At 32.9% G+C, this 124,546-nt stretch overlaps 5 protein-coding genes and 2 long non-coding RNA genes across 8 annotated transcripts; 3 read left to right on the top strand and 4 right to left on the bottom strand.

Moving 5' to 3' along the window:
* Window positions 1-2,052: 2,052 nt before the first annotated feature.
* LOC138309520 (phosphatidylinositol 4-kinase beta-like) lies at window positions 2,053-16,903 on the bottom strand. Of its 2 annotated transcripts, none has more exons than XM_069250742.1 (15): window positions 16,860-16,903; window positions 14,803-15,842; window positions 14,217-14,334; window positions 13,434-13,568; window positions 11,693-11,835; window positions 10,146-10,309; window positions 7,892-7,982; window positions 7,487-7,626; window positions 6,799-7,038; window positions 6,130-6,288; window positions 5,523-5,705; window positions 4,818-5,083; window positions 4,360-4,495; window positions 3,723-3,843; window positions 2,053-2,638 (listed from the first exon to the last, which is right to left on the bottom strand). In XM_069250742.1, the coding sequence occupies exons 2-15, from the start codon at window positions 15,761-15,763 to the stop codon at window positions 2,457-2,459; spliced, it is 3,039 nt and encodes a 1,012-aa protein (XP_069106843.1). In that variant the 5' UTR covers window positions 15,764-15,842; window positions 16,860-16,903; the 3' UTR covers window positions 2,053-2,456. The 2 variants fall into 2 exon arrangements, with proteins under 2 accessions (XP_069106843.1, XP_069106842.1); XM_069250741.1 differs by having other exon boundaries at window positions 16,741-16,896.
* A 12,471-nt stretch (window positions 16,904-29,374) lies between these two features.
* Window positions 29,375-34,510, bottom strand: LOC138309233 (uncharacterized). The gene is made up of 3 exons (XM_069250385.1): window positions 33,508-34,510; window positions 32,540-32,713; window positions 29,375-29,811 (listed from the first exon to the last, which is right to left on the bottom strand). Exons 2-3 carry the CDS (start codon window positions 32,656-32,658, stop codon window positions 29,628-29,630), a joined length of 303 nt encoding a protein of 100 aa, XP_069106486.1. The 5' UTR covers window positions 32,659-32,713; window positions 33,508-34,510; the 3' UTR covers window positions 29,375-29,627.
* A 3,183-nt stretch (window positions 34,511-37,693) lies between these two features.
* Window positions 37,694-55,939, top strand: LOC138309631 (fibrinogen-like protein 1). The gene is made up of 5 exons (XM_069250853.1): window positions 37,694-37,838; window positions 47,959-48,008; window positions 49,054-49,153; window positions 53,675-53,839; window positions 55,044-55,939. Exons 1-5 carry the CDS (start codon window positions 37,694-37,696, stop codon window positions 55,313-55,315), a joined length of 732 nt encoding a protein of 243 aa, XP_069106954.1. The 3' UTR covers window positions 55,316-55,939.
* A 537-nt stretch (window positions 55,940-56,476) lies between these two features.
* Window positions 56,477-62,359, bottom strand: LOC138308414 (uncharacterized). The gene is made up of 3 exons (XM_069249393.1): window positions 61,931-62,359; window positions 59,922-60,086; window positions 56,477-58,408 (listed from the first exon to the last, which is right to left on the bottom strand). Exons 1-3 carry the CDS (start codon window positions 62,292-62,294, stop codon window positions 58,113-58,115), a joined length of 825 nt encoding a protein of 274 aa, XP_069105494.1. The 5' UTR covers window positions 62,295-62,359; the 3' UTR covers window positions 56,477-58,112.
* A 6,399-nt stretch (window positions 62,360-68,758) lies between these two features.
* LOC138308879 (uncharacterized) lies at window positions 68,759-89,198 on the top strand. The gene is made up of 3 exons (XR_011206160.1): window positions 68,759-69,956; window positions 82,164-82,239; window positions 82,697-89,198. It is a non-coding gene; the product is annotated as an uncharacterized lncRNA (long non-coding RNA).
* Window positions 89,199-89,652: 454 nt separating this feature from the next.
* LOC138308878 (HCLS1-binding protein 3-like) lies at window positions 89,653-101,760 on the bottom strand. Its single transcript, XM_069249914.1, has 8 exons — window positions 101,607-101,760; window positions 98,142-98,304; window positions 97,326-97,533; window positions 94,290-94,413; window positions 93,868-93,983; window positions 92,815-92,962; window positions 91,987-92,212; window positions 89,653-91,631 (listed from the first exon to the last, which is right to left on the bottom strand). Exons 1-8 carry the CDS (start codon window positions 101,630-101,632, stop codon window positions 91,419-91,421), a joined length of 1,224 nt encoding a protein of 407 aa, XP_069106015.1. The 5' UTR covers window positions 101,633-101,760; the 3' UTR covers window positions 89,653-91,418.
* Window positions 101,761-114,458: 12,698 nt separating this feature from the next.
* Window positions 114,459-121,375, top strand: LOC138309168 (uncharacterized). The gene is made up of 2 exons (XR_011206205.1): window positions 114,459-117,206; window positions 117,664-121,375. It is a non-coding gene; the product is annotated as an uncharacterized lncRNA (long non-coding RNA).
* Window positions 121,376-124,546: the final 3,171 nt, after the last annotated feature.

Below are 124,546 nucleotides of genomic sequence, written 5' to 3' on the forward strand. Positions count from 1 at the left end.
TCCAAATACATGTACTTAAATAGCTAAAACCAAATACTGAACATTGACATCAGAAGTCTGCATGATCAATTCTGTCCATATTCATTAATTTCGACATTTTGAAGTTCCATAATCGGCAGCTCAGTTGGCTTCATGTCCATTCAGATGTTAATTTTTTAATTTGATCGGAGAAGATATGTCAAATGATATGAAGATAATCATTATAGGATGTCAAATTCATATTATGAGGATATAATAACAAGTTTTCATACAAAATTCATCATGTTGATATGTTCCAAATTATCTTGGGTTCAGTTTCATCAACACTCTTAACTTAACGAACTTCTTAACTTAGAATTTTACATAGGAAGGCATTTTATTATTAAAGGACAGTTTCTGAACTTCTGCTATACTCTCCTATATATAGAGAATTATAAGTTAATGTATTCCTGAAAGTTTAAAAATGTTTATGAATCTAGGGTCTGGGCTCTGGCTATGTTCCCAGGAGAATGTAAAGATACTCCACCGCCGACAGAGCATAAATGATATTCATCATTTGAACAATAATTGGTGTTTTATCGTGTATACATATATGTCTTATTAACACAAAAAATAATGTAAAATAATATCTTTTCCCGTTGGTCCATGCGCAATCAGTACTTCATTCCATATACGATATAGAGCCACGGAATTTGTTCGGGATGCAATTACTTATTTTTCATATTTTTAACTTGAAGTAAAATTAGAAGCTCAAACTTTTCAATGTTAGTAAAGGTGTAAAGTACCTTAATTTTGTAACTGAAAAAAAATACTAAATCGTCTGCTCCTGTTTTTGATAGTGAAAAAATACCATATATCGGCGATGGAGTATCTTTAAGGAATAATTTTTCTTACACAATTTGAAGACTAGTGCATTGATGCCTGAGCATCTGTAGAAACTACACTTAAACAGGTTTTGTAAATACACCTAACAAAGCACCACCAAATTCTACAATTAGCTACACACATGTTTTTGGCAAGAAATAATAATAACATGTTGAACTATTTCAGCTGAAAATGAGACAAATATTTGTAAAGGACTAGGTATGGTAAGGATCTTTTGTGGTCCCCAAATCCGCTATTTTTCAAATTTTGTTATTCTAAGATTTTAATCTTGCATTTCAAATATTAACTACATACCTGACATATTTGATAGTACTATTAGGTAATATAGCAGTTCTAGTTGCCATTGCAACCATTTTTATTATACATAAATTATGCAAAATGTGAAAATTTTATCAAAATTGGCCTTTTTATGCAGTTTTTCATCTAGTTAACATAGAGCGCATTCTAGAACAAACTTTATATTTCTCAAAATGATGAATTCTTTGTGACTAGAAATTCCCTTAAAATATAAATTTTGTTCTAATTTGTGCTCTTTTGCTTTTAAAAGAAAAACTATCAAAAAATATGCCAAAATTGACCAAATTTTCAAATTTGCATAATTTATGCAAAGTTACCATGGTTATATAGCAAAAACATACTTTCTGTCAACAAAAATATCTTTAAGTTTTTATCAGGGGCGTATTTAATATTTCAAACACAGCAATTTAATTTCTAAATACTTAATTTGAAATTTGGTAGATTTAGGGGCCAAAAAGAACCATTACCATATCTAGTCCTTACATTCCTGAATATTTCACAATAAATGAATATCATACTGTACAGTATATATAGAACATTGTTACTTCAAACAGTGTTAATGACTCCTAGATAACATTCCATGACTTCAACTAAATATAACTGTACTCTGATCCATTATTATTTCTCCTTAAAACAGGATCACAATACTTGTGAGTACAAACATTTTTTGACAGGATCTGTCTTTCTAATCAGGCTGTTCCAATGAAGAGAATACCCCCTCCACATGATGTTGTTTTGTTTAAAGATGCTCCACCGCCGACACATTGTATTTTTTCATTATCAAAAGGAGGATCAGGCGGTTTAGTATTTTTCTTCAGTTACAAAAATTACTTACTTACACCATTACCACCATTGAAAAGCTTGAGCTTCTAATTTTATTTCGAGATGAAAAATAATTAATTGCATCCCGAAAAAATTCTGTGGCACTATATCCTATATGGAATGAATTACTGATTGCACATGCACCAAAGGCAAAATACGAAAATAAATATTATTTTCTGTGTTAATTAAACATACATATACACGATTGAACACCAATTATTGTTTAAATAATTAATAACATTTATGCTTTGTCGGCGGTGGAGCATCTTTAAGTGGATCTCTCCTTTTCAGGCTGTTCCACCAAAGAGTATACTCCCTCCACATGATGCTGTTTTGTTTAAGTCGATCCCTCCCTTTTAGGCCGTTACATTGAAGAGTATACCCCTCCACATGATACTATCAGGGTTTTATGTTGAAGACATGATGCTGTTCTATCAATTAAGAAGAGTTCATTCTTACGTCTTTAAATTATTTTAAAGAATGCCATTAGTGAAATACTGAAAGTTGTCATATAGTTTAGTTGTGAGCGAGTGAAGACTAGATTCCACCAAATTCTCCACATACAACTGGAGCTGTTCCTCAGTAAGGTTCATGTGGAATCTCTCCTTCATCTGACGACTGGTTGCCCCCTTACTGAAGCATGGCAGCTGTGACCCTGTAAACAGAGGTCAAGGTCAAGTATAAATAAAGGTTCTAAAGATCATCATTCCCAAAGGTCAAGAGTAAATATAATAATTATGATAAAAACAACAGAAATAAACTACAGCTGTAGTAGCCAGAGTAGCCAAATAATGCTCCCAGCTGCATACAATCAGTAATAGCTCCATTAATAAGGGACATTAGAGAACCCTATATAGTGTACGTAACTCCCCTTTATGTCAGGGGTCTGTGTACATATCAAAATCTGTGAATAGTTTAGGAGGAGTTTGCCAAACAAAGTTGTGTCTACAGAAAGACCGGATCCCCCCCCCCCCCTATTACGTTTGTTGTGGTGGGTATAAAAATTCTTTAATCTTCTTTGAAATGTAAAGAGTCATGGGTGCCTTCCAATGTAACATTCAGTTTTTTATTGTCCTATTAACAGCTAGTGTCATTCAAGGACCCATGTATACAGTGTTACAGATGTCTATATTTGGGAGGCTGTGGTATATTCCTGTTGTGTCTCTTTGTGATAGTGGAGCTCTTGCCTGGTAACTTAAAGTGAATAGTCGGGCGTTGAAAACCAGTCCCAATGTGTTGATAAGCCTATCAAAAGTCATTTTATATTAAAACGATAGCCAAGTCCAGCTTACGTTGACCAGTTTTGCCCATTGAAATAATTGAAAAGGCCATGTGTTTAGCATAGTTCTAATAATAAATTCTGAATGCAAGGCTGCGTGGTACTATCAACATGGACATAGCCTGTCAGGATGATGTTTTAGGATTCCTATAATATAAATTAATTGCTTTGCATGCATAGCAATTTTGACAGGAAATTTAACTTTTCAATTTCATAAGAAATTATACTGGATATATAAACATAATTTCTACCAACTTTAGCCTTCCTTTGACCGACTATTCATTTTAAATGCTATCTCGGTGAAGCATACCACCAGAGACATCAAATATGACACCCCATCAAGTCACATTATACTGACAACTGTCTAAGCAGGAGCATCAACTATAAGGTATCAATGTTAATGAAATATATTTGTACCTCAAATAAAGACTTTGAGAAATCAGGATCCACAACATCTTACCTGTCTGCATTATTTCTACCAGGAGAATAATCTTGTCCATGTGTTTGCGAGACGCCACCAGTCCCTGGAGGATAAGGATTTTGAAATACTCGAACATATCACTCCCAAGTCCTCCCATCACCTGCAAGGATTAATTTGCTTTTTTTAATATATCATAGAGTTATCTCCCCTTGAAAGCCAATATTGACTGTTACATGTATAGTTTAGATTAGATTGTGTCATTCAATTTTTATCAATTTCATCCAAATTATGTCATTCACTCCCAAGTCCTTCCATTTCCTATAAAGATTAATGAGCTTAATACCGTTTTAAAAATAAATTTCTAGAGTTATCTCCCCTTGGGAGTTGGTATTAACGGTTAGGTTATACTTAGACTAGATAGATTATGCCATTCATTTGTTTTACTTTCGCGAATTTTGCGAAAGTTTGTCTCCAGGAATAAACATCTACTTTATTTATTTAATTACTAATTTCAATTTAATTTAAAATTTGAAAATGTTAATCTCGACGAAATTCTTTTGAAATGGAAATTGCAAAATTTAAAAGAATGTTAGTTTATTTAAAAGGATAAAGAATGTTGTTTTACAGATGCTTCTTTGCATAAATACATAAATAAGTTTCTAGGATTATCTCTCACCTCCACAAACTCATGAGTAAGTTTAAATGGCGAGTTCTCGAAGCCAAGGTTTTTACCAGGTGACGTGGAGAGGATGAAACCAAAGTCTATGTGTATTATATGTCCGTGAGAGTCAAGCAGAATATTCCCGTTATGCCTGTGGAGAATAAAAAATATATCAACTCAATTATCTCCATCAATATTTTTCAATCTTAACCAGCAATCCAGGTTTTTAAATTGATTGTGATTAAATACTGTTAAGCTCTTTAAATTAGCAGGGTCAATATATCCTAGCTTATATGAAGCATATTCATGGAAGCTGAATTTAGTGGTTCACTACTTCTTTAAAATCAATGAAATTTTTTAATATTTTACTGATAATTCACGGTTACAACACTTGCCTATCTTTAACTTGTATACCACTAACCTATCGTTAACTTGCATACCATTAACCTATCGTTAACTTGTATACCACTAACCTATCTTTGACTTGTATAAGATAGCACAGTAAACAGTATCCCGCACAGCTCTGGACAAAGTTTTTCTGGGCGGTGAGGAACTCTTCACTATTTGGAGGTCCAAATTCCCGAATGAAGTATTCCCTTAGGGACACCTTGCAGTGTTTTTTAATCTGATGAAGCGAAACAGCGTTGGTGACGGGCTGAATCATCCCAGAATCCATGGCCGTTACTAGGATGTGGTATGGCAGGATCCATAAAGGCACATGCTCTTGATCCCAGATCGTCTGCAGAAAGTAAAAATATTTACCTTTAATAACAATAGACCATGATTAAAAAAAAAAAGAAGAAGAAGAAGAAGAAAAAATACCCTAGACTTTTGGACTTTAATTAATTCATGATTTTTTTTTATTCTGAAGTGAAATAAGAAGCTTTTCAAAGATGGTGTAAAGTAAGTAACTTTCCTTACTAAAGAAAAATAATTATTTGTCTGCTCCTGTTTTTAATAGATGAAATTAATCATTCATAAGTGGTATATCACTTTTAAGAGAAATATTTGTAACAATATATAGAAATATTTAGATTACACAGCTTTTGAAATACTTAGCTGACACACTGACATTACTGACACACTGCCTCCACCGACACACTGCCTTTACCGACACCTTGACTCTGTCCCACAGTGTGTCAGTAAGCTCAGGATTCACTGTACATCACTCTACCAACCTTTAGTTGTTTTAGGACCTGATAGACCAGAAGTTCCTGACGGAGATCGTCACCGCATTTGATAATGACCGAGAGTAACTTCCAGTTGGGTAAGTGTCCGTATGGAGAACTCTCTCGTATTCTCCTTTCTTTTTCTTCCCATGGCTCTTTAAGTGCTGCTGCCGAAGGGTCATCAGGGTCACGCTGTCAATATTAATGAACAATACTGACACACGACACAAACCATACTGTTAATGGGGAATTTTAAGTGATGTGGAAATTTAATGTTAACCTTTAGCTGTTGAAAATATCCCACCCATTATATTTTAAGAATGTATGAACCTCTGATGCTAGAAGTTCAAAGGTGTGTACATCACGAAAATAACAATGTCGGGTAATGTTTACAGATACCTCAATTACGAACTTAGTTGATTACAGTCAAACCTGCCTTAGAGACCACCTCTGTATAAAGACCGCCTGCTTAATAAAACCACTTTCTCAGAGTCCCAAATGCACAATTTGCTCTGAGAGTATAAATATCACTTGGCTATATATAAAGGCTACTTTTACTTGGTCCCTTGGGTTAACTTTATATAGAAAGGTCTACCTTGATGCTAGTGTAACTTACCTCAAATTTGCCCTTTGGGGCTGAAATATTTTCTGAGAGACGTCTCCGTATATCGCCCGCGGCTATATACACTGGTTCCTTACTGTCAGCACTTGTGGAACTATCTATGGAGAACTGGGAAAGTGTATCGCTGGATCTATACCGACCAGTAAACTGCATCTGAAATTGATAGCAATCTGTCAACCACTTATCTTTACTTTAACAATAATTATCTAACTTAATGTATTATCAATTATCTAACTTAATGCATTATCAATATAAATATGTCAGTTTAGAGATCCCAAAATGACAATCAATTTGGTAAACTTGATAAGTCCTCACTTCCGGTAATGATGACGTCACAAACATCACTTAAAACAATAATGTAACAAACACTGAAATGTGGGGCTAATCAACGGTAAATCGTACTTTACCCATGTTGTTTTGGGATCTTGAAACCCCTATTTGATATTGCTGTTGCATCTTGGGACATCTGGCTCACTATTTAATTGATCAAGCTAAATTATAAAGAAAGGTCCTCTGTAGCCAAGAATTCACCAGGGTTACAGGGTCTTAAAGATTATGTTTGGTGAGTGCATTTTCAGGAAGTAATAGTGGTATGACATGTTAATGCATTTTGGTTTATGTACACTACATACATTTTTGCTGACGATCATATCTTATACTTACCTGTAGTATATCATCTTCCTCTTGTGACCAGCACTCAGCGTCGTCAAACTCGCCCATATTCCCGTACACATAAAACTCTGAGTATGGAGAGTTACCTCCTCCGTTAGCCCGTGCACAGATAGCGCTGAGGTCTTCCTCGGACCGCGTGAAGCGTAGTGTGTTCTCCAGGATCTTACCCGGGACTTGACTCGTGTGGGCATTCTCTACCTCCAGGACCTCTACATATAACAGGTACGGAGCCTGAAAATAACAACAATAGCAGTTACAAACTTCAACTATTAAAATATAAAATGGCTTCCTGTCGGCCATCTTGTTGACCATGACCAATCGAGCCCAAAATGCAATATGCACAACTAGTGCCCTAGGTAAATCCATATACGAAATTTGATAAGGATCCTTTCTGCACTTTCTGAGAAATAGTGTTAATAAGAATTGTTAACAGATGGACGATAGACGAAGTGTGATTTGAATAGCCCATCTTCCTATGTATATAGCTACTATTTATTATTCGCGTGTTACAAAGTTATGTGCCCTTGTGGGTAGGTATTGATTATGATGCCATGTTTTTGCGACCTTAACAATGTATTTTTTAAGAGAAAACAATGTGAGTTTCGCTCACAATAATGACGTCACAAGGATACCTACCCACAAGGGAGGTAACTCACTACAAAGACAGAATATTCCGTACCTTTTCCTTGGAGTTAAGTACAATTGCCTGAGTGTGGGGTATCCTTACAATATGGTGGTTACAATTGTCAGCCGAAGGCAGCCAGATTCGAGCTGGTAAATTCAAATTCAGCATGGCCAGCTCTGCGATTAGACGTGAAGCTGAAAGAAAATCTTAATAAGTCATCAGGATATTGTAGCTCATTAATTCCCCCATCTTTTTTTTTATAATAAATTGTTCCAGTCATAAAATTGGAAGAGATTTAAAGTTTACTTCATTTATTATTTCTTTGAACTGCAGACTACTTTACTTTAAAAGTGTTATTTCTTTCATAATTGCTAGAAAAAAACTAACACTTAATAAGTGCCCCCCTTGGTCAATTTACCCTGTCACTTATTAGGTGAAATATGGTATTATTAAACCTACTTCTGGCTTCTTTTGTGGGCAGTAGCTGCAACTTTGACCCGATGTTCATCAGTGCGTTGACAAACTCTAGCTCAGGTGAGAGACGAGGAGCCTACAATGAAGAAATAACTATGATAAGTACCTAAACAAACAAAAACATTCATATTTTCTCCCTTCTCTGAGTTTCACTCAGTTGGCCAATTCACCCGAATTTGAGAAATTAGGCCATTCCAATTTGATTTCTCGATCGTCGGATTTCCTGCTCCTACCTATTTTCCGAAAATGAAATAAAAATAATTTTTAACCCCTCCTAATTTTTAGCTCGCCTATTCGAAGAATAGGGGGAGCTAATGTTGTCACCCCGGCGTCGGCGTCAGCGTTGGCGTCCCATTTCACGTTAAAGTTTTTGAGCAAGTTTCTATTTTGTCAATTGTTTAAGCTTAAGTCATCATAAATGTTTATGATTTTATTTTCCTAATGTGTATGGATGCTGAACGTGATAATACAACCAATTTGGGGCCCTTTAGGGGGTTTTTGAGTCTGTTAATTTGTCATATTTCCATGTTAAAGTTTTTGAGCAAGTTACTATTTTGTCAATTGTTTAAGCATAAGTCATCATAAATGTTTATGATTTTATTTTCCTAATGTGTATGGATGCTGAACGTGATAATACAACTAATTTGGGGGCCTTTAGGGTTTTTTTGAGTCTGTTAATTTGTCATATTTCCATGTTTAAATAGTAAATACTTGAACATCAACTTCTTCTGAATAGGCGAGCTTTGCTGTTCTCCAACAGCTCTTGTTTTGTCAAGGAATCTGACAAACACGGGCAGATTTTTATAGTGTTCATTTTAACTAGTCACTATTTCCTGGTCACTCAGATGTTTAAATTATTCGTGCATTGTCTCTTAAACACGCAGGTATCTAACAAACCTTTACAACAGCATACTTAAATGTCACGGTTTTCCGCCACCATGTGCAGACAGAGTGGTACTTAGATATGGAGACTGAGGGACACATACTTTTCAATAGGACGTGTCCCGATTTCAGTCTGTTTTTGTCGATGTCCGCAACTCTTTTAAAAGACTTTGCATTCGATGTCACATTAAAAATGGCAACCATGACAGGTGATTTGACTAGCTGACTTACGAACGAAAAACAACATGTCAATTATTTGATGGCAATCACTTTGATACGTGGCCCACATAGCTTGTATTTGCCAACATGTTTTGACTACTTGACTTAGTAACAGCTAGGTGATGATTCGTCTGCTATTCGATCAAATATCAGTAAACTTTAGTGTTACTTATGTTTCATTTTGACTTCTACAACAATATAACATACATTTGCCTTCCTTTTTGTGTTGATTTGTTATGTATGTTTGCGTTTGAGTTACCCAAGGCCTTTAATGAGAAAATCATAAAAAATGAATTTAGAATATTTCTTTTATTAATGCTGATACATGTGGTGAAACGTTTGAGCCATACTGTCCATACATTTTTATATAAATATACTTTTGAAGACAATGAAGTAATATAATTAAAATGAATAATCTTTGTGTTTATATTTTTTGTAGTTACATGTATAAACATTATCTCATTTTAAGTATGAGCAGCTAAATAAGTAACATGCTAAACAAAAATATTCAGTTCCATACAATATCAATATTATGTAAAAACTAAAAAATAATGTGCAAGTCGGATGAGGTTATATTGGTTTGAAAGATTTTCCATTAACGCTAATCGCTGATTGTGTCTATTTGTTTGTTGGTTTTTGCTGATAACTCTGTCACCAGCAAATTAATTATTGAAATTATTGACAATAAGTAAAGCTTTCTTGATTATTTCCTTTTAAGTATTAAACATTGCTATTCAATGTTAAAATTGTCATGATTTGTCTTAAAATTATAATATACCATGTATTGATAGCAATTTGTGTAATAGCATATTTTCAATAGCTGTACAAATACTAGACTTCCTGTTATTTACATCTTTGATACCGTTACCAATATGTATGTTGAATACACTGAAGAAAAAAGCAAAACTACTATCTTAACATAAAAACTCGGTTATTAAGTGTTATTTCACATATGAACATGAAAGTCTAATAAAGAATCCTGTGAACAATATCAAATTTAATGTCATGATAAGGTTATTGCACATGTGTCTAAAATATTGATGAATTGGCCATATGACATGGCTTAATGCGCCAGTTATGTGATAAATGTTTTCTAGGCATGGTTATCTCCCCTTGTTTGTAATGACATAAAACATACCCCACAGTGGCACAGCGTCTCTCTGCCAGTAAGATCATTGACGATGGCCTCGGAACTTTGATGACAAGTACAGCCGTTATCAAAGGCACGTCCAGTCGATAAATCGCCGGGGTTTTCGGCAAGGTTGGAGGAGGAGCTACTCTGGGAACTCTTCATGTAAATACCTAAAATGAAATGGGTCAAAGGTCAAAATGTCAAAAATTATTTGTACAACTCCTAGAATGTCAGACACACAAAATGATCTTAATGTCCTGCATCCTGGATGCTCCAGGGATTACTATCACTGTCGTAGTTTCCACCCCTCGACTATGTCATAGCAAAACTCAGGCTTCATTGTGCAACAAAAGATGAGGAGGTAGTTTGGTTCCTTGATATACATCAACAAGACTCAAATAAAGGTACACTACTGTGTGGCTTTGAAATTAGATGTTGGTCTCTGTATAATTCAAAACAAAACAAACAAAAACTTTGACCTAAAGTTTCAGCACAGATAAATCAATGATGTCACCAGTTCTGACAACAATTACATGAAATTCAATTTACGGTAAAACCTCCATTAGTGACTGTGGACCTGTATAATAGTAAACAACTATCACAGGTAACAATAGATATTTCTTTGTGTAAACATTTTAGCTATAATATATAATGTAAAGCCACATTTTTTCAGGATGACTTAATTTTGCGTTTTTGTGCATCAGAACTTTTATCACAACGATTTAATGTTGCAATAAACCTCTTTGGTAACACTTTAATTGAACTTGAAACATTTTTGCGCAAATTCATTTTTGTAATTCCTAATCATGTGGGAAATGCACAAAAATTTAAGTCACATAAAAATAAGTTGGTTTAAAGTGTATCCCAGTTTACAGTTTTGGGAGACTATCTAACTTCACCATGAAACATTTCTTCATGGAATAATAGGGGTGTAACAACACATTGGACTATCAAAATATTACGATTGTATGCCTCTCAAATTGATCAATCGATGGCAATTTCAAAAAGTCGATAACAATCGCCGATAGTACGCCAATCTATCGATAGTTTCAATAGTCAGATATTTTTCTGTAAATTGGACTAAAATCATGTACTCACAGAGGTTTCATACAGTAACAGACTAACAGTCACGATAAAGTGTCACTTTTATTCAATCCAAACGCAAACACCAACAATGTTCTCAATCACGATCTTCATTGCGTTTGAGTTTGTACTGACGGTAGCAGGTAAAGGGAAGTAACTCTAAACAATACTGCACTAGATGTACGTCATGACGGCCAATTCATCGACCAGATTGTAATCAAATTCAGAGTGCAATACTATCACAATACTATTGCAATTGTATTCTGCAATAGTTAAACTATCGCAATAGTGTTTCCCATGATAGCAATTAGTATTGCAATAGTTAAAATTGTAAGCGATAGTCACTCCTAGCCTATGGAATAAATCTCTTATACTCATTTTGTATCATAAAGAGACCACCTATCATATGTGTCTATATAAAATTTTGGTCCTTGAAAGGTCCATTTTGAACTGTTTGACTCTATAACTACCTGTTGCGTCTGATCTTGAGCGGTGATGTGTTCGCTGTTTTCCTGATGGTGACGGCGTCGAGGATGGGTATAGCTGACTCGGGGGAACAGTTGGACTCGGCAAGTTGGACAGGGTACGGAGATGACTGTGGGGCTTAGGTGGCCTGCAAAGTAGAACCACATTCTAGATCTAAAGGTGGCTAAACTGATTTTAGGAACCGTATATAAAGTTTCTCTGAAACGTCTTTCAAAATAATGTAATCATCACTTTAAAATTGACACCCAGAACTTCACAAAAATTATCATATTCCATCTTTCCATACTACAGATCGAGTTGTCTCCCTTGCAAGTAGGTATCCATTGTGACGTTGTTATTTTGTGAGTAAAATTGGGGTCGTTTTCTCTGAAAAGTATGATGCAAACACATGACGTCACAATCAATACCTACCTGCAAGGGCAGATAACTGTAATATGCAAATACAGAATAGTGGACCTGTAATAATCCGGATGATAATAGTCTGGAGAACTCAGTCTGAATGGAAATTGTCAGGAAAAGTCATAATCCGGACAGTTTGAGCTAGAGGTATGTAATGCAAGTGTCCAGATCATTAAGAGTTCACTGTGGACATGTAACAACCACATTACATACCGTATTTTCCCTATTAAGAGCGCCTCCTCTAATAAGGGCGCCCCCACGTTTTTTGCTGAAAAAATCAACTAATTTCATACAATTTTTGTGCCAGATTGTGACGATTTTTCTTTGCAGACGCTAAAAAAATACTGTTTCACATCAATCTGATGCTTAACAGATACCCGATCAGCTTTTATAAGCACTAAATTTGTTGCATTGGACAACTTAGGACCTCTTTGCCAAGTGTTTACACATAGAAATAGCTAGAACGCCATATTCAAAATAAAACGTGTCACTTGAATGCCCCAACCACGTGTATGGATGAAGACTAACTGGCAACAACATTTTAGCGATGTCTATATAGGTTTTATGATTACTTACTGTATATCTATGATAAAGGTTCCTAAATAACAGGAATGTTATCATTTCTAAGCATTTTATTGTGTGCTCTTGTCGGAATTCCCATCTGCCACAAAACGAAAGTAGCGATCGAAAGCACCGTCCGCCATTTTGTGTACGCATGGTAAACAAACAGGCTAGCATGAAATGCCAGAATTCCGTGAAACAGACATATTTAACCAATGTTTGATACTTCTGGTGCATACATTTCTTCATAATTATGTAATTTCAACACTTACTTGACTTCAAAACGTAAGTTGGTTATAGTAAGTTTCAGAAAAATACGAAACTAAAAGCAGGATGACTATAATCTGTTTCAGAAAAAACATCTAAAAATGGTCTCAAATAACGGCGCCCCCTTTGGCCATTTACCTGCGCCCGGCGCCCTCATTAGGGAAAATAAAAAATTATATTCTGTTGTTAAATTCAAATTTTTCCTTACTCAAAGAAATTTTCTGTGAGTAATGGAAAAATAGAAATCTAATACAATTCCAGAGACTGAGAACAATATCTAGTTTTTGGTTTTTGGTTTTTCTGAGTTTAATTTAAAGTGTATTCACATTTTTGACCTTATGACATTTTAACTCTGATATTCATGATTAATATTTCAATGGCTTATTAGATCAAGAATTAAACAAAGAGGCTCATTTCAATTCCTAACAAAATCTGGATATTAATGACTGCAAAAACATAGGAACATATAAAAACAAAACTACACTAAATTCCGTTTACCTCAATTCTTCATTAAGTATCATATTTTTCAGTTTGACACCTTGAGAATTTTTCCATGATGGTTTTAGTACATCTGCTGAGAAGGCTCCAAGGATCCAGGCTGTTCTCAGTGAGAACTCTACATTGTAGCGACACCTGCAAAAATAATAGTCTATGTTAGTTACTCATGTACAGCATTTATATTGCTCTTGCAATGTTATATATTCTAGCTTGGTTCATTATTTCATGATTATTAAGGATCAGTTCAAACATTGACAACCTTCAGTTTTAGTAATTCATTGAATAAAATATATTATATATGTGAACCATTTTATTTTCATGACAACTTAATTTTGTGTTTTTCTGTTGAATACAAAATTCACCATAATTCAATTTTATGATAAAGACACTTACGACTTTCTTTTGAAGCAATTTTATGGCAATTAATTTTCAAGATTTCCTATCGCCCATGAAATATGTGAAAATAAATCGCTTATGAAAATAGGTTGTTTTACAGATTGCTCTGCAGATATAACTTATATAGCCGAAACATCACAGCCTAGTACATTTGTCATGTAATCCATAGCCATGAGGGATAGGGTCACATCATCTTACATCAACAGAGACCCACAGTTGTTGGCATTACTCTCTCTACGGATATATACTTAAGCTTATTCACAGGAGAAGCGCAGTACAATCAACAGTGGGTCTTAAACCATGATCGTCCTATATATATATACCACCTGAAAATGAAGTACAAGTAAAAAATCAACCCCACTGAGAATGAGGTAAAACTATACCCACCTATGAATGAGGTAAGGATGTAATGCTTCCGCTACGTCATGCATATGTATATACATGTTTAGGATCTGTGGCAAATAGAAGTCCACATCAGCTTCATCAAAACTGAACATGCGATTACCTGAAACAAAAGTTTGACATAAAATTAAAATAAAATGTTGGAAAGGTTGTTTTTTTTGTTTTTTTGTTTTAAATTATTTTACAAGAATGGCAAAATAAGTTTCAGACTTTAAAGATATTCCATTCAAGGTAAATCATTGTTTTGAGCTTCACCAGAAATACTGTAGTATATTGTCATGGTCATTTTGTAGTCTAGATCTGTCCAGTGTCCAGTCCAGGTCAGGAATTCAATTCTGATAATATAAACATGTATATATAAATAATCATTTACAATTTATTATTTAATTCAGTTACATTTTTAAATACTAAACAAATCGGAGCTCTATTTCTGATTCCCAAAAAGGACAATTTGTGATTTTTCTTTTTTTTTATCTAAACTAGCTATAGGCCCAGTTTCACGAACATGTAATATAACTATTGAGTTCAAGGGATGTTCGTGAAACTGGGGACTTCATCTAGATCTACTTACCTAAGTAAGTTTGAACACCAGGCTCTTTAGAATTAAACAAATAGGAAACGGCTATTGACATATCAAATAGTTTTGACTCAAAAAGCCGAAGCAACCATGACTGCTTCCCGGATGACGAAGATTTGGCCTTGACCTTTCCCCCGGGGAGAGGTGGCTTGCCGCATACTTGTCCTTCACCGCTGGGTGGAGAAGAAAGAGTTGTTTCCCTTTCTGATGCTGAATTACTTTTATCATTCGACACAATTTCACACTGATTTAAATCTTTCGTCACTTTTTCTTCACTTGTATCCACATCGTTTTTCACAGTTAGGTTTAACGTTAGATCTTTTTTATCTGGTGTTTCTAAGTCTGTTTTAAAAGTCACTGTTTGATGGTGAGAGGATTTGGGTACCTTTGATAGTGTTTCTGTATCTATAGACTTATTATCACATTCACATTTATGCTGAACACCATTTTCTATCACAGAATCTTTTTGTCTCTGCAAACAGGAATCAGAACTCTGTGTAGATGAATTTGAATTTTGGCTTTGTTTTATTACTTGTAAAGAAGAATTTATTACAGTTTCTTTTCCGGTTGAAGAAATTTCTGTGACTTGGGTTTGATGCTGTTGTGAGCTAAAAACAGCGGGCATGTCCTTGTTATTTTTGGAGTCTGTTGTCGCCCAACCTTTTGTATGCTCAAGGACAGAACATGAAACACTTCTCTGGTAAACTGATCCGCCATGTTGGAATGAGGAGCCGACACGTTTATAAGCGGCAGCATCGTGGCTACTTAACTGCTCCAAAACATTTGTTGGGTTTGGCATACTGCCAAAAATACAATTCACATCTCCGGTCCCGTTCGTATGTATTGGACTTGTTTCTCTCAACGGCGATTTTTGACCAGTAGGTTTATGAACTTGAGTCATCTCCCCTGATGGTCGTCGACCAGTTAAAGAGAAAATTGATTTTGTTTCGGCCATTTTACTTAATTAGTTTTCTATTGAATCATATTCCAGCATTAAATATCCTTCCATTCTCCCAACAAATTTTCCATGGAATCTGAAAAAACAAATAAACAAAAATAAAATTTATTATGAGAGAAATATTAAAGATTTTTTTCTACAACTGTTTATATGTTAATTTACTTATAACTGTAAGCATATATATATATATATATATATATAATAGTGGTTTTCATAATAATTTAGCGCTTTTCGCATCAGACATCATTTTGTGAATATATGATTGCACAAATTATCATAACATTTAATTGAATTGTCAACATATTTTACCTTTATTTACTTTATTTAAGTTTTATTACCAAGCAATGTTTTATGTTGAACAAAGAAGGAAACAACATCAAAAAAGTTTAAGTGGTGCACAAAAGTAATAATATTTTGAAAATGAAACATTTAGAAATATAGAAATTATACAAGTATCATGAGCTGGAAGTGTTAATTTTCTACAAGTACATATGTATGTGCCCACTTTAACAATCATGAATACTCTTGACAGGGTGCTGTAGGGAGATAGCCATGAAGCTCAAGTAAATAACGTAGTCGAAATTTCATTAAACATCTGAATGAATAGCAAAATATTTCAACTTAATTTTATTAAAACAAGAACCATATGTTACTATGGTAATGCAATAAATCGGCTGTCATATCTCAAAAGTAAAACAGCCAAACTGACAAGATTCGGCCCCGCCCCTAGGTCATATCGGTCTGGTTCATTTATAAACCCGGATGCTTTAAAAATAAAACCAAAGGACAATTGAAGATAAAATGACAATCATTACACTTATCTTTAAGTCGATGGGTCAACGCTCTGATTTAAGGAGCGATAGATAATCTTATAAATAGCCCCGGTCAGCTGTTCAACACTGTTATCAACGAGGCACATATTTCACACATTCTTCAATCAACGATGATCGAATCGTAACACAAAAGATAGTTACCTGTGCGAATCAATGAACACTTAAAACGATAAAAGTATTCAGTATCATTAATTTATCCATCGGTGAGTCAGTAAATGTATAACGTTACAATTTCCTCACAAGTGACAGAGATTTCTCACCATTTTCCATTCATGTCAGGTATGCTTTCTCTAGAATGTGTACGTCTCTGGGGGTAAAAGTCAGAGAGATATCGAAAGATTCTTAGAGGGCGCTGCTGGTCACATTCACTAAAATATATTTTACGGATTAGTCAGTTTAGATATTAGATATATCTATTAACAAATACGCGATTGTCAAACAAATAAAAGAAAAATTATGTTTTAAATTGTAATGATTTATAAGTCTCATATAAGTCCTTGTAAATTGTTATCACTATCATTTCCAAAGCTGTAACGACAATACACCATAAAAGTCATAAGAGTTGTCTCCCTTACAATGGTATTTTGCAATATTTTGGACAATGAAGGTTCGAAGCTCAATTATTGAATATAAATTTTAATCCATTTTGACTATTTTTATCATACATATTTAAAAATATCTTTTAAAGATAAAATTATCTTCATTTATTACCTCACCAGGACGATTAAAACAAGTACTTTGAAATACATAATGCCATGGAGTTATGACACATGACTTTAAAACAATAATACGAAAAAATATCGATCCCTAAGATTAGGTTACAAGATTAATTTCATGGTGTTGCAGTGATAGTCTAATAACACGCGGTATATAGGACGACGCCGGGAAACACACCGCGACAAATGATTAGTGCAGTATTAACATTAAGCAATTACATTTTACAACTCTGACAAATATCAATTTCACGTCATTTTCTAAATAAAAAGTCATTTCGGAGAAGTATAGGTAGTGGGCCTGTAGTATATATATAAGCCGTTCCTCATATATGGATATGTTTCTGACATTAGTGTTGGGGAACAGCGTTGGATTTCTTAAGTTGTTCGGTCTTTCTCGCATGAACATGAAAAAAGAAAAAAAAAACTTCAACTTTCTTTCAGTCTGGTGTCAGGGCCAGAGTGTCTCGGGCTATACAAAAGTACAAAGAACAGATGAAAATATTTACAACATTCAACAAATACTATATTAAAGAGGACAAACAATAGTACTTTTTACTTATTGTTTTGTTATTTGTTTGTTTGTGTGTTTGAGTTTTACGGTCCATCGACAACTAAGGTCATTTAATTTAGGGCCTTGTTATTTGTAGAGTTCAATTAGCTATAAAAATCTATATTTGGTATAATAGTACAAATGTATTTATTGAAGATGTTTACCGCTGACGAATGTTTTATTTCTCTATCAAAAACAGAAGCATACGTTACAAAAAATTACTTACTTTACACCATTACCACAATTGAAAAGTTTGAGCTTCTATAATTATTTCAATTCAAGATAAAAAAAATATCTAAAGAATAATGAATTGCAAATGAATTGCATCTCGAAAAAATCCAAGACACTATGCCCTATGAAGGTTTTTTTTTTTTTTTTTTTTTTTTAAATTTTTAGCACTTAGAGCTGAGACATCAGACATGTCAGACGTTTTCAGTGTCAGCATCGTATTTGTCCAAACCCTAAGTACCAATACATTCACTCTCGTCCGACATTCGCACCCTTATTACATGTGATTAAGATTATTTTCTCGTCACTTTCAGATCTATTAAACTATTTAACTCAAACTTTTTAACTTTTTATTGGTATCAGCAATTACATAAATCAAATATTTTTCCTTTCACTACTATTTTTTCTCTTCACTTCAACCCTCTAATCATCAATTACGTCATACAAATATTCTTCTTTTCAATATTATCTTTTTTACTTTCACTCAAGTTTTCTCTCTTGCGTTTATATGCAAAGTTCATGCAACGTAGGTATAATTGGTAACACATATTCCTCCATAGCTACTCATACAAAAACACATACTTCCATGCTTAAAACCAACTAAGTTTCGGTATACATAAATATGTACCTTAAATACAATATTTCCAATATTTATTATCATACTCCAACATTTTATTTTTCTCATTTTCCCCTTTTGTATTGTTAAATGTTTCGATGTGTTGACATTGAAATTTTGCTTTTCTGTCTTTAATCTCTTTTCATCATAGCGCTTTTCGTCGTTCTTTTATTTCATTATTATGTCATTTTTTATACAATGTAACCAATGATAGATCTTGCAAAACTGGCTAATAAGGTATGAAAGATATGATTACGGTGTTAAGAAAATCATCCAGTAAAAATGATGGGCGCAGTGCAAGAGTGATAGGACGACCCCCTACCGACAGATTGCACTACTCCCAAGATTCTACTCGTGACATATTAATTTGTGTCACATATAACATTACATTGTATGTACATAAACTGTATGTATCAAGGCCTGATGCAGGTAGAAGTTAGATGGTCACATATCCACCACTCCATATGTATATATAGTTACAATGTTCTCTAATACATTAATATAATTAAATCCCTACTCTTAATCTCAAGATAAAATATTTAAGCAGTCCGTTCCGTGCGATTTTTGTAGTATGACTTAAGACCCTTAGTTCATTTTCAAATATTGTTTTTTATTAACATTTTTACGTTTTTATCACTGGTATGAAATGCCTTATAAATTGAGTATCCTATTGAGGTTAACAATATATTGGTTTCGTAGTGTGCTAATTGATTAATTTTATATCCAGTTATTATGTATTTTAATTTCTTCAAATTTACTGTGTATCCAAATGAATTAATTGATTCTTCTATTCTTCTATATTAATCCAAAATTCGTCAAAGTATTTGCATTCAATGAAAAAAGTGAAGATAGTTTTCCTCTACGTGACATACATTACAAAGATTATTTTCCTCAATTTTTCATTGTTTTAAGTGTGTTTTAGATGGTATTATATTATGATATTGTTTCATAAGATTTCATAAATATTATTTATGTTTCCCATATTTATCTTAAATATGAGTAAGTTTTGTCCGAATGTGTTATAAATTGCTTTGGGAATAAGTTTCCAGTTCTCGTTAGAGTCACGTATTAATCGTTTAACCCAGTTAACGTTTAACATATCGATGTGCGATTCAATATCACGAATACTCAACCCTCCATATTCATGTTTTCCTTTTTACTTTCTCCCTTTTCCCTCCATATAAATTCAAATAAAGCCTTTTCTAATTGCTTTAATAAGCCTATACTTACTGCTTGTACATTTGCAAGATATGTAATTTTTGGGATTAATAGCGACTGTGTTACTACTATTTTTCCAAGTTAATTTTCTTTTTTCCCCAGTTTTTAATCATTTCACCGATTGAAGTTTTTTTTTTGCTTTCCCAATTCAGATTGCCACGTACCTTTTTGTTAGTTCCAAAGTAAATACCAAGTGATTTTATTAATTTCTTCCTTCCAAGTTATTCCAAATTTATGTGTTTGTTTTCCCTTATTTCTGACCAACCACAATCCTTCTGTGTTACTTTTGTTGAGTTTTGGGCCAGATAATATCCCAAAACGCTCAATTTTCTGAATTGCCTTAGTTACTTCATTTGCTTTAAAAAGAGTGTAGTGTCGTCCGCAAGTTGGACAATCTAAATGTGTCTGTTTCTAATGTTAAATCCGCTAATATTTTTATAACTTCTTATCTGGATTTCCATTATTTCGACTGCTATTACAAAGAGTAGGCAGGATAATGGGCAACCTTGTCTAACTCCTCTATGGATCGGATAATCGGCAGTTAACCAGTTATTGTTTTTAACGACACCCCTAATATTTGTATAAAGAGTTTTAACCCAATGTGAGAAAGAGTTTCCGAAACCATTTTTTAAGCATATAAAAAAAATCCATTCAATTGAGTCGAAAGCTTTTTTGAAATCTAAAAATAATGTGCATGAGTCGAGGTTGAATTTTTCTGAATAATCTATTATGTCCTGAATTTGCCTAATATTAAAGCCAATACATCTACTTTTATATACCCATTTTGGTCCGTGTGTATTATTTGTGGCATCACTTGTTTTAACCTAACTACAGGATGTAGAGATCGTAAGTGATCGGAAACCCAGGATTATCGGAGACGAGTATCGATATATCATTTTAATAGTTTAAGGGTGTAGATTAAAATTCGACAAAATAGCACCGTATTCTATGTATACAATGATTCTTACAGATTTTTGATCTATGAACACTCTGTTAGCTTCATATAATCATATATTATATTATAAACTGTGATTAATTGTCAGATCCCTGTGGTTTAACCATACATTATATTATAAACTGTGATTAATTGTCAGATCCCTGTGTTTTAACCATACATTATATTATAAACTGTGATTAATTGTCATATCCCTGTGGTTTAACCATACATTATATTATAAACTGTGATTAATTGTCAGATCCCTGTGGTTTAACTATATATTATATTATAAACTGTGATTAATTGTCAGATCCCTGTGGTTTAACTATATATTATATTATAAACTGTGATTAATTGTCAGATCCCTGTGGTTTAACCATACATTATATTATAAACTGTGATTAATTGTCATATCCCTGTGGTTTAACTATATATTATATTATAAACTGTGATTAATTGTCAGATCCCTGTGGTTTAACCATACATTATATTATTGAACTGTGATTAATTGTCAGATCCCTGTGTTTTAACCATACATTATATTATTGAACTGTGATTAATTGTCAGATCCCTGTGTTTTAACCATACATTATATTATTGAACTGTGATTAATTGTCAGATCCCTCCTCGACATTATATTATAATGTGATGTCTCACTCTCTCACTTCCTCTCCTATTTTCAACCATTCCCACTCCATTATTCTTTCACGCACTCAACACTATAATTGGGGATCTCTCCGGTGAAACATCTACCAATACAATGACAGGAGAAATACCTACAAATGTAGGAACACTCCTATCACAGTAGAAGTATCCAGAGGAAAGTTTACAAAAGTAGATGTAAGTGTAGGATTAGTACACTGTAACAATCTACATTTGTATCAGGGCAAACCTATGGGAAGGCCGATCAGGGTTTAGGGGAGCTTTGATTACACATTGTGCACCTGTGTTTGAAATTAACTATGACTGTCAATTTCGTTACGGTTATACGATAGAAACCGATCTTATTAAATATTCAGATTTTCAACAACTCGGGTCGATCCCTATTTCGTTTTCTGTCACTCTTAACTTTAACTTTTTTCACAGAACGCTGTTTTGTAATTTCTGAGCATTGATAAATTGATAAGATATTTCACCTTTGCGTAAAATATGGATTTTTTTATTTTATCTTTTAATTTCTATTGTAAGTAGATGGTAGGTAACTCTGTATATATTGAGGAGACGAATTACAGTTAATCCGCTTATCGGTAAGTACCGCTCCGTGTTAATTATCGCTGTCTACATTTAGTGACTAAATGGGCACAGGTAAGTCTATAAAATGTATAAAAGGTGAATCGTATAAAATATCTCCACTGATAAACTAGCGTTAAAATGTTACAAAGTAATTATAATATTTTTTTTCATTGTTATAGTATCTACACTAAACTATCACAAAGACAAGGGCATCGGTATATTATGTTCATTCATTCGTTCATTCTTCTGGTATGGCTTAGTTCCGTTTTCTAGAGTTTTTCTGTCTCTCCTGAACATGGGATACCAAATAGGTTGAATTCTGTGCAGCTGTATTGCCATTAGTCTTATGGTAGGCTACCAGTGACAAATGAGGTGATCTTCATTTATTAAAATGTCCATTTTTTTTTAATTTGGAAAGAAAGTTAGTCCAACTTTTGTTTATATCAAAGATGCTCCACCGCCGACAGAGCATAAACGATACCCATCATTTGAGCAATAACTGATTGATAATCGTGTTTGTTTGTGTCTAATAAACACATATATAATCATTTATTTTACTCTTGGTGCATGCACAATCAGTACTTAACTCTACATAGGACATAGTGTCTTGGATGTTTTCGAGATGTAATTCATTTGCAATCGATTATTCTTTAAACATATTTTTATCTTGAATTAAAATAATTATAGAAGCTCAAACTTTTCAATTGTGGTAATGGTGTAAACTAAGTAATTTTTGTAATGTCTGCTTCTGCTTTTGATAGAGAAAAAAATACCATTCTTCAGCGGTAGAACATCTTCAATAAATACATTTGTACTATTATACCAAATATAGAAAAATAACAAGGCCCTAAATTACCTTAGTTGTCGATGGACCGTAAAACTCAAACAAACAAACAAACAAATAACAAAACAATAAGTAAAAAAGTAATATTGTTTGTCCTCTTTGATATCGTGTTTGTTGAATGTTGCAAATATTTTCCTTTGTTCATTGCACTTTTGTAAAGATATTGAATAAAGAAAGTTGAAGGTTTTTTCATGTTCATGCAAGAAAAACAGAACAACTTAAGAAATCCAACGCTGTTCCACAACACTTATGTCAGAACTAACTAAGATATCTAAACTACAAATGTATGAGGAACGGCTTATATATATAACAGGCCCACTACCTATACTTCTCCGAAATGGCTTTGTATTTAGAAAATGATGTGAAATTGATATTTATATATTTGTCAGAGTTGCAAAATGTAATTACTTAATGTTAATACTGCACTAATCATTTGTCGCGGTATGTGTTTCCCGGCGTCGTCCTATATACCACGTGTTATTAGACTATCTGCAGGCCTGTGATTGGTCATTTTTTTCATTTCTGAACTGCTCCAGTTCTACTATGAGATAGTCCAGGGGTGGATATAACGTCGGTGATAGAAACTCCTGGAGTATCGAGGATGATGAAATTACTTGACACATTTCATAGCAATGCTAACACGGTTTATTGCTTTGGCGGGGGGGGCGGGGCCTAGCCCTTCTATTGCGTTATTTCGATACAAACGTTATCTAATTAACACATTTGGTGAATTAATGTTAATTTCTAGACAAGTAAAAATCTAACGGTTATTGCATTATTTACACGGAAACACGTTTTTAACTTTTTTTTTTCTCAAATTCTGTAAATTATAAAAGGGGAATGGGAACGTTGAAACTGCTGGGAATGCATGAACGTTTTATAATATAATCCGATTAGATTTCAATATTACATCTATATACATTTAACTGTTACAGAGAATTCTGCTTATTGCCTTAGTATATTTCCCAGAAAAAATGCAAATAGCCGGCATATTGAACATTCCTTTGTACAATAACAGGGCATGCATTTCAAACCAACGGTGTATATATGTATTATAGATACTTTAATATATGATAGTTTGTTTATTAGTACTGGTATTTTATAATTAATTTTATTTCCTGGAAATTTTTGAGGGATGCCAGGATTGGGACACTATGTTCACCTCTCTTTCATCGTGTAATCTCTCACAGGAGATCTCTCACACGATTCGTGCGTTTTAAAATCTAAAAAAGGTACAATAGCTAAAATCTAATTCACACATATGCATGTACATGCGCATGTATGTACGATGTATTGTTACATAGTATTTGTTAATACTGATGGGATGTAAAGACTAAGTTAATGATCTGATACGAACTTTCATTCGGTGACTCCCCCTCCCAAAAAAGAACAAAATACACCTCCTCACCAAAACAACTCAAACAACAACAAACAGAATGTGTAGAATTTTTACTTAAAACATGCCAACTATTTGTTATTGTGGACAATTATACAGCTCTCATTATGTTTTTGGAATTTGACATTGTATTGCAATATGCAACAGCTTTACATAATGCAAGTCATCCTCGATACTCCAGGTGTTCCGATTACTTACGATCTCTACACCCCTGGACTATCTCATAGTAAAATTGAAAGCAGCTCAAGGGAATAAATCTGACCAATCACAGGCCTTCAAGAAGTTTCTTTGAAGACTACAGAGAGAGCGACGCCCAACTTCAAAGCCACACACAGTCAACCATAGTAAAACTGGAGGCAACAGAACGAAACAGGTAATTTAATCATGCGATGTACGTCAAAAGAGCCACATAACGGTGTACACTGTCGTTGACTGTGTGGCTTTTAAGTTGGGTGTCGTCCTCTCCGAGTCTTCAAAGAAATATTTTGCAGGCTTGTCATTGGTTCAGATTTGTTCCATTGAGCTGCCTTAATTTTAAGATAGTTCAGGGGTGTAAAGATCGTATGTGATTAGAACCCATGGAGTATTGGGGATGAATGCAAGTATACATGTAGTAACGTTTATCAGTACGCCGACATTAGCCAGACATCCTCTCCGTGGTACAACGGTTTGCGCGTTCGGCTGTTAACCGAAAGGTTGGTAGTTCCAGCCCACCCGGGGACGAGAGTTCCATTTCTTTTAATTCTTCTTTTTTTAATAACTCGCTTTATGCTAGGTTTTACGAATGGTATTACAATGTTTCCTTGTTAGTGAAAGTAGAAAGCTTGAAGCTTTTTCAGTACATTTTTCAACAAAACATGCATCATGAATAGCACTGTATAATCACTGTGACCCTGGCATCAAGCTCAAACATTTTTTTAATATTTCACAAATATCTGAATTATTGAATATCTAAGTATAACGAAAGTGATACAAACTTAGTTGTAAGGATAAGAGAAACATCGAAAAATGTGAAATAACCAAGTAATGAATTGTTCGAGGTCAGTAAGCATTATCTTGACTATTTCATAGTTTGAGGCTATTCTCATTCTTAAAATATGACATTGAATGTCTCTGGTTCTCTCCACTATTACACTGGGTATTGTTTAACTATTCCACAGCTCCAGGTAAACCCTTACTACCTATTCAAATCTTGTGATATATTCATGATACAAATACAAAATTACCTCACTAAGAGAGTATACATCACGATTTACATGAACGTTTGGAAAGGTACTTTATAGTAAACATATTGAAACATTTGCTAAATTTTCATAACATATATAGTCATCCTCGATACTCCAGGACTACCTCATAGTAAAAAAGGAGGCAACAGACCAGGTAATTTAGTCCTTCGATGTGCATCAAAAGAGCCGTATAACGGTACACTGTGGTTGACTGTATGTGGCTTTGAAGTTGGGCGTCGCTCACTCTGTAATCTCCAAAGAAAATTCCTGAAGGCCTGTGATTGGTTCAGATTTATTTCCCTGAGCTGCCTTCAATTTTACTATGAGATAGTCCAGGGGTGTAGTGATCGTAAGTGATCGGAACCCCTGGAGTATCGAGGATGATCTATATGTAGCACTGCAAGCAGTTTTGTACCAAGTAGTGAGGATTTTGAGATTTTTTGTTATCAAAAAAAGTAATTTTGACCAAAACTTTTCCCCATGCAACACAGGGAGTTAATCAAAATTTGTATCAACTATCATCACAAACTATTCCACTGTAGTAGGTTATAATAGTCAACTTTGTGTAAACGATACCTTAAGCTTTAACAATAAATACGCTCTCTGTCATTATTTTATTCTACTATGGTGTTATAACACCACATGGACTTTAGCAAAGGTCCATAATTGGTAAATAATCATTGTTTCCTTGGGATATTATTTAGTTTATAATTATATGATATTGTCTGGTTCCTTTGATGATAGTGGGGCTTTGGCTGGGATCACACAAAGGATAGCTCTACATTACAAAATGAAACACCAAATATTTCTCAAAAAAAAAAAAAAAATAGGCCAGGTACCTTTCATGGCATCTAATGGTTCGATGAGGACACAGTATTGATGTCTCAATAAAATCCAGTGTTGTATAAGACATGCTTAACACAATTCTGCAACAGAGATAAATAATTGAACGTCTTGATTTTAAACGTGTAGATGACTCCCGCTTCACTGCAAACACTGGCTGATAAATCTAGCGAAACGGCATGTCAATGTCTTTCTCAGTATCTCTCTACATATAATTGTCACACTGAGATACTATTTTAGCCATTTTTATTTTTTGCGAATTTCATTTCAAAACAAATTCGCAAATATTAACATTGATTTCTATCAAATACCAATGATGTAGATGTTAATTCGCGGAGATAACTTTTACGAATTTATTGCATCGGGGATGTCTTGTGAATATATACTATAAACATACTTAATTTAGCGGTAGTCTTATTTTGGTGGTAGTTTTATTTTAAGCGCTAATTTACGTTCAGCGCTAAATTGTGTAAAAGAGTATTTCCAGCATTGGACCACTGAATTGCACTAGTTGATATCCACGCCAATAATTCATAATTTAAATTTTTTCTCACATTTTCGCCAAAATTTGATTGCGCTGAAATCAGTAAGTTTACAGTAATGCGTGTAATTATGAGAGGCAGGTTGGCTATTTTTAACGTTTAAGGTGGTAGTCTCACATTCCCCAAAATTTTCCTGTCGTTCAATATTTTTCATATTTGATTTATGAAGTAAATATGTTGTTATGCATCTTCTGTCAAAGTTTCGAAGAAATTGAACCATCTATTTTTTCAAAATAAATATTCAAATTTGCCATTTTTGAGTAGAATCTGCACATGAAAAAACAGCATTAGTCTGTACTAAATCCGCCCCGTTAATGAAAATAATTAACAAAATGTTCTACGATATATATATTGTTTAATTGACGTGATATATATCAATCTTTTTTTTTTTTTAAATGCTTTACTTCTCGTCATAATTAATTTCTAGTGATCATTTTTGGAGGAAATTAGGTAAAAAAGACGCAAGTAAATTATCTAAAACATTCTCACCAAAATGAAAATAAATCAAAATTGTGATGTTCAATTTTTATAGAAAAATAACAGACTAAAAAGTGACAAAGTTGCTTATAATCAGTCAATTTTCAAAAAAATTGAACCACAATTTGTCAAGATAGAGCATTTTTAGCACCAAAAACCCTTCATTTTTCATTGAAAAAGACGGGATTCACAATATAGTTATCTCCCCTATTATATATACTTTTTATACATTCACTGCAGAAGTTTCTGTTACAATATAGCCTAGATGTCAATAGTTTTAGTTTTAAAATAATTAACAATATTTAATCAATATATATTTACCATAAAATAGCAATTTAAGATTAATAGGATTATTTGTGTTGTTATTTTTAAAACTAATAAAATAATTTATTCATAAATTCAAACTTCAGAAAAGGGGGTATTAATCAAATCGAGGTCATTCAAATGCTTGAAGAGCTTGGGGCACTGTCATAACTCAAGCGTCTGTATGAAAAAATCATGATCTGTCTCCCTTACCATGAAACTACATTCTGTAATGCCATCTTGTATGGAACGCCATAGCTGTCTCGTATGGTTCAAATATACTATATGAGGTTGTGTTTTAATTAATGATATTTTTTTATGTTTTTATGGTTTTATCATTGTATGATGTGATCTTAGCATTGTATGGTATCATTTTATTAATATTTGATTTCTACCATTATTTTATTTTCATTTGTCTTGGTATTATTTTCTTTTATCATTATATGAATCGATTACATAAAAACGAAATGATAATAAAATAACGATAGAAGCAAATGATATATTGGTCAAATCAAATCAAATATTGATAAAATGATACCATACATTGTTAAGATCAAATTATGTAATGGTAAAACCATATAACATATTGAAAACACACATTCATATAGTGTATTTGAACCATACGAGACAGCTATGGCGTTCCATAACCTTATAGTAATATACATCTTGTCCATTTTATAGTGCTATCTCACTGAAGAGTATTAGCAGAGACACCAAACAGGGAAAAGTACGCCAGGCCACATCTTCGATACACCAGGGGTTACTGTCACTGACGTTATATCTACCCCTGGACTATCACATAGTGAAATCACCAAATAATTGACATAGTGAGATGTTTACTCGTGCTTATCGCGAAATCAAAACACTCGCGAAAATATCCACGTTTACAGTATTAATTGTTTCTACATCAATGCGATATCGTGAAATTCATCTGAACGTCTGTTACGATATCATCAGAAAAGATGGTTGCGCCCATAAAAAACACGTGTCTTTTCTAACAGTTTTGTTGATTGGTGGATCGAATCTCCGCCTCAACGCCTCGGTCTGGCTGAACCAAACTACATCCTAAAATCACCGGGTATTATTGCGGGAATACTATAATGATACAGAAATCTTTTCCCAGAGGGGTTCCGGTAAGTAAATATGTTAACATCTGTGACAGAAAATAAGGGGATACCGTCCTTAAACACCCGGAATATTCGATATATTTGCTGTTAATAAGACGTTCAACATCATAACATTAAGCAAACCAAATCTTCAGCATTAATCTAGATATATTTATTATTAATACCCAATGAACGAAGGAATAGATAAGTTCATCTACAAGCTTTTAACCATTCAAATGATGCGTCCTTTCTGAACATTTATTACCAAAACTTGTACAGTGTTTCATAGATACACATGCATGATTCATATTTATGTACATATTATATACATTATATGTGTGAACAGTTTTACATATTTTCTGCGAAAGAAAATGTAAGCCAAGTATCTGAAGAAAATCGTCATAATTTAATCTAAAATCCATAAGTCGTTTCGAAAAAGTAATAAAACCTTATATTAGTACTAAAAATGACATATACCGAATGACCATAAAATATAAAAAATAAATGATAATATAAATAATATTGATTTTCTCCGTAAAATAAATGAGAAATAGTAATGATAATAAAAACTAGTAGATACAAGAAGATACACATGCTTCATCCATCTTTCCCAGAATTCATTGCGGCCAATGAACCCTGGGAGAGATTGGCTTGTGTCTGTAATTCATAATCGTGAAAATATCATACCCACAAAATACAGTATATATTCCGTAGAAGCAGTGGCCAATACCGTCTACAATTCTATAATCTATAATCTGCAAACTCGATTTAGCAGTGAACATTTCCAAGTAAATTACGTATGATTGTGCAGGAGTTCCCACCAGTTCGGTTTAGACTGCTGCATGTCTCGACATCGCCATTTCCAGCACGTGAAGCCACAGCAACAATCATGGCTGTCGGCACAGATCTCGTCCTCCCCGAGAGGTCCACAGTGCTTGGTCTTCTTCACCAGTGACACTATCAGTTTCTTTACCATTCTGTAAAGGAAAATACCGTATTAATGAAATATTGTATAGCTGGTTAATTTTTAGCTCATCTGGCCCGTAGGGCCGGTGAGCTTATGTCATGGCGCGGCGTCCGTCGTCCGTCCGTCCGTCAACATTTCCTTTAAATCGCTACTAGACATAGAGTTCTGCATGGAATGTAACCAAATTTGACCACAAGCATCCTTGGGGGAGGAGGAACAGAACTTGTATAAATTTTGGCTCTGACTCCCCGGGGGCAGGAGGGGCGGGGCCCAATAGGGGAAATAGAGGTAAATTCTTAAATCGCTACTTGTCCTAGAGTTCTGCATGGAATGTAACCAGATTTGGCAATAAACATCCTTGGGGGAGGGTGATCAGAACTTGTATAAATTTTGGCTCTGACCCCCCGGGGGCAGGAGGGGCGGGGCCCAATAGGGGAAATAGAGGTAAATCCTTTAAATCGCTACTTGTCCTAGAGTTCTGCATGGAATGTAACCAAAATTAGCCACAAACATCCTTGGGGGAAGGGGAACAGAACTTGTATAAATTTTGGCTCTGACCCCCCGGGGGCAGGAGGGGCGGGGCCCAATAGGGGAAATAGAGGTAAATTCTTTAAATCGCTACTTGTCCTAGAGTTCTGCATGGATTGTAACCAAAATTAGCCACAAACATCCTTGGGGGAAGGGGAACAGAACTTGTATAAATTTTGGCTCTGATCCCCCAGGGGCAGGAGGGGCGGGACCCAATAGGGGAAATAGATGTAAATCCTTTAAATCGCTACTAGTCATAGAGTTCTGCATGGATTGTAACCAAATTTGGCCACAAACATCCTTGGGTGAAGGGGAACAGAACTTGCATACATTTTGGCTCAGACCTCCCAGAGGGGCAGGAGGGGCGGGGCCCAATAGGGGAATTATAGGTAAATCCTATAAATCGGTACTTGTCCTAGAGTTCTGCATGGATTGTAACCAAATTTGGCCATAAATATCCTTGGGGTTAGGAGAACAGAACTTGTATAAATTTTGGCTCTGACCCTCCGGGGACAGGAGGGGGGGCCCCAATAGGGGAAATAGAGGTAAATTCTATAAATCGCTACTTGTCCTAGAGTTCTGCATGGATTGTAACCAAATTTGGCAACAAACATCCTTGGGGGAAGGGGAACAGAACTTGTATAAATTTTGGCTCTGGCCCCCTGGGGATAAGAGGGGTGGGGCCCAATAGGGGAAATAGAGGTAAATCTTTTAAATCGATACTAGTCATAGAGTTCTGCATGGAATGTAACCAAATTTGGCCAGAAATATCCTTGGGAGAATAAGAACTGAGTTTGTATAAATTTTGGCACTGACCCTCAGGGGGCAGGAGGGGGGGAGGCCCAATAGGGGAAATAGAGGTAAATTCTATTAATCGCTACTTGCCCTAGAGTTCTGCATGGATTGTAACCAAATTTGGCCACAAACATCCTTGGGGGAAGGGGAACAGAACATGTATAAATTTTGGCTCTGATCCCCCGGGGGCAGGAGGGGCGGGGCCCAATAGGGGAAATAGAGGTAAATCCTTTAAATCGCTACTAGTCATAGAGTTCTGCACGTATTGTAACCAAATTTGGCCACAAACATCTTTGGGGGAAGGGAAACAGAACTTGTATAAATTTTTGCTCTGACACCCTTGGGGCAGAAGAGGTGGGGCCCAATAGAGGAAATAGAGGTAAATCCTTTAAATCATTACTAGTCATAGAGTTCTGCATGGAATGTAACCAAATTTGGCCACAAACATCCTTGGGGGAAGGGGAACAGAACTTGTATCAATTTTGGCTCTGGCCCCCCGGGGGCAGGACGGGTGGGTTCCAATAGGGGAAATAGAGGTAAATCCTATAAATCGCTACTTGTCCTTGAGTGTTGCTTGGATTGTGACCAAATTTGGCCATAAACATCCTTGGGGGAAGGAGAACAGAACTTTGGCTCTGACCCCATGAGGGCAGGAGGGGTGGGCCCAATAGGGGACTTAGAGGTTAATATTAAAATTCCTTCAGAAAAGAAACAATGAACCTTTATTCAGAACATTACTTGGCATTACAAACCAGGTGAGCGATACAGGCCCTCTGGGCCTCTTGTATGGGTATGATATTCTCACGATTTCGTGAAACATTGTTATGATCGGAAAATTTTAATCTGCGAAATTTTAAAACCGCTAAAATTTAATCTTCTCGTTTTAGTTCAGATCGCATAAATTTTGACCCGCGAAAGTAACGCTAATTTATGCTATACGGTAGCTATATACATTATGAAAACTGTACTCCTTTATACAATGTGAATGATGAAAAATTACCTGAAAGTTCCATGTTTGACGACATGATTTTTGATTCACATAAACAGCTTACAGAACGAGGACAGACTTGCAATTGGCCACTACTTCTACGGAATATAATACTATATTTTCCAATGTGTAATTTAAAGCTTTATATTGCATTCTGTTGTTGGCAATCATCGGACGAACCAATTTAACAAAACCCAATAATATGACAGATAACCTGTAAGATACATTTTAAAGAAGCAGAAGGCCCCAGGGGCCTGCGCAATGTATGATTTAATGTTGCTCTCCTAAGGAGAGATGTTTCCTTTTTTTATCCAGAACTGTATCGAATTAAATACTCAATTTCATAAAACTTGTGGGCAAGAATCAATGATAACTGTTACAGGTCCTTTGATAAACCGGTTATCATATTGAAATATCGTATACTTACTCTTTGTGTTCCGCGGTCAGCTCTGAGTCTTCTGTCCCAATATCCTCTTCCGGTGACGTTTGCCCGCCTTTTTCCTCTACCAACATTCGATTGGCTAACTTCTTGTCTCTCCCTTGCATCAGAATCTTGGCGACATTTTCCAGTTGATTATCTAGATCGTCATCTGCTTCAAGTCTGAAAAAAGAGACCATGGAACCAGTACTGATTTGTCATGGAACTACGATTACCTTATGGACAGTTGTTTACACGAGTAAAAACTATTTTTACTTGTAACAGGAACATTAAATACTAACGAGTCAAATGTTTGCCGTATGAAATGGATACATATGCGTCTAAAAGCAAAGCGTTCTTGACAAAACATTTGGTCAAAAGACTAAACATGTATGGTTTGGGCCCTTTTTGGCCCCAAATTCGTCAATCTTTCAAACTGTTCTTTAGTATTTAAATTGTTGGATTTGACATGTTTAGTACATCCCTCATTTACATTTTAATTGTAAAGAAAGTTCTCTAATCTTGGAGCTCCAGTTGCCATAGAAAATACTCGAAATATGCATAAATTATGAAAATGTGAAAATTTTGATAATTTTGGCCATTTTTTGTTTTAGAAATCATAGAGCGCATCATTGAACAAACTTTATATTTCTCCTCAAGATGTATTGGAAGTGCATACATATTTTCAGTAAATATAAAATTTGTTCAAAGATGCTCTTTATAGTTTCATAGACAATAACGTAGCAAAAAATGACCAAAAGTTCCACATTTTCATCATTTATGCGGATTTTTTATGGTTAACCAAGACTACAGCTGCAAAATTAGAAAACAGTCGTCATAGTTGAATCAGAGATGTACTAAACATTTAAAATACAACAAATTAATCACAAAAAGATAGTTTTGAAAATTGCATGGATTTGGGAGCATTAGAGGGCCCAAATCATACATTGTCCTGTGGTTGCTACTTATAGACATACTCTCTTTGGACATGTTGATTTCCCTGTTGTTGGATCACCAGGTCCAGCGCGCTAAGTATCCGCTGAAGTAACTGGGTATTTGTATTACTTTCAACAGCTTTCGGCCATACTTAAAAAATTGTAAAATAAAAAAAGTAAAATAAAAGATAATAAAAAGAAAAAAAAGAAAAGGAAATAGAAATTAAAAATAATAATAATAAAACAACCGAAAACAACATTAAATGTGAATTATCATCAATAAACTGTGTGTCAAAGCTACTTTGATATTTAAACGGATGTATATATGGTATCGCTTAAAATATGTCAGATATCCTCATTGACTTAATAATGTATCTGACTGTAAAACAGACTATTTCCCGAGTAATGTTTTTCCGACGACGTAAGACATTTGAATAATCGGGAACACTCCCTCCATGGAATGATAAGGAATGAGTAACATGTAACTAATACTTATTTAGCAAAATTGAGAAATTATCTAACCGTTTTATTTACTTCTCCCGTTTTAACTGAAATTGTAATTCTTAAAGCAGCGCGGAAATAACCTTCTTATAAGGTGTATCGGATGTATGAATGACAACGTTTAATTGAAGGAAACTGGCTATTGCTTATTAGGACGATGGGTAGAATGCTGAAAAAAAACCTAACCAAAACAAACAAACAAAAATAAAAAAGTGAGAAACAAAAAATAAAATAAAATTAACAAAACATTGATTAAAAAATAAAACAAATCCAAAAACATTAGCTTACCTTGATTAATGACACATATTGTCATTGTAATTACAAAAACAGCGCGCACGTGCATGTTGAAATGTCCTCGACGTATAAGAACCGTGCCAAGATTAACAGTTTTGTCGCTTTAACATAAGAATTTATAGTTATTTATCGACGAGACAAAACATACAAGTAACACTCACTGACCCGCCTGAGGTTAAAGAATAAATTTTACAATATCTATGATAAAAATCTACCAAACCAAGCGATGGAGGAAGGCACGATTAATGCATATTGATGGTTTTTTTTTCTGGGTAGAATGACACTTTGAACAACTGTTTATAGGTTTGGCATTATATATACGAATTAATAATGTAAATATCATGATCTGTTTTCTGTCACCGTGTTTAAGTGTCCCAAAGCACATCATGGAATTTTCGTTATCAGATACACATGTTTAGGGTGCAAATTTCCATTGCCTTAAAACCACATTACGTGTATGACTACAGGTATTCTACCTCTAAATAACACAGAGTTTTAACATTTGAAATTCTGATAGAATTAATTTTGTCGTTATAGACTTGAACTGCGTTAGGTTTGGCTTAGACTTGGGTATTACTGTGTTGAAAGTGGAGAGTTTAAGGAGATTCAAAGAGGTCTTTATCTTGACCGTGAAAATACTTCACACACGAAATCTCGATATTACGAAGCAGCGAAAATGCTCGTATATGATCTGCATTTTTAGACCTAGAATCATTTTTGTCAAACATGAAACAGTTTTGAAGAGCACTGACTAAACATATTTAGGCTTAGCTAACTTGTTTTGAAACAAAACAATATTTTGTGCTGTGTCTCGATACTAAATGCAAATGAAATTGTAGTAAGGAGGTATTTCATTTTAGAAACTCGTATCTGCTTAAAGATATGACTGGAACTGAGAACTAAGAACTGAGTACTCTTTATAAATACATGCAAACTTATTAAAAAATTTAATGAAATAGTTAATTAAGGTATCTACTTGAAAGGTATAAGGAAAATATTTAAGTTATACGTGCCGTAATATTCCTACTAACAAATTAAGAAGAGGTTTTGATATTTTGTTCACCAAATTAGCACCATTCTGAGAATCACAATACTAACAATGGATAAGTTTTAATTTTACAAGTACGAATAAGAGCTGAAAATGATTTTTGGCAGTACGACACAGTGAAACGAGTACATACGGTCAGATCATGGAGCTAAGTTGTAGTTTACAATTCTATTTCACAGTTTTACAGTGTTATTAAGTGATTTCTGCAGGAAAGTTTCTATCTAAACATATATACGACATATAAAAACCCCAAGAATTTTACAGTGCACACATTTTGAGTTGTAACTTATGTTTATAAGGCATCAGATATGTTTTGTTAAAGGGACAATTTAGTGAGGCTAATTCGTTACATAACCATGAAGCAAAAGATGACATAAATGTATTGTTCTATATTTCTTATGAAACACATGGCAAAAAATAGTGACAAATTCCACAAGTGACAAATTCCACAACATTGTTAAGTATTTTGATTAATACCATTGAAACTCCAAATCTTTGGTCAGCACTATAAAGCAGGTACAATATGTACGCTGTACCCATACCCGAGTCCAAGTGACGCACGTTAAACAAATGCAATACATTACCACTGAGAAGTTGATGGAATTATTTTTAGACAAGAAAATGCATCTAATAATGTTAACACAACTGTAAGAGCGATTTGAGAAGTTCTAGACAAAAAATTCTTTACTTCACAGACAAGGGTCAGGGTTCGGCATACAAGACTACATAAAATGTATGTGTAATGGCGATTGAATTTTCTGGCATATCACAGTAAAACTAACTAATCTAATTTCCATTAGACCTGGTTTGTTTCCGATATATGTGCAAGTTTTTAATGTACTCAAAGACCTAATTGTCCCTTAGACCTGGTTTGTTTCCTATATATGTGCAAGTTTTAATGTACTCAAAGACCTAATTGTCCCTTTAAATAGATTATAGAAGAAAAAATAGCATGTTAAAATGATCTTCTGGTTATGGCACATATAAGAAAGTGCTACTGTTTGAGTAGTGTCATATTAATTAGTGAACTGCACTTTGTCAAAGCGGAACAATGAGTTCCCATCACCATGTGGATAATTAGTCGTTTTGTTATCTCGACACCTCCCGTATAAAATACATTGAGATGAGCCGATGATAATGATACATTGTACCTCCCATTTTACTCATGGTTCGATGTTCAGCAGGATATCATTAAAAAACCCAATTGTTTCAAACTAATACATGTGTAACAATTATTTCAGAACTCTTATCAGATAATCATATTGATTCACTCAACTTGAAATATTGATAGGACAAGTCGGCCGTTGATATCTAATTTTACACGCTATTATTTTCCGTGAAGTGTGAACTTGAACATATTTAATACGAAACAATAAACATAATGCATAATTTGATTACATTTGTTTCCAGGTATACAACGAGAATTCGAAATATTTCTACATCACTGTAGTTACTTTATATCTAACAAAATATTTCTCGTATATTGGCGTGATGATGTTGCATAATTAAAGTAAACATCTCGCCAGATACGTGTATAAGGCAATTATGGTATCGGGATGTGCAGTAGTCTGTGACAAAAGCTTCCACGCTTTCACGAAATAAAACCTGTTTTGTGGGAAACTCTTTCAAGGAAGCGTTGTACGTGGAAGTCATACCTGCTTAGTCAAAGTCAAGATTTTGGTGATAAAAAACCACGGTCCGAAGTCAGAATAAGGCATTCGCAAATGAAGGAAAAATGTATTCCATTTGGACTTTCATCCTTGATGTATCTTCAGTTTTGAAGACGATAAAAAACACGTTTATTTCGATGTTTGAGATTAAACCTAGGAATCATGTTTGGATTTTGTAAATATCACGTGACTTCTTGGAATAAAAGTATTTACAGACATGGAGTGCAATGGAAGTATCATTCACTTTCGATGCTAGGTTTGGGACACAGTTCGAAGACAAAGAATAGTTGGTAAATATGATCAACGAACATTCATTCAATTCTTTTCAAAGGCAGTGGACTTTGGCGACAATTGTGAAGTAAGACATTTTTACTGGGAATTAGAATGTTGCGTATACTTAGATTTGTGTAAATCAGAAAAAAAAGATATACATGGTGCGATGATAACGATTGTTTTCAAGAAAAAAATATCAACATTGCTTATTTCTATCGACGAATTCATTAATTAATTAAAGAACATGACTTTGGTACAAATATCGGCTTTAATATTGAATATTGTCACGGGCATAGTATTAATGCCATTTCCAATCGACGCTAGTTCAAGAAATGAAAATCGGACTTTCGTACATTTCATAGAACACAGTGACGTCATGTATCTAACTGGAGTAATTGGTGATGTCACGTCAGTAACTTTGAGCACGTGCGCATTCCGTTGCATGGAATACAACTGTCTGTCATTCTCACATAGTAAACTGACTGGATTTTGTCGTCTGCATAACTTCAAGTATCCGCCATGCTATCCGGCTCCACCTACTGTTAAAATCGTGTCAGATTTGCCATTTTATAGAGAAGATGACGGAGGTAAGTGTTGATCAGGCTCTATTTAGTCATGGTTATGGCCTAGTTGAGAGGGCGATTTCGCCTCACAGTATTGTCGCGGGATGGAATAGTGTCCCTGACCCCCTTTCCCTCCAAACACCCTCACCATACTGTAAACCAACTTTCTTTCGCGGATTTATTATCGCGAATTTCGCGATTTAAGTAAATTCTCGAAAATTTATCTCCGCGAAATAATATCTAAGACAATGCCTGTGCCATTTAATCCAAAGAAAACTCCGTTGAATTTTAAAATCCACGAAACTTTTTTCTTCACGAACTTGTTTTGTAATGGAAATCGCGAAATTTATTGAAAGAGAGTTGATTAACATTATGTGGCTTATCTGATTAACGTGATGTTCGGTCAATAGATAAGTCATCGGATGGAAAACCAACCTTTACATCAATACTTTAATCATAAATAGATATCATATGGGTTGCGCATATCACATATAATCAATTTCAACTCCTTAAAATTAAACGTGATGTAATTTTTCACGAATCAAGAAGAGATTAAGTATTTGATTCGCCATTAAAATATATTTTTTTTAAATAATTACCCTACTTACAATACATAGATTTAATTACAAACAAGTACAAATAGGAGCTAAAAATGATTACTTCCAAAAATCATTAAAGTGCACTGTAATGAATATATACCATACGGTCAGACTATGAAGCTGAGTTGTGGTGTGCAATGTCATTTCACATTTCTACAGTGTTATTAGTAATTGTAAAGTGATTTCTGCAGGAAAGTTTCCATCTAAACAAACAAAGGATATAATATTTGTATAGTGTACTCATTTAGTGTTGTAACCAATGTTTAAATCATGCAGGTGTTTATAGTGTACACATTCAGTGTTGTAACCAATGTTTACATCATACAGATGTTTATAGTGTACACATTCAGTGATGTAACCAATGTTTACATCATACAGATGTTTATAGTGTACACATTCAGTGTTGTAACCAATGTTTACATCATACAGATGTTTATAGTGTACACATTCAGTGTTGTAACCAATGTTTACATCATACAGATTTTATAGTGTACACATTCAGTGTTGTAACCAATGTTTACATCATACAGATGTTTATAGTGTACACATTCAGTGTTGTAACCAATGTTTACATCATACAGATGTTTATAGTGTACACATTCAGTGTTGTAACCAATGTTTACATCATACAGATGTTTATAGTGTACACATTCAGTGTTGTAACCAATGTTTACATCATACAGATGTTTATAGTGTACACATTTAGTGTTGTAACCAATGTTTACATCATACAGATGTTTATAGTGTACACATTCAGTGTTGTAACCAATGTTTACATCATACAGATGTTTATAGTGTACACATTCAGTGTTGTAACCAATGTTTACATCATACAGATCTTTATAGAGTACACATTTAGTGTTGTAACCAATGTTTACATCATACAGATGTTTATTGTACACATTTAGTGTTGTAACCAATGTTTACATCATACAGATCTTTATAGAGTACACACTTAGTGTTGTAACCAATGTTTACATCATACAGATGTTTATTGTACACATTTAGTGTTGTAACCAATGTTTACATCATACAGATCTTTATAGAGTACACACTTAGTGTTGTAACCAATGTTTACATCATACAGATGTTTGTAGTGTACACATTCAGTGTTGTAACCAATGTTTACATCATACAGATGTTTATAGTGTACACATTCAGTGTTGTAACCAATGTTTACATCATACAGATGTTTATAGTGTACACATTCAATGGTGTAACCAATGTTTACATCATACAGATGTTTATAGTGTACACATTCAGTGTTGTAACCAATGTTTACATCATACAGATGTTTATAGTGTACACATTCAGTGTTGTAACCAATGTTTACATCATACAGATGTTTATAGTGTACACATTTAGTGTTGTAACCAATGTTTACATCATACAGATTTTATAGTGTACACATTCAGTGTTGTAACCAATGTTTACATCATACAGATGTTTATAGTGTACACATTCAGTGTTGTAACCAATGTTTACATCATACAGATGTTTATAGTGTACACATTCAGTGTTGTAACCAATGTTTACATCATACAGATGTTTATAGTGTACACATTCAGTGTTGTAACCAATGTTTACATCATACAGATGTTTATAGTGTACACATTCAGTGTTGTAACCAATGTTTACATCATACAGATGTTTATAGTGTACACATTCAGTGTTGTAACCAATGTTTACATCATACAGATGTTTATAGTGTACACATTCAGTGTTGTAACCAATGTTTACATCATACAGATGTTTATAGTGTACACATTTAGTGTTGTAACCAATGTTTACATCATACAGATGTTTATAGTGTACACATTCAGTGTTGTAACCAATGTTTACATCATACAGATGTTTATAGTGTACACATTTAGTGTTGTAACCAATGTTTACATCATACAGATCTTTATAGTGTACACATTTAGTGTTGTAACCAATGTTTACATCATACAGATGTTTATAGTGTACACATTTAGTGTTGTAACCAATGTTTACATCATACAGATGTTTATAGTGTACACATTCAGTGTTGTAACCAATGTTTACATCATACAGATGTTTATAGTGTACACATTCAGTGTTGTAACCAATGTTTACATCATACAGATGTTTATAGTGTACACATTCAGTGTTGTAACCAATGTTTACATCATACAGATGTTTATAGTGTACACATTCAGTGTTGTAACCAATGTTTACATCATACAGATGTTTATAGTGTACACATTCAGTGTTGTAACCAATGTTTACATCATACAGATGTTTATAGTGTACACATTAGTGTTGTAACCAATGTTTACATCATACAGATGTTTATAGTGTACACATTCAGTGTTGTAACCAATGTTTACATCATACAGATGTTTATAGTGTACACATTCAGTGTTGTAACCAATGTTTACATCATACAGATGTTTATAGTGTACACATTCAGTGTTGTAACCAATGTTTACATCATACAGATGTTTATAGTGTACACATTTAGTGTTGTAACCAATGTTTACATCATACAGATGTTATAGTGTACACATTCAGTGTTGTAACCAATGTTTACATCATACAGATGTTTATAGTGTACACATTTAGTGTTGTAACCAATGTTTACATCATACAGATGTTTATAGTGTACACATTCAGTGTTGTAACCAATGTTTACATCATACAGATGTTTATTGTACACATTCAGTGTTGTAACCAATGTTTACATCATACAGATGTTTATAGTGTACACATTCAGTGTTGTAACCAATGTTTACATCATACAGATGTTTATAGTGTACACATTCAGTGTTGTAACCAATGTTTACATCATACAGATGTTTATAGTGTACACATTTAGTGTTGTAACCAATGTTTACATCATACAGATGTTTATAGTGTACACATTCAGTGTTGTAACCAATGTTTACATCATACAGATGTTTATAGTGTACACATTCAGTGTTGTAACCAATGTTTACATCATACAGATGTTTATAGTGTACACATTCAGTGTTGTAACCAATGTTTACATCATACAGATGTTTATAGTGTACACATTCAGTGTTGTAACCAATGTTTACATCATACAGATGTTTATAGTGTACACATTCAGTGTTGTAACCAATGTTTACATCATACAGATGTTTATAGTGTACACATTAGTGTTGTAACCAATGTTTACATCATACAGATGTTTATAGTGTACACATTCAGTGTTGTAACCAATGTTTACATCATACAGATGTTTATAGTGTACACATTTCAGTGTTGTAACCAATGTTTACATCATACAGATGTTTATAGTGTACACATTCAGTGTTGTAACCAATGTTTACATCATACAGATGTTTATAGTGTACACATTTAGTGTTGTAACCAATGTTTACATCATACAGATGTTTATAGTGTACACATTCAGTGTTGTAACCAATGTTTACATCATACAGATGTTTATAGTGTACACATTCAGTGTTGTAACCAATGTTTACATCATACAGATGTTTATAGTGTACACATTCAGTGTTGTAACCAATGTTTACATCATACAGATGTTTATAGTGTACACATTCAGTGTTGTAACCAATGTTTACATCATACAGATGTTTATAGTGTACACATTTAGTGTTGTAACCAATGTTTACATCATACAGATGTTTATAGTGTACACATTTAGTGTTGTAACCAATGTTTACATCATACAGGTTTTTATAGTGTACACATTCAATGGTGTAACCAATGTTTACATCATACAGATGTTTATAGTGTACACATTCAGTGTTGTAACCAATGTTTACATCATACAGATGTTTATAGTGTACACATTCAGTGTTGTAACCAATGTTTACATCATACAGATGTTTATAGTGTACACATTTAGTGTTGTAACCAATGTTTACATCATACAGATGTTTATAGTGTACACATTCAGTGTTGTAACCAATGTTTACATCATACAGATGTTTATAGTGTACACATTCAGTGTTGTAACCAATGTTTACATCATACAGATGTTTATAGTGTACACATTTAGTGTTGTAACCAATGTTTACATCATACAGATGTTTATAGTGTACACATTCAGTGTTGTAACCAATGTTTACATCATACAGATGTTTATAGTGTACACATTTAGTGTTGTAACCAATGTTTACATCATACAGATGTTTATAGTGTACACATTAGTGTGTAACCAATGTTACATCATGTTTATAGTGTACACAGTGTTGTAACCAATGTTTACATCATACAGATGTTTATAGTGTACACATTTAGTGTTGTAACCAATGTTTACATCATACAGATGTTTATAGTGTACACATTTAGTGTTGTAACCAATGTTTACATCATACAGATGTTTATAGTGTACACATTTAGTGTTGTAACCAATGTTTACATCATACAGATGTTTATAGTGTACACATTTAGTGTTGTAACCAATGTTTACATCATACAGATGTTTATAGTGTACACATTTCAGTGTTGTAACCAATGTTTACATCATACAGATGTTTATAGTGTACACATTCAGTGTTGTAACCAATGTTTACATCATACAGATGTTTATAGTGTACACATTCAGTGTTGTAACCAATGTTTACATCATACAGATGTTTATAGTGTACACATTCAGTGTTGTAACCAATGTTTACATCATACAGATGTTTATAGTGTACACATTTAGTGTTGTAACCAATGTTTACATCATACAGATGTTTATAGTGTACACATTTAGTGTTGTAACCAATGTTTACATCATACAGATGTTTATAGTGTACACATTTAGTGTTGTAACCAATGTTTACATCATACAGATGTTTATAGTGTACACATTTAGTGTTGTAACCAATGTTTACATCATACAGATGTTTATAGTGTACACATTTAGTGTTGTAACCAATGTTTACATCATACAGATGTTTATAGTGTACACATTCAGTGTTGTAACCAATGTTTACATCATACAGATGTTTATAGTGTACACATTCAGTGTTGTAACCAATGTTTACATCATACAGATGTTTATAGTGTACACATTCAGTGTTGTAACCAATGTTTACATCATACAGATGTTTATAGTGTACACATTCAGTGTTGTAACCAATGTTTACATCATACAGATGTTTATAGTGTACACATTCAGTGTTGTAACCAATGTTTACATCATACAGATGTTTATAGTGTACACATTCAGTGTTGTAACCAATGTTTACATCATACAGATGTTTATAGTGTACACATTCAGTGTTGTAACCAATGTTTACATCATACAGATGTTTATAGTGTACACATTCAGTGTTGTAACCAATGTTTACATCATACAGATGTTTATAGTGTACACATTCAGTGTTGTAACCAATGTTTACATCATACAGATGTTTATAGTGTACACATTCATGTTGTAACCAATGTTTACATCATACAGATGTTTATAGTGTACACATTCAGTGTTGTAACCAATGTTTACATCATACAGATGTTTATAGTGTACACATTCAGTGTTGTAACCAATGTTTACATCATACAGATGTTTATAGTGTACACATTTAGTGTTGTAACCAATGTTTACATCATACAGATGTTTATAGTGTACACATTCAGTGTTGTAACCAATGTTTACATCATACAGATGTTTATAGTGTACACATTCAGTGTTGTAACCAATGTTTACATCATACAGATGTTTATAGTGTACACATTTAGTGTTGTAACCAATGTTTACATCATACAGATGTTTATAGTGTACACATTCAGTGTTGTAACCAATGTTTACATCATACAGATGTTTATAGTGTACACATTCAGTGTTGTAACCAATGTTTACATCATACAGATGTTTATAGTGTACACATTCAGTGTTGTAACCAATGTTTACATCATACAGATGTTTATAGTGTACACATTCAGTGTTGTAACCAATGTTTACATCATACAGATGTTTATAGTGTACACATTTAGTGTTGTAACCAATGTTTACATCATACAGATGTTTATAGTGTACACATTCAGTGTTGTAACCAATGTTTACATCATACAGATGTTTATAGTGTACACATTCAGTGTTGTAACCAATGTTTACATCATACAGATGTTTATAGTGTACACATTCAGTGTTGTAACCAATGTTTACATCATACAGATGTTTATAGTGTACACATTCAGTGTTGTAACCAATGTTTACATCATACAGATGTTTATAGTGTACACATTCAGTGTTGTAACCAATGTTTACATCATACAGATGTTTATAGTGTACACATTCAGTGTTGTAACCAATGTTTACATCATACAGATGTTTATAGTGTACACATTCAGTGTTGTAACCAATGTTTACATCATACAGATGTTTATAGTGTACACATTCAGTGTTGTAACCAATGTTTACATCATACAGATTTTTATAGTGTACACATTCAGTGTTGTAACCAATGTTTACATCATACAGATGTTTATAGTGTACACATTTAGTGTTGTAACCAATGTTTACATCATACAGATGTTTATAGTGTACACATTCAGTGTTGTAACCAATGTTTACATCATACAGATGTTTATAGTGTACACATTCAGTGTTGTAACCAATGTTTACATCATACAGATGTTTATAGTGTACACATTCAGTGTTGTAACCAATGTTTACATCATACAGATGTTTATAGTGTACACATTCAGTGTTGTAACCAATGTTTACATCATACAGATGTTTTTATAGTGTACACATTCAGTGTTGTAACCAATGTTTACATCATACAGATGTTTATAGTGTACACATTTCAGTGTTGTAACCAATGTTTACATCATACAGATGTTTATAGTGTACACATTCAGTGTTGTAACCAATGTTTACATCATACAATGTGTTTATAGTGTACACATTCAGTGTTGTAACCAATGTTTACATCATACAGATGTTTATAGTGTACACATTCAGTGTTGTAACCAATGTTTACATCATACAGATGTTTATAGTGTACACATTCAGTGTTGTAACCAATGTTTACATCATACAGATGTTTATAGTGTACACATTCAGTGTTGTAACCAATGTTTACATCATACAGATGTTTATAGTGTACACATTCAGTGTGTGTAACCAATGTTTACATCATACAGATGTTTATAGTGTACACATTCAGTGTTGTAACCAATGTTTACATCATACAGATGTTTATAGTGTACACATTCAGTGTTGTAACCAATGTTTACATCATACAGATGTTTATAGTGTACACATTCAGTGTTGTAACCAATGTTTACATCATACAGATGTTTATAGTGTACACATTCAGTGTTGTAACCAATGTTTACATCATACAGATGTTTATAGTGTACACATTCAGTGTTGTAACCAATGTTTACATCATACAGATGTTTATAGTGTACACATTCAGTGTTGTAACCAATGTTTACATCATACAGATGTTTATAGTGTACACATTCAGTGTTGTAACCAATGTTTACATCATACAGATGTTTTATAGTGTACACATTCAGTGTTGTAACCAATGTTTACATCATACAGATGTTTATAGTGTACACATTCAGTGTTGTAACCAATGTTTACATCATACAGATGTTTATAGTGTACACATTCAGTGTTGTAACCAATGTTTACATCATACAGATGTTTATAGTGTACACATTCAGTGTTGTAACCAATGTTTACATCATACAGATGTTTTATAGTGTACACATTTAGTGTTGTAACCAATGTTTACATCATACAGATGTTTATAGTGTACACATTCAGTGTTGTAACCAATGTTTACATCATACAGATGTTTATAGTGTACACATTCAGTGTTGTAACCAATGTTTACATCATACAGATGTTTATAGTGTACACATTCAGTGTTGTAACCAATGTTTACATCATACAGATGTTTATAGTGTACACATTCAGTGTTGTAACCAATGTTTACATCATACAGATGTTTTATAGTGTACACATTCAGTGTTGTAACCAATGTTTACATCATACAGATGTTTATAGTGTACACATTCAGTGTTGTAAACCAATGTTTACATCATACAGATGTTTATAGTGTACACATTCAGTGTTGTAACCAATGTTTACATCATACAGATGTTTATAGTGTACACATTCAGTGTTGTAACCAATGTTTACATCATACAGATGTTTATAGTGTACACATTCAGTGTTGTAACCAATGTTTACATCATACAGATGTTTATAGTGTACACATTCAGTGTTGTAACCAATGTTTACATCATACAGATGTTTTATAGTGTACACATTCAGTGTGTTGTAACCAATGTTTACATCATACAGATGTTTTATAGTGTACACATTTAGTGTTGTAACCAATGTTTACATCATACAGATGTTTATAGTGTACACATTTAGTGTTGTAACCAATGTTTACATCATACAGATGTTTATAGTGTACACATTCAGTGTTGTAACCAATGTTTACATCATACAGATGTTTATAGTGTACACATTCAGTGTTGTAACCAATGTTTACATCATACAGATGTTTATAGTGTACACATTCAGTGTTGTAACCAATGTTTACATCATACAGATGTTTTTATAGTGTACACATTCAGTGTTGTAACCAATGTTTACATCATACAGATGTTTATAGTGTACACATTCAGTGTTGTAACCAATGTTTACATCATACAGATGTTTATAGTGTACACATTTAGTGTTGTAACCAATGTTTACATCATACAGATTTTTATAGTGTACACATTCAGTGTTGTAACCAATGTTTACATCATACAGATGTTTATAGTGTACACATTTAGTGTTGTAACCAATGTTTACATCATACAGATGTTTATAGTGTACACATTCAGTGTTGTAACCAATGTTTACATCATACAGATGTTTATAGTGTACACATTTAGTGTTGTAACCAATGTTTACATCATACAGATGTTTATAGTGTACACATTCAGTGTTGTAACCAATGTTTACATCATACAGATGTTTATAGTGTACACATTTAGTGTTGTAACCAATGTTTACATCATACAGATGTTTTATAGTGTACACATTCAGTGTTGTAACCAATGTTTACATCATACAGATGTTTATAGTGTACACATTCAGTGTTGTAACCAATGTTTACATCATACAGATGTTTTTTATAGTGTACACATTCAGTGTTGTAACCAATGTTTACATCATACAGATGTTTATAGTGTACACATTCAGTGTTGTAACCAATGTTTACATCATACAGATGTTTATAGTGTACACATTCAGTGTTGTAACCAATGTTTACATCATACAGATGTTTATAGTGTACACATTCAAGTGTTGTAACCAATGTTTACATCATACAGATGTTTTTATAGTGTACACCATTCAGTGTTGTAACCAATGTTTACATCATACAGATGTTTATAGTGTTGTAACACATGTTACGGGTTGGAAAACACATATATTGATTTTTGTGATTATATTGTTATAGAACTGGCGAATGTCTTTTTTCTCGTGAACTGCCTCCAGTTTTACTATGAGATAGTCCAGGGATAAATATAACGTCAGTGATAGTACAACCCCAGATAAGTATATATGATTGTTTCAGATTCCGCGATCTGCCCATGTAACCTGGACCTGACTGATGGTAGTTGGATAGTAAGTACATTTATCCTCTCATTTATTCAGTTCACTGTAGAAGAAGTCACATTATCAGTCTGAACGAGTTTGTTGTGCTTATTCACCTAATACTGTTAATTCTGGTTTACGATTGATCAATTGAAAAGCACGTGTAAATTTGGCAATTCTATAAATAACTCTTTGACAGCGAGGCTGCATGGAAATGTCAACACGTACATAGCCAGACGGGAGGACATATTAGGATTCCTATGATATTAATTAACTTCTTCTCATGCAGAGCGCTTTTGTCAGGAAATGCTTTTTTTCCATTTCGTAAGAAATTATACTAGATATATAAACACTATATATACCGACTTTATCCTTCCCTCGCCCAACTTTTCATTTTACAGTAATATAAATTACTTCAATTGTTACGCAGTTTCTTTCAGCTTTGTGGATATTTTTTTCTCTCAAAATCATCATATCGACTTAAGAGCCAATCAAACATACAAATTCTTTACAAATAGAGTCCTTACAATCATTAATTTAATCAATTAGAATGTGCATTGCATACAATATTGCATTTGATCACCTAATGAACCAATCAAAAACTTCTTTACAAATAGAGTCCTTACAATAATTAATTTAATCAATTAGAATGTGCATTGCATACAATATTGCATTTGATCACCTAATGAACCAATCAAAAACTTCTTTACAAATAGAGTCCTTACAATAATTAATTTAATCAATTAGAATGTGCATTGCATACAATATTGCATTTGATCACCTAATGAACCAATCAAAAACTTCTTTACAAATAGAGTCCTTACAATAATTAATTTAATCAATTAGAATGTGCATTGCATACAATATTGCATTTGATCACCTAATGAACCAATCAAAAACTTCTTTACAAATAGAGTCCTTACAATAATTAATTTAATCAATTAGAATGTGCATTGGATACAATATTGCATTTGATCACCTAATGAACCAATCAAAAACTTCCTTACAAATAGAGTCCTTACGTTTGTTAATTAAGCCAATACGTGACACGTACAATACACTTGTCAATGTGCAGGTTATGCAGCAGAGGTTTGACGGCTCTGAAGACTTCAGGAGAGACTGGGTATCCTATAGAGAGGGGTTTGGAAACCCACCGGACGGAGAATTTTGGATTGGTAATATTTGCGTTACTTGATTTGTTGAATGATCGATTGGTTGATTACTTGGTAAAGTTGACTGGTTCGTTGGTTGATTTGGCTTTGCATCCTATGAACACAGCAGGAGGCTGTGGTATATTTAGTGTTGTTTGTGTGGATGTATGTATGTTGTTTGGGAGGCTGTGGTATGTCAGTGTTGTATGTGTGGATGTATGTATGTTTTGGGGAGGCTGTGGTATATTAGTGTTGTTTTGTGTGATGTATCTATGTTTTGGGAGGCTGTGGTATATTAGTGTTGTATGTGTGGTTGTATGGTTTTGGGAGATGTTTTGGGGAGGCTGTGGTATATTATGTGTTGTTTGTGTGGATGTATGTATGTTTTGGGAGGCTGTGGTATGTCAGTGTTGTATGTGTGGATGTATGTATGTTTTGGGAGGCTGTGGTATATTAGTGTTGTATGTGTGGATGTATGTATGTTTTGGGAGGCTGTGGTATATTAGTGTTGTATGTGATGTATGTATGTTTTGGGAGGCTGTGGTATATTAGTGTTGTATGTGTGGATGTATGTATGTTTTGGGAGGCTGTGGTATATTAGTGTTGTATGTGTGGATGTATGTATGTTTTGGGAGGCTGTGGTATATTAGTGTTGTATGTGTGGATGTATGTATGTTTTGGGAGGCTGTGGTATATTAGTGTTGTATGTGTGGATGTATGTTTTGGGAGGCTGTGGTATATTAGTGTTGTATGTGTGGATGTATGTTTTGGGAGGCTGTGGTATATTAGTGTTGTATGTGTGGATGTATGTATGTTTTGGGAGGCTGTGGTATATTAGTGTTGTATGTGTGGATGTATGTATGTTTTGGGAGGCTGTGGTATATTGTGTTGTATGTATGTATGGATGTATGTTGTTTGGGAGGCTGTTGTATATTAGTGTATGTATGTGTGGATGTATGTATGTTTTGGGAGGCTGTGGTATATTAGTGTTGTATGTGTGGATGTATGTATGTTTTGGGAGGCTGTGGTATATTAGTGTTGTATATGTGGATGTATGTATGTTTTGGGAGGCTGTGGTATATTAGTCGTGTATGTGTGGATGTATGTATGTTTTGGGGAGGCTGTGGTATATTAGTGTTGTATGTGTGGATGTATGTATGTTTTGGGAGGCTGTGGTATATTAGTGTTGTATGTGTGGATGTTTGTATGTTTTGGGAGGCTGTGGTATATTAGTGTTGTATGTGTGGATGTATGTATGTTTTGGGAGGCTGTGGTATATTTATCTATTATGGCCTGGTTGAGAGGGCACTATTGACTCATAGTATTGTCGAGGGATGGAATAGTGCCCGAGCCGAAGGCAAGGGCACTATCCCATCATGAGACAATACTATGAGGCAATAGTGCCCTCTCAACCAGGCCATAATGGGTTTAGTACATACCCAGACATGAGACCGTTTTCCATGTCATCGCAAACTTTGAGAAGCACGTCAAGCGATAGGCCTACGTCGCAACGCTATCTTCATTTCCACACCACGTTGTTACATTAAAAGTAAAATATATAAATTGTGGCAGAGATATGGGATTCTATAAAACGGGATTCAACTTCATGAAAATTAAAAGTAGATCAATATAGAACAATAGTGAACAGTCATCTGTAGAAAAACAAGATTTGCTTCCATCCCCGCACAAAACAGCCTGTCCGCCATCTTGACGTCTTGGTCGAAGCGCAACGTTATAATGACGTCATGTAATGGTGACGTCACAATACATTCAAGTTCAATTTCGCGCCAATTCAATAGTGCCCGCTTGCCCGGGCACTATTGCAAATAGTATCCATGTGTGTAGCCAATCAGAATCCAGTATTCTGTCACGTGATGTACTAATAGTGTTGTCTGTGTGGATGTATGTTTGGGGAGGCTGTGGTATATTAGTGTTGTATGTGTGGATGTATGTATGTTTTGGGAGGCTGTGGTATATTAGTGTTGTATGTGTGGATGTATGTATGTTTTGGGAGGCTGTGGTATATTAGTGTTGTATGTGTGGATGTATGTATGTTTTAGGAGGCTGTGGTATATTAGTGTTGTATGTGTGGATGTATGTATGTTTTGGGAGGCTGTGGTATATTAGTGTTGTATGTGTGGATGTATGTATGTTTTGGGAGGCTGTGGTATATTAGTGTTGTATGTGTGGATGTATGTATGTTTTGGGAGGCTGTGGTATATTAGTGTTGTATGTGATGTATGTATGTTTTGGGGAGGCTGTGGTATATTAGTGTTGTATGTGTGGATGTATGTTTTGGGAGGCTGTGGTATATTAGTGTTGTATGTGTGGATGTATGTATGTTTTGGGAGGCTGTGGTATATTAGTGTTGTATGTGTGGATGTATGTATGTTTTGGGAGGCTGTGGTATATTAGTGTTGTATGTGTGGATGTATGTTTTGGGAGGCTGTGGTATATTAGTGTTGTATGTGTGGATGTATGTATGTTTTGGGAGGCTGTGGTATATTAGTGTTGTATGTGTGGATGTATGTATGTTTTAGGAGGCTGTGGCATATTAGTGTTGTATGTGTGGATGTATGTATGTTTTGGGGAGGCTGTGGTATATTAGTGTTGTATGTGATGTATGTATGTTTTGGGGAGGCTGTGGTGTATTAGTGTTGTATGTGTGGATGTATGTATGTTTTGGGAGGCTGTGGTATATTAGTGTTGTATGTGTGGATGTATGTATGTTTTGGGAGGCTGTGGTACATTAGTGTTTTATGTGTGGATGTATGTATGTTTTAGGAGGCTGTGGCATATTAGTGTTGTATGTGTGGATGTATGTATGTTTTGGGAGGCTGTGGTATATTACTGTTGTATGTGTGGATGTATATATGTTTTGGGAGGCTGTGGTATATTAGTGTTGTATGTGTTAATGTATGTATGTTTTGGGAGGCTGTGGTATATTAGTGTTGTATGTGATGTATGTATGTTTTGGGAGGCTGTGGTATATTAGTGTTGTATGTGTGGATGTATGTATGTTTTGGGAGGCTGTGGTATATTAGTGTTGTATGTGTGGATGTATGTATGTTTTGGGAGGCTGTGGTATATTAGTGTTGTATGTGATGTATGTATGTTTTGGGAGGCTGTGGTATATTAGTGTTGTATGTGATGTATGTATGTTTTGGGAGGCTGTGGTATATTAGTGTTGTATGTGTGGATGTATGTATGTTTTGGGAGGCTGTGGTATATTAGTGTTGTATGTGATGTATGTATGTTTTGGGAGGCTGTGGTATATTAGTGTTGTATGTGATGTATGTATGTTTTGGGAGGCTGTGGTATATTAGTGTTGTATGTGTGGATGTATGTATGTTTTGGGAGGCTGTGGTATATTAGTGTTGTATGTGTGGATGTATGTATGTTTTGGGAGGCTGTGGTATATTAGTGTTGTATGTGTGGATGTATGTATGTTTTGGGAGGCTGTGGTATATTAGTGTTGTATGTGTGGATGTTTGTATGTTTTGGGAGGCTGTGGTATATTAGTGTTGTATGTGTGGATGTATGTATGTTTTGGGAGGCTGCGGTATATTAGTGTTGTGTATGTTTGTAATGGTGGAACTCTTGTCCTTTTTATAGTGCTTTATCACAGAAGCATGTTGCAGAATATTGGCGAAATATTCTTCCAATTCCCTTTATTCTGAGTGCTAAGCCGTAGGAGAAACTACCTCTTTTAGAGATTATGATAGGTCTCAGCCAGGGGACAGGGATAGAATTCACTAGAAACATTGTTCACATGGGTAAACGTTGAACTTAACGTCAAAAGTGGGGCGGTGTAGGAAGAAGAAATCAATTAGGAAGAAGAAAATAATATTAAATCCCAAAATCGACTTGGAAATATAATTTTTACTTACAATATGAACATTTTATTACGTTCTTTTCGAAAAAAAAACCCTTTTAAATTTGTCAAGTGAACTGAAAATCACATGTAAAGGGGAAACTTAAGATAGAAAGATTATTTATCATAAACCTAACAAAATGCATTTGAATTTCTTGTTATTTATCGAGTTAGTCATTCGAAATTACATGTGATGGAAAATGATTATATACATTACTTATTAGACTTTTTTTCTGATTAAAATACAGATCCTTTTTTTTTTGTAACTTTTTTATTTTTTTTCAGACATATTCTCATACAACAGTAATACATTTCCTCATCCTTACTTGGTAAACAAACATTTTTCAATATGAATTATCATATCCTTATTCTCTTTTTTTTTTAACTTATTAGACTTGGGAGAATTCCATTTCCTGGTTAGGATTTGAACTGTATTTAATGCCGATCGAGAATTCTTTATCGTACTCAACTTTATTTTACTGACACTCAGGGTCTTCAAAATCACTGGAAAGTTTCCTTAAACAGGAAACAAGTGTGAGACAAAAGAGACAGAGTTACTATTTTGACTTAAGTCACATAATGATGTGGTGTTCAACAGAATTAGGCATTTTCCTTTGCGCGGATTTTGGACAAGGCACAGATAGATGATTTTAATAGCTATTTTGAAACAGGTTTGGAGCAGATGCATCAGTTAACAACAAGTACAAAACACATCCTTGTGGTAGAGCTGGTGGATAAAGAAGGAATACGAGGATGTGCATGTTTTGAGGAGTTTTCAGTTGGACCCGAGACGGACGGCTACAGACTCAATGCCTGGAAATACCAAGGAACTGCAGGTATATGAGTCGTTTCCCGGAGTTTTTTTTACAATTTCATTATTTTCATTTTTAAATACAGATAATAGGCTACTGGAAATTATCACTCTTATTTTTAGCACCTTAATTTTTGTACAAGACAGTTTTTCTAAGCTTAGATTGTAAACTGAAAATTTTGTATCACACGTTGGGTAGCGTTCAAATGGGTAGCGTCATGTTATACGTTATGAAACAGAATTTAATTGAGTTTTGTGTAAACAAGAAGCAGTCCAAAGAACTCATTAAAATATGAAACCAAAATTGATCTCAATGACATGAAAGAACCCATCTGGTAATGAAAACCACTCAAGACACGTGGTAAACACAGGGACCTTGCACGATTTTTTTAAAACTAACTGGTGTTTATACATATACCCGTATATATATGGCTTGGTTAGGGTGTTTTACCTTTGGTTACCCCTCAATTAGAGCTTCTCGAGACGACATAATTTCATAATGTAGGACACCGGAAATGTCTAAGCGTTCCGAAAGATAATTCCCATTACCGGTTAAAGTAATGTGAGCTACACGATGTTTAAATGGAGATTCTAATCTAAGTTACGACACACAAGGTCATGACACCCAAAGGAGAATTGTGGCAAATGTAACACAGTTTTGTGGGTACTGTTTCACCACCACTATAGCGTAGATTATTTTAGTGGATTTCTGGCCCGGCCCATATAGAGCCGAGGACGACAATTCGACCCCCGTGATTCATGTCAAGCCAATTTTTAGCAAACCGATCATCAAGCCATAACTTGGCCAATTTGCCAATTTTGTTTCAAGCACTCAATGGAAAGATAAATTATTTCTCTTTAAGGTAAGATATCCGTCAATGTTGTATAGAACCCATTTATTAAAATAATCACGGTTTTAAAAAAATAGGTCCGTTTTTCTCGACCGCCGAGTTCACACCCTTGATACTATAATATATATATGTATACTATTGGTAAAAAAAATTTCGTGCCAGGTCCCTGTGGTGGTAAACACAACACAAGTCCGAGTTGTATGTACAATTACAAAGTAAGTAGAAACGATTGGTTGCGTAGGTGCAACGTCCTTTTAAATTGAAGGACGGGAAATGAAACGAGGTAATTATATCTAGATATGGTCCTTCTCATTACAATGTTTGTCTTGAAGCATCTTCACAGTGCGTCTCGATGAAAATGATAACAATACATTTCAGGTAACAGTCTAGGTTACCATAGCGCCAGCAAATTCTCGACTTTGGACCGTGACAATGACAACAGAGAAGCCAATATGATAAGTTGTGCTGATGAGTACCTGGGCGGAGGGAACTGGTATAATGCCTGTCTTATTCAAAACCTGAACGGGGCCTACCTCCAGCAAGCTAACACCCCTGGGGCGATGGTTTGGAAGACGTTTCGAAACTTCACTGGTCTCTTGAAAAGCAAAATGCTTTTGAAAAAGAAATCAGACGTTTATGGCATCAATTAGGTCATCTCAGATGGGTGGCCAAGTCAAAATCACTGATAAGGAAAATACCACGAAAGAAAGAAATCGGAAGTATCAAATAAGTGGCATAATGGAAATAGTGAGCTCCATCAAAGCCACAATTATAGTATTTTCAACATACATTGGTCAAACATGATTCTATTTTGCGCTTCTTAATGAAAGTAGTTATGTCAAAACCACAGTTGTTGTATGTAGATTGTTTTGCAGTATTCAAGCTCAAACTACCGTATAGTTCTTAAATTTCGCATGTGTAAAATTTCTTGTACTGTCGCCAATGCGACAAATCCTAAATTAGTCACCATAGAAATCGCAGTGTAATTTTTGGAACTTATTCGCGAAGGTTTATTTTCGCGAAGTGTCTTTGTAGCCTTTGAAAGCGTCAGACTGTATAGCGTGTATGTAAAAACCATGATTTTGAAAACAAAATAGCACATTTATATGTACCCGTGAATATAAGCAACTAGGGTTCGCACTACGACTTATTTTCGCGTTTGTTACACGTGACATTTCACGTCGATGTACATCTGTACAAGTGATATCATATTCTTAAATGACGGTTACTCAGCTTTTTGATTGCACGGACATTGAGCAACAGCATGCATTTTGGACAGCATATATATGAAAGTTATCGAATTTCACTAATTTATATATATGTTAGATATAACAAAATACAATGTACATTATATATATATGTGTGCTAGATATAGCAAAATACAATGTACATTGTACGACGAACGTTAAACATCGCTGTTAGTAGGACGTTGTCCAGAATAAAAAAGGGATAAGGCAAATTTTGGCTCATTTTTGTCTTTTTGTGAAAATATTTTCCATTTTGTTGTACTTTTTGCTAGGTTGAAAGTCTTGTGTTGAAAACACACTGGACCAATGTTGTTAAGAAACTTGATGTACAGGTAATTAACAATAAATTAAATATTTCATATTTATTATGGTTTTGAAATATTTCTGAGAAAGAGATGCATTTTTTATATCTCATGCTTCAAGTTAACACACAAAGCTCAAACCTTTTACAACCCAGGCAAAAATCAATAAACATATCACATGTTTGTGGAGAATTTTTGTGTCAATCATGGGACCCCATTTTCCGAATTTTTAACAAGAACACTACACAACAAATACATGAAGCTTTCTTCGATTATTTTATTTCAGTTTGTATAAAAAATGATCATTTATTAAAAATAACTGGTTTAATACTATATACAATATGACACATACATATTTTACCAGAAAATTGCATACACATGAATCAGCTACAAGGTATATATAGGTTTCATTCTCCAGTTAAGCCTGTTAACGTTTAATGTTGGATCGATTTATTGTGAACTCTAAATCTATGTATACAAATCAAATTGCTATTCTAGCATATTTATATGGACAGAACTTGAGAAAATTAATAAAGGCATCAAAAATTTGATGAAAATTATCAACTCATTAAAAAGATGCATGGATCCTCAAAATCATTGTCATGCCTTACAGACATTTAAAAGTGATTATTTCTTGCATGATTAATACTATAGAGCCAGTCATTTTTCCGGAGAACATTTTCACAAATTCATGTGACATCGTTGTGGTTGCAAACATTTAATTAGCTAATTAAATTTTTCACCAGATCATAAAATTTTTATTTTTCAAAATGTGGTTTCTTTTTTTTCAATTTGAGTCAAAATTGCGAAAAAATGTTATTACAAAACTAACTGGCTAGAAAGTAGGTTAAAATTAATTTCACAATCAATCTTGTATCTTTTCCATTTCATAACAATTGTGAGATCTTTGGTGTTATTTATTTTCTTTTTAAGCACTTTTAATAAAGAATTGATTGGAAGACAAACAATATTTCTATGAAATAAGATATGTGTCTTTACATAAATCAATTAAAAAGAATTTTAAAAATGTTTGGAATGTAGAACATTTGATAAAACAAAATGGAATGTAATTTCTGACATAACATAATTATATATTACATAATAACAATTGTTGTCTGATTCCTATATATATACATGAATATGTACTTATCCTAGTCTCTGAAAGATTATATACAAATGGAAAAAAATGATGATATTGAGATGAGATATTTATACAATGCTATAATGAGAATATAAAACAATTCCTTTTATATACATGTAATTAAAACTTTAATAACTAGAATACACAAATGTAGTGGCTTCTTGCGTCATGTCAAAATAATTTTTTTCTACGAAAATTGTATTGTTATATTTGTAGAATCTACAAAATTCTATGATTATGTTTCAACTTTTCGTATTTCTTTTATCTAGTTCTGATTAGCTCCACTTGACTAATACAAATACATGTACCGTATATGGATGGGAAAAAAATCATATATTCTAACATCAGTTTAGAAATTATTTGGAAAATGATAAACTGTCATTTCTTTTTTCACAACCTAGTGATTTTTGAACTTGATCTTTTGGAATTGCAACAATTTCAATTTGGAAAACAGATATCTCAATTTTCATTTTAAACATACAAACAAAATATGGACAAATTCAATTAAGTTTTCTGAAAGTTTTCATAAGTGTAGGGATCAACTATTCTATAAAACTAAAACATTCCACTAAAAATTGTTCATTTTTCTTTCCTTTACAATCAAAAGGTGCATAGAGAAAACCTGTTTCAAAACGTTTACAACTTCCTTCATATATTTTTCTGCCTCTTTTAAGACAAAAATATTTAAAGGGCAAACTCAACTTTATGGTAGTCAAGCTATGATAAAATTCTTATAATGACAGCACTTATACAGAACTTAAACGAAAGATTCAGAGGTTTTCCCTGGTGGAGGAGGGGCACTGCTTAGCTGACTGGCTGCCGGTGGTGGTGGGGGACGGTGTTTATCGTGAACGCGAGTTACGCCCCTTTTCTTCTTTTTACGAATGTCAGTAGACTTGATGAACGAAGCAAGGCCACCGAATGCTGAGAAGAACCCAGACAACACATAGAATCCAAAAGAGAAGGAGAAATAACTGAGCCAGGGTCTCGGCATCCAGTTCGGATCTTTGGCCTTGAACGCAAATACGAACGAGCAAATCAGAACAAGAACACCTGAAAAGAGGAAAAAATTAAGGTTATTCAAATACATAGCCAAAGTTTCATGAACATTATTTAACTTTAAGGAATTCCTTAACTTTAGCATTCTTCATAGCATGCCTGTCTGAATTGATGTCTTAGACTTGTATCACACAATGCACCGTTAAGAAAATCCAGAGAAGTATTAATTCAAGGGTCAATGTTGACAGCAAGACTTTTCTTACAAATTAAAGTGAGGAGCGCTTATAGTAGGAAAGACAGTTACAGGAATAAGATTCAAAGAAAAGAAACAGCTATTGAATAGTTAAAGGTGAATAATTTGGCAAAGAAAACCAGTATAAATGCGGTCGTTGGCCTTAGCTTCCAAAAGTCATTATTACATACCACAATGATGGTCAAGTTCCGCTTGTGTTGTCCAGTTGGTTATATTGTAATTATGGAAAACCATGTGTAAATTTGGCACAGTTTTATAAATAAATTTGCCTCTTTGAAAGCAAGGCTGCATTGAAATGTCAACATGGTGGTAGTGTTAATCCATATAGAAGACAATTGGTTTACAGTATTTATGTTCAATCTAATCTGAGGATTAGGATTCCTAGAATATCAATTAATTTCTTTGCATGTAGAGTGATTTTGACTGAAATATTACTTTCACAAATTTTACCGACTTTAGCCTTCCTTTGTCGGCTACTCAATTTAAAAGAGGGGGGGGGGAATAGACCAGTCCATTATGAAATTTTAGGGGTGGATGAGTTAAAAAGAGAAGGGGTGGGGCAGATATATGGGGAGGTACACATGTAGGGGAAAGGGGCAAGTTAGCCCATGCATGGGAAGGTAACTAACTGGTAGATTGATTTGCTCTTATGTAATTTCAACACCTCAGCAGAAAAGAGGGCTTAAAGGAGAGATAATTTCAGTGGAGTTCTTCTAGAGGAAGGAGGACACTTACATGGGGAATTTATTTAAGTGGAAGGGTACTTTTAACACTTCAACTAAAAAGAGGGCTTAAAGGGGAGATAACTTCAGTGAAGTACTTCTTGAGAGAGGAAGACACTTACAAGGGAAATGTACAAGGAAAAGGTGTTTATATCAGTTTTAAGGATATTTGAGAACTGAGAAACAAGTGACAGATGTCATTCAACCTGTCTGGCTATCGATACCACACATGACTTTGCATTTTGTAATGTGTACCAGTATGCTATAAGATTTGCTACGACATTGAAAAGGTACACGTGCATTTGCTAGCACGATGTGTGGCTACATACTGCTTATCAATCGGTCAATGGAATTAATTCACCATGTACCTTGTGGTAACATTTTTGCGGGACTAGTATCTCTAGTGGTGATGGAACGTAACTCTTTATGTAATATGTAAATCTTCCTGCTGAAATGATGTTAGCGTGTGATATCATCTTTTGACGTCATTCTATCACCAATATAAACAAGAGTCCTGCACAAACGTGACCAGGTATCATGTTGTACGTTAGTTAGTCCCATAAGTGTGGATATATTATAAATTTTTCTTTACCTGAAGCGAAGAATAATGCAGCGATGATCATGAACATTTTCAGTTTCCTTGGCTCGTAGTACTTTATCCTGTAAGACTCACACATGTAGAAGCTCATTAGGAACACTACAGCGATACAGCACAGCAGGGTAAAGATGACGAGGGCCTGCACCGCACGAAACCATGCTGTGAAAAAAAAACTTTTATTTTACAAAACAATTACAGGATTATCACAAATTGTGTATCATTATGTAAACCAGTTGCATATATTAGCTGTTTATATGTTTCTATGAAAACATGTACACATTTCCTCATACGTATTAAAACCTGATATAGTTTTTAAGTTTTCAGGGTTATTTAAGGAAGTGCCAGGTTTTTTGGTGGGAAAAGTTTGAGTATCCGGATCCATAGAAAATTAAACCACCAATTGCTGACTGTGGCGACTGCTTTTATTTTACAAAACAATTACAGGATTATCACAAATTGTGTATCATTATGTAAACCAGTTGCATATATTAGCTGTTTATATGTTTCTATGAAAACATGTACACATTTCCTCATACGTATTAAAACCTGATATAGTTTTTAAGTTTTCAGGGTTATTTAAGGAAGTGCCAGGTTTTTTGGTGGGAAAAGTTTGAGTATCCGGATCCATAGAAAATTAAACCACCAATTGCTGACTGTGGCGACTGCTTTTATTTTACAAAACAATTACAGGATTATCACAAATTGTGTATCATTATGTAAACCAGTTGCATATATTAGCTGTTTATATGTTTCTATGAAAACATGTACACATTTCCTCATACGTATTAAAACCTGATATAGTTTTTAAGTTTTCAGGGTTATTTAAGGAAGTGCCAGGTTTTTTGGTGGGAAAAGTTTGAGTATCCGGATCCATAGAAAATTAAACCAACAATTGCTGACTGTGGCGACAGCTGGGATTTAAACTCATGACCCACAGGTGGAAGGCTTGCTGATAATATAAAGGACATCTGAGTATACTTACACATTCAAATCTACCGTAACAACTACCTTTGTATAGAGACCACCTGCTTGATAAGACCAAATTAAATGGGGAATTTGAACACACAGTTTTTTTGGTTATGTGTTACACTTACTAGATGTATGTCATCCTCAATACTCCAGGGGTTCCAATCACCTATGATTTCTACACCCCCTCACACTATATCTCATAGTAAAACTGAAGGCAGTCCAGAGGAAAAAATCATGGCCAGCAAAAAATTCCTTTGAAGACTACAGAGAAAGCCACGCCCAACTTCAAAGCTTCACAGTCCTGTTATACGGCTGTTTTGATGTATATGAAAGGACTAAAATACCTGTTCTGTTATCTCCAGTTTTACTTTGAGTTAGTCTTGGGGTGTAGATATTTTAGTGATCACTGAACCCCTGGGTATCAAGGATGTTGTATGTATACATATGCATGCAGATATTTTGGCTATAAAGACCATTATTTGCTTGTGCCTTGGGTGGTCTTTATAGGTACAATGTAGGTTTGACTGTATTATATACAGGTAATGTGTTTTATGTTTCTAGTGCAACACCTGTATTCTTTTAATAATTTTGACCCTTATACAACTGTGTTGAGTGTTTTTCTTTTATATTTATATTTGGATGGCCTTTAAATTCATTAAGAAATAAATAAATATGCTTCTGGTTTGAAAATAAAACACTGACATAAAACAATTTTAGGAAAGTAATTCTTTTTATCTGAGTTATCTAGAGATTCAATTGTACATGTACAAGTAGCACAATCAAAACGGAGTTATGTCCCTTGGCAATTGATGATTCATAACTATCACTGGTAGGCAAACAATTACACAGTTTCTGACAAATACAGTACTAAATTTAAAATTTCTTCGCAAAATTATATATATTTCAAATTGAACTCACAAGATAGAATAGATATGATATCAAAAAGTATCATAGTATCGCGTATAACGGATGATTAAGGTGTGACCTACTTTTGTTTACAGGTGTGTAGCCATATGCACAGGTGAGATACTTACGGGGCATAATGTCGTCAAAAACCTCCTCAAAGAACGTGGAATGGATCCACCAGCATCCCACATACGACCTCAAAGTTGGATCTCGTGGTTTCACCCATCCCGACAGACAAATCTGCCACATTCCCACATTGGCGAGTGGGCTATGAACTCGTCCCCATGATTTGAACCAGTATGGGGAAGCGAACGCGGTGAAAACTAAGACAAGGGACGAAATGGCACAAACGTACGAAAACCAATAGACAAGTCCTAACCCTGCCTCGCGGATTCTTCTCCTTTCTGAAGCAGTCGTTGTGGCTTCTGTGAGAACAGATCCCCCTGCATTCGAATCCGTTCCCCAGTCTCTTCGGCCCTTTACCATCGACATTTTGTTATGTCTAACTGTTTGGTTCCGTTGGAAGAGTCAATTTTCGCACCTGTCCGCTTCCTGTTTCCGCCGTTCGAATCACTCGGACTTTTACCTGTTCGCAGTATGTTAAAAATGGAATCGTCCACTCCCTAAGTGTTGTCAGGTTCAACGCGAAGTTCACTTTATCGAGTTTAAGATGAGTATATATACAGTTAATCATGCATTTTTTAGAGGCGTGTTTACTTTTTTTTAGGATTAATTGATGTTAATTAAGAATTCGATTACAGACAAATATGTCGATGTTTATATTTTCTACCTGCGTTTTTGACATTCTTGAACCCTGACATCACCCGTAAATTGTATGCATGGGCTCGGTTTTTATCTTAATAGCTTCGCGAGTGTATATTTTTTTTCTTTCTCAGGAGAGTTAATTGAAACTTTAAACAAATATAACATGTTCGATTCATAATCAAATATTGTTCGTATATGTGTTGGTCGGCTTTTCAATTATTTGTAAAGAAAATACAAATATACCATTTTACATCTTTATTCTTTAAAATTGCATTCTCATTTAATATTCTTTGAAGTTCCCATTTTCAACTTTTCACGTGACTCATACCGGGTATGCTTATTTTAGCAGAAATACATTGAAATGAAAAAAATGTATCTATCATAATCCCTTTCTTTCCTATAATTAAAACATGCATACATGTACAAATCTAATTGAAAATTAAAGCAAATAAAAAATAACTTTTTTTTTCTTTCTTCAACAATACTGCTTATATATATACACAATTACCTTACAAAATGATATCACATGTATATATATTACAAATATCAATTTGGTGTAAAATAATTACAATGGACTTTATCCAATCTTATCAATTAAAAAGTGTTGTGTGTGAATGCAATTGTGTGTAATACACAAAGCAAGGAGTGAAAAGGAGACGTCAACGAAGGCAGGGGCATATTCTTATTTTTGAATTTTGAAAACGGTCACCTTTAGGTCGAAACGGGCCGATTATACCAGCCTATACATTTTTTTGGCTAATTTATAGTCTATATATTCGGCAAAAAAAAAGAGAGCCTAATAATGTCGGAACGGTTTAGTGGACTACGGGCCGATATGCACCATATCGCTTTGTGCTGTCGTTTTCGCGAATCGGATATCACACACGGAACTTATTCATGTTTTTTTTTCTGTATTATAATGGTTAACTTTGTACTTATGTTTATTCACAGATTTGTCGCAGATATAGTCGGTTACTGCGCAAATGCCTATAGATACTGGTCAGCGACCGATTCTCGCCATCGCATGTGTGGTTGTATGTTTTGTGAAAAACTGCATGGTAGCGTCATCAATTTACAAATGCACCAAATTTCGCGTGAAACCATTCAAATACACATGTGTGTAACCATTCAAATACAGATGTGTGTAACTATTCAAATACACATGTGATGGTGAAAATGGGTATTTGACAAGGATTCTCATGTCAGTATGTGGTTGTAATATGCGGCGTAAATTAAATTGTATCTTTTTTATGTTGGCATTATAATTGCATTTTAATTGATATAATAATATGAAAATAATGCAAACCTCAGATGTGTATTTCTTTTGTATTGAATTATCTTGAAATGATTGATAATGGGAGATAACTCTTCCGCCTTTAACCTAGCAACGATGTCGGCTGTAGTTTACAGTGTATAACTAATGTGCCATCCTCGATACTCAAGGGGCTCGGATCACTTACGACCTCTACACCCCTGGACTATCTCATAGTAAAATTGGAGGCAACAGAACAGGTAATTAAGTCCTTTGATGTACATCAAAAGAGCCGTCTATTATAGCATTGAAGTAAGACGTCGCTTTCTCTGTAGTCTTCAAATAAAATTGCATACCTGTGATTGGTTCAAATTTGTTCCCCTGAGCTGCATTCAGTTATGCAATCAGATAGTCCAGGGGTGTAGAGATCGTAAGTGATCGAAACCCCTGGAGTATCGGGAATAGCTTTGTGGGTAAAACAGTGATTCATTTTAAGCACTGAGTGTTGAAAAATAAAAGTTTCAATCAAGAGAGAACAGAGATAATTTTCTGTTTTCATATATTAAAGAAAATGCTTTTGAATATCAAACATGACATGAGTTAATTATCGATACCCCTTCCTTAACACCGGATAATTATCCATAGAAAGGCATTATACGGCTCATATCTGTACATTATAGGACTCGGTTACCTGTTCGGAGGTTGCCTCTAGTTTTACTATGAGATAGTCCAGGGGTGTAGAGATCTTATGTGATCGGAACCCCTGGAGTATCGAGGATGGACGTAATGTTGATCTCATTGACTGCAGTCCGACCGACTTAACATCATTACTGTTGACAAATATCTGTACGAGTCACTTTTACTATTGCTGATGTTGAATATAACAAACTTATGGATTCATTTGTATTGTGTTCGGTATAATGAAACATTAAAAGTATATCCATATGTGTCAGGATACATCTAGAATGGTTTTCTTGGAAAGATTCATTTTTTCTCGAGTTCCGCCCTCGAGAAAACAATTCGTTCCAGGGAGTCGATCTCAAATGTATCCCGCCACAGAGGGCCAGAATTGTATAATCTATGCGTCACATTATTTGCTTAGAACATATGATTAAGTATATAGTATGTGTTTTAAGAAATAAGTATGCAGCATGGTTTGTTATGAAAATAAGTATGCAGCATGGTTTGTTAAGAAAATAAGTATGCAGCATGGTTTGTTAAGAAAATAAGTATGCAGCATGGTTTGTTAAGAAAATAAGTATGCAGCATGGTTTGTTAAGAAAATAAATATACAACATGGTTTGTTAAGAAAATAAGTATGCAGCATGGTTTGTTATGAAAATAAGTATGCAGCATGGTTTGTTATGAAAATAATTATGCAGCATGGTTTGTTTATGAAAATAAGTATGCAGCATGGTTTGTTAAGAAAATAAGTATGCAGCATGGTTTGTTATGAAAATAAGTATGCAGCATGGTTTGTTATGAAAATAAGTATGCAGCATGGTTTGTTATGAAAATAAGTATGCAGCATGGTTTGTTATGAAAATAAGTATGCAGCATGGTTTGTTATGAAAATAAGTATGCAGCATGGTTTGTTATGAAAATAAGTATGCAGCATGGTTTGTTAACAAAATAAGTATGCAGAATGGTTTGTTAAGAAAATAAGTATGCAACATGGTTTTTAAGAAAATAAGTATGCAACATGATTTGTTATGAAAATAAGTATGCAGCATGGTTTGTTATGAAAATAAGTATCAGCATGGTTTGTTAAAAAATAAGTATGCAGCATGGTTTGTTAAAAAATAAGTATGCAACATGGTTTTTAAGAAAATAAGTATGCAACATGATTTTTATGAAAATAAGTATGCAGCATGGTTTGTTATGAAAATAAGTATGCAGCATGGTTTGTTAAGAAAATAAGTATGCAGCATGGTTTGTTAGAAAATAAGTATGCAACATGGTTTGTTAAGAAAATAAGTATGCAACATGGTTTGTTATGAAAATAAGTATGCAGCATGGTTTGTTAGAAAATAAGTATGCAGCATGTTTGTTAAGAAAATAAGTATGCAGCATGGTTTGTTAAGAAAATAAGTATGCAGCATGGTTTGTTAAGAAAATAAGTATGCAGCATGGTTTGTTAAGAAAATAAGTATGCAGCATGGTTTGTTATGAAAATAAGTATGCAGCATGGTTTGTTATGAAAATAAGTATGCAGCATGGTTTGTTATGAAAATAAGTATGCAGCATGGTTTGTTATGAAAATAAGTATGCAGCATGGTTTGTTAGAAAATAAGTATGCAGCATGGTTTGTTAAGAAAATAAGTATGCAGCATGTTTGTTATGAAAATAAGTATGCAGCATGGTTTGTTATGAAAATAAGTATGCAGCATGGTTTGTTATGAAAATAAGTATGCAGCATGGTTTGTTATGAAAATAAGTATGCAGCATGGTTATTAAGTATGCATCATGGTTTGTTAATTAAAATAAGTATGCAGCATGGTTTGTTATGAAAATAAGTATGCAGCATGGTTTGTTAAGAAAATAAGTATGCAGCATGGTTTGTTATGAAAATAAGTATGCAGCATGGTTTGTTATGAAAATAAGTATGCAGCATGGTTTGTTAAGAAAATAAGTATGCAGCATGGTTTGTTAAGAAAATAAGTATGCAACATGGTTTTTAAGAAAATAAGTATGCAACATGGTTTGTTAAGAAAATAAGTATGCAACATGGTTTGTTATGAAAATAAGTATGCAGCATGGTTTGTTATGAAAATAAGTATGCAGCATGGTTTGTTAAGAAAATAAGTATGCAGCATGGTTTGTTAAGAAAATAAGTATGCAGCATGGTTTGTTATGAAAATAAGTATGCAGCATGGTTTGTTAAGAAAATAAGTATGCAGCATGGTTTTGTATAAGAAAATAAGTATGCACATGGTTTTTTAAAATAAACATGTTGTTTGAAATAAGTAGCAGCATGGTTTGTTTATGAAAATAAGTATGCAGCATGGTTTGTTATGAAAATAAGTATGCTGCATTTGTGAAAATAAGTATGCAGCATGGTTTGTTAGAAAATAAGTATGCAGCATGGTTTGTTAGAAAATAAGTATGCAGCAGTTTGTTTTGTAATTGATAGAAATAAGTATGCAGCATGGTTTGTTATGAAAATAAGTATGCAGCATGGTTTGTTATGAAAATAAGTATGCAGCATGGTTTGTTAAGAAAATAAGTATGCAGCATGGTTTGTTAAGAAAATAAGTATGCAGCATGGTTTGTTATGGAAATAAGTATGCAGCATGGTTTGTTAAGAAAATAAGTATGCAGCATGGTTTGTTATGAAAATAAGTATGCAGCATGGTTTGTTATGAAAATAAGTATGCAGCATGGTTTGTAGAATAAGTATGCACATGGTTTGTTAGAAAATAAGTATGCAGCATGGTTTGTTATGAAAATAAGTATGCAGCATGGTTTGTTATGAAATAAGTATGCAGCATGGTTTGTTAATAAATAGTTGCAGCATGGTTTGTTAGAAAAATAAGTATGCAGCATGGTTTGTTAAGAAAATAAGTATGCAACATGGTTTGTTATGAAAATAAGTATGCAGCATGGTTTGTTAAGAAAATAAGTATGCAGCATGGTTTGTTATGAAAATAAGTATGCAGCATGGTTTGTTATGAAAATAAGTATGCAGCATGGTTTGTTATGAAAATAAGTATGCAGCATGGTTTGTTATGAAAATAAGTATGCAGCATGGTTTGTTAAGAAAATAAGTATGCAACATGGTTTGTTATGAAAAATAAGTATGCAGCATGGTTTGTTATGGAAATAAGTATGCAGCATGGTTTGTTAAGAAAATAAGTATGCAGCATGGTTTGTTTATGAAAATAAGTATGCAGCATGGTTTGTTAAGAAAATAAGTATGCAGCATGATTTGTTATGAAAATAAGTATGCAGCATGGTTTGTTATGGAAATAAGTTTGCAGCATGGTTTGTTAAGAAAATAAGTATGCAGCATGGTTTGTTATGAAAATAAGTATGCAGCATGGTTTGTTAAGAAATTAAGTATGTAACGTTATTTGTTAAGAACATATTACTAGTAAGTGTGCTATATGATTGGGCGAGAACATAAATATGTCTTGATTTAGTAAGAATACAATTATTGCATTGGGTAAAGATGCTCCACTGCCGACAGAAAATCAACGATGTTCATCATTTACACAATAATTTGTGTTTAATCGTGTATAGATACATGCCTAATTAAAACAAAAAATAATATAAACTAATTGATCTTGAGCTTTTGGTGAATGCACAATCAGTAATTCATTCCATATAGGACATAATGCCGCGAAATTTGTTCGGAATGCAATTAATTATTTTTAATACTTTTTATCTTGACGTAAAATTATAAGCTCAAAATTTTCAAAGGTGGTAATGGTGTTAAGTAAGTAACTTTTGTAAATGAAGAAAAATACTAAATCGTCTGCTCGTGTTTTTGATAGTGAAAAAATACCATTTGTCAGCGGTGGAGCATCTTTAATAAGTCATATAATTAGTAGAGAATGTCAATACTCTGTATTTCACATACAAATTGTAATAGGTTTAGAGTTCAATTATGTAAGTGCATTTTCAACGTCACATGTTAAGGTTTCAGCTAACTATGTGGCGTGTTGATTGTTAGCTAAAAGGAACGCTTAAAACGAGTTCCAACGAATGTTAATAAATTTTCTTTCTCTGCAGACATATAACATTTTTGTCTGAGTTACAAATTTTATGAATTGTTTCAAAATTATAATGAAATATCGAATTGCAAGTTATAAAAAGACTATAAAACTTTCTCTGCATTAATTAACATAATGACAGCAAAATAGTAAATCATCATTGAATTATAGTTGATTACATATACTGCTAATTCTTCGAATTTCGTAAAAGTTAACACAAAGGCTATAATAAACTGGTATAGCGCAGGAAAATTACAAAAACCTTAAATATGTTTGTAAATAATAACTACTAAGCGCAATTTTGGGAAATAATGTAGCTTCGATAAGATAACACTATAGAAAAAGGCAAAAGTTTCACTAAAGGAAGGAGACACGAGATACAACACGAATATATATACCGCAGCCTCCCAAAACATATATATTCATACATCGAAACAGCCGGAATGTCGTCCTTACATTTTCTGGTAACAGAACTTTAAGCCAAAGTGACACGTATACTAGAACCAGAATTCGTATTATTAATGCTGTAGTCATGTACAGTGTTCTGTAGATAATACACTAAATATCTTTACAATAATGCTTGGCAAGCTTTAAGAACAAAGACAAGTCAGTCAGTCTGATTCAGACAACCAGCTATAAAACAAACATTATTATTAAGTGTTTCCACTGAAATCGTTTTTGGTTAAACGAGTTTGATATATAACAATACCAATGATGATATATCTTATACCCTGTTACAGTAAAACCTATATTTAGATATATTACACATGTTTCCGCTGTTAAACAAATCTAACATGATACTTGCCAAGTCTATAGCTTTTCTAGTGCAAATGAACTCTTCTGACATAATTACACATTTATTTCTCTACTCCGACTCAGTCATTGACCCTCGTTACGAGCGAACGTTCCCGGACAGCGTTCATTGACCTTTCGGAGTGAAACGTGGCCGCATAGACCGCATTATGCAGAATCTATACTCAGATGGGTCATTGAGCCCCAGATCCGCCATGACATTGCCTACTGACACACAAACAGGCCAATGGAATCTCGCGTCCTTAAATGACTTCTACTTAATAACCTCAACGTTATCCTTCTCCAACGTAACCAAATATAATCCTCATTTGTGTGAGGGGTGTTTGCAGATATCTTGTGCTATTTTGGATATATCCTAAATATCTATACGTGGTCTTGATTAGTAGAAAAAAGCAAGATCGAAAATGTGAGCAAGGAGCGTTTGATGTTCTTGATGACTGTATAATGAGGTATGAGATAATTTAAAGTAACTCGTCTGAAGCAAGGTGCCCGGCCAGGTCACCAGCAGACTGGCCGGGCGGGGCATCCCGGGGGTCTTGGCAGCCCGGGGGTATTGGCAGCTTTACATAGGAAGAATCTACATCGGGGGATGATAAATTTTTACATATGGTAAGTTCCAAAAGTCATACATAATCGTTTATTTTATATAATTGACGTTGCGTTACCTATTAAGCAGATATTGCCACTGATTTAATATTGTTTTAAAATTGATAATTATGCTTTAGTTATGATTTCATTTGAAACTTCGTGTAATTGTGACACTTTTGTCATCTGAAATCAGAAACGGAATAATGTAAGCCTTGCCTTTTCCTAACCTTTCAAAAATGGCTGAATAACACATTAACATGTTAGGTGGTTCATTTTTTTCCAATTATGCTTTCTGGTTTATTTAACAACCTTTTCATATCTAAGACTTCATAGAATTGAGAAAATCCAGGTTTACTATCTTTGATATTTTATTAAGCGAATTCTCTAATTTTTACATGAATAATACAAAGATAAGATTACCACACTACAGTAGCCTCTGCATTACGCACATGCTTTATAATCATCAAGATCAGAATTCAGAATGACGAAATATAAATACTAAATTTGTTAATGTCAAAATATGTAAAACTGTAATCGTGTGGAAATGAAATTTGATTGTTTAGGTAGCAAACGTTGATCTATATGCAATTGTTGGCTACGTATCAGTCGCCGCCATCTTGGGTCTAAAAATACATATACAACCATAATGAAAACAGTTTCTTTAACCCTTTGTAAGAAGCAAGCTAACCTTTAAGTATTTCAAACGCGTGTAATAGTGTTATAACTAATTCAATTACATGTACTACAAACTATTTAACAAAAGAGTTTATTACGATGGAAACCCTTTCAACTCCAACAATCACTCCTTAGAAATTTAGAAGGCAAGTATTTATCTTATATGAATCATAACTCCTGTTAAGACGATATGTTTTTAATACATTATCTGTGCCTTAACTAAACCAGTTAAATGTATCATTTTTTTAGGTGTAAGTTAAACACGTAGGTTTATATCTTGGCATTAAAACATATTAACGCTACACGAATGTTGTTTGATTGTTTAATTTATATAATTTACACCATTGCTTGAAGTTTTATTTGAGAAATTGGTCTTGTATACGATGCATATTAAGAATACGATGCATATAATGGTTATTGATTATTTTTTCTGAGATGTTTGACACACCAAAATAGTCTATATCAACTTCAAATTATAAGACTCATAAAATGAAAATGTAGAAAAAAGTAAAACATGTTGTTATAGATACGATTTTCAAGCATGCTTGTTTGAAAAAAAACCCGTTAAGGACAAGCGGTTTTAATATTGGCTTTGAAAATGAAGTTTCTCATATTTTTGTAACATCCTCGATAGTACAACTGGAGGAAACAGAACAGAACAGGTAATTTATTTCTTTGATACACATCAAAAGAGCCGTATAATGGTACACTTTGGTTGACTGTATGGCTTTGAAGTAGGGACCACAATGTACCGTTTTTCAATTCTTTTGATGTTTATCAAAGTACAAAAATTATTTTCACCAGTTATCGCTCACAGAGCCTTCAAGTTTGCTATGAAATATTCCAGTTATGGATACATTACCCGTGGAGTATCGAGGATGCCTTGGTAGATAATTATAACACTGTTTCACTAAATCATGTTAATTCAGCAAAGAATATCATCCTTGTGTATTCCCCCCTCAGACTGAAATGCACATTAACATGCCAGGTAGTCCATTGTTTCCAATTACCTTTATGGATGAGGACGTACAGTATACTTGTAATAAAAGTACACACCCCTTTCTTTCAGTAATAACTGTCTTACTCATAACACACGTTATTCGTTTGTGTACTAGCGGTCAGTGACCTAGATGGTCAATGACATTTTTAACGCGGGATCGATTCTCCCCTAGTTTTATTAAATTTTCGTTAGCATATTGTAAACGAATCAGCATATCGCCATCCTAGTCATCATAACGTCAACAGTAGTACAAACCCTGGAGTATAGAGAATGTCATCAAGTAAAATTGTATATCTTCCACTAAATGTAAAAGGAAAATATATGTCAAGTCAAGCATTCTATAGGACCTTTACATGATTGTCCAATCACTCCAGTACATGTATGTATAACGCCATATTGTAAGGGTTTAGTGAACGGTGCCATGCACAAAGGTGATTGACCTTTTCCTATCAATACATAGCCGATTCTCTACCACGACAAGTTCTATCGCCGAGGTGGGCTTTAGTTTGAATGAGATTCTTTCCCTGAATGCATTAAACATTCATATAAAATTTCCTTGTGATTGTATTTATTTTTGGTTTGGTCAATGTAGGCTTACAAAAAAGTGATTGACCCTCATAATAACCGATTCCTATTTCCATACATCACAACATCCCATGATACGACTTACTTACAACATATCCCGTGTGAATTTATGATGAGTTTTAACAGCATAATATAAAGAGTTATCTTCGTCCTACGATTTTTGCCTTTCATACAAACATATGCATACAACAGATGCCGATGACCGTCCTTCAATCGATCAATTGTTTCATATCACGTTACTTCTGACTTGTCTCATTCTATACGCTTGACTTCAGTGGCATGATATGAGATTATCAAACCATAGAGCGTCTTCCTAATATATATGCTTTTGTTGCTAATGTATTATTTCCTTGATATGCCTTATCAATATCGATTAGAAGTGCAGCGTTGTTCTAAATCAGAAATGACAGAAATTTCGTCATATATCAAAGAAGGTGACTGACCTTCTTTAATCAATATCCTTAAAGTACAAATACAAATCGTACATAATTTGTGTCTCGTCAAAGTACAAATACAAATCGTACATAATTTGTGTCTCGTCAAAGTACAAATACAAATCGTACATAATTTGTGTCTCGTCAAAGTACAAATACAAATTGTACATAATTTGTGTCTCGTCAAAGTACAAATACAAATTGTACATAATTTGTGTCTCGTCAAAGTACAAATACAAATTGTACATAATTTGTGTCTCGTCAAAGTACAAATACAAATTGTACATAATTTGTGTGTCTCGTCAAAGTACAAATACAAATTGTACATAATTTGTGTCTCGTCAAAGTACAAATACAAATTGTACATAATTTGTGTCTCGTCAAAGTACAAATACAAATTGTACATAATTTGTGTCTCGTCAAAGTACAAATACAAATCGTACATAATTTGTGTCTCGTCAAAGTACAAATACAAATCGTACATAATTTGTGTCTCGTCAAAGTACAAATACAAATCGTACATAATTTGTGTCTCGTCACATTGCATTTTTACAATCTAGTGAATTTTTTCAATGTACAATTTTTCTATGTACACATTACTTTGAAGCTAACTACGACGGAGTAAAAATAATGTATCTTTAAGAAAACATATTACAGAACATCTTTACTATTAGATTAAGGTGAATGACCATCTTCAGATCATCATTTCCTTAAATACATACTGAATCATTTCCTTAAATACATACTGATTCATTTCCTTAAATACACACTGAATCATTACATTATAATTTAACATCCTTAAATACATACTGAATCATTACATTATAATTATCCTTAAATACACACTGAATCATTACATTATAATTTAACATCCTTAAATACACACTGAATCATTACATTATAATTTAACATCCTTAAATACACACTGAATCATTACATTATAATTTAACATCCTTAAATACACACTGAATCATTACATTATAATTTAACATCCTTAAATAGACACTGAATCATTACATTATAATTTAACATCCTTAAATACACACTGAATCATTACATTATAATTTAACATCCTTAAATAACACTGAATCATTACATGTAATTTAACATCCTTAAATACACACTGAATCATTACATTATCATTTAACATCCTTAAATACACACTGAATCATTTACATGATAATTTAACATCCTTAAATACACACTGAATCATTACATTATAATTTAACATCCTTAAATACACACTGAATCATTTACATTATAATTTAACATCCTTAAATACACACTGAATCATTACATTATAATTTAACATCCTTAAATACACACTGAATCATTACATTATAATTTAACATCCTTAAATACATACTGAATCATTACATTATAATTTAACATCCTTAAATACACACTGAATCATTACATTAACACTTAATACATACTGAATTACATATAATTTAACATCCTTAAATACACACTGAATCATTACATGATAATTTAACATCCTTAAATACACACTGAATCATTACATTATAATTTAACATCCTTAAATACACACTGAATCATTACATTATAATTTAACATCCTTAAATACACACTGAATCATTACATTATAATTTAACATCCTTAAATACACACTGAATCATTACATTATAATTTAACATCCTTAAATACACACTGAATCATTACATTATAATTTAACATCCTTAAATACATACTGAATCATTACATGATAATTTAACATCCTTAAATACACACTGAATCATTTACATGATAATTTAACATCCTTAAATACATACTGAATCATTACATTATAATTTAACATCCTTAAATACACACTGAATCATTACATGATAATTTAACATCCTTAAATACATACTGAATCATTACATTATAATTTAACATCCTTAAATACATACTGAATCATTTACATGATAATTTAACATCCTTAAATACATACTGAATCATTACATTATAATTTAACATCCTTAAATACATACTGAATCATTACATTATAATTTAACATCCTTAAATACATACTGAATCATTACATTATAATTTAACATCCTTAAATACATACTGAATCATTACATTATAATTTAACATCCTTAAATACATACTGAATCATTACATATAATTTAACATCCTTAAATACATACTGAATCATTACATTATAATTTAACATCCTTAAATACACACTGAATCATTACATTATAATTTAACATCCTTAAATACACACTGAATCATTACATTATAATTTAACATCCTTAAATACACACTGAATCATTACATTATAATTTAACATCCTTAAATATACACTGAATCATTACATTATAATTTAACATCCTTAAATACACACTGAATCATTACATTATAATTTAACATCCTTAAATACACACTGAATCATTACATTATAATTTAACATCCTTAAATACACACTGAATCATTACATTATAATTTAACATCCTTAAATACACACTGAATCATTACATTATAATTTAACATCCTTAAATACACACTGAATCATTACATTATAATTTAACATCCTTAAATACACACTGAATCATTTACATGATAATTTAACATCCTTAAATACACACTGAATCATTACATTATAATTTAACATCCTTAAATACACACTGAATCATTACATTATAATTTAACATCCTTAAATACACACTGAATCATTACATTATCATTTAACATCCTTAAATACACACTGAATCATTTACATGATAATTTAACATCCTTAAATAGACACTGAATCATTACATGATAATTTAACATCCTTAAATACACACTGAATCATTACATTATTATCTAACATCCTTAAATACATACTGAATCATTTACATGATAATTTAACATCCTTAAATACACACTGAATCACTACATTATCATTTAACATCCTTAAATACACACTGAATCATTTACATGATAATTTAACATCCTTAAATACACACTGAATCATTACATTATAATTTAACATCCTTAAATACACACTGAATCATTTACATGATAATTTAACATCCTTAAATACATACTGAATCATTACATTATAATTTAACATCCTTAAATACATACTGAATCATTACATTATAATTTAACATCCTTAAATACACACTGAATCATTTACATGATAATTTAACATCCTTAAATACACACTGAATCATTTACATTATCATTTAACATCCTTAAATACACACTGAATCATTTACATGATAATTTAACATCCTTAAATACACACTGAATCATTACATTATAATTTAACATCCTTAAATATACACTGAATCATTACATTATAATTTAACATCCTTAAATACACACTGAATCATTTACATGATAATTTAACATCCTTAAATACACACTGAATCATTACATTATAATTTAACATCCTTAAATATACACTGAATCATTTACATGATAATTTAACATCCTTAAATACACACTGAATCATTTACATGATAATTTAACATCCTTAAATACATACTGAATCATTTACATGATAATTTAACATCCTTAAATACATACTGAATCATTACATTATAATTTAACATCCTTAAATACATACTGAATCATTACATTATAATTTAACATCCTTAAATACATACTGAATCATTACATTATAATTTAACATCCTTAAATACATACTGAATCATTACATTATAATTTAACATCCTTAAATACATACTGAATCATTACATTATAATTTAACATCCTTAAATACATACTGAATCATTACATGATAATTTAACATCCTTAAATACATACTGAATCATTACATTATAATTTAACATCCTTAAATACACACTGAATCATTACATTATAATTTAACATCCTTAAATATACACTGAATCATTACATTATAATTTAACATCCTTAAATACACACTGAATCATTTACATGATAATTTAACATCCTTAAATACACACTGAATCATTACATGATAATTTAACATCCTTAAATACACACTGAATCATTACATTATAATTTAACATCCTTAAATACACACTGAATCATTTACATGATAATTTAACATCCTTAAATACACACTGAATCATTACATGATAATTTAACATCCTTAAATACACACTGAATCATTACATTATAATTTAACATCCTTAAATACACACTGAATCATTACATATAATTTAACATCCTTAAATACACAGAATCATTACATTAATTTAACATCCTTAAATACACACTGAATCATTACATTATAATTTAACATCCTTAAATACACACTGAATCATTACATTATAATTTAACATCCTTAAATACACACTGAATCATTACATTATAATTTAACATCCTTAAATACACACTGAATCATTACATTATAATTTAACATCCTTAAATACATACTGAATCATTACATTATAATTTAACATCCTTAAATACATACTGAATCATTACATTATAATTTAACATCCTTAAATACACACTGAATCATTACATTATAATTTAACATCCTTAAATACATACTGAATCATTACATTATAATTTAACATCCTTAAATACATACTGAATCATTACATTATAATTTAACATCCTTAAATACATACTGAATCATTACATTATAATTTAACATCCTTAAATACATACTGAATCATTACATTATAATTTAACATCCTTAAATACATACTGAATCATTACATTATAATTTAACATCCTTAAATACATACTGAATCATTACATTATAATTTAACATCCTTAAATACATACTGAATCATTACATTATAATTTAACATCCTTAAATACATACTGAATCATTACATTATAATTTAACATCCTTAAATATACACTGAATCATTACATGATAATTTAACATCCTTAAATACATACTGAATCATTTACATTATAATTTAACATCCTTAAATACACACTGAATCATTACATGATAATTTAACATCCTTAAATACACACTGAATCATTACATTATCATTTAACATCCTTAAATACACACTGAATCATTTACATGATAATTTAACATCCTTAAATACACACTGAATCATTACATGATAATTTAACATCCTTAAATACATACTGAATCGAATCATTACATTATAATTTAACATCCTTAAATACACACTGAAACATTACATTATAATTTAACATCCTTAAATACACACTGAATCATTTACATGATAATTTAACATCCTTAAATACACACTGAATCATTACATTATAATTTAACATCCTTAAATACACACTGAATCATTACATTATAATTTAACATCCTTAAATACATACTGAATCATTACATTATTATTAACATCCTTAAATACATACTGAATCATTACATTATAATTTAACATCCTTAAATACACACTGAATCATTACATTATAATTTAACATCCTTAAATACATACTGAATCATTACATTATAATTTAACATCCTTAAATACATACTGAATCATTACATTATAATTTAACATCCTTAAATACATACTGAATCATTACATTATAATTTAACATCCTTAAATACACACTGAATCATTATATTATAATTTAACATCCTTAAATACACACTGAATCATTACATTATAATTTAACATCCTTAAATACACACTGAATCATTACATTATAATCTAACATCCTTAAATACACACTGAATCATTACATTATAATTTAACATCCTTAAATATACACTGAATCATTACATTATAATTTAACATCCTTAAATATACACTGAATCATTACATTATAATTTAACATCCTTAAATAGACACTGAATCATTACATTATAATTTAACATCCTTAAATACATACTGAATCATTTCCTTAAATACATACTGAATCATTACATTATAATTTAACATCCTTAAATACACACTGAATCATTTACATTATAATTTTTACACTGGTTTGTCCTCCGTAGCACTGTACTAACATCCTTACTACGCCAGAGTAAAGACAACTAGCTGTAGGTGATTGACCTCCTTACAATCTATACCTCTACACTGCGAACCACCTTCAGATCATTTCCGTAAATATACACTGAATCATTACCATTATTATTATGTCTTAATTTATTATTTAATCTTGTTTCCATTCCACCGTACTACATGTACATAACTATCAGGCTTACTACACGTTAGAGTCACGAAAACTAGATGATTGACCACCTAACAATCGATATATCTACTCCCCATACCTCTACACTGCAAACCACCTTCAGATCACCATTGCCTTAAATATATACAGAAGTATTACCATTATTATCATGTTTTATTTAATCTTTCGTCCAGTCCACTGTACTATAATTATCAGGCTAACTACGCCAGTGTACAGAAAACTAGTTGAATGACCACTTTCAGATAATCAATTCTTTAAATATATTCTGAATCATTGTCATTATTATTTACTTTCTTTTGTCCACTGTACTAAAATCAGCTGATATTGCTATCATTCTTACTATACGCCAGTGTACAAAAACCTAGGTGATTGACCCCCTTATAATCGATATACCTACTCCAAATACCACTACACTGCGCCTCCTACACATGTGGAGCCAGGAGAACTTGACCCAGTTCTCAGTCCACAGCGGAGAGTCAATATAACCGGATCTGTCATGTAAAGGTGAATGACTTTTCGGTTCAGAATAATGGAATCAATTTCCTATGTTCTATTACTTCTACGTAACTTCTGGTAATGTCAATCGCACTGATAGAAAGATATTTCTAACCAGAGAGTCTAGGTGTACAATGTATCTGCACATCGTCGGAGCCCACATTAAATTGCACTGTGAAGCATAGGTCTGGAAAGAAACATGTAATTATGTCTTAAGGCAATGCTACCCTAGGTCACCCAGACTCTGTCGTTAACTCAAATTAAAAATCAAACTTTTTTTTTTAAATTACGTGGCATACTGGCATCTACCAAAATACCTAAACATGAAAAACTGTTCTACAGTTATCATAACATAAGTATGCACTTAACATATAGTATAGTAAACACACGAAGGAATCGTACATACATGTATATAACTATAACAGTATAAAGTCACATAATGTAAAACTAAATCATGTTCAGTTAAAGGGCCATGACAATAAACCAATATCTCTCTTGTTTATTTCCATATTATTGCATATATAATTGAAAATGATAACATGACTTAATTAAGTATCTAGTTCGGTACCTATATTGTTTCTTAAGTAAATGTTACATTGCTGACACTTGGTATCTCTGGACAAGATTTCGTGGGGGGTAAGGGAATTACATTGTACCTAAGAACAATCTGGAAATGACCTGACTGAACGCTCGTGTAGGAACAACAGAACACTCTAACACTGTGTATAATGACTCTGGATCATATGACTGTTTCACGAAATCGATTATAATTGATTCAAATATCCAGATGGCATTAACATACACATAACTTGAATTGTACATTTTAGAATTATTTTTGATACCAGAAATAAGGCATTACATATATATATGATAGTCAGTGTATGTGTTTATGATTGCTGTTGTCATAAAAGTGCATCGGATTCATTGATTAACAAATCGATATGTATACCCAGCCTAAGAAGTAAAAATATTGAAGAATATAACGATCACTAATATTATGAATGATTACGTTGTATTGAAAAGGGTTCAGCATTTGAGAAAAACTTTGGCGGGATAGAAGAACATGGATGGTTAAAAAATAAAAATAAAACCAACAATTTATTGACTTAAGCAAGCCTACATGTATGACATTATTAATAGGATCTATGTTACCCGAAAATGTGTATATAAAAGAAATTTCAGGAATACGGTGGCTGGAACGAAAAGCAGGAAATATTATGAATTCAGAAGGACAAATTTATTGACTTCAGCAAGTCTACATACGTGATGGCTCGATATGTGCTGACCTCAGCGGTCAGTAACCCCTTTATTGTATAGGTACATGTGTACAATGAAATACGTCATTGACTTATAAAGCAATACCTGCAAGCCGGTACTGTAGTTATCTGTAATAGAGAATACATGCTACGAGCATCTTTTTGGCTTATATTACAACACTACATGTATATCTTATTATATAAGATATATTATATCTTAGTTCATTAATATATTAAACACTATATAATTATAAATTATGTTTTTAAATAAAACACTAAAGGCTTAAATTAAAGAGTTGAAATTTTAAAACAATTGAAAAAACAATCTTAATAAATAAAATAAAATAATATTATGGTTTATGAACAGATATACAAAATAGTGTCATATTTCTGATTTTTCCCCCATAACCTATCGATATATATCAATAAACCAGTTACTCTTCTATAGCAAACAGTTTTCTCAAAATAACTGCAAGCCTAACATGATGTTGTGTTTTCTACAGAAGCTATCGGATTAAGGCTATTCCTGTACGTACGTGTGTATGTGTATAACAAACTATCCAATACGACCGAAGTGGTCAATGACCTTTGTCAAACACTGCGCATGCGTGAATTGCAAAAAGCCAATACACATTTAGTAGAAGCCATGAAGCGGCATGTTCAATTGCGGTGATCTATAAATATCCACACGTGCTAGAAAGCAGTAGTATATAACTAGGTAGGTGACTTCAGCTCCAAGTCACAATTCCCCGGACCCACTGCTGTGAGCAGGGGGACGGTACACTGGATTTACACTAGTATTACTATTCGGATATGTTTTATTCGTGATATACGGGATTCTATTTAACTTGTTGGAGAATGTAAGTAATTGAGTTCAATATAACTTAAATAGAATTGACAGGTAGAACAATGTTATATATGTCATTAACTTGATAATCTTTATACACTCTGTATTTTATTTACCAGCTAGTGTGTTTCTTCATAGTTATGTATGAGGTAAACACAATTTAGGTGCTAGAAAAAACACTGTTATGTCAATATTATCAATTATATTATTTATTGATATAACCTACAAGCTTTTGTTTATTAGATAATCATTGACGTCAACTAATTAAATACCACGTTGTAAACGGCGACGTAATTTGTAACGTTTTTCAAGCCAATGTAAATGCTTAATTGGTACCAGCATGATTACTTTATAACTTGGAAATGATATAATTTCTGAAGAACAGTATAGATGAAATAATGCTGTACTAGACACATGCACAGATATAAACAGTCTTAGACTTAGCCAATCACTAATGACGTTACAAAACGTGACGTCAGTTTTGATTGGCTAAGCAAAAAGGCCCAGTTTCACGAACCTTCCATATATCTACGGATTTCTTTAACGTTAACATCTCCACAGGTTTCAGATTTTAAGGAAAGTTCCCTACCTTAGGTTAAAACGCATTCCTATGGGGAATTTTAAATAAAGAAATTCCTTAATGTTAACGAAAGTTTGTGAAACTGGGCCCTGCTATACAATTTAAAGCGAGGTCAAATCTTCGTCAAGGCTAATGTGATTCGAAATAAATCCGACATCATAATGTCCTAGCAGATTGTAAAGCGTTGTACATACTAAATTTCCATTAGGAAAACATATTTTTCCCGTATGGAAGTATCATCAATTTTATTCATGGTCATTTTTCTTTTTTTTTTTTTTCAGATGGAAAATATGGATGGCAATCAGATGAAAAAAAGAGCCAACATTGACAGCCGGAGATAATTTCTTCACAAAAAGAGTGAGTATAAGATGATTTATCTTTATCATAAAATACAACCTATTAGATAGCAAAAACCTTTAAAAGCATTATTGTTCTAGACTGTAGACTTCTTACGCTGCGAAAAAAAACATCGTTATTTGATAACTTAGGGTCAACCAATATATGTCTCACATGCAAATTACCTTTCAATAAAGAAAACAAATGTTATTCTTAATGAACTACAATATGTACGTAAAGAGACTGCAATGTTGAATATTAACCAGTATTTAAACTACAGTCGTGTTTATGTATAATGACTCCCAAAGTGAAGGGACAACGAAAATGTCTAAATAGCTATGTTGTCTTTACACACAGTTCACATTGTGTTGGGTTGTCATGTAGGACCCAAGGAATATGATCTGAGTTAGCAGGTCTTCGCAAAGACAGGTTTGATTGTAATACTGTATCTTATTGGCTGTCTTATATGTTTTTGTAGAGGCTGAAATGGGGCTGAATATTGAATGCATCAAAATACAATCTGCAAGTTAATGCACCTCACACTGTGATGATCCACACATAAATGATTACTGGAAAGCGACATCAAAAAGTCCTATTGTAACATCTTCCAAATGACAATGTCCATACAAGTTCGAGTGTGATCAACATTTGAGAAATAAGTGGAAAGTCAATGTTTATCTGTTGAGGACGATAACATACTGAAGATTAAAATAATAGAAAACATCTGCATTACAAGTGTTTAACGGAATCGTCAAAAGTTCTTCTGTTAGAGATGACATTGGAGATGCATGTTTTACACGATACAATTTACACTCTTTAAACTATGCAAGTAACATGGGCCAGTTCCATCAATATTTCTAACAATGAAGAAAGTCCTAACCTTGAAATATCCATGAGAGAGCATTATAGAAGTCACGAAGAAGTTACTTATATAAGAGCTTTCTTAACTTCTGTAATGTCTTTTAGTAGGGAATTAAAGGAAAGGTATTTTCATTAAAATTTAGGGATGTTGATAAAACTAGGACCATGTTACTATATCTTAGTGGTGTAAATGGAATGTGGTGTGGATGTGTACGATTTTTGTTAAAACGAGTGTGTTTTGTAAAAGAAATGTACAAGTGGAAAATGTATATGTATATAGAACTTTAATATATATTGCTGAATGTGATACTTATGTAAATGTACTGTTTCGGACAAAAATACCGACGGTAACATGAAGGATGATTTTCCCGGTGAAACTGTACATTAAGATGACAATGTTTACGTTGTCGATATCTATGCAAGGTACAAATAGTTAGACTGTGCTCATATTTTTTCAAAAGTGTTGTTAGCTTAGTACATAATATGACTTATTTTTTTATTTTATAGTATATTGAAAAATAGAAATAAAAATGAAATAATGTGAAACTACATAATCATTTTAATACATCATACTATTCATGATTTTACCTATAAGTTAATCGGTTTTAAAATATTAGTCAAACAGAGGAAACGGTACGGATAATGGACGATCCGAAATTGAGTCGACATTTAGATACAACTATGACAAAGTATATCTTATTTGTATAATTTCAATCACGCATGATAACCCAATTCTGTTAGTTCCAAAATCATTTTTGTGAATCAAAATATTGCTTCATTTTTTTCTTTGACAATAATTTGCATTTGAAAATGTAATTATTTTCCTTTCAAATTATTTTGCATAATATTTATGCTTTTGTGTATATATTGTATCTTGAATTAGCGGTAATGTTTACCATCGTTTTGTTAATGGGACGGAAACAATAGCTATTCTTTAGACAACATTCAGTAAGATAGATTAGAAAATAGTTAGCACTGTGAATGGACAAAAATATTTGCGATCTGAATTATGATAAAATAATGCCCTTTTTAAATTCTATGTCAATAACATTTTTGATGTATGTCAGATAAAAATCAAAATATTAAGGATGGCAAGTTTGGTTCATACCTTTCAATACAGAGGAAAACGAAGGGAAGTAACTCTGGTAGATCTGAATGACATACCTGTTACCTGTCGTCGAGGTCTTTATATATGCCGTAGGCATCGCTGACCCATTTGAAATGTATGGTTGTCGCGTTTTTTGTTTATAAAAGAAACAATGCTCTAGTTTTGATAATATCAATAAAAAATCTTGCACAAATCAACAACCTATCAATAACATTCTGAAAAAATAAACAGTTCTATATTGTGCTATTATTGTTCGTCCCATCTCATATCGTTTGATATGAATGTATAGAGTATAAACGTTATTTCTCAGGGGAATGGCTAAAACGTTCTTTGTTGAACAGATACCATTCACGGATGAATTATTGCAACCCGGTTATTTTTTATTTGTGCCATAGTATGCTATATATTACATGCTTTTGATCATATAGATACGAAAATTGTAATTATGTAAATATTTATAGAATATTTTTTTTGTGGAAAATGAGATACGATGTGAAACTGTTATGATTCCATGCATTCAAAGTTATCTCGTCTTTGTGTGTATATATGGGCTGAAACCTCATTGTTTTGTTTGAGAACACTGTTTCAATTTCGAATAGATTGGTGACGAATTTCTCATGAACAAGTGACGTAATAATCAAAATCTAGTCGCAAAGGGCAGATAACTTTGAGTTTTTGAAAGGCAGCATAAGAGTTGTATGTGTTGACGTGTATTGTATATACGTAGAATATTCCCATAAAATTCGTAGCAGTGGCCTAGAATGTATTGTATTAATGTAAATGTGTACAAAAACTGTTTTTCTAAATATGCCTGTGACCTAAATGACATAGGTGACAACCCTGTATAATATGTGAAGGAAGAAATGAATGAAATATGAATATGCCATCCCAGTAAAATGTATGATAGACAAAATAAATGAAAAACTAGATACACCAACCCGATGAAATATGTGAAAGAGGCAATCAATGAAACATTAGATGTGCCATCCCGGTGAAATGTGTGAAAGACAAAATGAATGAAAAATGAATATGCTAACCAGGTGACATTTGTGAAAGGAAAAAAATGACACACTAGATATGCTAATCCGGTGAAATGTGTGAACGAAAAAATAAAGCAAACTAGATGTGCCATCCCTGTGAAATGTGTTGAAAAAGAAATGAATGACAAACTAGATGTGTCATTCCGGTGAAATGTGTGAAAGAGGAAATGAATGACACTTGATGTGCCAACCCGGTGAAATGTGTGAAAGAAGAAATGAGTGAAACCAGATGTGCCAACCCGGTGAAATATGTGGAAGAATAAATGAATGACACTTGATATGCCAACCTTGTGAAATGTGTTAAAGAAGAAATGAATGCGCTTGATGTGCCAACCCGGTGAAATGTGTGAAAGAAGAAATGAATGAAACTAGATGTGCCGTTCCGATGAAATGTGTGAAAGAAGAAATGAATGACAAACTAGATGTGCCATTCCGGTGAAATGTGTGAAAGACGAAATGAATAAAACTAGATGTGCCATTCCGGTGAAATGTGTGAAAGAAGAAATGAATGAAACTAGATGTGCCATCCCGGTGAAATGTGTGAAAGACGAAATGAATGAAAAACTATATGTGCCATTACGGTGAAATGTGTGAACGAGGAAAAGAATGAAATTCCCGGTGAATTGTGTGAAAGACGAATTGAATGAAACTAGATGTGCCAACCCGGTGAAATGTGTGGAAGAAAAAATGAATGAAACTAGATGTGCCAACCTGGTGAAATGTGTTAAAGAAGAAATGAATGACACTTGATATGCCAACCCGGTGAAATATGTGAAAGAAGAAATGAATGACAAACTAGATGTGCCATTCCGGTGAAATGTGTAAAAGACAACATGAATAAAACTAGAATGACACTTGATATGCCAACCCGGTGAAATGTGTGAAAGAAGAAATGAATGAAAAACTATATGTGCCATTACGGTGAAATGTGTGAACGAGGAAAAGAATGAAATTCCCGGTGAATTGTGTGAAAGACGAATTGAATAAAACTAGATGTGCCATTCCGGTGAAATGTGTGAACGAGGAAAAGAATGAAACTAGATGTGCCATCCCGGTGAATTGTGTGAAAGACGAAATGAATAAAACTAAATGTGCCATCCCGGTGAATTGTGTGAAAGACGAAATGAATGAAAAACTATATGTGCCATTACGGTGAAATGTGTGAAAGACGAAATGACTGAAACTAGATGTGCCATTCAGATGAAATGTGTGAACGAGGAAAAGAATGAAACTAGATGTGCCATCCCGGTGAATTGTGTGAAAGACGAAATAAATAAAACTAAATGTGCCATCCCGGTGAATTGTGTGAAAGACGAAATGAATGAAAAACTATATGTGCCATTACGGTGAAATGTGTGAAAGACGAAATGACTGAAACTAGATGTGCCATTCAGATGAAATGTGTGAACGAGGAAAAGAATGAAACTAGATGTGCCAACCCGGTGAAATGTGTGAAAGACGAAATGACTGAAACTAGATGTGCCAACCCGGTGAAATGTGTGAAAGACGAAATGACTGAAACTAGATGTGCCAACCCGGTGAAATGTGTGAAAGACGAAATGACTGAAACTAGATGTGCCAACCCGGTGAAATGTGTGAAAGACGAAATGAATGAAAAACTATATATACCACCCTAATGAAATGTGAAATAGAATGAATGAAAAACTAGACGTGTAAACCCGGTGAAATGTTCGAAAAACAGTTTTTGTATACAAAGAATGTATGTAGCGATCTCCCAAGTTGATATTCTAAGAGTGTATTCTGTATTTGTATAATACAGAGTTACCTGCCCTTGTGGGTTGGTATTGATTGTGACGTCATATATGTGCGAGCTTAACGTTATAATTTTCAGTGAAAACGACGTGAAATTCGCTGAAAAAATAATGACTTCACAATGGATACTTGTCCGCAATGGAGGTAACTTTGTAATAAAAACAAAGTATGGCTGTGATCATGTAAATAAAAATATATCATCTTCCAATTGCATTATGTACCTATAATGATATATTACATAACAATATGTGATGTAAATATTCCCATCGCCGGTCATACATGATTGATTACACTACGTAGTATAGTGTTGTGCGATCAATCATGTCTCCGAGGATGAACTTTAACCTATGTGGATGGATATCCCGGTGAATTTGTATCTATTTTGTTATATGGCATTATTGCTTTAATCATATTGAAAAAGTGTTAAGTAACTGCGTGAAAGTGTAAAAACATATTGCAGATGGAGTTTGTTCGTTAACGAATTGACCTGTGTGTTAAAAAAGACAGGTTTTGTCTGCTAGATGGAACTTCCGAGCTTGAATGACTGACAAACGCAGTGAGTGTAAATATTGTACTGAAAAGAATAATGTTAAAATGAATATGCCAATATCTGTGATTATTTGTGAGTTGATTAATTTCGTGAATTCCAGTAAATGTCTTGATAGCTAATTGAAATCATGCAATACAGTTGCTGTATCATTAAACATAAGATCATTTGTAAATATTTCACCATATTATTTTTACTGATGGTATGTTTCTAATTCATCAACAAGTTTACCAATTTCTGCAATTTGTAAAACTAGTAGGTATGTTTGTTAACTTATAGTAGATAATTGAAAGAGAGGGGGAAAGGCATCGTCGGTAACCCAGAAGTCACGCGGAGTAACAGTCTTCATGGATTCGGCTAACTACAGTTACCTTAATCCGGTTACTCCCTTCACTTCAACCATGGTTCTCCAGCGATGGCTTAAAGGTTGTATTTTTTAATATAATTGATAATTCATTATCTAAAATTATCATAATTACAGTTTATAGAACAGCTATTTGTGTTACTCTCTTTGGGATTCGGTTCACAAAAGTTTAAGTGCCACGGTAACGCATGATCTGGGTTATAATATAAAGGAGCTCCGATTTGCAGAAACATACACCCCCCCCCGGTAATACCCATTCTTGTGACGTGAAAGCTCTGTGAACGAACCATATTGTGTCAAATTAACTACAAATCAATTGTATATAAGAGTTTTACTTACATAAGAAAATAGTAATAGTAAACAAAAAACAATAATTAAAATAGAAATTATCTAACAATAATATTTAAATTAAGCAACAAACCTTGTGAACACTAAACATGTAACTCCATTTTTTCATGCAATGATTATGGATAATGTGAAATATGAAAAATGTTCAATATGTCTAATGTTCACACATAATGTAAATAATGTATCGACGATTTTTAGAGTAGAGTTTTTTAAGTACATGTAGTAGAGTAGAACCTTTCAATGAAACCTTTCTTTAAATAAACCAGTGTTTCTACTATGAAGAAAAATAAGCATTTCGGTACATTTTGTCAACGTATTGCTACACTCTGGTGTTTGGGTGATGACTAGACAATTACTATCAGAAAACAAATGACTGTATAAAGCTATAGAAATGACGTATTACACGGTAGCTTGTTTTCAGAAAGGTTTTATGATGTTCAGGAATGAACACAACCGCGGATTCGAGACCAGTGCCATATCTTATGAATCAGCGATTCGTATATATATATATATATATTCTACAATTGTATATCTGATGTCATCTAATGTATGAATATATGCATAATATATGAAATACTAGCTATATAATTACTCATTATGGTAAGAACTGACGCAATAACACAAGCTTTCAATACATCCTGAAAATGTGATTTGATGGTTTTGTTTTGTAAAAATATCACTTTTCCTTATACATGTACCAGTGTAAAGCGAATGGTAAAACTGTTGTAAGTATTCATCTTTAGAGTAAAACAATTTATTCTTCAAGTATTTGTTACTCATCATAATGAGTTCGATTTATGATGTAATTTAACACTTTCATTAATTTGGATTGAAGTTCGAAAAATCGCTTCAAAAGTTTCAAAATTATCTGTAGCGTGTATTATCAAAACAATTGTAACATATGTATGTCGTTCATCAAATAAAATGTCAGAAAATTCATTTTGTTTTTTTGTTGTGTTAAGATACTGTAAACCAACTTATTTTCGGGTGCGATTCAATTTCGTGGATTTAAGAATACATACTCTTGGCACAGATCCAGTAGATCACTATGACTCAAAACCGCGAAATTAAATCGCCAAGAAAAAGTCGCTCTCGTTAATATATGTAAAAGATGTTGGTTTACATATATATATCTCATGGAAAACAAGCGCTGATAAAACTTATTTTCACGACAGTGGAAGCACAGAGACATGGCACGAATTTCTAACAAACAGTATTTATACATGTATATAAATAATAGTATCTGTAATATAAATATGTAAATACTATTGGTAAAAAAAATTGTTCCTGGTCCCTGTGAGTGGGAGAATGGTATTACTGATGAATTCAAATTCCAGATAACGTTTTTCATCAAAAGTGGTAACCAATAATCAAACAAATAAACAGCTATTAGTATCATTTGAAATATCATTTTTATTCATTTGATTATATCATCTAATTAAAATTTAAAAACAAAATTTAATATATAACTTTATTCCTTACATAATTTAAGATTCACATTGATTCTCCATTCATATCAATATATTCTCTCAAAAGGCGAATTCGTTCCAGCAGTTTCACAGGGTGTATTTTTCTGTGAACATTTTGAGCATTTGATGCATAAACGAATAAAGATCATATACAAAAACACAATTTATGGATTTAATTGCCTTCTCACGAAGACGTAAGTAGCATCTTATGCTCTCCTCCCTTCACAGTTAATGGATTTCATTATCATCCATTAACCATTAAGGATACAATCACGATAACATTAAAAATAATGGATTTTATAATCACGTAACATTAAAAATAATGGATTTTATAGTCACGTAACATTAAAAATAATGGATTTTATAATCACGTAACATTAAAAAATAATGGATTTTATAATCACGTAACATTAAAAAATAATGGATTTTATAATCACGTAACATTAAAAAATAATGGATATAATCAAATAAACAATTCGCGGATACGCTTGCCAGGGGTGTTTATAGTTCAATACTGTCCCTTAACAGCTTGTTACAGGGAGAGTATCTGGTACTGAATACCCTTGGCTAGCAAATTTGTCAATCATGTCAACATTAAAAAATACTGGATATGATATTCACGTTATCATTAACGATTAATGGACATCGTGTTAACATTTAATGACTACCGAGAGAGTAGATATATACAGTGTAGATATCAATTAACAACACGGTTAATCTGGCTGAATGTCACCTACATATGTACTGATAATCGATAACAATCAACATAAAGAAGACACAAAGAGAAATCAAGATAAAATCGAATGAATATATCGTTGATAAAGAACAGTAAAACACATTTATAACGAATCCATTAATTCTTTGAACATAGAAATGTCCATTCCCCGTCAGGGTTCCCATGATATATCTGCATTATCTGTGTAACGAACTTATAATGATATTGTTGGTCCCCAGATATCCGTTATAACAGTGTTTACATTATAATGTACAGTGAGTATTTGTTTGCATTTTTAGATATCATGCTAATACTGAGTATTATAAATCACAAATGAATTAAGAATACACTTTATATTTCTAGTTCACCTTAACTTATTCACTCCTAAAATTTAACAATGAACTGTTCCAGTCTTAGAATTGGAAGAGTCTTGGGGGAGATAAATGAAACAACTCACTCACACCTGAAATTTAACAATGAACTGTTCCAACCTTTGAATTGGAAGAGTCTTGGGGGAGATAAATGAGTTGGAAAATCTCACTCACACCTGAAATTTAACAATGAACTGTTCCAAGCACTGAACTGAAATAGTTCAAATGTGTCTTTAGGGATGAATGAGTTGCTGAAATTTCATAATGAACTCTTCCAATCTTTTAATTCGAAGAGTTCAAATGTGTCCACAGGGGTGATTATGTTAAAACAACTCCTCACTAACATATGGTCACATATTAATACTGCTGGCAGTGTTTCAGATTGATTTCAAACCCTTTGAGATATTTTAGAGTTTTTAGAAATTTTGTTAGGACATTTTGTTTTGGAATATTATTAAGGATTTTCAAAAACTTTAGGACAAGTTGGAAGAATACTGGCAAAATGGCCTAATTTTAGCACCAAATCTGAATCATTGGCTCAGCAAACTTCCACCCTGATTGCAGTAAAAGTTTGCTTCGACAACTTGATCTTAGCACCATAACATCACGAAAACAGGTCAAGGTCATCGTCTTGTGAAGCGTTTTGTTGAATATACTGCATTATATCATCTGTGTCCAATGATTCTACTGTTGTTTTCTCAGCAACCTCCTCTGCACTTGATGCGGGTTTCTTTGGTAACTCTGGCTTGCCCTCCTGACCTCCAGCACCTGGTTTCTTTGGCAAAGCTGGTTTTGGTGATAATACTGGTTTTGGTTTCTAAAATTATTAATTTTTTTTTCAAACAGTATCACAAGTGAACTTGATACAAAGATAGGGCATTATTTCAGTGCAATAACAATATATATTTGAGTTACTGTCAGTATAATGTGACCAGGGAAAGTAGTGCCTGGAAAGTTCAAGGTACACTTCAGTGAGATAACACTATATTTGAGTGTAACCAGAAAATGTCCTGCTATGAGTATTTAGTAGTACTTCCGTGAGATATATCATTATTATCAAAAGTTTAACATTAATTGTATGACTTAACAGTTGTACTTACAACAAAACAGATTCATTCAGAATTTATTGCTTTTAATTGAGAGTTAAATGGAATGCAAGGAATCATTCTTACTGTTGTTGGCTTGGTAATGGCGTCTTTTGTTTCAGCAGGTTTCGGTTTCCGTGGCGCTGGTGCGGGTTTATCAGGAGAAACTGCTGGTTTCTGTGACGGGACTGATGGTTTCTTTGAGGAAACTACTGGCTTCTCTGACATTACCGCTGGACGAGGCGATGGCTTTGGTTTGGGGTCAGGCTTTTTTGGTTCAATTTTTAATAGTTTATCCAAATCATCATCAATTCTAACATAAAAAAAAAAAATATTTCAAAACTCTTTATCATTCATTTGGCTGCAATCTATTTAATAAAAACTGTTTATATAAAATGATTTTTTCTTTTAAAAAGGAATTTAAACCAAAAGTACTTTAATCCCGACTTTTAAGTTTAAATGGATTCTGAATTATTTATTAACCAATGCGAAAGTAACTCATATTGGCAGCAACTTGATTTCACGTTTCTATGTTTAAAAGTCTTCACTATGATCTGATATTTCTGGATTCAGACACATAAGGCTGTACCTTTAGAGTAAACATTTTCAATGAGATTAAAACTAAATCATGATTTCTTATCGCTAATTAATGAAAAACACAGTTGTTGGCTTATAGTCATACTGATCAATCAAAGTTATCAAACAAAGGGACGTAACTCTGTTACACCAGAATATCTTACAATATGGGGATCCAAATAGACCTCTCGCCTATAATTAGAGTAAATTTCCAGATAACTGACCAGTGTGTCAAAATTTGGGTATTTACTAAGATTGTGGCATTGTGAAGTAGTTATAATTTTGATTATTAATTAGTCATAATTGCAATGTGCATGATTGAGAAATATTTTGACTTACTGGAAAAGGTCAGAATTATCTTCATCTGTAAAAAGACTTGAAGAATCCTTGGTTTTAACATCTCTAGCTGCTGGTAGAACTAATTCATTGGCATCTTCTTCTGTCAAAGCTCCTGATAAATCTTGGTCTTCAAAAAGCTTGGTATCATCTTCATACATAAAAAAAGTTAAAACATAAAATTAAGAATATAACACTTAATTGTCAAATTTTATTTTCTAGGAATGATAGCTTGCAATCACCAATAGGGTTTTGTGTTTTTACTTTATGGCCAATGACTACCAGCCAGCGACAGATTTAGGAGATGGAGGAAATTCAGACTTACCACCAAATAATAAGGAGATGGAGGAAATTCAGACTTACCACCAAATAATAAGGAGATGGAGGAAATTCAGACTTACCACCAAATAATAAGGAGATGGAGGAAATTCAGACTTACCACCAAATAATAAGGAGATGGAGGAAATTCAGACTTACCACCAAATAATATTTAGGAGATGGAGGAAATTCAGACTTACCACCAAATAATAATCAACCTAGGATCAGTACCTGACAACTGAGATGTGGATACCTTAGGTATTGATGTCGAAACTCAATATCTAATATAATCTTACGATTCAAATAAAGGGAGGTAACTCTAAATGTACATGCTTTTTGTTTGGTTTGATTAGTTTAAAGGAGGTGCCAGGTTTATAGGTGGAGGAAAATAGGAGTACCTGGAGAAAAACCACCGACCAGTGGGAGGACCTAGCAACTGTCCAACATGGGTTTCAAACTAGCAACCTGAGGTGGAGAGCTTACCATAATTGTAGTATTATTTCAGGAGATCTTGACCACTCGGCCATTACATGTTTTTGAGGCTTTTTTTTTAATATACATGTAGGCTAAATCGGGAAAATGCAAATTTGTTATTTGGATGTGCAAACATTTCATGATGATATTTTTTATGGGATAAAATAACTATTAGTTATTATGAGCAGGGAAATATTCATGCTGAAAGTCCTGTGCGTGATTGGTGTAAATTTTTCCATATATTCACTCTGGAGAGTGACTGACCTTCAAATCGCCCTCCATAATCATTGCCTATACCACCAAGCATATCCTCCCCCCCGGCATCCTCATCTTTAGCAAAAAAGTCATCTGCATTTTCATCTTCCTCTTCATCAAATAAACTATAAAAAATTGAATGTTTTAGTGTGATCAGTAAAGGAAACAATTTAATGGTAACTTATACCTAACTGAAACATTTAATATTTTTAATGTAACTGTGAAGTGACTTTGACTAAATGACTTAATATTAATTCTACACATATCACCAAACTCATTTATCCCTGTAGATATATTTGAGCTCTTTTAATTGAAAAGATGGAACAGTTCATTATGAATATTCAGGCTGAAAGATTTAAACAATTATACTTTATCACCCTATTCAGAGATATAACAATTAATTATAAAAATTAATAATCAATGTAACTAACCTTTGTTCTACATCTTGTTTCTCCTGTTCCGTACAATCATCTTGGTCCTCTGAACTCTTGGTGTCAGTATCATCTTGAAGCTCACCATCCTTTCTGTACTTTCCAGCCTTTATTGCATTTACACCTGAGGTGTATAATTATAATATAAACTATATTATTGTCTCAGTATATACAGAAAGCTAAAATCCTATCTTTATTGCATTTACACCTGAGGTTTATAATTATAATATAAACTATATTGTTGTCTCAGTATATACAGAAAGCTAAAATCCTAACTTTATTTCATTTACACCTGAGGTGTATAATTATAATATAAACTATATTATTGTCTCAGTATATACAGAAAGCTAAAATCCTATCTTTATTGCATTTATACCTGAGGTTTATAATTATAATATAAACTATATTATTGTCTCAGTATATACAGAAAGCTAAAATCCTATCTTTATTTCATTTACACCTGAGGTTTATAATTATAATATAAACTATATTATTGTCTCAGTATATAATGAAAGCTAAAATCCTAACTTTATTTCATTTACACCTGAGGTGTATAATTATAATATAAACTATATTGTTGTCTCAGTATATACTGAAAGCTAAAATCCTAACTTTATTTCATTTACACCTGTGGTGTATAATTATAATATAAACTATATTATTGTCTCAGTATATAATGAAAGCTAAAATCCTAACTTTATTTCATTTACACCTGAGGTGTATAATTATAATATAAACTATATTGTTGTCTCAGTATATAATGAAAGCTAAAATCCTAACTTTATTGCATTTACACCTGAGGTGTATAATTATAATATAAACTATATTGTTGTCTCAGTATATACTGAAAGCTAAAATCCTAACTTTATTTCATTTACACCTGAGGTGTATAATTATAATATAAACTATATTATTGTCTCAGTATATACAGAAAGCTAAAATCCTATCTTTATTGCATTTACACCTGAGGTGTATAATTATAATATAAACTATATTATTGTCTCAGTATATACAGAAAGCTAAAATCCTATCTTTATTTCATTTACACCTGAGGTGTATAATTATAATAATATAAACTATATTATTGTCTCAGTATATACAGAAAGCTAAAATCCTATCTTTATTGCATTTACACCTGAGGTGTATAATTATAATATAAACTATATTATTGTCTCAGTATATACAGAAAGCTAAAATCCTATCTTTATTGCATTTACACCTGAGGTGTATAATTATAATATAAACTATATTATTGTCTCAGTATATACAGAAAGCTAAAATCCTATCTTTATTTCATTTACACCTGAGGTGTATAATTATAATATAAACTATATTATTGTCTCAGTATATACAGAAAGCTAAAATCCTAACTGACATATATATACACAATTAAACACCAAATATTGTTCAAATGATTTATGCTGTCGGCGGTGGAGCATCTTTAAACTAAATGAACATGAATATTTTGTGTATGTATTTCCACATATACTGATTATGTGATGATAGAATCTTACGCTTGAATATGTAATATGAAATTTATTAAATTAGTTTTTATCTTACATATATATATTGGCACATATAATATCCTATATTTCCAGTCCATTAATTTAAATTAGCATAAGTAATCAAACTCAAACTAGAAAATTATCTTTTTAAATATAAGCATTTGTCGTCTCTTAAAATGTTTGAAAGTAAAGGATCAATAGCATCTCCTTTGCCTATACTTTACAAACATCAGAAAGATATTCTGTCTATACATATTGCAGAGTTACTTCCCTTGCAGGCAGGTATCTCTTGAGATGTACACTTATTTTGTAAGCACAACTTGAATCATTTACTCTTATAGTATAATTATCATAATCTTCTATACGATTTAATTGAATTCAATTAAATGTTAATTTTCATAACATGGGTATTCTTATGTTTTCAGCCGTCTTCCTAAACAATGTGCGTTAATTGACTATCACTGTGCCAGACCACAAAAAACGAAATGAATCGTCACTGTTACAATATATTACACACGAAATCTTGTATTTGTTTCATGTTACTATTGGTTTTTTTTTGGTAATTTTTTATTTTTTCAAATTTTGTAACACATTTAACATGACAAACGAGGACACTTTCATTCTTCTCATACACACACATACACCTTATACTATCAAATATACACAGAGAGAGACAAAAAACAAAAAACAACAGAAAAGAAAAACAAAGAGAAAGGAAAGAAAGAGAGAGAAAGAGAGAAAAAAAAGATAGATAAAGGGGAGGGGTAGACAGAGAAATGGTATTTAGAGTGTCACATACAGTACACAAAGATCGAAGAAATGAGAAGTTATATCTGCAAAACAAAAAATGATAATAATGAATAAATAAATAAATAATAATAATAATAATAAAAAAAATTAAATATATAAAAAAATGTATACATCTATGATTATCATATTGCAAATATTTCAGGGTGAGGTGTACAAATAAAAGGTTAAAGTTTAGCTATTTTTTCCCATTTTTTCCAGTCATTCTCAAGTTTAATTTTTGCTCTTTCTCCTTGGCATATTACTATTGTTGTCAGAAACTTTTAGATTTTGTTTCAGAAAGCCTTTTACCCACCATAAATCTACTAGAGTCATAAAACTCAAACTGTACCCTTTGGCCTATACTTTTCGAACATCAGAAAGATATTCTGTCCATATATATTGCAGAGTTACTTCCCTTGCAGGAAGGTATCCATTGTGACATACTTATGTTGAGACTCGCATCATTTTCTCTGAAAAATGTTATGTTGCCTTCGCAAACACATGACGGCACAATTATTCTGTAACTGTGAATGCCAGTCATAACATACAAATTTAAAATGCTCTATATAAGACCTCTGATCATTCAGTCAATTAAAGCGTAATGATGAATGTTATAACATTTCACTCCACAACAACTGTAGGTGATTCAAGCATAAAACAAGTTTGTCTGATTTTGTTACAATCTCCATATTTTAACCACCATTTAATCTACTACCATAATCAAGTTTAAAATGTTCATTACCTAAGAATTCAAGCAAGATTGAAGAAGTGGAAAGTTTTGGAGTACAAGCCACAAATTTCAGAAAAGAATCAAGATTTCCGCGTCTTTCCTTTGCCACAGAATCATTGGCTATGATGGCTCTCTTGGACAGCGGAGGTAAGACCGTTCCTGAGAATTTAACACCTAACTTGGAATGTAGATCTTCAAACTCTGCAAATTTTTTAGATACCTGAAAATAATAGAAAATAATACATATCCTTATGGTTATTTCAAGGTGTTTTTTTTTATATTCATCTTAATACAAATATGAATGATCTTAAATACCTGTTTATTTTATAGGAGATTTTATGAAATGAGTCAACTTTTATTTTTGCGAGTCTTCACTAGCAAAATATTATAGATGCTGATTTATGGTGTTTCATTCTCAATCAAAAACAGGAGCAGACAAAATGGTACAGTGTTACTCACTTCACACCATTACCACCAAAAGTTTGAGCTTCTTATTTTGCTTCAAGATAAAAATATCCAAAATGATAAATTGCGGCCTGAAGAAATTTGATGGCACAATGCCCTATATAAAATAAAGTACTGATTAAAACCATTTATTTTCTATTATTTTTGTGTTAATTAGACATACATTTACATGGGTAAAAAACATTTATTGTTCAAATGATGAGCATCATTTATGCTTTGTCGATGGTGGAGCATCTTTAAAACTTCAAGACAAGTTTTATAAAAAGAAATTCACTACATATAGACTAATAGTGACTGAACTGCAAATACAGATTAACTGTGCATCTGGAAAAAATATGCTTTTGAATATGTAATCTTGTTAACCATATATTGAACAACATCTCCTGGTTTATGTTTCGCAGATTTGAAGAATGGTAACGAAGAAACTACAACAACATGGAACTCGAAGGTGGACTGTAGTAATCCTTTGGTTTCCTTGTAGGTTGGCACTGTGATATCTATACAGGTGTCTTTGTTTTTCAGTTCCCTGAAAATTACAAAATAACCAACATTAAAACTCAGTGATTATTCCTTAAACAGTAAACCAATTTAACACAGTAAAACAGTAAGAACAATTTACAATACTTTCAGCAGTATGTACGTGTACATGGAATGTAGTTGAACAAAGATCAATTAATCAAGTATGAAATCTGTAATCGAGTTTCGTCAGAATTTTCTGACACTATGATAAATCAAAGTATAAAGTTAGCTGATCAGTGAAGCATGCAAAATAAATAATAACCAATTTGTTAAAATCATTCCCTTCTGTGTGGTTATCACTCATATTATTTCAAATTTCAAGCGTCTAGACGAATTGAAGAGTGCATAATCGGTCATTGATTGGTTAAACAAAATTGATGATCGACCATGATATTTGAACCAATTCCAAACACTACAGTAAAGTAGTATCTGAATTACAGGCTACACTTAGCACGACTTATACTCTATAGATGAACTGGAGTGGTCCTGATAGCCTACCAAACCTAGGACGACTTACACTCTATAGCTGATCTGGAGTGGTCCTGATAGCCTACCAAACCTAGGACGACTTACACTCTATAGCTGATCTGGAGTGGTCCTGATAGCCTACCAAACCTAGGACGACTTATGAAACCCGCACTCTATGGCTGATCTGGAGTGGTCCTGATAGCCTACCAAACCTAACACGACTTACACTCTATAGCTGATCTGGAGTGGTCCTGATAGCCTACCAAACCTAGCACGACTTACACTCTATAGCTGATCTGGAGTGGTCCTGATAGCCTACCAAACCTAGCACGACTTACACTCTATAGCTGATCTGGAGTGGTCCTGATAGCCTACCAAACCTAGCACGACTTACACTCTATAGCTGATCTGGAGTGGTCCTGATAGCCTACCAAACCTAGGACGATTTACACTCTATAGCTCATCTGGAGTGGTCCTGATAGCCTACCAAACCTAGGACGACCTACACTCTATAGCTGATCTGGAGTGGTCCTGATAGCCTACCAAACCTAGCACGACTTACACTCTATAGCTGATCTGGAGTGGTCCTGATAGCCTACCAAACCTAGGACGACTTACACTCTATAGCTGATCTGGAGTGGTCCTGATAGCCTATCAAACCTAGCACGACTTACACTCTATAGCTGATCTGGAGTGGTCCTGATAGCCTACCAAACCTAACACGACTTACACTCTATAGCTGATCTGGAGTGGTCCTGATAGCCTACCAAACCTGGCACGACTTACACTCTTTAGCTGATCTGGAGTGGTCCTGATAGCCTACCAAAGTTCTATCACAAGTGTAACAGGGCACAGGGACCTGGCATGAAAATTTTTAACCCACAGTTTACAATATATATATATATATATAAGTAAAAAAGAACCATGTCCATGTGATGTGATATATAAATATATGTATACAGTTAGTTAAAAAAATGTGCCAGGTCCCTGTGTAACAGGGTAGTGTGCCACCCGCCTAGCTCGAACCCCAGACCCCAGACCTATTGGTCTGTCGCTAAACTCGCTCTACCAACTAAACTAAAGGGATCCCCCCCCTATCACAAAGCTGGAAGGCATCTGTATCACTATTTACAATTAAAACTTGCTACACCACTTCCCCCTTTCAAATGTGTTCACTCGGAACATAGATCAACCCTGGTTCGAAATCTCTCTCCAAAAATGTAACAGGGCGAGAGTAGTGTGCCACCTACGGGCTCTAACCCGCGACCCTGCACTTACTGGTTTGCCTTTCTACCAACTGAACTAAGAGATAACATCCCCTCGTGTGAAGCTAGAAGGCAACAACATAACTAAACAATTAAAACCTGCTACACTAGAAAAAAGATGTATCTACATGTACATATATGTATATACAGTAAAACCCCTATAACTCGAACAGCAGGGGACCAGGTCAATTGTTCAAGGAATACGGGGTATTCTACTCATCCGAGGTTGGTCACGATCGACAGTCAAAATGTACGGTCTCAAACTATGACAAACAATGCACGACAATGACATTTTAATTACCCTATCTTTCAACATTTTGGATTTATTTAAGTGTTTTATTGATAGCAATATCAAGTTGCAAAAAAAATGTATAACATAAATTTAGCGTTTGAAAAAGCTAACAAGAAAGCCCTAAATCATTCACAGCAGAGTAAGCGATCGTCATCTAGGTCAATGTAGAATCCATATTGGTCAACAAGGAGTTAATTTCTATTATTTAATTATCATAAATCATTTAAAACATTTACAAAATATATACCTACTCACAATAAAGTTATTAACCAGCATATTTACGGACATTAGAAAAGATATTTATAGATGTCTGTTTAGTAAAAGCGTAACATTGGGTTACATGTCTTTACGAGTAAAGTTACAAAATACAATTGACGAGATACGATGTACTTCGCATATATTGTTTGATATCGTTTACATCTTTTGATAAATAACATTATGTTAGCCTGTCGAATGAAACCAACAAAGAAATTAAAAAAAATAAACTTTTATAATTAGGCGGACGTCAGCAATATCTTTCACCTCTTTTGTCATTTCACAATGCGTACTTTCTATTAACACGGATCAACAACTTCCGTATTTTCATAAAACATTAATAACTTAATGCCTTTTCTGAAATATTCAAATAAAGTAAGCATCAAACAACGACTTGCGATCGTGTAGGTAGGTAATAATGACACCATTAATCTCTTAATTACCTAAAGGCTCGACATGCCAACTGTATAAACACAAGATTGTGAGCAATTATCTATGTCGGTCGGTGCAGTCAGGTGTGACACAGGTAAAACAATCTCAATGGCTAACACCTGTTCGACGAATACATGGGTAAATACTATGTATTTGATGAAACGGGGACATATTTCTGTTTGAGGAATAAGAGGTATTCGACGAATAGCTGTTCGAGCTATCCGGGGTTTTGCTACATAGATTATATAGGGAGACGGTCGGGACCGTACGACCAGTTCGACGAATAGGGAGTATTCGAGGAATCCGGGTTCGAGTTAGAGGGGTTTTACTGTACTTAATCTTACCATCAACATGTCTGATTCACTTGATCTACGATCTATAAGTAATCCATTGGCTTCTAGACCAGCTGACTCAGTCATTACACAGTAACATTAATTGTACACAATGTACAGATTTCCATAAATATATAACTCGGTTAGCATCATACAAACAAAATCACACAAAATGTAATTTTTAACGATTTTTCACAACATAAGCATAGGAATACATTTTAAAGATTAAAATTTATGAAAACCGTTCCCTTAGAAATACAATTACCGAACTGTCACGGTCGCAGAAGGCATGTTTATATGTTGTCTTTCGGTTTCTTCTTCTCCTAATTTTGACACGCCCACTCGTTCATGGGCGCGGCCATCTTGAATAGACGGTTATACTAATAGGCGCCCGGCAGTCTAATAAAAATATAAATGAGGCTTTATTTTTTTTAAACAAGACTCCTAAACTACCTAGGTGAAATGTTCTTTCTTTAAAACTGTACTAGATTCCAAAGGACTACTAAATGTTACCGTATTAATGGGGTTATGGGCCTCGTAAGCATGAGAATTACGGCAAATATTTAGTAACTTTAATAAAATCTATTTTTTGGGTCGGAAAAATAATAAACAACAATTGATAATATAATAATATTAATACTTTTCTAGTCCATATTATCAGAAATATATATAATATGTATATGTTTCTGATATTATTGGCATTTATTTACAGCCTCGACGGTCACACTTAATAACGACAACAAACGACAACAAACGACAAGAAACGACAACAAACGACAACACGTTAAATACAAGGAAAAGTTAGTGACAACACAAGATATGTTATTCAGTACATTAAAATGAATATTTCTACCAAGATTGGTGCAAAAATGAAGGAATTAGAGCGATTTTAATATTCTGAAATCGGCCGCTGGTCAACGATAAATCGAGTGACAAGAGGTTTGCCGTGACGGTATACCGACAACACGTTGTAACATCGAAAATATTTTAAAAACCTAACGACAACAGAAGATGTGTTATTTGTCATACTATAATGCATCTATGTACAAAATTTCATTAAGATTGGAATAAAAATGAAGACTTTATACCTGTTTTAATGTTACGAGATCGGCGACTGGTCAGATTTATATCGCGAGTGTGTATGTTCGACAACGCATCATAGCATTAAAAAAATAGAAAAACCTAACGACAACATAAGATATGTTGTTTGTCATACCATAATGCATCTCTGTACAAAAATTCATTAAGATTGGAGTAAAAATAAAGGAGTAATGACGATTTCAAATATGAAGAGACGCAGAGTGTATACAGTTGGTAGTAGACTAAAGGTTACACATTGTGCACACGGTGTGAACTACGAGTGGACACGGAGTGCACGAGGTTTAGACTACAGGTAGACACGGAGTGCACGAGGTTTAGACTACAGGTAGACACGGAGTGCACAAGATTTAGACTACAGGTAGACACGGAGTGCACTAGTGGACATCGTGTCCAGGTAAAATGTCCACTACATCAAGACCACAGACAGACTAGATGATGTGCCACAGAGATATGAGAAAATATGTATTTATTCTGCAGTCTATATGGACTTTGACAGATAGAAATATTTATTGCGATCAGAAACATAATATTTATTGCAACATAAAATTGCCGTTAATTAGTGGAAATCATTCGTACTGTAATGTTTATTTGAATAGATATATCTAAAGAAAGTAATTCATGTCAATTGTAATGACTATTGATGAAGATTTGAATGAGTAATGGTCATTGAAACGTCTACGACGGCTTGCATACAGTATACATAGAAGAAGCACACACGTGTGTATATTATCAGAGTGATTACAGTTCGCGATTGTATTTATTGTTATGTAAACATATGGTGTGTATATATACTTCCCATATGTTATCTTAAGAAATACATTATTATATGTTTTTTTTATTGTACATTTTTGTATAAAATATTTGCGTATATTTTCGGGAGCATGAATGAACGACAAAGAAAAAGCGCCGATAATGTCGTCTATCTTTGGCGAGGATGGACTGATCAATTTGGATACTATCAAAGAATTTGATTCAGTATCAAGCAAAATCGACAATATGTATGGTGAACGTATGGGTACATATTGGTCTGAAAAAACTTTACCAACTATCCGGCGCAGGGTGGTTGAGGCCCGAGTACGATGCCCCCATATACCCAAAGGCTGGAAAAACAACAATTGCGAATCAATGAATGACATCATAAAGCTTGTTGGTGACTGGAAAATTTTTCGAAAAACGATTAGAGCACATACAAAACACGAAGTACAACCACGTGCGCAGATCGCGTCACGGAATAGGAGAGTACGAATTAGCTCCGCATGCGCAACATTTAAAAATAAGTTCAGTATTTTGGAGAACACTGCCAAAGACAAAGACAACGACAACGGAACGTGCACAAGTTTTTGAAACTTGTGAAGCAGAAAAAAGAACTTATATCTTCCACTAATGGAATGCTAACTATTACAAAAACACCAGCCATCGCGAAAAAACCGGATACACGAAAACGTGTACGTGGAAATGAACAGAATCGCACGGTCCGTCTAAACAGAAAAAATGTCTTAGCGAAATATTGTGTGCCCGCAGGACGGGGTTCAAGATATTTAAGGATTGTGTTTCTCTTAAACAGTTAGACTTTAAATGATAAGTTTGTGAAATTATCAGTTGGACATTTTACGATATGTTTGCGAAATATCTTGTGTGCCCGCAAGACGGGATTCAAGATGTTGTAACAGTTAAAATTCGTTGACCTTCTAATACTTTTCAAATGAATTACACGTATGTATGTGTCAGTAAAAATCATTCAATAAATAAAATGTGTAAGTTCAGTAATAAAAAGTGTTAAATAAACGTAATATTTGTAAGCTTCCCGAAATTAAAACTTACGATACGCAAGCGAAATCTTGTGTGCCCGCAAGACGGGATTCAAGATATTTAAACTTAATCTTTCAAATAAAACGTATTAAATAAAGTTACCGCGTTAATAAAAAAAGTGAATTAATATAAAAATATTTACGCAGCTAAAAATACACACACACAAAAAAACTAACGTGACGCTACCCAATTTGGAACGCTACCCAAAATGAAACACTTTTAAAATATGTGATACAGAATTTTCAGTTTGCAATCTAAACTAACAATAACAGTCCTGAACAAAAACTAAGGTGCTGACTATTTTGTGACAATTTTCTTTCCAGTTGCTTATTATCTGTGTTTAAAAATAATGAAATTTTGAAAAACTCCGGGAAACGACGTCGTGCGACACCCCTAAAAACACCATATATTTTAAAATGAGAAAATAAATGCTGAATGGAATATTTTTGAAAGACATGTGCCCTGAATAAACTAAAATATGTTTGAACTTTCTTTAAATGAATTCAAACATTTTTTTTCATGCCTGGACATTTATTAATCAAACTTTAATTATTTAGGAGGTGTTCCATTTTGGGTACTCAAATCTGCTGAAACACAGGGCTGACAAGTAAACAAATCATGAAATTATTAATAAAAGCATCTATTTGTGGAATGTTAAGAAAAAAATCTGGATTCAACCACGTGTAAGAAATTTTTTACAATTATCTTCAAAAGAGTTCGTGTATTGAGTATGGCCTAGAGTTCTACACCGACTATAATGATGTTTACACAATAATGGCTTTAGGCCATGGGCTAGGAGGGTCCCACATGCACCCCCCCCCCCAAACCTCCGAACCAATATTTTTCTGAACCCTTATGACCCACTGATCACAAATCCAAATGTTAACATTGCATAAATTGGGATGAACTTCCGGTTATGACGTCATCAAGATGGCCGCCATCTCGAATTTCACTAAAAATTGAAAAATAGTCATAACATTAACATTTTTCAACCGAAGTAGACAAATGAGGTATCAAAATTACCACAATAGAACAACAAATACATATCAGGACCAAAACATCCAATATATGTAGTGATTTCTACGCAGGAAATGAAAAAATAGGATTTAAAGCTCAAAAATGGTGATTTTTCAGCAAATTTTTCATATTTTGTTTGACGCAGCAAAAATGTTTCCCAACAACAATCTATTATTTCAAAAAAAGTTTTTTGACCACTTATCAATCAGTTTAAACAACAACAACAACAAAAACAAATGTTAACATTGTATAGGTTCCGGTTATGACGTCATCAAGATGGCCACCATCTCGAATTTCACTTAAAATGAAGAATAGTCATAACACTGATATTTTTCAACTAAAGTAGACAAATGTGGTATCAAAATGACCACAATAGAACGACAAATACATATCAGGACCAAATAATCCAATATGTGTAGTGATTTGTACGGAAAAAATAAAAAAATAAGCTTTTAAGCTCAAAAATGGTGATTTTTCAGCAAATTTTTCATACTTGGCTTGACGCAGCAGAAATGTTTCCCAACAACAAATTATTACTCGTATTCAGTTATTTAAACTCATATCAATCAGTAAAAACAAAAACAACAATATATAGAAATGCAAAAAAAAGAATTATTGTTATACCCTCAATTTTGTAGATTAGCAGCGTCTCAAACCCTCAACACAACACCTACTGACAAATGTAACCTAAGCTAAGCCTGTGTTTCCGTTAATATCATTAACGGTTCCCAAAGCGTTTGTGTCTTCGAAAATGAGCACATTCAATGTTTATTTCCTATGCATAGCATAAGCAAAATGTCAGATGGTTACTACAATGTCACTAATATGTCTTTCACTGGTTCTCAATGATAACCATTATCATTGTGCGTGCTTTCTCGCCTCACTGACCTATCCATTGAAGAGACACGGCATATCTGGTAGCTGGTACATGCAGTCCGAATCAGAGTACTCGAGATATCAGTATCCAATTCGTCGAAAGCCAGATCGACGTCTTCGATGTCGATGAGCTCATGTGACACTGCATTACCAGTGTTTTTCTAGCCTTTTATGACCCATCCACGGCCAGAGTTCATATCAGGAACAACAGGTTCAGGGATGTGGGATCTCTTTCAGATTCTAACATATCGTACGTATATGCTGTTTCAGACTTCTCCGGCATAATGGAAATTACACCAAATGCACATTCTTCCAATGGTGGATTGGTTCTCCTTAGCACATAACTCCATAATTCGTATGAAGAATCTTGTGGACCCTCGTGCAACCATAAATTACACAGGTGATATCATCGAGGTCATTAATGAGGGCATCAATGTTAAATGTTTTTCATTGGTCTGACTTCTCCCACTCCCTTGAAGGTGCTGGTTGTGTAACATCTGGTGTATGCGCAAAGAGACCATTGAAGACTCTCCAGTAGAGACTTCTCTAAAGTGCTTTCCAGACTTAATAGTCTGGAAGTTTCAAAGAGTGAAACTTCACTGCAGACCTCATTTATGACCTCAAAGAATCCACCTGTGCCACTTATGGTCACTGAGGTTCACAAGAATGAGGAATTGTGCTTCATACGAATTAAGGAGAACCAACTCAACCCTCCGCAGAATGTTGATCTGGTGTCTTTTCCATCATGCCAGGGAAGTCTGGAACATCATATACGATATGTGAATCTAGGTGAAACTACGTTGGAAAAAGGAAGAGCTCCCACATCCCTGAAGCCGATGTTTCTGATCTTAACTCTGACCATGGATAGTTGATAAGTTAGAACCACGATGGTAACCCGGTAATGTAATGTCACATCAGGTCACCGAGGTCGAAGACGACACTCTGGCGAGAAAGCACGCACAACGAAAATGATTACCATTAAGAAATATGTGACACTGCAGTAACCATCTTATATTTCCTTGCGTTATACACAGGAAATAAACAATGGATGTGCTCATTCTAAAAGACACAATATGTTTAGAAAAGTGTCATGGTATTTACGGAACTTTAATTTGATACCCCATAGCTATTAGTTAGCGTTTTTCTATAATAATTCAGTTTGAGAGGCTACTAGTCTACAAAATTTCGAATATGAAAATGGATTATTTTGAAGTCCCACTTAGATATTCAGCCAACTTTAAATTCAAATTTGTTAAGATATAAATCGTCAATAGCCAATGTTATATTAAGGAAATTCCAAGACACCAGGAAAATGTAGTGTTAGCGGTTTGGAAAAAATAACAATCATATGCCGCATCCGGTGATGTTTTCTAAACCAAATGATGGTATAACAATTCTCTTTTGCATTTCTATATATTTTTGTTGTTGTTGTTTTAACCGATTGATAAGAGGTCAAATAACTGATTGTGAATAATAATTTGTTGTTGGGAAACAATTTTGCTGCGTCAAGCCAAGTATGAAAAAATGCTGAAAATTACTATTTTTGAGCTGAAAAATATTATTTTTTTCATTTCCTGCGTTCAAATCACTACATATATTGGATTATTTGGTCCTGATATGTATTTGTTGTTCTATTGTGGTCATTTTGATGCCTCATTTGTCTACTTCAGTTGAAAAATGTCAATGTTTTGACTATTGTTCATTTTTCAGTGAAATTCGAGATGGTGGCCATCTTGATGACGTCATAACCGGAACTTACACGATGTTAACATTGGTTTTGGTTGTTTTCGTTGCTTACACTGATTGATAAGTGGTCAAAAAACCTATTAGAAATAATAGATTGCTGTTGGAAAACATTTTTGCTGCGTCAAACAAAATATGAAAAATTTGCTGAAAAATCACCATTTTTAGGCTTTAAATCCGATTTTTTAATTTCCTGCGTAGAAATCACTACATATATTGGGTTTTTTTGGTCCTGATATGTATTTGTTGTTCTATTGTGGTCATTTTGATACCTCATTTGTCTACTTCGGTTGAAAAATGTTAATGTTATGACTATTTTTCAATTTTTAGTGAAATTCGAGATGGCGGCCATCTTGATGACGTCATAACCGGAAGTTCATCCCAACTTATGCAATGTTAACATTTGGATTTGTGATCAGTGGGTCATAAGGGTTCAGAAAAATATTGGTTCGGAGGTTTGGGGGGGGGGGTGCATGTGGGACCCTCCTAGCCCTTGGCCTACTTAGACAAACAGTATCGAGGCCCTATGCACTCGTACACACGCGTGTACAGGCGTGTGTGAGTCGTCGATCTGTTGTCGGTAGTAAACCTGACCAGTCGCCGATCTCGTAACATTAAAACAGGTATAAAGTCTTCATTTTTATTCCAATCTTAATGAAATTTTGTACATAGATGCATTATAGTATGACAAATAACACATCTTCTGTTGTCGTTAGGTTTTTAAAACATTTTCGATGTTACAACGTGTTGTCGGTATACCGTCACGGCAAACCTCTTGTCACTCGATTTATCGTTGACCAGCGGCCGATTTCAGAATATTAAAATCGCTCTAATTCCTTCATTTTTGCTCCAATCTTCATAAAACTTGGTAGAAATATTCATTTTAATGTTCTGAATGACATATCTTGTGTTGTCACTAACTTTTCCTTATATTTAACGTGTTGTCGTTTCTTGTCGTTTGTTGTCGTTATTAAGTGTGACCCCAGCCTCGATGTCGCCAGAAGGGGAATCCCCGTCTCATGTGAAAAGAAAGATGGCGGACATTGAACACACGGACAGTGATAGCACTGCGATTTCACCAAAAATAACACAGACAAAGAAGAAAGAAGTTGTTCCTGGGGTGATATATCTCAGTAGAATTCCGCCGTTTATGAGTGTGAAGAAAATACGTGATATATTTAGTGAATATGGGGACGTCGAAAGAATTTTTCTTCAGCCAAATGGTAAATCACAACTTAGATTTTTAGCACTACTGTACTGTACTCTATACATTTGTATGCCATGTCTAACGCTGAGAGAGTAACGATAAGCAAAATAACTTTCGATGAGAAAAAGACTAACATTGACCTCTCAATGACCTTAGTTACTCTGGTTCAGTCTGGATTGCACAAAAGAAAAAAATCTGGATCCGCCAGTGCTAATAATAGATGGTATTGTAACAGAAGAAAAATGTAGTGGCATAATTTAACAATCCTTAAATCCTACTGAATCATTACATTTCATTTACAAACCTTAAATACATACTGAATCATTACATATTATTTAACATCTTAAATACATATGAATTCATTACATTATAATTGAAACATCCTGTAATACATACTGATCATTACATTTTAATTTAAACATCTTAAATATTCCTTACTGGAATATACGAAAAAAAAATACTGAATACATTATAATTTACATCCTTAAATACATTAATCAACATCCTTAAATCCTTAAATACACACTGAATCATTTACATGATAATTTAACATCCTTAAATACACACTGAATCATTTACATGATAATTTAACATCCTTAACATCCTTATTAATATATAATTTAACATCCTAAATACATACTGAATCATTACATGATAATTTAACATCCTTAAATACACACTGAATCATTACATTTAACATTTAAACATCACTGAATCTTAATTTAACATACTTAAATACACACTGAATCATTTACATGATAATTTAACATCCTTAAATACACACTGAATCATTACATTATAATTTAATCCTTTTAACATCCTTATAATTTAACACTTAAATACTTTACACTGAATCATTAAATCATTACATTAACATCCTTAAATACACACTGAATCATTACATTATAATTTAACATCCTTAAATACACACTGAATCATTACATTATAATTTAACATCCTTAAATAACATACTGAATCATTACATTATTAGATACAGTTTTAAATTTAACATCCTTAAATACACACTGAAATTACATTATAATTTAACATCCTTAAATACAATACTGAATCATTAATTATAATTTAACATCCTTAAATACACACTGAATCTGATCATTTAACATCATTACATGATAATTTAACATCCTTAAATACACACTGAATCATTTAATCATTAATTATAATTTAACATCCTTAAATACACACTGAATCATTTACATGATAATTTTAACATCCTTAAAATACATACTGAATCATTACATTATAATTTAACATCCTTAAATACACACTGATCAATACATTATACATGATAATTTAACATCCTTAAATACACACTGAATCATTACATATATTAACATCCTTAAATACACACTGAATCATTTTACATTATAATTTAACATCCTTAAATACATACTGAATCATTACATTATAATTTAACATCCTTAAATACACACTGAATCATTTACATGATAATTTAACATCCTTAAATACACACTGAATCATTACATTATAATTTAACATCCTTAAATACACACTGAATCATTTACATATAATTTAACATCCTTAAATACACACTGAATCATTACATTGATAATTTAACATCCTTAAATACTGTCCTTACTGAATTACATTATAATTTAACATCCTTAAATACATACTGAATCATTACATTATAATTTTAACATCCTTAAATACACACTGAATCATTACATGAATTTGAATCATTACATTATAATTTAACATCCTTAAATACATACTGAATCATTACATTATAATTTAACATCCTTAAATACATACTGAAATTACATTATAATTTAACATCCTTAAATACATACTGAATCATTACATTTATAATTTAACATCCTTAAATACATACTGAATCATTACATTATAATTTAACATCCTTAAATACATACTGAATCATTTACATTATAATTTAACATCCTTATACATACTGAATCATTACATGATAATTTAACATCCTTAAATACATACTGAATCATTACATTATAATTTAACATCCTTAAATACACTACTGAATCATTACAATAATTTAAATCCTTAAATACATACTGAATCATTACATTATATAATTTAACATCCTTAAATATTTACTGAATCATTACATTATAATTTAACATCCTTAAAATACACTGAATCATTTACATGATAATTTAACATCCTTAAATACACACTGAATCATTTTACATTATAATTTAACATCCTTAAATACACACTTCATTACATTATAATTTAACATCCTTAAATACATACTGAATCATTACATTATAATTTAACATCCTTAAATACACACTGAATCATTTTTAATTTACACACATACTGAATCATTACATTTAACATCCTTAAATACATACTGAATAATTACATTAAACATCCTTAAATACACACTGAATCATTACATGATAATTTAACATCCTTAACATCCTTATAATTTAATACATACTGAATCATTACATTATAATTTAACATCCTTAAATACACGATATTTACATGATAATTTAACATCCTTATAATACATAAATCATTGAATCATTATCATGATATTTAACATCCTTAAATACACACTGAATCATTTACATTATAATTTAACATCCTTATCACAATAAATATCACTGAATACACACTGAATCATTACATATAAACCATTTATCCTTACCCTTAATACATACTGAAATTTACATTATAATTTAACATCCTTAAATACACACTGAATCATTACATTATAATTTAACATCCTTTAAACTGAATCATTACATAAGTTTTAACATCCTTAAATACACACTGAATCATTACATTATAATTTAACATCCTTAAATACTGAATCATTACATTATAATTTAACATCCTTCATTACTGAATCATTACATTATAATTTAACATCCTTAAATACATACTGAATCATTACATTATAATTTAACATCCTTAAATACATACTGAATCATTACATTTATAATTTAGAATACACTGAACTTAAATACATACAACTGAATCATTACATTATAATTTAACATCCTTAAATACATCTGAATCATTACATTATAATTTAACATCCTTAATACATACTGAATCATTACATTATAATTTAACATCCTTAAATACATACTGAATCATTACATTACATTATAATTTAACAATTTAACTGAATCTTAAATACTTCATATACATCCACTTCGCTCGAATTTAATTAAATACATACTGAATCATTACATTATAATTTAAACATCCTTAAATATACACTGAATCATTACATGATAATTTAACATCCTTAAATACATACTGAATCATTACATTATAATTTAACATCCTTAATTACACACTGAATCATTTATAATTTAACATCCTTAAATACACACTGAAATCATTACATTATATTTAACATCCTTAAATACACACTTATTTACATGATAATTTAACATCCTTAAATACACACTGAATCATTACATGATAATTTAACATCCTTAAATACATACTGAATCGAATCATTACATTATAATTTAACATCCTTAAATACACACTGAATCATTACATTATAATTTAACATCCTTAAATACACACTGAATCATTTACATGATAATTTAACATCCTTAAATACACACTGAATCATTACATTATAATTTAACATCCTTAAATACACACTGAATCATTACATTATAATTTAACATCCTTAAATACATACTGAATCATTACATTATTATTAACATCCTTAAATACATACTGAATCATTACATTATAATTTAACATCCTTAAATACACACTGAATCATTACATTATAATTTAACATCCTTAAATACATTACTGAAATCATTACATTATAATTTAACATCCTTAAATAACACTTACTGAATCATTACATTATAATTTAACATCCTTAAATACATACTGAATCATTACATTATAATTTAACATCCTTAAATACACACTGAATCATATATTATAATTAACATCCTTAAAATACACACTGAATCATTACATTATATATTTAACATCCTTAAATACACACTGAATCATTACATTATAATCTAACATCCTTAAATACACACTGAATCATTACATTATAATTTAACATCCTTAAATATACACTGAATCATTACATTATAATTTAACATCCTTAAATATACACTGAATCATTGCATTATAATTTAACATCCTTAAATAGACACTGAATCATTACATTATAATTTAACATCCTTAAATACATACTGAATCATTTCCTTAAATACATACTGAATCATTACATTATAATTTAACATCCTTAAATACACACTGAATCATTTACATTATAATTTTTACACTGGTTTGTCCTCCGTAGCACTGTACTAACATCCTTACTACGCCAGAGTAAAGACAACTAGCTGTAGGTGATTGAGCTCCTTACAATCTATACCTCTACACTGCGAACCACCTTCAGATCATTTCCGTAAATATACACTGAATCATTACCATTATTATTATGTCTTAATTTATTATTTAATCTTGTTTCCATTCCACCGTACTACATGTACATAACTATCAGGCTTACTACACGTTAGAGTCACGAAAACTAGATGATTGACCACCTAACAATCGATATATCTACTCCCCATACCTCTACACTGCAAACCACCTTCAGATCACCATTGCCTTAAATATATACAGAAGTATTACCATTATTATCATGTTTTATTTAATCTTTCGTCCAGTCCACTGTACTATAATTATCAGGCTAACTACGCCAGTGTACAGAAAACTAGTTGAATGACCACTTTCAGATAATCAATTCTTTAAATATATTCTGAATCATTGTCATTATTATTTACTTTCTTTTGTCCACTGTACTAAAATCAGCTGATATTGCTATCATTCTTACTATACGCCAGTGTACAAAAACCTAGGTGATTGACCCCCTTATAATCGATATACCTACTCCAAATACCACTACACTGCGCCTCCTACACATGTGGAGCCAGGAGAACTTGACCCAGTTCTCTGTCCACAGCGGAGAGTCAATATAACCGGATCTGTCATGTAAAGGTGAATGACTTTTCGGTTCAGAATAATGGAATCAATTTCCTATGTTCTATTACTTCTACGTAACTTCTGGTAATGTCAATCGCACTGATAGAAAGATATTTCTAACCAGAGAGTCTAGGTGTACAATGTATCTGCACATCGTCGGAGCCCACATTAAATTGCACTGTGAAGCATAGGTCTGGAAAGAAAAACATGTAATTTATGTCTTAAGGCAATGCTACCCTAGGTCACCCAGACTCTGTCGTTAACTCAAATTAAAAATCAAACTTTTTTTTTTTAAATTACGTGGCATACTGGCAAATCTACCAAAATACCTAAACATGAAAAAAAAACTGTTCTACAGTTATCATAACATAAGTATGCACTTAACATATAGTATAGTAAACACACGAAGGAATCGTACATACATGTATATAACTATAACAGTATAAAGTCACATAATGTAAAACTAAATCATGTTCAGTTAAAGGGCCATGACAATAAACCAATATCTCTCTTGTTTATTTCCATATTATTGCATATATAATTGAAAATGATAACATGACTTAATTAAGTATCTAGTTCGGTACCTATATTGTTTCTTAAGTAAATGTTACATTGCTGACACTTGGTATCTCTGGACAAGATTTCGTGGGGGGTAAGGGAATTACATTGTACCTAAGAACAATCTGGAAAGTCATTGATACTGAAGTGAATGACCTGACTGAACGCTCGTGTAGGAACAACAGAACACTCTAACACTGTGTATAATGACTCTGGATCATATGACTGTTTCACGAAATCGATAATAATTGATTCAAATATCCAGATGGCATTAACATACACATAACTTGAATTGTACATTTTAGAATTATTTTTGATACCAGAAATAAGGCATTACATATATATATGATAGTCAGTGTATGTGTTTATGATTGCTGTTGTCATAAAAGTGCATCGGATTCATTGATTAACAAATCGATATGTATACCCAGCCTAAGAAGTAAAAAGAAGAATATAACGATCACTAATATTATGAATGATTACGTTGTATTGAAAAGGGTTCAGCATTTGAGAAAAACTTTGGCGGGATAGAAGAACATGGATGGTTAAAAAATAAAAAATAAACCAACAATTTATTGACTTAAGCAAGTCTACATGTATGACATTATTAATAGGATCTATGTAACCCGAAAATGTGTATATAAAAGAAATTTCAGGAATACGGTGGCTGGAACGAAAAGCAGGAAATATTATGAATTCAGAAGGACAAATTTATTGACTTCAGCAAGTCTACATACGTGATGGCTCGATATGTGCTGACCTCAGCGGTCAGTAACCCCTTTATTGTATAGTTACATGTGTACAATGAAATACGTCATTGACTTATAAAGCAATACCTGCAAGCCGGTACTGTAGTTATCTGTAATAGAGAATACATGATACGAGCATCTTTTTGGCTTATTTTACAACACTACATGTATGTCTTATTATATAAGATATATTATATCTTAGTTCATTAATATATTAAACACTATATAATTATAAATTATGTTTTTAAATAAAACACTAAAGGCATAAATTAAAGAGTTGAAATTTTAAAACAATTGAAAAAACAATCTTAATAAATAAAATAAAATAATATTATGGTTTATGAACAGATATACAAAATAGTGTCATATTTCTGATCCCCCCCCCATAACCTATCGATATATATCAATAAACCAGTTACTCTTCTATAGCAAACAGTTTTCTCAAAATAACTGCACGCCTAACATGATGTTGTGTTTTCTACAGAAGCTATCGGATTAAGGCTATTCCTGTACGTACGTGTGTATGTGTATAACAAACTATCCAATACGACCGAAGTGGTCAATGACCTTTGTCAAACACTGCGCATGCGTGAATTGCAAAAAGCCAATACACATTTAGTAGAAGCCATGAAGCGGCATGTTCAATTGCGGTGATCTATAAATATCCACACGTGCTAGAAAGCAGTAGTATATAACTAGGTAGGTGACTTCAGCTCCAAGTCACAATTCCCCGGACCCACTGCTGTGAGCAGGGGGACGGTACACTGGATTTACACTAGTATTACTATTCGGATATGTTTTATTCGTGATATACGGGATTCTATTTAACTTGTTGGAGAATGTAAGTAATTGAGTTCAATATAACTTAAATAGAATTGACAGGTAGAACAATGTTATATATGTCATTAACTTGATAATCTTTATACACTCTGTATTTGTTCATGTACCTAATTTTAGCATCTTATTTACCAGCTAGTGTGTTTCTTCATAGTTATGTATGAGGTAAACACAATTTAGGTGCTAGAAAAAACACTGTTATGTCAATATTATCAATTATATTATTTATTGATATAACCTACAAGCTTTTGTTTATTAGATAATCATTGACGTCAACTAATTAAATACGACGTTGTAAACGGCGACGTAATTTGTAACGTTTTTCAAGCCAATGTAAATGCTTAATTGGTACCAGCATGATTACTTTATAACTTGGAAATGATATAATATCTGAAGAACAGTATAGATGAAATAATGCTGTACTAGACACATGCACAGATATAAACAGTCTTAGACTTAGCCAATCACTAATGACGTTACAAAACGTGACGTCAGTTTTGATTGGCTAAGCAAAAAGGCCCAGTTTCACGAACCTTCCATATATCTACGGATTTCTTTAACGTTAACATCTCCACAGGTTTCAGATTTTAAGGAAAGTTCCCTACCTTAGGTTAAAACGCATTCCTATGGGGAATTTTAAATAAAGAAATTCCTTAATGTTAACGAAAGTTTGTGAAACTGGGCCCTGCTATACAATTTAAAGCGAGGTCAAATCTTCGTCAAGGCTAATGTGATTCGAAATAAATCCGACATCATAATGTCCTAGCAGATTGTAAAGCGTTGTACATACTAAATTTCCATTAGGAAAACATATTTTTCCCGTATGGAAGTATCATCAATTTTATTCATGGTCATTTTTCTTTCTTTTTTTTTCAGATGGAAAATATGGATGGCAATCAGATGAAAAAAAGAGCCAACATTGACAGCCGGAGATAATTTCTTCACAAAAAGAGTGAGTATAAGATGATTTATCTTTATCATAAAATACAACCTATTAGATAGCAAAAACCTTTAAAAGCATTATTGTTCTAGACTGTAGACTTCTTACGCTGCGAAAAAAAACATCGTTATTTGATAACTTAGGGTCAACCAATATATGTCTCACATGCAAATTACCTTTCAATAAAGAAAACAAATGTTATTCTTAATGAACTACAATATGTACGTAAAGAGACTGCAATGTTGAATATTAACCAGTATTTAAACTACAGTCGTGTTTATGTATAATGACTCCCAAAGTGAAGGGACAACGAAAATGTCTAAATAGCTATGTGGTCTTTATACACAGTTCACATTGTGTTGGGTTGTCATGTAGGACCCAAGGAATATGATCTGAGTTAGCAGGTCTTCGCAAAGACAGGTTTGATTGTAATACTGTATCTTATTGGCTGTCTTATATGTTTTTGTAGAGGCTGAAATGGGGCTGAATATTGAATGCATCAAAATACAATCTGCAAGTTAATGCACCTCACACTGTGATGATCCACACATAAATGATTACTGGAAAGCGACATCAAAAAGTCCTATTGTAACATCTTCCAAATGACAATGTCCATACAAGTTCGAGTGTGATCAACATTTGAGAAATAAGTGGAAAGTCAATGTTTATCTGTTGAGGACGATAACATACTGAAGATTAAAATAATAGAAAACATCTGCATTACAAGTGTTTAACGGAATCGTCAAAAGTTCTTCTGTTAGAGATGACATTGGAGATGCATGTTTTACACGATACAATTTACACTCTTTAAACTATGCAAGTAACATGGGCCAGTTCCATCAATATTTCTAACAATGAAGAAAGTCCTAACCTTGAAATATCCATGAGAGAGCATTATAGAAGTCACGAAGAAGTTACTTATATAAGAGCTTTCTTAACTTCTGTAATGTCTTTTAGTAGGGAATTAAAGGAAAGGTATTTTCATTAAAATTTAGGGATGTTGATAAAACTAGGACCATGTTACTATATCTTAGTGGTGTAAATGGAATGTGGTGTGGATGTGTACGATTTTTGTTAAAACGAGTGTTTTTGTAAAAGAAATGTACAAGTGGAAAATGTATATGTATATAGAACTTTAATATATATTGCTGAATGTGATACTTATGTAAATGTACTGTTTCGGACAAAAATACCGACGGTAACATGAAGGATGATTTTCCCGGTGAAACTGTACATTAAGATGACAATGTTTACGTTGTCGATATCTATGCAAGGTACAAATAGTTAGACTGTGCTCATATTTTTTCAAAAGTGTTGTTAGCTTAGTACATAATATGACTTATTTTTTTATTTTATAGTATATTGAAAAATAGAAATAAAAATGAAATAATGTGAAACTACATAATCATTTTAATACATCATACTATTCATGATTTTACCTATAAGTTAATCGGTTTTAAAATATTAGTCAAACAGAGGAAACGGTACGGATAATGGACGATCCGAAATTGAGTCGACATTTAGATACAACTATGACAAAGTATATCTTATTTGTATAATTTCAATCACGCATGATAACCCAATTCTGTTAGTTCCAAAATCATTTTTGTGAATCAAAATATTGCTTCATTTTTTTCTTTGACAATAATTTGCATTTGAAAATGTAATTATTTTCCTTTCAAATTATTTTGCATAATATTTATGCTTTTGTGTATATATTGTATCTTGAATTAGCGGTAATGTTTACCATCGTTTTGTTAATGGGACGGAAGACAATAGCTATTCTTTAGACAACATTCAGTAAGATAGATTAGAAAATAGTTAGCACTGTGAATGGACAAAAATATTTGCGATCTGAATTATGATAAAATAATGCCCTTTTTAAATTCTATGTCAATAACATTTTTGATGTATGTCAGATAAAAATCAAAATATTAAGGATGGCAAGTTTGGTTCATACCTTTCAATACAGAGGAAAACGAAGGGAAGTAACTCTGGTAGATCTGAATGACATACCTGTTACCTGTCGTCGAGGTCTTTATATATGCCGTAGGCATCGCTGACCCATTTGAAATGTATGGTTGTCGCGTTTTTTGTTTATAAAAGAAACAATGCTCTAGTTTTGATAATATCAATAAAAAATCTTGCACAAATCAACAACCTATCAATAACATTCTGAAAAAATAAACAGTTCTATATTGTGCTATTATTGTTCGTCCCATCTCATATCGTTTGATATGAATGTATAGAGTATAAACGTTATTTCTCAGGGGAATGGCTAAAACGTTCTTTGTTGAACAGATACCATTCACGGATGAATTATTGCAACCCGGTTATTTTTTATTTGTGCCATAGTATGCTATATATTACATGCTTTTGATCATATAGATACGAAAATTGTAATTATGTAAATATTTATAGAATATTTTTTTTGTGGAAAATGAGATACGATGTGAAACTGTTATGATTCCATGCATTCAAAGTTATCTCGTCTTTGTGTGTATATATGGGCTGAAACCTCATTGTTTTGTTTGAGAACACTGTTTCAATTTCGAATAGATTGGTGACGAATTTCTCATGAACAAGTGACGTAATAATCAAAATCTAGTCGCAAAGGGCAGATAACTTTGAGTTTTTGAAAGGCAGCATAAGAGTTGTATGTGTTGACGTGTATTGTATATACGTAGAATATTCCCATAAAATTCGTAGCAGTGGCCTAGAATGTATTGTATTAATGTAAATGTGTACAAAAACTGTTTTTCTAAATATGCCTGTGACCTAAATGACATAGGTGACAACCCTGTATAATATGTGAAGGAAGAAATGAATGAAATATGAATATGCCATCCCAGTAAAATGTATGATAGACAAAATAAATGAAAAACTAGATACACCAACCCGATGAAATATGTGAAAGAGGCAATCAATGAAACATTAGATGTGCCATCCCGGTGAAATGTGTGAAAGACAAAATGAATGAAAAATGAATATGCTAACCAGGTGACATTTGTGAAAGGAAAAAATGACACACTAGATATGCTAATCCGGTGAAATGTGTGAACGAAAAAATAAAGCAAACTAGATGTGCCATCCCTGTGAAATGTGTGAAAAAGAAATGAATGACAAACTAGATGTGTCATTCCGGTGAAATGTGTGAAAGAGGAAATGAATGACACTTGATGTGCCAACCCGGTGAAATGTGTGAAAGAAGAAATGAGTGAAACCAGATGTGCCAACCCGGTGAAATATGTGGAAGAAGAAATGAATGACACTTGATATGCCAACCTGGTGAAATGTGTTAAAGAAGAAATGAATGCGCTTGATGTGCCAACCCGGTGAAATGTGTGAAAGAAGAAATGAATGAAACTAGATGTGCCGTTCCGATGAAATGTGTGAAAGAAGAAATGAATGACAAACTAGATGTGCCATTCCGGTGAAATGTGTGAAAGACGAAATGAATAAAACTAGATGTGCCATTCCGGTGAAATGTGTGAAAGAAGAAATGAATGAAACTAGATGTGCCATCCCGGTGAAATGTGTGAAAGACGAAATGAATGAAAAACTATATGTGCCATTACGGTGAAATGTGTGAACGAGGAAAAGAATGAAATTCCCGGTGAATTGTGTGAAAGACAAATTGAATGAAACTAGATGTGCAATCCCGGTGAAATGTGTGAAAGAAGAAATGAGTGAAACCAGATGTGCCAACCCGGTGAAATGTGTGGAAGAAGAAATGAATGAAACTAGATGTGCCAACCTGGTGAAATGTGTTAAAGAAGAAATGAATGACACTTGATATGCCAACCCGGTGAAATATGTGAAAGAAGAAATGAATGACAAACTAGATGTGCCATTCCGGTGAAATGTGTAAAAGACAAAATGAATAAAACTAGAATGACACTTGATATGCCAACCCGGTGAAATATGTGAAAGAAGAAATGAATGAAACTAGATGTGCCATTCCGGTGAAATGTGTGAAAGAAGAAATGAATGACAAACTAGATGTGCCATTCCGGTGAAATGTGTGAAAGACAAAATGAATAAAGCTAGATGTGCATCCCGGTGAAATGTGTGAAAGAAGAAATGAATAAAACTAGATGTGCCATTCCGGTGAAATGTGTGAACGAGGAAAAGAATGAAACTAGATGTGTCATCCCGGTGAAATGTGTGAAAGACAAAAATGAAATAAAACTAGACGTGCCATCCGGTGAATTGTGTGAAAGACGAAATGACTGAAACTAGATGTGCCAACCCGGTGAAATGTGTGAAAGACGAAATGACTGAAACTAGATGTGCCAACCCGGTGAAATGTGTGAAAGACGAAATGACTTGAAACTATATGTGCCCAAACACCGGTGGATAATGTGTGAAAGGACGAAATGAATGAAAAACTATATTATACCTACCCTAATGAAATTCTGAAATAGAATGAAATGAAAATCTAGAAGTGCAAACCCGGTGGAAATGTTCGAAAAACAGTTTTTTGTATACAAAGAATATTATGTAAGCGATCATCCCAAGTTCATATTCTAAGAGTGGTATTCTTGTATTTGTGATAATACAGAGGTTACCTGCCTCTTCGTGGGTTGGTATCTAGATTGGTGACGTCATATATGTGCGAGCTTAACGTTATAATTTTCAGTGAAAACGATGTGAAGATTCGCTGAAATGACTTCACAATGGATACTTGTCCGCCATGACGGTAACTTTGTAATAAAAAACAAAGTATGGCTGTGATCATGTAAATAAAACATAAAAATATATCATCTTCCAATTTGCATTATGTACCTATAATGATATATTACATAACAATATGTGATGTAAATATTCCCATCGCCGGTCATACATGATTGATTACACTACGTAGTATAGTGTTGTGCGATCAATCATGTCTCCGAGGATGAACTTTAACCTATGTGGATGGATATCCCGGTGAATTTGTATCCATTTTGTTGGCATTATTACTTTAATCATATTGAAAAAGTGTTTAAGTAACTGCGTGAAAGTGTAAAAACATATTGCAGATGGAGTTTGTTCGTTAACGAATTGACCTGTGTGTTAAAAAAGACAGGTTTTGTCTGCTAGATGGAACTTCCGAGCTTGAATGACTGACAAACGCAGTGAGTTTAAATATTGTACTGAAAAGAATAATGTTAAAATGAATATGCCAATATCTGTGATTATTTGTGAGTTGATTAATTTCGTGAATTCCAGTAAATGTCTTGATAGCTAATTGAAATCATGCAATACAGTTGCTGTATCATTAAACATAAGATCATTTGTAAATATTTCACCATATTATTTTTACTGATGGTATGTTTCTAATTCATCAACAAGTTTACCAATTTCTGCAATTTGTAAAACTAGTAGGTATGTTTGTTAACTTTAAATAGTAGATAATGATAAGAGAGGGGGAAAGGCATCGTCGGTAACCCAGAAGTCACGCGGAGTAACAGTCTTCATGGATTCGGCTAACTACAGTTACCTTTAATCCGGTTACCCCCTTCACTTCAACCATGGTTCTCCAGCGATGGGTTTAAAGGTTGTATTTTTTTAATATAATTAATAATTCATTATCTAAAATTATCATAATTACAGTTTATAGAACAGCTATTTGTGTTACTCTCTTTGGGATTCGGTTCACAAAAGTTTAAGTGCCACGGTAACGCATGATCTGGGTTATAATATAAAGGAGCTCCGATTTGCAGAAACATACCCCCCCCCCGGTAATACCCATTCTTGTGACGTGAAAGCTCTGTGAACGAACCATATTGTGTCAAATCAACTACAAATCAATTGTATATAAGAGTTTTACTTACATAAGAAAATAGTTATAGTAAACAAAAAACAATAATTAAAATAGAAATTATCTAACAATAATATTTAAATTAAGCAACAAACCTTGTGAACACTAAACATGTAACTCCATTTTTTCATGCAATGATTATGGATAATGTGAAATATGAAAAAATGTTCAATATGTCTAATGTTCACACATAATGTAAATAATGTATCGACGATTTTTAGAGTAGAGTTTTTTTAAGTACATGTAGTAGAGTAGAACCTTTCATGAAACCTTTCTTTAAATAAACCAGTGTTTCTACTATGAAGAAAAATAAGCATTTCGGTACATTTTGTCAACGTATTGCTACACTCTGGTGTTTGGGTGATGACTAGACAATTACTATCAGAAAACAAATGACTGTATAAAGCTATAGAAATGACGTATTACACGGTAGCTTGTTTTCAGAAAGGTTTTATGATGTTCAGGAATGAACACAACCGCGGATTCGAGACCAGTGCCATATCTTATGAATCAGCGATTCGTATATATAATATATATATATATATATATATATTCTACAATTGTATATCTGATGTCATCTAATGTATGAATATATGCATAATATATAAAATACTAGCTATATAATTACTCATTATGGTAAGAAGAACTGACGCAATAACACAAGCTTTCAGTACATCCTGAAAATGTGATTTGATGGTTTTTGTTTTGTAAAAATATCACTTTTCCTTATACCAGTGTAAAGCGAATGGTAAAACTGTTGTAAGTATTCATCTTTAGAGTAAAACAATATTCTTCAAGTATTTGTTACTCGTCATAATGAGTTCGATTTATGATGTAATTTAAAACTTTCATTAATTTGGATTGAAGTTCGAAAAATCGCTTCAAAGTTCAATTAAGCGTGTATCAAAACAATTGTAACATATGTATGTCGTTCATCAAATAAAATGTTAGAAAATTCATATTTGTTTTTTTGTTGAGTTAAGATACTGTAAACCAACTTATTTTCGGGTGCGATTCAATTTCGTGGATTTAAGAATACATACTCTTGGCACAGATCCAGTAGATCACTATGACTCAAAACCGCGAAATTAAATCGCCAAGAAAAAAGTCGCTCTCGTTAATATATGTAAAAGATGTTGGTTTACATATATATATCTCATGGAAAACAAGCGCTGATAAAACTTATTTTCACGACAGTGGAAGCACAGAGACATGGCACGAATTTCTAACAAACAATATTTATACATGTATATAAATAATAGTATCTGTAATATAAATATGTAAATACTATTGGTAAAAAAAATTGTTCCTGGTCCCTGTGAGTGGGAGAATGGTATTACTGATGAATTCAAATTCCAGATAACGTTTTTCATCAAAAGTGGTAACCAATAATCAAACAAATAAACAGCTATTAGTATCATTTGAAATATCATTTTTATTCATTTGATTATATCATCTAATTAAAATTTAAAAACAAAATTTAATATATAACTTTATTCCTTACATAATTTAAGATTCACATCGATTCTCCATTCATATCAATATA

Source organism: Argopecten irradians, chromosome 15 (genome assembly GCF_041381155.1).
Source record: "Argopecten irradians isolate NY chromosome 15, Ai_NY, whole genome shotgun sequence".
NCBI classification, from domain to species: Eukaryota; Metazoa; Mollusca; class Bivalvia; order Pectinida; family Pectinidae; genus Argopecten; species Argopecten irradians.

Coding starts and splice junctions, on each gene's coding strand:
- LOC138308878 (XM_069249914.1), bottom strand. CDS start 101,632: ATGCCTTCTGCGACCGTGACAGTTCG. Junction 97,534..98,141: donor GAGATGTTGTTCAATATATG/GTTAACAAGATT, acceptor TATTATTTTCAG/GTATCTAAAAAATTTGCAGA. Junction 94,414..97,325: donor AATCTTGCTTGAATTCTTAG/GTAATGAACATT, acceptor TATACACCTCAG/GTGTAAATGCAATAAAGGCT.
- LOC138308414 (XM_069249393.1), bottom strand. CDS start 62,294: ATGTCGATGGTAAAGGGCCGAAGAGACTGGGGAACGGATTCGAATGCA. Junction 60,087..61,930: donor TTTTGACGACATTATGCCCC/GTAAGTATCTCA, acceptor TTTTTTTCACAG/CATGGTTTCGTGCGGTGCAG. Junction 58,409..59,921: donor TGCATTATTCTTCGCTTCAG/GTAAAGAAAAAT, acceptor TCCTCTTTTCAG/GTGTTCTTGTTCTGATTTGC.
- LOC138309520 (XM_069250742.1), bottom strand. CDS start 15,763: ATGGCCGAAACAAAATCAATTTTCTCTTTAACTGGTCGACGACCATCA. Junction 10,310..11,692: donor CTCAAGATCAGACGCAACAG/GTAGTTATAGAG, acceptor ATTTCATTTTAG/GTATTTACATGAAGAGTTCC. Junction 4,496..4,817: donor CTTATACAAGTCAAAGATAG/GTTAGTGGTATA, acceptor TATTCTCCACAG/GCATAACGGGAATATTCTGC.
- LOC138309233 (XM_069250385.1), bottom strand. CDS start 32,658: ATGCAAGGGAGAGACAAGAAGTTAGCCAATCGAATGTTGGTAGAGGAA. Junction 29,812..32,539: donor CTGACCGCGGAACACAAAGA/GTAAGTATACGA, acceptor TTTCCTTTACAG/AATGGTAAAGAAACTGATAG.
- LOC138309631 (XM_069250853.1), top strand. CDS start 37,694: ATGGAATACAACTGTCTGTCATTCTCACATAGTAAACTGACTGGATTT. Junction 37,839..47,958: donor TTATAGAGAAGATGACGGAG/GTAAGTGTTGAT, acceptor TGATTGTTTCAG/ATTCCGCGATCTGCCCATGT. Junction 49,154..53,674: donor GGACGGAGAATTTTGGATTG/GTAATATTTGCG, acceptor ATTTTGAAACAG/GTTTGGAGCAGATGCATCAG.